General features: G+C 41.0%; 3 protein-coding genes across 3 annotated transcripts; 1 reads left to right on the top strand and 2 right to left on the bottom strand.

Moving 5' to 3' along the window:
- Positions 1-3081: 3081 nt before the first annotated feature.
- C10H1orf216 (chromosome 10 C1orf216 homolog) lies at positions 3082-10522 on the bottom strand. Its single transcript, XM_026702651.2, has 2 exons — positions 10255-10522; positions 3082-8326 (listed from the first exon to the last, which is right to left on the bottom strand). The coding sequence occupies exon 2, from the start codon at positions 8308-8310 to the stop codon at positions 7447-7449; it is 864 nt and encodes a 287-aa protein (XP_026558436.1). The 5' UTR covers positions 8311-8326; positions 10255-10522; the 3' UTR covers positions 3082-7446.
- Positions 10523-69112: 58590 nt separating this feature from the next.
- On the bottom strand, positions 69113-105768 carry CLSPN (claspin). Its single transcript, XM_087939609.1, has 25 exons — positions 105671-105768; positions 103810-103939; positions 101776-102164; positions 100780-100941; positions 100403-100480; positions 100145-100217; positions 99711-99819; positions 97523-98070; positions 95535-95726; positions 92023-92234; positions 88057-88256; positions 87592-87656; positions 86587-86792; positions 85168-85328; positions 84323-84537; positions 81586-81697; positions 80332-80416; positions 79140-79267; positions 78569-78733; positions 78332-78453; positions 76603-76733; positions 74304-74394; positions 72275-72357; positions 71425-71586; positions 69113-69781 (listed from the first exon to the last, which is right to left on the bottom strand). Exons 2-25 carry the CDS (start codon positions 103859-103861, stop codon positions 69671-69673), a joined length of 3852 nt encoding a protein of 1283 aa, XP_087795735.1. The 5' UTR covers positions 103862-103939; positions 105671-105768; the 3' UTR covers positions 69113-69670.
- A 7581-nt stretch (positions 105769-113349) lies between these two features.
- LOC113437580 (argonaute RISC component 4) lies at positions 113350-141349 on the top strand. The gene is made up of 18 exons (XM_026702652.2): positions 113350-113677; positions 123572-123737; positions 123957-124077; positions 124941-125122; positions 126016-126152; positions 126253-126387; positions 127257-127344; positions 128335-128482; positions 128564-128683; positions 129060-129188; positions 129403-129536; positions 130405-130589; positions 130834-130993; positions 133145-133460; positions 134378-134512; positions 135384-135485; positions 135828-136027; positions 137024-141349. The coding sequence occupies exons 1-18, from the start codon at positions 113659-113661 to the stop codon at positions 137130-137132; spliced, it is 2586 nt and encodes an 861-aa protein (XP_026558437.1). The 5' UTR covers positions 113350-113658; the 3' UTR covers positions 137133-141349.
- Positions 141350-144179: the final 2830 nt, after the last annotated feature.

The following is a 144179-nucleotide window of genomic DNA, read 5'->3' as shown; positions in this document are numbered from 1 at the left end:
CTCTCTCTCTCTCTCTCATGGACACAATTTCAGAACTAAATCGTCCCATTTTCCAAAAAAAAAGAAATGAGAACTGTGGGAACCATCTCATTCAGTCCTGTCCCCCGTCCTCCCCCCCCGCCGCACCAAAATTCTACCTTCCAGGTTCATTTCCTAATTGCACAAATATAGATTGTGTTGCTGGCTTGAACATCCTTGAATGCCCCTGGTTGAAAAGGTATTTGGGGGTGGGGAGGCAACTAGGTGAGAAAAAGTCCCAACGTGGATCAAATAGACAATTTAATCACTGCAACACCTCTGGCAGACTCAGTTTCAAGTCACAGGTATTTATAGCTCTCTTCTGTTCTCTGGCTCTTCTGTCCCTGTTCACCAGCAAACAGCCCCAGGGAGCTGAGAATCAGAGACACTGAAGAATTTAATCTGCTGCCACAATGCTCTTTAGAAGCTGTCTACCATCCACCTTCTATAATAGCTTTCCCTGCTCAGTTTGATTCACTCACAAGGGGAATACTTGCTTTTTTTTAAAAAAAAATGTTCATAATTGTCAGGTGCCAGAAACCGGAGCCACTTGTGAATAGCCTTAAGCTGAAGCTTTATTGTTGGTCACCTATATTACAAGAATCTCACCAATCTCACTGCATTCTCTTGGGAACCATCAGTTAAGACTCCAAAGATTCTGAGGGAAGTCAGCCCTCTGCCACTTTCAGTAGTGCAAGGTTTCTAAGTTCAGGCCCCGTCTTATCACCTCCCTCCAATCTAATTGGAGATTCCATCATAACAGGATAATAGGATGGAGAATCTGAATAAACAGCGTCAGTCATAGCATCTTTTTTCCCATGTCCACCAACAAACTAAAATAAAGAACATCATTAAGGAACATTCTAAAGCAGGGGTGTCAAACACATGACCGGTGGGCCACATGTGTCGCGTGCTGGCCACGCACCCCCTCGATTTAGCAAAGGAGGGAAAAGTCATGATAAGTCATGTGACAACAATGTGTCGCCACAAGTTTGACACTCCTGGTCAAGTTGAGCATTCCTTTAGAAGAAAGCTCAACTGTTACCTTTTAGCTAATGTTGTATACAAACTCAGTTTATGTGGCTAGCTTATGGTTCAGTGTGTCCTGAGAACCCAGAAAACTGGGTTGAGTGAATCATGATGTCCTGCCAAGACAGGTATTTAGTGATCAAGTGATCAAAGTCTGGACATGAGTGTCCTATCTTTATATTGTCCAATCCTCCACCTTGGGTTGTCTTTCCACAGAACCATTCAAGTTAAGGAAAGGCAACACAAAAGTAGATTTTGCTCACTGGCTTTTTTCAATATGGAAAGGATGGGAAACTTTGAAGGTTTATAGAGTAACAGAGAAGTGGACCCCAAAAAATCAGCACCACCAATATTTTAAGGCAGTCCAGATTTGTATTGGAGCAAAAAAACCAGGCATATGTCGCAGGTGGTGAAGATCTAAGGGCTGTCTCTTTCCAACACCTGGAGCTCTCGCCAGAGTGACAGAGATTCTGAATCAGACGGAGACCAGATAAGGAAGATGGAGAAATAACTGGGGGAGATTGGCTGGAGCTGAACTAAGTAGTATAGTACATGCTCTTAAGGACTGGAATTGGGTACATATATATAGGTAATCCTCGACTTACAACCAGAATTGAGGCCCAAATTTCCATTGCTAAGCAAGACTTTTGTTAAGTGAGCTTTACCCCATTTTATGGCTTTTCTTGCCATATTTGTTAAGAGAACCACTAAAGTTGTCAAGTTAGTAACAGGGTTTTTAAAGTGAATCTGGCTTCCCCATTGACTTTGCTTGTCAGAAGGTCACAAAAGGGGATCCACATGAACCCAGGACACTGCAACTGTCATAAATATATGTCAGTTGCCAAGCATTGGAAGTTTGATCATATGACCACGTAAATGCTGCAATGGCCGTAGGTATGAAAACAGTCGTAAGTCACTTTTTCACAGTGCCCTTGTAACTTTAAATAGTCAATAAATGAATGGTTGTAAGCCAAGGACTACCTATATTGGTGATGAGAGCCTCATAGCTTTCTGAGACTGGATTTGCCAAATGCTTTGGGCTCAGATTCTGTCCCAATAGCAGCGCGGAAGTGATTTTTGGATAGCACTTCCTTTTCTACCTCCACCGATAAATTAAACTCAAAAGCATCACGAAGGGACATTCTAAAGAAACGTTCAGGTGCTCCAAGCAGAAGATAAAAATGAAAAGCCATTTTTTGGCAGGGAAAAAAAACATCTGAGAAACTGCCAGGTAGATTTTTTAGCACTGTGTTATTTTGGAAAAGTCAATTTATTTTCAATTAGCATAGGTTTTCTTCCTGGTAGGTATCATTATATCAACCATTTTTATCAACATTGCCTTTAGAAACAAAAACAGCGATTTGGCAATGTTTTAGAAATATATATTTGTGCAAGAGCATTTACAGGAAATGCATTATAGCATTATTTAAAGCAGAGAATAAAGCCCCTTTTTTCTCTTCTTTTTTCTTTTGCTGCCCTTTTAGACGGTTTATTTCTGAACTATCCTAAAATCCTTTCCAAATGTTAAAAGCTTTGGCAGTAACTGCATATTATATTTTCAATCAGTGCTATCTCTGTTTGGATCATGGTTATATAAAATATTAAAAGCTATAAAAGCTGTAAAACAAAAACAGTAGCACGAGTGAAAAATATTTATTTCCTTATATTATTTTCAAACTTTGTGTGGATTCAAAAATAGTTCCATCCTCTGGCAACGTTGTCTTTCTTTTTTTCTTTTAAATTAAGCATGCTGCAAGAATTGTCTTTGGAGAACCCAAAGAGCATGTTCTTTTTTAAAGAATGGTTTCTATTAAATTATAAATATCCTGTATTACTTATAGACATTGATAGATAAGACAAGGTATTCAACAGCAGGTTGCTTTTGAGACAGAGAGGTTTAGTGAATTCAAGGTTTAGAGCAGTATTTTTTAAACATGGTAGCTTTAAGATGTGTGAATGCTGGATGGGGAATTCTGTGAGTTGAACTCCACACATCTTAAATAACTAAATTTAATTTGAGTCTTAGAGTCAGTGTTACATATATTAGTGGTGTTTTCACATCAAGTCTTTATTGCGCAAGTATCCCATTCATTTGTAGAATTCGGGGGAATTGCCCAGGCATATATATTAGAAGACATAAAATCATAGATTCATAGGGCTGGAAGGAACCTCAGATTTTTTCTAGTCCAGCCCCCTGCTCAAGGCAGAGGTTGTACATCATCCCAATCAATTGATTGTCCAGTCTGTTCTTGAAAACCTCCAGCGATGGGGCACACAAAACCACAGGAGACAAGCTATTCCATTAATTGCTCTCACTGTCAGAAAACTTCTCCTTACTTCTAAGTTGGACATGATGGGTAGGCCGAGAGATATCATGGAGATAAACAACCAAAAAATGAAATTTATTGATAGCTAATTTTATAAACGACACTTAAGAAATCTGGGAAAAAACAATAAACAACATTTCAAAAGATTCTGCCTCCATGAAATCAATAATAAACAAAGGTTGAAAATTTATTTATAGATTCACGATTCTGAGTTTGTCCCTAATAGTCCCTAGTGTTTAGTTTACTACTGATAATACCATTGCCTGGCATTTTCTGTCCTTTGATGATGATGATGATGATGATGATCATCATCATCATCATCATCATCTTGATACCCCACCTTTACAAAAAAAAGTTCATGGGGTAATATGCAGCATTCTTTTCTCTGATTATTTTTTCCACAGAAACATTGGAAAGATAATAATTATCCAAAGCTACTCAATAAGCTTCCATTCTCAGTTTTAGACACTTCCCATTCCTAATACAACATCTTAACTAGTATATGACACTTCCCAAATATTAGCCTCGGGCATGCTTCAAGTCAAAGCATCCTGGCTGGTTGAGGCCAGAGAGAATGACATGAATAAGCTCTAAGGCTAGTTCTGGCAGAAGCCTTAGGACCTTGGACAGCTCCCTGCAGGAAGTCACAGGATGTTGCTCTACCAATATTTCACAATGTTAAGACAGGTGGACTTTTAACTCCCAGAATTCCCCACCCAGTTCACCTGTCTTAAATGTTCTTAGGTTTGAGAAATGCTGCTCTACCACCTGCCTATCAACAGCTAAGGTCTTCAGACAGATAGCAGCGCCTGGTGAACCTAGCTAGGGCTGATTGTTGAGTGTACGTCAGCTCTTCAAGTCAGATCAAACTAAGAAACCAATGCCATATAGGCCAATACAACTGTACTTTCATTACACAATTAAAATAGCAAAATTTTGCAATTCTTAATACGCTTCTGTAATGGCACGTGGGAAAGATTCGCTCTCCAGCTAAAAGCGCTATATTTTCCTGCTTCAGCATCACTCATCAAAGTTCAGTATGAGACTTTTTATTTTAAATTAAAAAAACAATAAGCCACAGATATGCATGATCATTGCACATAAAAAGCAACAAACATCCATAAATCTAATAACTCTTTTACCATTTAAAGGTCCTGGCATCTGGGATTAAATCCTGGGAATTGTATCTGGGCAAAGCGCTAGGAATCTGATAGAGTGGCTGACTCCCCAAGAGTGATCCAGGATTCCCCAGAAAGGAAAAAATTATAAAATCAATTTAGAGCAATCATGCTGACACTAATGCAAATTTTCCTTCATTTTTACCAGTGCCATCTTCTAAACTAGGGTCAGCAAACTATGGTCTTCAGGCCAAATCTAGCCTACCACCTGGCCTACAAACTAACCAAACTCCTGGGGCAAAGGTAGGGGCCAAGTCATCCTGGGCAGGGGCAGTCTATCAGCATCCTCCTTGGTGGCAGGCCAGCATCGTCCAATAGTTACCATGCTCTTTGGCCTGCAGACCTGCCAGGTAGAAGAGAGGCAAGATCTGCCCCTTTATGGCAGAAGTCTCCAAACTTGGCAACTTTAAGACTTCTGGACTTCAATTCCCAGAAGCCCCCACCCAACATGTACAACTGCAGTGTTTGCTTAATGACCACCACCAAAAGGTTGTAAAATTGGGGATGCTCAGATGGTGACCCACTTTATTGTGAGCTCAATTAGTCATTGAGGACTACCTGAATAGCATCGGCTTAGACACAATACAAACAAAATCGATGGAAATTTCACATCCAACACATTGTTCCCTACATTCTCACTCTATAATCTTATTTCTTTTCCCCCCAAAATGCCTTAGGTACCAGCTTAATAATCAAGATTCAAAGTATGTCTCCAAATACAGACATTTTTATCTTCTTTCAAAGAGCATGCACATTACTCCTGATTTGTACTAGCGATGGCAATAATTATCCAAATGCTACAATCAGTAAAGTTAGTTTACATCATTATCCTAGCATATATTATACTTTGTAATAAATTTTTTCTGTTAAAAAAATATAGAAAAGCAACAGACAAGTTTCTCTACTGTTAAAGGTTGGGGTTTTTTGTCAGTTTGAGAAGGATTTCCGCAACATGATATCCATTACTGGAAATGTACACCCATATATCTGTACTTCTATTATTGATAGAATCATCCACAGGAAAGGAAGATTAAAATAAACATTATGTAAAATATTTAAAATAATGAATTTCACTTCCACCCAAAAGATGCTGGGTGAAATAGCCTGTTATCTTGAAAGTAACCAGAACCAACTAAGGTCAACAGATTACACCGAAGAAGTAGGGGATGTTGTTTTATATTAACTTGGACATAAATTTGACATTCTATCACATCAAAGAAATAGCAAATCAGATTTGGTCAACTGAACTGGCCAAGCAAATATTTTCATCTGATACTCCCTAATTTAGAAATGTTGGAAAATGTCAAACACTCTTGGAAACTTTCTAACTCATCTTAAGAGAGGACCCAGTTTTGATAGCAAGTTACTCACAGTTTGCATTCACCAAACACTGTAGACTAGAAAACAGTAGTTTATAGCTGTGTTACTGCAAAGCTACCCACATCACTAGGTATCTCTTCAAGTGTACTGTGTGAGCAATTTCTGTAATTTTTCTGGGAGTGGAAGACAGGAATTATTCTTATAGAAATAAAATTCAAGGGTTTGGGCTTCAAGAGGCTTGGGCTTCAAGAGGCTACTACACTTCCATTTTAGCCAGTACAACTGTGCTACTTTGAAAGTTACAGTATTCCATATTGCTTTTGTTTTTCTTTTAAATTTAAAGAAATGCGCATGCAGTTATGTGTAAAATCTTATTTGGTCTCCAAGGAGATCACACTCTTGGAAAGATTTGGTTTATTTGGAAGTACAGAGAAAAATGCTTCTGATTTTAATTTAAAGAGGTCATTGTCTAAAACATAGGAAACAAGGTCCTCTTTCTTCAGTCAACCCAGGCACAGATTTGTATGTTGACATCCAACCTTGTAAAGTGGTTCAACATATACCAAGGATCAGCCGAAGATCAGGAGACACAATTTGAATTGTGGGTTGGTCACATTCGTGACACATGTTGATTGGTTCATTTCCTGCCCCGTGTTCCCGAATGCTTTCAAGGAGCTTAAGACTGGCTTCAGATTCAGCATTATCCCATTTTGGTAAGTCGATAAGGGCCAAGGAAAGAATTAGATGCAGATTAAATAAATATAAGGCTGGGGAGAAGAATCCTGCCTATTCTAAAGCCTTCCAGATCTTTGGTTTCAAGATTCTTGTTTTGCATACTGATCGGTTTGAACTTTAAGGGCTGAAAAGGTTGTGAGCACCTGGAAGTAGGAAGTGAGCTAGGATAAAAAGCTTGGATAGCAAACCAACTCAAAACCCATTCTTCCTGGCAAGAAGGATGGAGTCTAGTTAAGAACTAACAAAGGTGATAAATAAGACAAAGAGTATGGAAATGGCTAGGAGGAACAGAAATTTGGCCGTTTGGGGTGGTTATCAAATAGTGGCACAGAACTACCTCTTCTGTATCATAAGGATGTCATGCCATGCAAGTTGTATCATGGCTTGAAGCATCCAACATTCTATCCAATTAGTAGTACAAGACTCAACTGACTTGCAAAGTTCCCAATTCAAGCTTTTTTCCATCTCAGATTGCTTAGCAAGTGTTTTATAAGCCTATATGTCCACGATTTTTCATTTTTTCTCCATGACCATAGGTCCTACTCATCGTAATACCATATGCATCTCTTATTTCATTTCACTGTAAGTTGTATTTACAATACATTCACCCCCAGAAGTGATGCATCTTGGAAAATATCTTGAAAAAAAAAGTATGTGTCCACATACATAATATGTCTGGAATGTCTATGATTAAATTGCTGTCCTAGGAGGAACATCAAACATGAGAAAAGTCCACCGGGGCACATTGCAAACAAGCCATGATCCTGAGGACCCTTATTTGGGAGGCCAAGCTAAGAAATGAAAAGATGGAAGGTGGGGGCTGTTTTATACAATTCTCTCTATGTTGCGGTTTTAGTGTGCCCCACACCTTGTCGAATAAGTTCTTTGCGGTTGTCCAGGATAATGTCAAAGCTCTCCTGCAATCGATTTTGCTGGTCAGCAACCTTCTCCTGGAGGCTGCGAATCCAGCGGAGCAAAGCCAGGCGGCGGTACATCACTAAGTGGGTCTGATATTTCTGTTTCTCTAACTCTTTGAGCTTCTTCTTCTCCTGCACGTTCCTGAAGGCCTCTGCCAGTGCTGGGGAGAAGGTCTCAGAACTAGAGGAAGAGCTCTCAAAATCACCACAGGAAGCTTGCTGCTTAGCGTTGCGTGTCCAGTCTTCATCAGTGACAGAAGGTATCTTCCAAACATTGGTGCCATCACTCTCAGGGCTATCAGTCCAACGACTGCTGGAATAACCCTTGTCTTCTAGAGGGGAGCTGACCAGACTTCCTTTTTTCTTTACCTTCACCTGGTACTTGGTCTCTTGTTCTGGACTCCGGAACTCAGAACCTTCAGGTGGTCTACGGATGTCCTCCTCTTCTCTTTTCTTCTGCCCTAAGCCCAGGAAATTGTCCTCAGACAATTTTTGAGAAATGCTTCTGGAGCAATTCTTTGCTTTCTGTATTAGATCAGTCAGATTCTCAGATATCTTCTTTATCCCGTTGTCATTCCACTGTTCCCATTCCTCTGGTATTGGCGCCTTTGATATCGGTTGGCTCCAGTTTTCATTGCTATCGTAGGACTTCTCATTCATGAAGTTGAGGTTCTTGTCTGGGTGGGAGTCCTTTTTGTTACGGTAGATCACATCCTGCTGTGAATTTCCCTGGGCTTCACCGAGCTGTGGGTGGAGGCGGAATTCCGGCTGGCACATGGCAAACATCAATGCCCCCACCCAACTGGGAAAAAGAAACCAGCAGAGAAAGAAATGTAGATGTAAAGACATGACCAATAAGCAGAAAAATTCCAACACTCCTAGGTGGTCATCCTGAAACTCATGGTTTGGATCCCAGGCCAATCTCAACATGTAGACCTGTCTAAAAGGGTCATCTAATAAAATAAAAAAACCCCTGTGATCAGTAGCTTTGTGATTAGTGCTGACTAAGCTTCTTCTGAATATGGTCTGGTTTTCTAGGACTTAAGGAAAGTTTCCTTTGCTCCTATAATGAGCTTCTTGTTATCGTAATCCTGAATTATTTCATTAACTCAATGGTGCAGGTTCATGCAACACTGAAATAAAAATTGACCAGCCAAGTTGAATTCACGCAGCATACAGTACTGACCCACAAAGTAACCAGATTGTGGTCCCGTGAGTTGTGTGAGGCCAATCCTATTGCTGAGTTGTGAGAGGCCAATCCTAGTGCTTCTTTTACTGGGGAGACGGGGAGGAGACGATAAATTTCATGCTAACCCACAAGTAATTCACAAACTGAATTGTCCATCTTTCTATGACTACATGACTATGTCGTGTAGCCTTTTCCTAGCTTAAAGCCACAATAGTCCTCTGAATGCACGTTGGGATGAGAGGACCCTGTCACTCTACGTGGGACCTGGATAAGTACTTTAGCTGATCTAATTCAAGTTTTACTAAAACAAATGAATAACATAGTCATCAAAATGAATGCAGAACATAGAACAATAAGGTTTGAAGAAAACTTTGAGGTCTTCTCGTCCAATCCCATGCTGAAGCAGAAGTCCCTATACCATTCCGGACAAATGGCTTCAGTGTTTGAGCACCTAGTAAATGAAAATATTTGGGGCTCAAGGTTGAAATGAGGGGTCCTTGGTCACTCTCTGAGCTTGGTTGTTTTCTTACAGGTGCTTCCTTATCCAAATAGGTAACATTATCAGTGCTAATCACTAGCACTTATGATGTTACCTAGTTTGGGTAATGAAACATCTGCAAGAAAACCAGCAAACTTTGATGGGGCATCCACCCATCTATTTAATCATTCTATCTCCCTTTTCCTCCCATAATGGTTATCTTGGCACTACAGGTTAATCTTGTTACCACAAGTGATAAACTGACCAAACAAATGGTTTGCGAAAGAGGCCAAGCCAACCCCCTTCTCCTCACCCAAGTTAACTTGAACGGGCTTCACAAGTTACGCAAAAGCCATTGTTAGGCCTCGAACACTTTTGCATGTTGTATACACGAACATCAGAAGGCCCACAAGCACAGCTTATAGGGGCTCTTGTCACTCTTGGGGCTGCAGGTTGCGTTGTTGAGCTGTAGGTCAAACGAGGGCAGATCTGGGCCAGACAGCTGGAATAGAATAACCTGGCAGAAAGGGAAGGTTTTCTCCTTGATCCCCCCCCCCCCAAAAAAAAACTCCACCCAAAGCAGAACAAAAATCCCGAGCTGATTCCCCTACAATCCTCCAAGATGCCATGATGGAACAAGGGGGGGTGCAGAATCTTGACTCAGCATTGCTACCACCTACGGGCTCCCCCTTCCCGCTGGCATTTTTCCAAGCAAGCTCTGGAAAATATTTCTCTCCTTTCCCGGCCGAGAATGACGACGCTGTCCTGAAGCCTTCCCGGTCGGGCAGGTGGGAGAAGGCTGGACCTGTGGCCGTTTTAGGGCACGTGATTTGGGCGGGGGGGAAGGGGGAAGAAGGTGGGGGATGCCAGGTGCAGCGCCAACGGGCCGTGCAGGCAAACTGCAAGGCCCTTGGCGCCAAGGAAGGAAGGAAGGAAGGTAGAAAGCGGGATCCCCTCTGGGTCGGGGGTCCCGCGAAAAGGGTTTATTCTACGCCCCCTTTCAAACGGTCGCTTGCGCCCCCCCCCCCTCTTCGTCCTCTCCCCGGAAGCCCTTGGCACTCACCGCTGGAGCCTGGCAGGAATGAAGCGGGGAGGGGCGGCCGGATTTGGGCAGCCGACCGTCGCTTCTGCGGAGGGCGGGGGGAGACGCGGGAGGGCAGGGCTCGGGAAGGTGGCAAGGAAGGAAGGAAGCCCCGCCCGTTTCCTGGAGGTGCCCAGACCGGGGGTGGGGTGGTGGTAGGGGGGTGACGGTGGCGGCGATTGCAGAGAGGGGGAAGGAAGGCGAGGAGAGAGACCAGGTGACTCCGGGAAACCGATGCGTGCCGACGGCTCCTCCTTTCCACGCACGCATTCCCAAGTCCTTCTTGGGGTGGCTGGCACCTTCACCTGACCAACGGCGGGAGGGTGGGGCAAGACGCCAGGAGGAGGACTGGGTGCTTGGTGACGTCTGTGGTGGGAAGGGTGGGGGGGATGATGATGAGTAACATCTGGAGGAGGACTCGGCCTGGTCAGTCCGTGGACTCCCGACCCTTTCTGAACACTGGTGGACCTGCGGGACAGCGGTGGCTCCCTGCTTTGTCAAGCTTGGTGGTGTCCATTAAGGTTTTCATCAGACCCCCTTCAGCCAAGCCCCAAAGTTGATTGAACATAACTGGATAGAAGCATTCCTGTCAAACAGACAACAAATGGTCAAAATTGGGAGCGTCCTATCAAATTCTGTACCTGTCAACAGTGGTGTGTTCCCTCAACGCTGTGTTCTAGGACCAACTCTTTCCAAACTCTACATAAATGACCTCTGTGATCATATTAAGGGCAACTGCGTTCTCTTCGCTGATGATGTAAAACTATTCAACACCACAGACAATACTGCTACCCTCCAAAAAGACCTCGACTATGTATCAGAATGGTCAAACAAATGGCAACTTCAAATCTCAACAAATAAATGCTCTGTCTTACGTATTGGCAAAAAAAAAATCAGAAAATAAAATACAAAGCTGAATAGTCAAGATCAGAAAATAAAATACAAGCTGAATAGTCAAGACCTTGTTGATGATCCAAACTCTGTCAAGGACCTTGGAGTACTCATCTCTAATGATCTAAGTGCTAGAGCCCACTGTAACTACATAGCCAAAAAAGTGTTAAGAGTTGTTAACCTAATCCTACGTAGCTTTTTCTCTGGTAATATTACACTAATAACTAGAGCATACAAAACATTTGCTAGACCAATACTTGAATACAGCTCATCAGTCTGGAACCCGCATTACGTATCTGATAGTAACACGGTTGAGAAAGTCCAGAAATATTTCACAAGAAGAGTTCTCCACTCCTCTACTCGTTGCAGAATACCTTATGCCACCAGACTTGAAATTCTAGATCTAGAAAACCTTGAATTATGCCATCTTCGGTCCTATCTAAGTATAGTATATAAAATCATACATTGCAATGTCCTACCTGCAAACTCCAGCTTCAATCATAACAATACAAGAGCAAACAAAGATACAAACTCAAGGTTAACTGAACCAAACTTGATTGCAGGAAATATGACTTCAGCAACAGAGTGGTGAATGTCTAGAATACTCTACCTGACTCTGTGGTTTCTTCCCCAAACCCCCAAACCTTTAACCTTAGACTGTCTACTATTGACCTCACCCCTTTCCTAAGAGGCCTGTAGGGGGTGTGCATAAGCACACCAACGTGCCTACCATCCCTGTCCTATTGTTTCTTTTATTTTTTTATTTTTCTTATATGTATCCATGTATTCATAACTATGTTTTTACTTATACCTATTATCTTGTAAGCAATTGACAAACCAAATAAATAAATAAATAAATAAAATAAACAAACTGTTGAAGCTAATCCCAGGTATGAATTGTACCGTGGTGCAGAATGCAAGGAGATCCAAGCATGGCTGACTGGGGTGGAAGTTGAAGTCCACCAGATTTAAAGTTGCCAAGGTTAGACTCTCCTGCTCTAAATCGCCCCAAAGTTGCTTTTTTGTTCACAAAAGGCAACTGGACTTTATGGTAGTCCAGTTCTGGTAGCACCAGAAAGTCCAATTGCCTCTTGAAAAAAAAAACACCTTTGGGACAACTATGACCTGGGTGACTGAGAATCTCCATAGACCCTGCTTTAAATGTTGAATATTTAGCCTGTTTAGTAGGAGATTATCCTAGGTGATTAAATACCACGCATGGGGAAGAGGATATGTATCACGATGTCATCACACAATGTCATCACACCTTTGACTTCATCGTAGCTTGTACCAGACATCTATGCTGCCTTGGGGTTCTCATTACCGTATTTCCCCATGTATAAGCACCCCCTTTGTATAAGCCACCCCCCCAATTTTTGGACTGTGAAGTTTTGAAAAAAATATTTTATTAGAGAAACAAGTTATGAAGAAAGAAAATTTACAAAGAAACAAAATTCAAGATTCATAATAATCACTCATACACTCATCATCACTATCTGCTCCATCACATTCCACGTCTTCTTCAATATTATTGGCATCTAATTTAGCTAACAGTTCTTCTTCTTCCTCTGTGTCATCTTCATCGTCATCTTCATATATCAAATGATCTTCTGAACCATCAAGAGAATTAGATATTCCACATTTTTAAAGGCTTTGACAATGATCTCGATCTTCACACTGTCCCAAGCCTTCTTTACCCACTTCGAAACTTCTCCAATTGATGGTTTCTTCAGTCGACCAGTTTTGGTAAGATTGTCTCCTGCTGTCGTCGTCATGTAGTGGTTCCATTCTTCTCGTAGTGCCACCTTAAAAGCTTTATTAATGGAAACATCAAGGGGCTGAAGCTGACAAGTCAGGCCACCTGGAATAACCGCAAGTTGGGTTTTCATAGTCTCGGCAATCTTCTTAACATCCTCAGTCAAGTGTCCCCTGAAGGAATCGAAGACAAGCAAAGCCGGTTTCTTAAGCAGAGCTCCTGGTCGGCATCCAAATATCTTCTTGAACCAAATTTGCATACCATCAGTATCCATCCAGCCTTTCTCATGCATGTGAAGAAGTATTCCGTTGTGAATTTCTTCTTTAGGGAAAGTCTTCCTCTTAAAAATCAACATTGGATTTAGCTTGGTTCCATCAGCAGCACAACCCAAGACGACAGTGTATCTGTTCTTCTCATTTCCAGTTGTCTTTATGGAAACTGTCTTGGCACCTTTCAGATCGACTGTTCTGTTGCTTGGACAGTCAAATGTGACTGGAGTTTCATCCATATTATAAATTTGAGAAACATCGTAATTCCAGTGCTTTCTAAGGTTGATGATGAACTTATGAAACTCCACTATTTTTGCTTCATAATCTTCAGGCATTCTTTGAGCAAGTCTGGTGCGAGTCCTCATTGACAGCTTCTCTCTCTTCATGAAGCGATAACACCAATTTGCTGAACCAGTAAAGTTTTCAACTTCTTTTCTCTTGCTATTCTTTTGGCTTCTAGCAAAATCATCTTGGTTGTAATAACTACACCATGTTGACGTTGCTCAACTATCCATGTCTTCAATTCCTTCTCCAAATGTGGCCACTTGGCAGACTTTCCACGACATGCCTTTTTCATCCTTGGCATTTTTGAAGTTTCTCTTCCTGCTTTCTCCATCTGATGATTGCCCTCCGATCTGGTGGAGGTCCAAATTCCGCTCAGCTGCATGATTACCAAATTCTTTGGCAAACTTAATGACTTTTAACTTAAAGCTTGCAGTGTAGGCTTGTCTCTTCATTTTTCAGCCATTTTAGAATTTCAAAATAACACAGCAACAATACTGTGTACAATCTTGCAAGTCGCACGAAAAAAAAACGATGGTGCTGCAACACCGTCTGCCCCGCGATCGCCGGCAGGTCGACTGGACGGTCGCCGCCAAGCCCGGGCGGCGTCCGTGCGGGCGGCGACAGGCGAAAAAGCTTCAGGCGAAAGTCGTCCGCGACGTCTAGATCTACAACTTCGGTCATGCGTCGAAGCGGTGCGGGCGGCGCTAGCAATCTACGCATCGGGCGAGTAGGAACGAAGCATTCAGGCCGATGCCTAGCGTATGCATTTCTATCGCGTACTCGCACTCGTAATCGTATCATCACTTACAATTTTTACAAAAAGTATAGCATACTGCTGGAAAACCAGTTTATTCCTACTTTATTATTTTATGCATTTTTCACGTATAAAAAGTGTACCTGCTTTGTATATGCCACCCCCCTACTTTTTGGGCTTGAAAATTTTGGAAAAAAGGGGTGGCTTATACATGGGGAAATACAGTATATGCTTAACTATTTCAGCTACAGCAGAACCTCTGGTCACAAACACAATTGGTTTCATAACTTTGGCCGTAACCTGATTTGGTTGTGACCCGAACCTAATTTTGGAAATTTGGCACTGACAAAAAAATTGGCGTGGAAGGGGAAATCAGCTGTGTGGGGGGGAAATTGTGAATTTTGTGGTCGGAACCCAATTTGGTCATGGTCAGAAGTGTTCATGACCAGAGGCTTTACTGTATTGCGAGTCAATTTATTATATGAATCTAGGTAGTGGTTCAAAACAGTGGCTATCAATTCCTTCAAAGGTTGCTAGATTACATTAAATCATAACTTGTTGACCATGTATTACTAAACCAAAAGGTTGGGTTCATGCAACAAAACCATAAACCAGAATTTATAAAGCAGAAACTGAATTCCTTCCTACAGTGTACCAAGAGGTTCTGATATAGCATCTTATATAAATCTATTCAAATATGATAACAATGTTTGCAGTTTGGTGTAGTCTTTTAACGTGCTGGCCTACAAACCAGGAGACAGTGAGTTCTAGTCCTGCCTTAGGCACGAAAGACAGTTGAGTGACTGGGCCAATCACCAGGAGACTAAGTTCTAGTCCCGCCTTAGGCATGAAGCCGGCTGGGGGGACTTTGTGCCAATCACCAGTGATGGTGAGTTCTAGTTCTGCCTTAGGCACGAAAGACAGCTGGGGAACTTTAGGCCAGTCACTCTCTCTCAGCCCAACCCACTTCACAGAATTGTTGTTGTGGGGAAAATAGGAGGAGGAAAGAGTATTGGGCATGCTTGCCACCTTAAGGCGGCCTGGCTTAGCATGTGTGAACTCTGCTTTGAACTCCTGCTCAGCTGTGTACGTTCAACCATGGGTTAGCAAGTAAGCTACAAGAAAACCCTCGTCAAAGCCACCTTGGCAAACCAGCCCGGGGTTTAGCTGCGGTGCAACAATCTATTCTACCCCCTGACGTGGCCTTGGCCCCGTGTCTTGCGCTTGCCCTTATTCCTCTTCAAAGCTTGCTTCACATGCGGCATTGGTTAAACCTTGGTTGTTCCTCCTTCCTGACAGAAAAGGGTTAGAGCAACAGGCTTTGTGATGCTTGCAGCAGCATCCGAGCAGTCTTTAGGCCTCTGCTGGGAACAATTTTGTTCAAAGGCTGGGCCAGATCGGTGGATGGAAAACAACAGCAGATGAAAAGCAGGTGGCTCTAATGGCTGGTAAGAACCTGGGATCAGGCCTCAAGGGCCCAGCACCCCCATAATCCAGATGTTTGGGATTTCTGCTGGAACTCCAACTCAGTTAAGATGGCCCTACTGCATCAAAACTGCAAGAAATCAAAGACTATTCCGAGGAAGTAGATTCCTAAAATAGGATATTAAAGCAAAATGTGATTGCCTTGCAGTAGCTTTGTGGTCTTTCAATTGGATTCCAGACTTGATCTGTCCCAAACCAGCCTTTTCCCAGATGTGTTACAATTGCAACAGTTGTCGTTCTCATTTGGCTTTCCTTGCCTGCAATTTTCTGTGGCACTTGAGCTGTCCTGTCTGGCAACTTCATGTTTTAGAGCCATGTTCAGAGCAGTGTTCCATGTGCATAGCCATGGTGGCACAGTATTTAGAATGCAGTATTGCAGGCTAACTCTGCCCACTGCCAGGAGCACGATTCTGACTGGCTCAAGGTTGATTCACCTTCCAAGGTCAGTAAAATGAGGACCCAGGTTGTTGGGGGCGATATGCTGATTCTGTTAATCTTCTGGAACGGGCTGTAAAGCACCGTGAAGCAATATCTAATTCTAAATGTTATCGCTATCGCTATTCCCTGTTCACACATTGCTGTCCCTCACTCATCTTCAGTTCATGATTAAATGGTGTTATCTGGTGTTTCTCAACCTTGGCCACTTTAAGAAGCATGGACTTCTTGAATCAAACAATGCATATGTGATTTACCCTTATGTATATAGTGGCATTTTTAAACTATCTAACTTACTATATGTTTTAGATAGGTTTTAGACTAGGTTGTTATTATTATTATTGTTGTTGCTGTTGTTTGTTGTTGTTTTAATTATTTTAATTTATAAATACTCTGTAGTGTCATTGTGATGTGGTGTTTGGGGCACTGTGCTGTAGTAGCTTTCAAATTTCATTGTATTTGTAGAATGCAATGACAATAAAGGTATTCTATTCTATTTATTATATTCTATCCACCAACCCCCCCAGAGTTCCACAGTTAACTAAAGCTGGCTGGGGGAATTCTGGGACTTGAAGTCCATTCATTTGAAAGTGGCCAAGGTTGAAAAACACTGGCCTTCTCCTTCTGCTTTGTATTTTGCAAAATATCTATTATATAGTCATATGTAAATCACTGCAGTCTCATGCTCACCTTTGAGATTTCCATGCCAGATGTTGTGTAGAGGAGTTGTTTGGATTTAGGAGTTAGGGGAAAGCGTAAAATGGAAGTCTAAAAACATTCAACCCATCACTATACCCATACCCATAGCCAGAAACATGTTTCTGTAGTCAGATAGATAGAAATGAGAGGAAGCTCAGCATAGTATTACACCACAACAACAAAAAATTGGATTGCATAAAGTTAGGGAAAGCTAATTTATCCTGCTATATCTTTGGATGGAGCAAACATTTTGCTCCAAAACAAAGTAGCTCCATTGTTGTTTCAACTGTAACTGAATTTCTGGATTTTTTTTTAAGTTGTTAAAATAAACACGACATAAATAATATTTATATATATTATATTTAAAATATATATATATTCTCTTCCCTGCTCTGCTTCCCTGGGCTGACTGGGAAAGAAATATTTTGTTTGCAAATGTGCCAAGTGTTAAAGGGAGGTATTGAGCAGGGGGAAGAATCCTTCCAACTGCATTTTGCTCGGTGCAATTTTCTCTCTCACTTTTCATTTCATTTATTTATTGTGCTTCATCCCTGACTGGGGGAACACATAAGAAGCCTGTTGTGTGTACCCAAGGTCTGTGGCCGTGCATGTGACTTGAAGTTTTCTATGCCTCGTGTTCTTCTCCAGCTGCCTTCTCCAGAGCCTAGACTGACAAGATAATAAAAGGGCCTTTTATAACAACATTGTGCTACAGAAAAAACACACACATGGAGGTAAAAAAAAAAAAAAGCACTGGAAGACACAAACCAAAACAACTGATTTTATAGCTCACATATCCTGCTAAGTCAGGGTTGACTAAGCCACAATGGCTAAACTCGAGAAAAGCTACATTATAAATCAGGAATCCCAAACTTAGGGGCAAATAATAAAAGTGGGATAATGGATAAATAACCAAGTGCATCTATAGCAGAATGTAATCTGGAATCGAAGGAGGGAGCGGCTGTTTCCCAGGGAGCAAAGACAGAGCGGAGTTTGGAATGGCTGGAGGACAGGAAGAGAGCAATTCCCTCACGATTAGAGAGAACAGGCAGTCCTCAACTTATAACCCTCCGTTTAATGACCGCATGAAATTATGTCGCTGAAAAAAAGTGACTTATGACCATTTTTCACGCGACTGTTGCAGATCATGTGATCAAACTTGTTTCATATTGATGACGATTGCAGCGTCCTGGGGTCATTTGATCCCCCTTTTTCAGACAAGCAGAGTCAATGGGGGAAGCCAGTGTGATTAACTTAGGTGGCAAGAAACAGGAGTTCAAATTCTCCCTCAGACAGACTTTGGATCTCTCTCTCTCTCTCTCTCCCCCAACCCACCTCGCAGGGGGGTGGTTGTGGGCAAATGATATGATGGAATGCAGTGAGGAGGTGGGTCCCCAGGGGGGAGGGGCTGCATTCTAGAGGAGCAAAAGGCAACTCAGACAAGAGATTATGTGTGAGAGAAAGAAGGTGAAGACAGCCCCTCCCTAATGGTTCCCAGATTCTATGTAGTTGCAGAGAGTAGACAGACTCCTCAGTCTGGCACGATTTTGTCTGTAGGTAGGAAACAATACCTACAGGGGACACGGTGGCTCAGTGGCTAAGAAGCTGAGCTATCGATCAGAAAGATCAGCAGTTCAGCGGTTCGAATCCCTAGCGCCGCATAATGGAATGAGCTCCCCTTACTTGTCCCAGCTTCTGCCAACCTATGTATGTGTTGTAAATCGTGGTTTATATCTTAGCATTATGGATGAATCAGGTTACTATCTTGTAGAAAACCAAGACCCCCCCTAATATGCAAGTCCATTTCAAATGTTCATCTGATTCTTGTTAAGGATGTTATCTTTCTCTTTGTTTGTGCTTTCCTTTGCATTTTGTCTTTCAAATGCTTCGTAAGCAGATATATGTTCAGTGAATTCCCCGTTCCTTCTCATATCTCTTCCACCTTCCTTTCCTCTTGTCTTCTTTCTCCTTCCTGTTGGAATAATTTATGTATGCTAGGCTATGTCAGATTACACTTATCTTTTCATCGTTCCATTTTTAATTCAACTCTACTACTCTCTAAATTAAATTTAAAACGAATCTGCTTCTTAATTTTCAAATTATTATTTGCCAAGCGGTTTATGAGTTTCCTAAACAAAATTATGAGGATGAATCATAAATAGACTCCTCTGCTAGATCAGGGTGCAGATGTTCCCTGAACAAAAGAAGTAACTATTTCATCTTCAAGGGGGTACAGTCATTATCCTCTGGATTTGCTTTCAAAGGATATTATAGGATTTTAAATTAGGATTGCTGGAAAAATTCTCTTACATAGCCTAGAACAGACTGAAAGGAACGGATTAGAGAACGAACAACAATTAAGCTTTGCCTTTGTAGCAGTGGTGGGGTTCAAATTTTTTTACTACTGGTTCTGTGGGCGTGGCTTAGTGGGCGTGGCTTGGTGGCAGGGGAAGGATACTGCAAAATCCCCATTCTCTCCCCACCCCATTAACCTGCTTTCCAGCTCCCTTCTCCTGTGCAGGGCAACCAAAGAAGACCCAGCCAATCAGCTGGAACTCGGGAGGCAGAAAATAGATGGGGGCGGGGCCAGTCAGAGGTGGGATTTGCCGGTTCTCCGAACTACTCAAGATTTCCACTACCGGTTCTCCAGAACTGGTCAGAAGCTGCTGAATACCACCTTTGCTTTGTAGTGATTGCAACAACTTTTAACTAATCTCTAAATATGCAATAAAGGAATTTTAAGGGGACATTTCAAGGATTTTCAGGAGGTCGAAAAGGTACAGTCCAAAGGGAGAAGGATGGAGAAACTGTTCTAGAGCTTTCCCTCAATTCAGTTTGCAAAACATGTTCCTTAATTTGGTCAACCCTAAGTCTAGAAAGCAGAGGAATCTGTTGGGTTCAACAAATGTACTTATTCACTGAGGAGGTGGCAGGCCCCGAGCATCCTTATGGATGTGCAAATTATTAATTAAATTAACTTGATTAAATCATGGATATGCAAATTAAATCAATTATGGATATAGATATATTCTGTAATATGGAAGGGAAGGGAACTGGTTTCGGTTCACGACCAAAATCTCACTTACCAGCTAGTGGAAAAAGGAGCAGCTAACTGAACTGCCCATTGCACACTGGATAGATCCATACAAAATGCTTAACCAGGATAATTAAAAGATCCAGAAGTTCCATTCGCACATTCAAGTTTGATTTTCAGTATGAAGATGCTAAGCAGAATGTTTCAGGAATGGACTGTTCTGGAATACAGGATTATTCACTTTTTTCCTTTCAGAGTTCCTCTATCTGTTCACTCCCTTCTCCACTGCAGAATATTAGCTTTGGAAGAACAATAGAAGATTCCAGGGTACCTTTAAAATGTATTGTTTGGGAAAACAATGCTTGGTCTAGGGCCGTGATGGCGAACCTATGGCATGTGTGCCACAAGTGGCATGCAGAGCCATTTGTGCGGGCATACAAGCCCCAGGCAAACTTACCTCACTGCGCATGCACGTGCCTCCCAGCTGATTTTCAGGCCTTTTTCGGCCTGACAGAGGCTTGAGGGAAGCTTCTGCAGGCTTTGCAGGCTCAAAAAATAGGCCTGTTTCGTCACTTCCTATATTTTCAAAAATACTGGAAGTGATGAAACAGGCCCATTTTTCGGCCTGCAAAGCCTGCAGAGGCTTCCCTCAGGTCTCTGGTAGGCTGAAAAAGGCCTCAAACGGGACGAAAATCAGCTGAGAGGTGCAGTGCAGGTAAGGAGGTAGAGGGAAATCGTGTGCACATGCATAGGGGGTGTATGGGGGTGCATGCATTGCCTTCTGGGTGCTGGCACGCGAATGCAAGTGTGCGCACATTTTTGGCACAGGAACCCAAAAAGGTTAGCTACCACTGGTCCAGGGATTAAGGCACCAGCTTAGAAAGCAAGTGACCATCAGCTCCAGTTCCACTTTGGCATGAAAGCTATTTGGGTGACTTTGAGGGAATCACCAGGAGAGGGTGAGTTCCGGTCTTGCCTGCATGAAAGCTGGCTGGGTGACTTTGAGCTAGTCACGCTCTCTCGGTCCAATCCACCTGACAAGGGTGGGGAAAATAAGTGGAGGCATGTTGGATATGATCACCACCTTGAGTTATTCATAAAATAGTAAAAGTAAAAAATTAAAATTAATAACATGAAATGATACGATAATACAATATAAATATAAAATATTATAATATGTAAATCTCTTAGCACTCTTACCACTGTTTGCACAGACTGCTGGTCTTCATGAATTGACCTTTGGACAGATCCGGCAGAACTCTTCTAATGCTCTCAGTCAATTTTTCAAGGGATTAGTCATCATTCAAAGGGGTGAGGTGGAGTATGGGGACCTTGCATTGCTCATTTTCCATGCATTTTTCCATACATTTTAGTCATTTGAAAGTCAGCTGAAAATGGCAGTGGAGAGACCTCCAAAGTGATCCCTCCTTCTCCCCAATGGGTTAAAGCTTTGGTTTTCTTTTTTAAAACTTTCCCTGGACTGCGTGTGTAACCCAACCTTCCCCAACTGGCTCATCTGAATTTAATAAAGCAGGGGGCGGGGGGAGTTGGAGAAATCTCCCAAAAAGCTTTCATAGAAATTAAAGTAAACAATGCCTTGACCTCCATCCCCTCCTTGCCCGGCTGCTGACTTGGGCCTGTTGTTACGGTTACAGACGGTTTGGCATTTTTGTTTAATTGTAAACACATTTGGTAAATGCTAGCCAGGATTTGGTGGTGGCTCACAGAGAGCACAGGTGAAGAACAGCAGAGGAAACATCTCCTAGGCTAAGAGAAAGAAAAGTTACATTTAAATGGACACAGAAAAGGAGAAGCAACAGACGCAACTGAGAAGGCCACAAGTGGTAGCAGCAAGTATTTATTAGATCTGCCATCTTGGACTGGGCTGTGGGGAAATATGTGAATTCAGACTAGAAGTTTCCACCATTCATTAGATGTGATGGTGCTAGATTAGGATCCCAAGCACATCCTCCTAACAATGAATTAAAAATAGAACATCTATAACTTCATAAGAGCAGAGATTGGTTGGTTGGTTGGTTGGTTGGTTGGTTGGTTGGTATGAGTTATCAAGTTGTTTTCAGTTCCTAGTGACTACATAGATTTTTCTCCATGATGACCTAGTCTGGTCTTTGAAGTCTCCAAATGGTCCACTCATCACCATTGTAACTGAGCGATCTGCCATGCTGCTGATCATCCTTTACTTCCCTTCCCTTCCCTCCCTTCCACCTTTTCTAGCATCAAAGACTTTTCCACAGGGTTGGATCGTTGCACAATGTATCTGAAGTAGGATCATTTGAGTCTACTTAATCTCATTTGTGCCTCAGATGAGAACTCTGGGGTTGAGTTGTTTGATGATCCACCAGTTTGGCTACCCATAATATTACTACCTGTACCAGGAGGCGTCTGCAACACCTGAGGTTCAAAAGCATCAGGCAGCTTCTTTGTGGTTTGTTTTATCTGACATGTGGCTACAAAAGAAAAAAAAATGTGGCGGCCCAATTCCCTTCTTTCCATTAAATACAAGGTCCAAAAGGGGAAAAAAAATAGGGAGGGGTGGATGAAATTCTCCATTTCCTCTTGCTCTGTGAATTGCTAATAAACTCCAGACAGAAAGGTCTGATTAGGAAATGGTTTCGGAAATTGAAAGTCGGAGGAGAAAGAAGAGAAGGGGGTGCCTGACCCGATGCTGTGCCTTGGCAAGAAGCAAGCTGGGTTTTGCGTGTCCTCCACTTTTCTCCCTTGCCCAGGAGAGGGATCTAAGGCTGTCCTCTGAATGGGTCATTTTTTCAGTGTATTGTTTTGAAGATGCAACGTCTCTTGTGGAGTGGTTGCCTTTTCCTGTGGAAAGCTTTCCTTTGTCTGTTTTGGTCTCTGGGTGCTTGCGAACATCTTGCAGACTTCTTTTGATGGTGAGCTGACTTTATAGCTAGGGAATGAGAAAAGCACAGTTCTTTCTAAGCATCTTCCCAAGCCTTTTTCTGTAGAAGTCTCCCTGGCTGTTCACAGGTCTACATTTCCTAGTCGGAGGAAAGTCCAGGGAAGAAGTTCCTCTGCAAGGTTTGCAATGGAGGCAGAAGAATCCAGGGAGGCTGCAGTCCCTACAGAAGGAATGGCACGTGGAAGCATAGCAATCTCCGCATCAGCAAGACCATCACTTCCGGAATGGAAAGTGGGAAAGACCTTGGGTGATAAAGCAAAGAGATGCTCCCAAGGGAACAGTCAGATAAAAGACAGCATAGCCTGCAGCTACCTAGGGCAGTGGTCCCCAACCTTTTTTGTACCAGGGACCAGTTTCACGATTATTCATTCTTTGCGGCCCGGTACAAAATGATCCACATACGACCAAGGCAAGGCAAGCTGAGTGACCAGCCAGCCAGCCGTCCCCTGCTTGTCCCTGCCACCTTCAACTCCTCCTTTGTACCTTCTCACAGTCAATGGGCTTTTCGGGCTCTTTCTTAACCTCCTCCTGAGTAACGCGAGACTCCACCGCCATCAGGACGGCTCTTCGTTCGAAGCCGCCCCCCCCCTCTTTGACAAAACTAAGGTGCGAGGATTCCTTCAGCACCCAAATGCCGCTTTCCAACCGACGACCGACAAGCTCACCCGGAAGCACTTTCTCAAGCCCCGTCGAAACAAGATGGCAGTGCCCAAGCAAAGTAGGCGGCCTGGTACAAAATGATCCATGGACCGGTACCGGTCCGGGGCCCGGTGGTTGGGGACCCCTGACCTAGGGGACAGGGCAAGAAGCTCAAAAGAGACCCTCCTTAGTTACTCTGGTACTGGTAGTAGAGGAGATATGGGGGTGGGAGTGGAAGGAGTTGTAGTTGCATGGTTCTGTCAACGTAGCATGACAGTAAAGTAGAATTCCACCTGGTTGTGATTCCTATCTGGTTTACCCCACAGAGTTGGCCGAAGGACCCTGTCTCCAGAATAAAGGCTGTGTCTATACCATATGAGTTGCTTGAAATGGGGCAGCACAGAAATATTGCAAATAAACTGATAAATGAATGTTGACCCATGTTCGTTGAATTAACCTAATTAATACTTCACAGTGTACTCTATCTTATTTAAATTCTATGGTTGTGCTCATCCTTTGACAAATGGGTAAGCGCCTATCTAAACTAAGCACCTCTTTCCAAATTGTTAAAGCGTTTTTTTCAGATTCACACAGTTCTTTAGAGAGCTGTTCCAGATTGTCTTCAAAAGAATATAGGCAGGCAACAAGCCACTTCACTTTGCATTTTGCTCTGGAAAAAAAGTAGCTAAACCAATTCAGGAATTGATCAAACAAGCTATGATTGTTTTGACTGCAAGAACAAGGCGTGTTTCATATAACAAGCTAAGCCATAGTTTAAGGTTGGATTGTATACTAAATCACAATGGTGGGATGTGAAGAACACATAATGCTGGAATATGGTGACTTTGGTTTGGCTTAATGTTTCTTGTTCATCAAACCAAACAAAGTTATTCCCAAAATAATTCTTGAATAATTATTTTCATCACTTGCTCCAAACCCAGAGCCTTCATGGTTAGCTTAGATTTTTTTCCAGCTAATCAGAGAAGAAGAAAATCTCTTCGATCTTGGAGCTCACAAATACAGTGCAAAGCAACGTATTCTGACTTGAACATAAACAAAGCCTCACCATTTCTAGACAAAAAGTGATTTCCAGTTACTGTACATAATTGACATAAATGCTAAATTTATCTTCTTTTAAAAAGAAAAAAATAGTTTTTTAAAAAAAAAAGAGGAAAAAAGAATGCATAGATTGAAAGAGAGAAGTTAATCGTTTGTCAAAACTATTGTGTCAAAAAGTCAAGAAAGGGGCCATGAACATGCACCGAAGCTTCATTTCCATTCATGGGGTTCCTTGAAAATGATTTCTAAAGCAAATTCTCTTTCATCAGACTGAATGAGAACTGATAGCAAAAAATGCAGGAGAAAGTTTCTGCCCATTTTTTAATATGCTCTTTTCCCCATGTATATGCATACACACACACACACACACACACGCTAGTGTTTACACACATGCTAATAACCTTAATTAAAAACCCTGATACTGTAGCTGCATTTACATATGTGATTTGATACTACCCTTAACTTGTGGTCAGGTTTTTCACAATTTAATAGATTGCACCGATCCACTTCCATGATTCATTGGAAGAATGACATCAAGAAATCTTCCAACCTAAATTCTTTATTGTTTTCACATCTACAGGTAGTCCTTGACTTACTATCATTCATTTAATGAGCGAAGTTACAATGGCATTTAAGACCGTTTTCCCCACTTGCAACTGTTGCAGCATCTCTGTGGTGACGTGATCAAAATTTGGACGCTTGGCAGCTGGTATGTATTTATGACGATTGCAGTGTCCCAAGGTCATGTGATCATCTTTTGCAACCTTCTGACAAGCGAAGTCAATGAGGAAGCTGGATTCACTTAGCCACTATGTTACTGGAATTAATGACTACAATGATTCACTTAACATCTGCAGCAAGAAAGGTCATAAAATGAGGCAAAACTCTCTTAACAACTACCTTGCTTAGCAATGGAAATTTTAGGCTCAATTATGATCATATGTTAAGGAGTACCTGTATAGACAAAATCTCACCAAACTGAGGATTAACTATTATCTACTTCTATAACATATTCTGGGTGTCAGGATTCCAGCAGTTAAATCATGAGCCTCGAGCCACACTCCCAAAACTAAAAAAAATTTATTTGAAGTTAACATTCTATGTCCGGCATTAACCTGGGTGTAGCCAAATCTGAGATACGTAATTCACTGTCACCCTTCATCCTGCTTCCCCCCACCCAGCCAGCCCTCTGGGTGTATCATCCAGCGAAAACGTCCATAGCCAAGAGTCATCAGTCACGCTCTCCAATTAGATTTTTGCCACCAGAAGCTTCAGTCATCGAATCAGTCTTTGAAGAAAATATGAATGGAATGTACTTTCGATTCCACACTGCTGCCTGCTCTTTGAAACTCTCCCCGTTTTTTTCTGTTGTCAACTATAAACGTGTATACAAAATGCTTTACGAGTTGACATCGGGAACTATTAGGGAGGCACTGTCTTGATCTTCTTTCTCTCTGCACATGATATCTGGGCTGCCGCTTACTCCTCTGCAATGCACCCCCTCTCCCTCCTGGAGACCTATCCCCTTATTACATTCCACCATGTTTATTTATTTATTAGACTTGCATGCCACCCTTCTCTCCTAGAGGTGACACATACTATGAGAATCCAGACAGTGGGGCATTCAGTCACCATCTTAAGCATGCTGTGTAAGCACAGAGCACTGTTACAAATAAGGAACATGATTCCTATAGGCACTTATGCACCCCTGGCCTCTGCCATTGGTATCCATTGGGTGCTCTTACCCCTTGATTATCTGTTTGAATCAGGCTGGCAGAAACAGCTGCAAAAATTCAGAGCACCTCAAGGTGGCAGCAAACAGGAAAACTGTAATTTTTGCTGCCATCTAGTGATCATCTAGATTTGATAGTTCTGGCATGTTTTAAGTTTTTGTGACTGACAGACAAATAGAAGCAAAAGGACGCTCAAAGCGTTTTCCCCTTGGTGTCATCTTTATTTCTCCAAATTGGTCATTGCCTTTTCTCTGGAACAGATGGGCTCCGTTCCAAACAAAACTCTGGGCTGCAGCAAATAACCATTTTCCATTTCAAAGAATAAGAATGAAGCTAGGGTAGGCCTGAAGGCATTTTTGGACATCAAAATAATACTGAAAAAATGGTTCCTCTCCTGTTTTCCAAATATTTCTTAGTCATGTGGCTGTCAAGTAGGCATCACGAAGATATTTGATGGTAGTGGTGACTATGAACCAAATTGAGAGTTTATATAAATAAAAAATATTATTAAAAAAAGAGTTTACAGTTGTACAGTGTCAACAAATAGGAGATAGAAATTTTCATAAAGGACCTGGATTCTCTTTTTTCAGAAGGTTTCTGTGTGCAAGACAGAAATGTAAAGAAGTATACATGGCTATGTGTAATGGTATGTGAAAATGACCTTGGCAGAAGGAGGGAAGAGATGCCACCTAGGGAATAGCCAGATAAGAGGGGCAAAATGGTTCATAACCTGCAGCTACATAACAGGCAGAGAAAGAAACTAAAAAATATACCTCCCTAATTTCTCAGATGATAAAAGAAACAGTGGGAGATTTGTACTTTCACACTTGCAAGATTCTGTTAATGTATAGTCCTACAGTAAAGTACAATTAGCTTATCTCATTGTATTTCCTGCCTGATCTACCTAGGAAGGCTGACCCTGAATTCACACAACAATTACAAACCAGACCAATTGCAAACTTAGTTGTAAACCTGGTTATAATTCCAGATGGTGTGTATGTGTCACTTGAAACCCTGGAAAAATGGATTAATGACGTATGTTGTGTAAACACAGTGTCAGCGTTCCAGGGAACCTCCATTCCAATCAGTAACTCCGAGACAAGCATAATCTCAAAAGTACCTTTATTAGAATAGCACCAGGCACATCTGTGGAATTCCGAAACTAAAAGTTTCCCAGACTTCCCACAATGTCCCAAACTACAAACCGTCTGCTTTTTCCATCATCATCACATGAACCAATCCCAAGGTAAATTCCTTTGTTCTTCTGCGCCACACTCTATGACCTTGAACTAACAAAAGAATTCTATTTTGTCTACTTAGAGCTACTCAATAAAAATCACCCCCCTCCCACTTTCTCAAGCTATGTGGCAGTGATGAGTAAGGATTCCAAAGCTGACACACAGCCACTCTGAAGTTTTCTCAAGGTAAGAAGAAGAGAGGTGTGATAACAGGAAGAGGCACACCTATCTTCTGGTGGAAATTGTTTTGAAACAGAAATGGCCTCAATCACAAACGAAAGACCTTGGGCATTCTACTTTTGTTATAAAGAAAAAAGAGGCAGTGGCTCTATTGCCAGATATTCTTGCCCTTGTCAGAAAAATGTAGTTCCAAGATTTTTTTAAGAGAAAGCTATGTCAAGCAACAAAACTTTATTACAGTGGTTTCAACTCACTTCATGCCCAGTTAAGCATGGAGCCCCTTTAGGCAAATGGTTAACCTAGTTGCTGTGTTAACCAATTTTCTGGCCTTACTCAAAACATTAACTAAATGGGTTGGATTCACAGAGCATGCAAAACCAGAGGAAATCAAATCAAGGTTAAACTAACCCAACTTAGCAGGTGGAATGGATACTACTGTTAGTTTTAATTGGCCTGGATGGACAAATTGAATGAAAATCATCTTTGTGAGCATCATGTAGCAATGTAAGTCAAAGCCAAAATGAGATTTGGGTATTTTTTTTATCCAGTCTTATCTCCACAACATCATATTTAACCATCATACAGCTTATCCATTTCACCTTAATCTATTATGTATATGTGAACACAGTCATTGTGTTTTGCTAACTCAGGGCCTTGTGTAAACACATCCACTGTCTCTCTCAGCTTCACAATTTCCAGAGGGGACATAGCTGCGATTCCCACCAAACCCAGGCAGCGTGACCAAGTCGCCTTGGCTTCGTTCTTATTTCCCCAGGACCTTGAAAAATTAACTTGTAAAAAAATCACTAGTACAATGTGTCTTTTTCAAGGCAAAAAGCTTTTATAAGCCTCTCTTGATTCCTCTCCATACTCTAAGTCCAACCTCCAAACTTTTATAAAAATGAACTCCTAAAGAAGTCACAATGCTTCCTAAAGCCAGCCACAGGAGAGAAGGACATGGCCAATTTAGACCGCTTCTGAAGACATCTCCATCAGTGGTGGGATTCAAATATTTTTACTACCGGTTCTGGTTCTGTGGGCCTGGCTTGGTGCGCATGGCAGAGAAAGGATACTGTAAAATATCCATTCCCTCCCCACCCTACTAACCTGCTTTCCAGCTCCCTTCTCCTGTGCAGGGCAACCAAAGAAGACCCAGCCATCTGAGACTTGGGAGGCAGAGAATAGATGGGGTCAGAACCAGTCAGAGGGGGTATTTGCCGGTTCTCCAAACTACTCAAAATTTCTGCTACTGGTTCTCCAGAGATAGTCAGAACCTGCTGAATACCACTTCTGATCTCCAGGTAGTCTTAGAGGAGTAAGTCCGCCTTTAAAACTTCAGCTTTTGCCTTTGCTCAGTTGCTTCCCTGGTTTGGGAGTAGAAGGGCTAATATCAATCTGAGCAACCCCAATCTTAGCTACAAACAGAATGGTGCTGGATAGGATTCCTCACAAAAGTATACTGGTCATGTGCCAGACGTTCCATGAGTCCTGTGGGAAAGTTTAGTAATATAACTGTAGGCCTTCTGATGTTGTAGCCAAGAAACCCAAAGCTAAAATAACTCTATACAACATGACAATTTGGAGACCTTAAAGTAAGTGCTTGTTTTAAAAAGACAGATTTCAATAGAAGCCCTGAGCTGGGCTTATTCAGGAAAATAAATTTAGAAATTAAAAGAAAAAATTCCAGAAAGCAGCGACAAACCATTTCTGAAATGTACCAAGGAAATGTGTAGAAACAGTTATGTTTACATACTCTCCACCTCAGCATGAAGGATATTTTATATTTACTTAAGTGGTAAACTCTGGCTTATCTTGAAAAACAAGTAAAGTAGGATCTGATTATCTGTAGAGATTCTCAGTCATCCAGGTCATAGTTGTCTCAAATGTGTTTTTTTTTCTTCAAAAGGCAGCTGGTCTGGTTTTTCACTGAGGAGGAAGAAGAAAATGTTTCACTTTTCACCCAAGACACTTCATCAGTTCTGAGGGCAGGGGGATCCTTCCATCCATCCTTCCATCCCTCCACCATCAGAACTGATGAAGCATCTTGGATGAGAAGTGAAACGTTTTCTTCTTCTTCCTCAAGAAAAAAACCAGCCCAGTCACCTTTGGAAGAAAAAAAAACACTTTTAGGATTTGATTGGTAATGGAATAGGAGACCATCATGAAATCCTCAAAAAAGGCAGTGACAAACCATTTCTGTATTGATATGAGAAAACTTCCTGGATGGGTCTATGAGGTCACCAGGGCTCTAGTTCAGTTTCAAGGTGAATTAGTGTTGTTATTCTAAAAAAGAATATGAGTGGAAAGTGGCATCCAGATCAGTGGTGGAATTCAATTTTTTTTACTACCGGTTCTGTGGGCGTATCTTGGTGGGCGTGGCAGGGGAAGGATACTGTAAAATCTCCAGTCAGAGGTGGTATTTGCCATTTCTCCAAACTACTCAAAATTTCTGCTACCGGTTCTCCAGAACTGGTCAGAACCTGCTGAATACCACCTCTGATCCAGATGTTGTACTGTGAACCTCAATAACAATCAATAATGACACGATGACACAAGATCCTAGCTTAGTTACTGAAAGTCCAACCAGGCAGACACTAGATAGTGTGACCCAAAGCCATTATTGATGTTGAGTAAGAAATTCTATATCAGACATGTTGACCTTCAGGACAACTAGGATCTCTTCTGGTGCAAGAGCTCAGTATCAGCCAATGAATGGGCTACTGAACTCATCTGGTCTTTCTAGAAAATTAAGGCAGCCAGTGGTCAAGTGACCAGCAAGGGTTAAAAAGAAGGGGGGTGAGTTGAAAAAAAATTCAAGCAAGCATTTCAGTCCGAATTCTAAAAATAGGGGGCTTCAAAACAGAATATATGACTTTGGAAGAAAAACAGAGATTCAGAAACTGATGAATAAACAAGGATATATTCTTAAAACAAAAGCTTTTATGCAGAGGTGGTATTCAGCAGGTTCTGACCAGTTCTGGAGAACCAGTAGCAGAAATTTTGAGTAGTTTGGAGAACCAGCAAACACCACCTCTGACTGGCCCTGCCCCCATCTATTCTCCACCTCCCGAGTCCTTGCTGATCGGCTGGGTCCTTCTTTGGTTGCCCTGCAGAACTGGAAAGCAGATTAGTAGGGTGGGGAGGGAATGGGGATTTTGCAGTAACCTCCCCTTGGAGTGGTATGGGAATGGAGGTTTTACAGTATCCTTCTCCTGCCACGCCCACAGAACCAGTAGTAAAAAATTTTGAATCCCACCACTGCATTTATGGGTTCTGTACTGTATGAATTAGAAAAAAAACAAATGCAAATATGAATAACATTGATAACAAGACAAATGGATAACATCAAACAAATGAACTTTTGGAAAAGCAACATCACATTTATTAATTTCGGAGAGATAAAACAGTGATGATGAAAGATATGAAAATGTTCAATAAAAGAATGTTGAACACCAGCTCTCTGGCAGACAGATGGAATTCCAAAAAGTGAATGACTGAACATGTAAAAGACATACTTAAACTATAGGGAAAGACTTCCAGTCTTGAAAAAGAAAAGTAGAAAGAGTCAAAAGATGCAAGTTTTGGAGGTAGACAATATTGAAACATATACATGGGATGAAATTACAGTAATCAACTAATTTATTAGCCCTTCAAAAATAAGACTGCAACATTGAGATTCATTGCTATAAAACAAAAGGAAGAAAATCAATCACTAAAATAGAAAAGTCTATTGGAAAATGAATCAATGGATTCCAAGCTGATATTTGAAGAACTTGAAAAAATTGATTCAGAAACAATAGCAAGATTTCACAGGAAAAAAAAATCAAAGAATCAAAGAAATCTCAAAAGAATTAAAATGAGAAGTCATGGCTGTTTTAAAGAAAATTAAACAATATGAATTTTGACAAAATCAGCAGTTTTTGAACAAATCAGCATTTGGTTCATAAAAGCATTGCTGGGAAATATGACAAATACACTGTAGATGCTTGCCCCGATAAAGATGAAACATTATAATTTTGGACTAACATCTGGGATAACACAAAGTAACATAATAAAGATGCAACATGGATAAAAGAGATTGAGAAGAAAGAACATTGGCTCAGTCAAAATGGATGATATGGTCATAACATCTGAAATTTTTAAAAAGAAAACAAACAAGGTTTAAAATTGGAATGCATCAGGAAATGTGGAGTTTACATCAATTTTGGCTTAAATATCTGACAATATTTTAAGAAAGATTGGCTATCTATAATTGGAAAAGTGAAAGAATGGATGACAATTGGTAGAATATTCTAATAATAAAAGACAGAAACAAGGACATAACTGCAAGCAACTGTTTTTTATTTATTTTATTTTTATTTATTTATTTCGATTTGTCAATCACTTACAAGATAATAGGTATAAGTATATACATAGTTATGAATACACTAAATGGGTACATATAAGAAAAATAAAAGAAACAATAGGACAGGGACGGTAGGCACGTTGGTGCGCTTATGCACGCCCCCTACAGACCTCTTAGGAAAGGGGTGAGGGCAATAGTAGACAGTCTAAGGTTAAAGTTTCTGGGGTTTGGGGAAGGAACCACAGAGTCAGGTAGAGTATTCCAGACATTGACCACTCTGTTGTTGAAGTCATATTTCCTGCAATCAAGTTTGGTGAGGTTAACCTTGAGTTTGTATCTATTGTGTGCTCTTATGTTGTTATGGTTGAAGCTGAAGTATTCATTGACAGGTAAGTCATTGCAATGTATGATTTTATATACCATACTTAGATCAGACCGAAGACGGCGTAATTCAAGGTTTTCTGGGTCTAGAATTTCAAGTCTGGTGGCATAAGGTATTCTACAATGAGTAGAGGAGTGGAGAACTCTTCTTGTGAAATATTTCTGGACTTTCTCAATTGTGCTAATATCAGATACGTAATATGGGTTCCAGACTGATGAGCTGTATTTGAGTATTGGTCTAGCAAATGTTTTGTATGCTCTACTTAGTAGTGTGATATTACCAGAGAAAAAGCTACATAGGATTAGGTTAACAACTCTTAATGCCTTTTTGGCTATGTAGTTACAGTGGGCTCTAGCACTTAGATCATTAGAAATGAGTACTCCAAGGTCCTTGACAGGGTTTGGATCATCAGCAAGGTCTTGACTATTCAGCTTGTATTTTGTTTTCTGATTTTTTTTGCCAATATGTTAGACAGAGCATTTATTTGTTGAGATTTGGACTTGCCATTTGTTTGACCATTCTGATACATAGTCAAGATCTTTTTGAAGATTAGCAGTATTGTCTGTGGTGTTGAACAGCTTTACATCATCAGCGAAGAGAACACAGTTGCTCTTAATATGATCACAGAGGTCATTTATGTAGAGTATGAAGAGAGTTGGTCCTAGAACACTGCCTTGGGGGGACACCACTGTTGACAGATTCAGGATTTGATAGGATGCTCCCAATTTTGACCATTTGTTGCCTGTTTGACAGAAATGCTTCTATCCAGTTATGCAGGTGTCCAGAGATACCATAAGATTTTAGTTTTAAGAGTAGTTTGTCGTGTACCACTGAATCAAAGGCTTTACAGAAGTCTATGTAGATTGCGTCTATTGCTTTGCCCTGATTGAGTTGTGTCGTCCGTATGTTTTTGCAGTGTAAGAGTTGCAGATTACAGGATAGATTTTTTCTGAAACTAAATTGTTTATTAGAGAGTAGGTTATTTGTCTCTAAGTGGAGGATAATGGATTGGTTAATAATTGATTCCATAACTTTACAGGTGACGCAGCATAAGGAGATTGGTCTGTAATTTTCAACTAGGCTGGGGTCTCCCTTTTTGAAGATGGGGATAACTACAAACTAATCACTTGTGAACAATACTTGGGCAGTTCACTGATACATTGGCACTTTTCATTTTGAATTATAGCTTCAAAAATGTATGGTATCTGCCTGAACAAAAAAGATAACTGCCAAAAAAGGAACAAAAATAAATAAATTGCTAATTGATAAAATTATACTAAAAACCTCAAGCAAGGAAAAACCAACTTTAAAATAATTTGGGTGGATTATAAAAAGAGGTAGGATTCTCTTCCACATACAGTAGCGAATATATAAATGTTTGCAAATATTCGTCATAAGTACAAGCTTTCAGAATTTTGTAACAGAAGTTATGAAAAACTAGATAGTTGCAAAGAAATAGGAAATACAAACATCAGTAGGGGTTTTTTTTAGTTTCTTCCAATGCTTTTTAACTATCTCGGTGATATCCTTTACTCATGTCCTGAATAAAACAGGATTGTCAAAAGAAATTGGGAAAGGATGACTAGAAGGTTACGTGGAAATCAAAACTGAAACTGGACCCTTACTTAAAATAAACAAAATGATATTTCAGCTAAAAATGAGAATATCACACAATCTTAGCTCACAGAGGAAAACCAGAAATATTTTTCAATACCACACTCAGTCAGATAACATCTTACAGGGTGAAATATAAAACCAGTTCGGAAAATTTAAAATGAATGAAAAAAATATAAATTCAAAGTTAAATGAGAATACAACCAAAGCTATAAACACAGGACGATACCAAGAATCATGTATACTGCTGATATAGAATAAGCTGGACACAGGTTGAATTGGACAATTCAGAAAAACCCACCATTGTGCATTGAATCCATAAAATGATGTTGATTGATTATATTTAATCAATTATATTTAACCTAAAGTATACTTTTAGTTACATTTAAAATGATGGTTTACTAAGATAATACCAGAGAAACATTGATTAAATGATTACGTCAGGACACACAAAGAAAAAAATGGTCACTACCACTTGCAAAGAAATATCCTAAAAGTAGCAGAAGTAAAGAATGACTATGCAAACAATTGCAAGTACAGGTAGTCCTCGACTTACAACAGTTCATTTAGTGACTTTCAAAATTACAACATCACTGAAAAAAAAATTGACTTGTGACCATTTTTCAGTTACAAACTTTGCAGCATCCTCATGATCATGGAATCAAAATTCAGCTGCTGGCAACTGGTTCATATTTATGACCATTGCTGTATCCCAGGGTCATGTTTACGACCATCTCACAAGCAAAGTCACTAGAGGAAACACAATTCGCTTAACAACCACGTTACTAACTTATCAACTTTTTTTCTTTTTAACAACCATAGCAAGGAAAGTCATAGAATGGGGCAAAACTCACTTAACAAATGTTTCATTTAACCACAGAAATTTTGGTCTCAATTGTGGTTGTAAACAGAAGACTACCTGTAGTCCTCAGCTCATGACCATAATGGGACCACGATTTCTGTTACTAAGCAAAGCAGTTGTTCATTAAGTCATGCCTGATATTATAATCTTTTTTGCCATGGTTGTTATTGCAAAAGTTGTTCAGAAAATTGGAGAAACAAACAATTACATGACCAGAGCATAAAAGAAAAGAACATAAAAGAAAAGAAAACAGACAGATCCAAGAATCAGCACGAAGGAAACAGAAGGATTTTTGTCACAAACAAATGTGAAGAAATTAAGGGCTCCACAGCAAACTTTGTGAAGAAAAGAAACTATAACACATAATTAGTGGATGTTACAAAATTGCTCGGAAGGACTGAAAACAACATCACAACAGAGTAAGATATTATAATTCTTTGGCATCTGAGCTGAAATTATAATTTTAGAGTTTTCAGAATAGTCCTAAAAAAATGATTGAAATACTATGGGATTTTCACATACAAATGGATCACCATCTAGAATACAAAACACCAGATTTAACAATAGTTGAAGAGAAGAGATTAATCTTTGTAGACATGGCAGTACTCAAAAACAGCAGAATGGAGGAAAGCGATTTGGAGGGAAAATCCAAAATATAGAGATCTAAACTCCAATAGTAGGAGTAGACTGTGGAGAAGATCTCCAAAATCATCCTGTTATTTGAATTTTAAGTGGAAGAACAAACAGATTAAACAATTTTTTATGGAAATGAAATGTTTCCAATATATAAGCATGAACTTTAAAAAGTATTATGCAGTCACCTGTTTGTACCTGACAACCACAGTTCGCAAGCTGTGCATGTGGTAAAGCTGCAGAGGATTAAGAAGGCTGTAGGGTATTTTACTCTGCAATAAATAGAATTGTTGGTGAATCTGCTATGGTGCCCTGGCGCACAAATTGGGAATCACCAGGGATGCTGTGATCCAAAGCCAAGAATGTTTGGGAACTCTGTAATTCATTTGTATAGTCATTCTTTATTTCTGCTACTTTCAGGATATTTTCTTCCTTTGCAAGTGGCAGTGAGCATTTTTTTTTCTTTTGTGTGCCCTGATGTAATCATTTAATCAATGTTTCTCTGGTATTATTTTAGTAAACCATCATTTTAAGGGTAATATTAATGAATAATTCTTAGATTCCAGCCTAGAACTCACATTTTTTTAAAAAAGCACCAGTCAAAAATGGATTGTTCTTTTTCACTATGTTAATCCAGGGGTGGGATTCAAATTTTTTAACAACCGGTTCTGTGGGCAGGGCTTAGGTGGTGGACGTGGCTTGGTGGTCATGTGACTGGGTGGACATGGCTTGGTGGTCATGTTATTGGCTGGTCATGACCAACTCAATATCACTCACATTGAGGCACGCATCTCCTTGCCTGGCCTCTCATGACTGTGTGGATGCTGCAACAGTCGTAAGTGTGAAAAATGGTCATAAACCACTTTTTTCAGTGCCATTGTAACTTTGAATGGTCACTCCACACAAGCAAAGTACCAGAAAAGGAGGGGGGGGGAAACTCCAGAGAAGTTCCTGAGACAGGAAGTCTAGTCCTGCCAAGAATGTAATAAGGGTTAACGGAGAGGCAGTTTCTGTAAGCAACACCAGAATGTTTCCTTCCTGCCTTCCTTACAGGATTAGGCCAGTAATTTCTTCTAACAATCAGTTCTCTGAACTGCTTAGAATGTTAACAACTGGTTCTAGCGAATAGGTGCAAACTGGTAGAATCCCACCCCTGTGTTAATCCTTAATGAAAGGAGTAGTAATAACAATAAGGTCACATGCAAGTTATTATGCTGTTAGCAAACCTCAGCCTCTACAAGCCTCTTGCATTTATTCTGCAATAATTTCCCATCATATTCATGTAGGGAGAAAATCCTTTTTCTTTATCAAACCTAAGAGGAAATATATACTGTATGGGTAACTGTAGGGTGTCAGTTCAGCTCAAGTTTTATCAAATGGCACAACCTAATTTAACAAAATGGTAGGAAATACATTACATAACATTATGTGATTGTGGGGGTGCTGCTATTGTTACAAGTGCAAGGATCATTCAGAAGACAGCTTTTTCAGTGTAACTTTGAACAGTCAGTAAGAGAATGGTTGTAAGTAGAGAACTACCTGCACTCTAATTCTGCTTCTTTCCCACCCAAATGGATCCCATCCTTCATCCTTCATAGTCTATAATTTTGTTCCCCCCTTCATGTATGTATGTATGTATGTATGTATGTATGTATGTATGTACCATAAGTATGGATGCATGTATGTATGCTTTTCTCCCTCACCCTCCACATAGTCTTTCTTCTTCTCCTTCTCCTTCTTCCTTCTTCTTCTCCTTCTCCTTCTTCTTCTCTTCTTCTTCCTCTTCCTCCTCCTCCTCTTCTTCTTCCTTCCTCCTCCTCCTCCTCCTTCTTCTCCTTCTTCTTCTTCTTCTTCTTCTTCTTCTTCTTCTTCTTCTTCTTCTTCTTCTTCTTCTTCTTCTTCTTCTTCTTCTTCTTCTTCTTCCCTGCCTCCCTTTGGCTGCAGCCTCTGATGGCTGATTTTGAAGCCGTCAGGGAGAAGGAAGGCTGCCCTTCTCCATTTGCGGAAACATGGCCTTTTAGCAATTATAGCAACATTCCGCCCTCAATTCGTACTTCCTGGTGACAAGTTTGTTTCCATTAAGTTGTTTGGGCCAGGGAGTAAATGGATCTCTGTGGAGCAGCGGCTGAAATAGTTTGGTAAATTCTCTCTGCATGGGTGAAATTCCCGGCGCTACCAGGGGTTATTATCTCTGTACAGGAACTAACAATATCCTTTTCGTTGAGACGCTAATTCAGACAATGTGTTCAGACCAAAAGCCAGGCAGAGAGGGGAAGAGTGGGGGAGGAACTTGGCTGCTCAGGGAACCTTTGAAAATTTGCGGAACAGACTGAAGCTCAAGGAAACTCACAGCTGATTCATTTTCCTGTATTTCCTCCTCTACCCCTTAAAAGCCAGATGAGGCTGCATCTAATCTCTTTCAGTCTTATGAATAAGAATGGCCTTGCTGGATAAAAACAGAATCGGTCTGAAGCTTGCCATCTTACTCAATTTGTTCAGTCCGCTCTTACTTAATTTTGCCATCTTGCTTTCATTCTTTTTTCCTTAGCAGAGATTACACATTATTTATCCTTAGCGGGTATTTCTTTATGGCTTAAAGGAGAAATCTCAGTTGACTAATAAATATCGAAATAAACAAACATGCCACTGGGGTGTTCCTGTCATGCACAGAGGGGAAAATTGGATGGCACTTTAAAAGCCAAAGTCATAAAACCGTAAACTTTTCTGGACTGTTTGGAAACTGAGCAGTTTATTTAAGAGTTTTTTTAAAAAAACGGTACCCTAAGGCTTCTTATGAAAGCCAGTTGGATGTAGTAGTGAAGGCACCAGGCTAAAAACCAGGAGTATGTGAATTCTAGTTCTTAGTCACAAAGCTAGCTGGGTGACTTTGGGCCAATCTTTCTGTCTTAGTCCTAGGATGTAGGCAAGGGTGAGCCACTCCTGAAATCTTGCCATGAAAACTGCAGGGACCTGTCCAAGCATTTGCTGTGAGTCAACACTAACTTTAAACAGAGAGACCAAATAAATAACAAAATGGCTTCTTTCTGGAGAAGTCAATGTGTTTGGCAATGCCGTGAAAATGGGACCGGATGCAAATTATCCAGGAAGCAAAGAGACAACATGGATGAATTCATCAGAATTCCCCTGGGAAAAAGTAAAACTCTCCCATCAGAATTCTCAAAGGCGTGATTCTGTGTCCCATGAAAGCAGGTTTTTTTTTTGCTATCTTGAGCAAGCCAAGTGAAGCTGCTAATGTTCTGTCCCAAAGCCTAAAGTCTGTGCAGCTTTGGATAGGAAGAAACTGGCTGGCTAATCCTACAACCGAGACCAAGCTGCTGGGGATTTTAGCCTCCCAGCTAGATCTGGTACTTTTCATCTTTAATATTGGGGCAACCTGGGATTCTTCTTGGATTCATGTGTCCTGCTTGAAGAATAGATGGCAGCTGTGCCACAAAAAAGGCTATTATGCAGTTCCATCTTGTGCACTAGTTGCACCCATTCCTGGAGCAGCAGGCCTTTCGGATAGTTACTCAATGCTTCTAGACACTTTGCCTCTTGACTACTGCAATGCATTCCATAGGGAGATACCCTTGAACACCACCCAGAAGTTTGCTTGGTCTAGAATGCTGCAGCAGTGCAGCCGTGATGGGCATGATTTGTTGTGCCCATGGAACATTACCACTTCATGAGATGTAATGATTGCCAGTGTGATCCAGGTGTAATTCAACGTGCTGGTTATCATTTATAAGAGCCACTTTGGCACAGTGGTTAAGATACTGGTCTAGAAACCAGGAGACGGTGAGTTCTAGTCCTGTTTTAGGCATGAAAGCCAGCTGGGTGACTTTGGGTCAGTTCCTCGCTCTCAGCCCAACTGACCTCACAGGGTTGTGGGGAAAATAGGAGAAGTGAATATTATGAGCCACTTGGCAAGCATCTGAAGTTTGATCTCACAACTGTGAGGATGCTACAAAGGTCGTAAGTGTGAAAAACAGTCATAAGTCACTTTTTCAGTGCTGTTGTAACTTCAAAAGGTCACTAAACGAACTGTTGTAAGTTGAGGACTGCACTGTACTACTTGTTTGCTGCCTTGTGTTACTTATAAAGTAATAAAGGCAGGGTGAAAAAGTATATAATAAATAATAAAGTATAAAGTTCTTATATAGGTTTGATTGACCAACTACTTATCCCCCATGGTTTCTGCCTTCCTGGGAAGAGCTGGCATACTTGGTACCTTATAGATCCCTTCAAATAAAGAATGGTATCCATCAGGACCCAAACATCAGGATTCTTTGTCTTGATGCTCATTCTCTGAAATGAGATTTTCCCCCAGAGATCCATCTGGATCCCACCTGATGGAATTCCAGAAGGCCTTGAAAGGTTGATTGTTCTCCCCAGCCTGGGAATAATTCCTTTGTGTTAAGCTCTGAGCCTTCAAGAGTTGTTTGGAGTTGGGCAGTATTAAAATCCAGATAAATAACCTTGTTTGAGATCTGACATTGGAACTTTTCAGTGAAGTATGATGGGGAGAAAACTCTACAAACGTGTGCTTATTTACTTAAAATAATATCAGTAAACTGCCAAATGTGATGGGCAATTGTATGAAAACCATGCTACCTTTTGGAAAAGTGCAAACCCCAAAATATGCCTGGCTTTGGAGAATATGCACAGGAATATATACAAAGTTCAGTATGAAAACTTCTCAAGCTCAATAAACCAAATGGGGAAGGTTAAAAAAGACCAAAAAATTTGAGAAAAACTGACATCGATGGTACAGGTAGTCCTCAACTTAAAACTGTTCATTTTAGTGACCGTTTGAAGTTACAATGGCACTGAAAAAAGAGACTTATGACCCCTTTTCACACTTACGACCATTGCTCACATGATCAAAATTCAGATGCTTGGCAATTGACTCATATCTATGACGGTTGCAGGGTCCCCGAGGTCAATGGGGAAGCCACTTAACGACGGTGTTTATTAGTGTAACTGCAGTGATGCATTTAACTGTAGCAAGAAAGATTGGAAAATGGGACAAACCTCACTTAACAAATGTCTTGATTGTAGTCATAAGTCAAGGACAACTTGTATAGGTAGTCCTCGATTTACAACAGTTCATTTAGTGACCATTCAAAGTTACATTGGCATGAAAAAAGCAACATGACCCTTTTTCACACTTGCGACCTTTGTAGCAGCCCCATGATCATGTGATCAAAATTCACGTGCTTGGAAAATATCATATTTATGACCACTGCCGTGTCCAAAGGTCATGGGATCCCCTTTCATAAGCATCAATGAGAAAGCCAGGTTCACTTAACAACCGTGTTAGTAATTTATCAACTGCAGAGCAATTAACTTAACAAATGTGGCAAGAGTGGTTGTACAATGGGGCAAAACTCACTTAACAAATATCTCGCTTAACAACATAAGTTTTGGGCTCAATTGTGGTCATTAGCTGAAGACTATCTGTTTTGGCTTACCCCTAACCGAAGTAAAAGCACTTACAACAGGTAAGATCAATGCAGCCTTGAGTCCTAAGTCCCTTTCGGTGATGATCCTGTGTTTTTCCCTCTAAATTCTTCAAGCAGAATTGAGCATCCCCTACCTGTGTGTTCTACCCAGTCAGAAATAACAGAAAAGAAAGCTTCCCGCTTCTGCTTTGTTAGAGTATTGAGCCTTAAAACCACAATTTCCATACAGCTGGAGGGTGCAACAAGAATGCTTTTAAATTTGTTTTGTCCTAAACCACAAATTAACGAAGCAAGCCAAAGCTAAAGCTGCATAAACTACTCAGAACAATAAACAAATAGTTTCATTTCTTTCCTTGCAATCAACATGGAAAAGCTTGATAGAATCTAAAATATGCACAAAGAAAAGATATAATGACATCTAGTCGATCTGATTTGTTACTCAAAGGGTAGTGAGATAATTGTCTCTCCTACTATGAGCAGGGAACTTCCTAGGAGCCCAGAGATATGAGAGGATCGCTCCCAGAGAGGCTTCATGTGGCCAGTGGGCCATTTGCAGGTCTCAATATTTAATTATGGCTCCTTTCTTGCCACTGTTTTTGCAGATTATTTTATATTCTTTTATCTTTAATACATCCCCCTGCAGCTTTAAGGCTTAATGCACAGGGGCTTTGGACTTTAACTCTGATAGTGTAAGTCATTCAGGACCAGAAAGGAAGAGCATCTATTTTTAAATAAACAATATCATACCAAAACAGAAAGTGCCTCTGAGCATAGACAAAGTGACTTTCCTTACTCAAGGAGAAGTGACCAATGGAAACAAATTATACAATTTTGTTATCTTCATGGATGTCCATCAACCGAGTTCTGGGTAATCTTAAAGAACCGGTATTCATCTAAAAAGCTGTCATAGCTTTGGATCTCAGAAGAGGTATTATTTGTTAACACTGCTCTATACAAATTTGAAGAACCGTATCCACCATATTTCCCTAATCACAAAAGTTACGAAGAGTGTCAAAAAAAAACACCACCCCATGTCCAACCCCACTTTTCCCTGAACTAACAGGTAGCAATATCTGAACAATCCTGTCTGTGGTCAGAAAATAAATAGAGTTAGCTCTGATTAGTACTTGATTGGACCACCCCCAGAAGCTTCCACTTATAGGACTTTATGTATCTTTCTTATATATAAAAATATAGTAAGGGAATTTAAAAAGCAAGCAAAGAAATCAGAAAATGGAAAAAAGAAAAGAAGAGTTGATTTTGAGGAAGATATCAAGAACAGGTCTTTAAGAGGGAAGAAGGGAGAGTTAAAGACAAATGATTATACTGTCAGAAATAAAAAGAAGTGTGAAAAAGTATGTGGCTGGATGTAGGAGATGACCAGGTTTAGCCTGAGTAGAGGCAGGGGTGGGATTCTACAGGTTCGCACCTATTCACTAGAACGGTTGTTAACATTCTAAGCAGTTTGAAGAACTGGTTGTTAGAAGAAATTACTGGCCTAATCCTGTAAGCAAGGCAGGAAGGAAACATTCTGGTGTTGCTTACAGAAACTGCTTTTCCGTTAACCCTTGTTACATTCTTGGCAGGACTAGACTTCCTGTCTCAGGAATGTCTCTGGAGGTTTTTTTCCCCTCCTTTGCTGGTCCTTTGCTTGTATGGAGTGACCATTCAAAGTTACAATGGCACTGAAAAAAAGTGGTTTATGACCATTTTTCACACTTATGACTGTTGCAGCATCCCCACAGTCATGAGAGGCCAGGCAAGGAGATGCATGCCTTGATGTGGGTGATATTGAGTTGGTCACACCCAGCCAATAACATGACCACCAAGCCATGTCCACCCAGTCACATGACCACCAAGCCACGCCCACCAACTAATCCCTGCCCACAGAACCGGTTGTTAATAAGTTTGAATCCCACCCCTTGGTAGAGTTCAAACACATCCTCAGTCATGAATCCCTGTGCAACCATAAGAGATTCGAATCCAGCTCATCTTGAATTCTTTTAATTCCTGCTAATTTCCCTTCATTATTAGTTACTCAGATTCTTATAGAGAGCTTAAGCTTGTAATAAATCTTTATACTCATTTGAACTGCCTGAATCTCCTGATTTCCCTTGTCTTGACAGGGTCAGGTTAATCTATCTTTATTTTTGTTTAAGAAACTTGGACAGGATAGCTTTATGGGCTATCCTTATCCTGGCAGCCATTTTGTAAGTTACCTAGCCTTCCCATGGCAGCCATTTTATGAGACCCTCTTCATGTGATCTCAATTTTCTCCAAAACTGCCTCACCCCAGTTTTTTCTACTTATGGACTAAATAAGTGTGGATACAACAACACAAAGAACAGTGCAATGCTACATTTCTAAAAATATAAAATAGGGCTTCTAAGTTTGACCACTCTTGTAGAGTGAGACATAAATATATATAGGTAGTCCTTGTTTAGCAATTGCCTCATTTAGAAAAAGTTTGCAATGATGATGGTGACGAAAAGTAACTTTGAAGTTCTCACATTCACCTTTACAAGGCCAGCAAACAAAGGAAAGCTGAAGAAAGATTGTATGCAAACCTGGAACCCAGTCCAAAGTCCAGAAACCTTCTGGGATCATCCTCCTAGATCTCCCTGATTGCTCTGGTCTTGACCCCAAATGTCAGGAGATGCATGGGGGCTTTTGAACCATGTGGGAAGATGCTTTGCTCCTTGAGGTGGAAGGTTTTCACTTGCTTTCCTGGAACTTCTGCAGACCCCCATTGTCTTAGCCAGCTCCATGGGCCATTATAAAGAAACCAATGAACTTGGAGGGGCTAAGCTGCTCCCCATTGTCCTGCTCCCAACCCCCCAGGTTAGCAGCTGGTTGAGTAGAGACATAATCACTCCTTCTGTTCAGAAGGAGGGCCATCTCAAGGAGGGGGACACACCCACCCTTCTTGAGTATCAATACAACAACCCAGTTGCCTTTTTCTATGCCGCCTATTGAACTTCTGAAATCATTCTTTGGCGATTACAATGTCAGTATAGCTTTTCATGGACTTTCAGACCTCTTTCTCCCCTGCCAACCCCTGCCGTGGGGCTGCTGCACACACACAGACACAAAGGCACACACTTAACCACTTAACCCTGGTGACAAAAAGAGCAGTCAATGAGCTGTTTTCAAGACCGCTCGTGCAACAGAGCAGATCTCAATAGGATTTGGGGAACTGGGTGTATATAAATTTCCATGCCTCATGGCTCATCAATGGGAAACTTTGGGTCGAAGTCTATGCTGTGAAAAGGTGGTATGAATACCAAGGGTGGTGTTCCACCTACTTAAAAGCAGCTGCTTCCCTTTAGGAGAACAATGATTTATTCATATCCATTTGGGGAGGGTGGAATATATTAAAAAACATCCTTAGGAGAGGGGGGAAGGATTTAATACTATCCCTGTCCCTTTTCTCTGTCTTGCTTTTGTCCTTTGGTGCCTGAGTGACAATATGATCCTGCAATTGTTTCCTAAACAAGGGCCTCTAATAGAGACTTCCTGAGTAGAACAAGATGGTCTTAGGGCAAGAATGAAGTGGGCTCGAGAGCTTAGCAAGGCTTCAGAAAAGGCAGTTTTAAGAGGAGGCTGATCTCTCCAAGGGGCTGCAGAAGTCCCTGAGAACAGACACACCGAAGGCTATCAGCCAAAATCTATAAGGGATCATTTTACTCCATGGGATTTTTCAGGGTAAGGTGCAGTTGTTCCCAAAACTGAGGCAGCAACTGGTGGGCATGTGCAGACATTGACCATCAAGCACATGAAGAAAACCCACATCGATCGCATGTGATTGGATCCGGATTTTTTTCCCCCTTTTCTTCTGGGTTTGCTTGGAAATTTACATCCCAAATAAGAAGAGAAGCAGAGGATAAGTTGGGAAGAAAACAAACCTTTTAAAACCTGTCCACAGGTGAAGGGAAAATAGACAACCAAAGACAGCTTGGACTACATTTTTGGCTAATCGCACCAACAGTGATGGCTAGTGATATTTGAAGTTGGTGGAGTCAATGCAACCCATCTCGATTTTTTTTCAAGCTACTACAATACAAATACATTGGGGGGGGGTATGTTGTTACACCATCTTGGATAGTTTTATGTCTCAAAAGAAGGAAAGATTCAAAAGGTTTTATTTGTATTTATTTATTTTTATTTGTCAATCACTTACAAGATAATAGGTATAAGTATATACATAGTTATGAATACATGAAATGGGTACATATAAGAAAAATAAAAGAAACAATAGGACAGGGATGGTAGGCACGTTGGTGCGGTTCTGTACTATATCTTATGCTTATGTACTATATCTGTATGAAACTTCGTACATAACCAATTCATATTGGTTATCACAATACTCTTTACACTCATAGACCCAGAATTAGCAAAAGCATCCATGACAACATTACTATATAGCACGCCTGATCTAACTAAATACACCAAGATTGAAATATTCAGAACCATGGACCTCATCAACCTTTGCCTGCCTACATGCTTTCAAATTGATGGACAAATATACCAATCAAAGGAACACATGAGGGATCACTGCTTTCATGACTCATAGCGAAGGCTGTAATACAGGGGTCTTCATCTTGACAGCTTTAAGGCATGTGGACTTCAACTCCCAGAATTCCTCCTCCAGTCATGTTCGCTCAGGAATTCTGGGAGTTGAAGTCCACAAGTCTTAATCTTGCCAAGTTTGAAGACCCTTGCTGTAATGCAACCCCTAGAATCTATAGCAGATGATACATAGATGATATCTTTATCACAATAATATAGAACCTATAAATGGAGACTTTGCTGATTTCCTGTCTGGGACAAATGAAAGCAAAAAAATTCTATATATAATCTAGACATGTTTATAACATTTTATATTTTATATTTTTATCACTTGAATATTTTTATTGAAATACCATGTGAATGGACATACATTAAGTAATGTCATTATAAAAAAGAAACATCTAGAGAAGACACACAAAACTATGAATAAAATAGTTTTATTCAAAGGAATAAAATTTGCAAGGGAAGAATGGTCCATACACTGTATGATTTATTTTCCCAGTGACATGTCCAAGACATTTGGTCTGACCTGGCTCATCGTTCTTCTTAGTAAGATTTTTATTGCTCTTCAGTTGGAGAAACGCTTTTTTGAATTTCAGCATGGGAAATATTAATTCAGCTGCTGCTGTTTGGAGTTTAAGAGGGTTTTTTTTTACTCTTTAGGTAGCCTTGTTTTCATCTCTTTTACTTTTTCATTCAGATGCTTCATGGTAAACATCTCTTATTCATATTGAAAATGTTTTCATTTTCCCAGAAAATAAAGAAGAGGAGACAGCATATTTATCCAAAACAGCCCCAATGTTTTGGAATGCCTCATATTTGAGCCTGCCAATTTAGTGTCCATGAGCCAGTCATTCTCTCTCACTTAACCCACCTCAGAGGGTTGTTGTGGGGAAAATAGAAGAAAGGAGTATTTTGTATGTTTGTTGACTTAAGTTACTTATAAAAGTAATAAAGATAGAATAACAATCAAATAAATATCCAGCTTCAATCATGTGGTTGCAAACATTTTTTTAAGTTCTCCACAGAAGCTCCTTTTTCCAGTATGGACCAGGGGAATTCTCAGTTATTTACCTCAGCTTTTCTTGGTAGTTCAGTCTGGCAAACGAGTCAATTTTGGGCTGAGATAAAGCTTCACCACCATTTAAAAAGAAGGTCCATTTCTACCTAAGTTAAAAACAATATTGTGATTCTTCAGGTAAGGGTATAGAGAGATTTGAACTACATTTCTTGTGGTCCATACTGGAAGCAGGAGCAGCTGCAAAGCTGCAGTCCACTAATGGTGATTAAAGGAGATGGAAAATTTACAATCTCAGGATGGACAAGAAGTGGAGATGGAGGAATAAGTTGGTCTAAAAAGAGGGAAAGGGAAGAATTAACAGAGTTGAGGAACAAATAGCATTTGAACTGATTCAAAAGGGAACTGAGGGAGAGATTCTATGCCTTGATAATGCTACTAATTTTTAATAAGCTATTGGCAGCAATGCAATACTAATTGCTCCCCTTTGAAAGTGATATTGGTTTATATTAATGGTTTTATTTTTATTGCCTTTAAAGTAACAAAGGAAAAGGAATAAAATAATTAAGGAGACATATTTTCGCAAAAGAAAGCAACACACGAAGTGCTTTAATAAGTTACAGCATAGCTTTATAATATTACAGTTACAATTCTGAACAGTAAATATAGGCAGAAATATATATCTATTTGAATAAAATTTATAAAATATTTAACTATCATTTAACTTTATTGTATTTTGTAGAAGTGAGTTCCATATTTCATTATGCTTGTCCATGTACGGTCTACTCTATGTCTATAGGCCATCTGCTCCTAGGTGGCAAATAATTACATCTTCTATTCATTGAGCAAATGTGGCCCTATAGATAATTGATATTAATGTTTTAGAGTAGCTGAGTTAGAAGTGAGCCAGTTCGATATACAGGTAGTGCTCAACTTACAACCACAACTGAACTCAAAATTTCTGTTGGTAAGCAAGACAGTTAAGTGAAGGTTGCTCCATTTTACAACCTTTCCTGCCATAGCTGTTAAGTGAAACACTGCAACTGTTAACTTAATAACAATTATAAAGTGAATCTGGTTGCTACATTGACTTTGTTTTTCAGAAAGTTGCAAAAGGTGATCACACGTCCCCCAGGACGCTGCTACCATCATCCATGAGCCAGCTGAGAAGCATCCCAATTTTGATCACATGACTGTAGGGATGCTGCAATGGTTGTAAATAAGAAAAATAGTCATAAGCCATTTTTTTCAGGGCCATTGTAACTTCACACGATCGCTAATTGGAAAGTTGTAAGTCAAGGGCTACCTGTACTGGTTAAGGCATGAGGATAGACACTGGGAGACCAGGAGTTCTGTGCCTTGCTTTGGGACAAAGCCAAGTGAGTGACCTTAGGCCAGCCATTCTCGCTCAGCTCTAGGCAGCAAGCAATGGTAAACAATTTCTGAAATCTTGCCAAGAAAACCACAGGGTTGGTTGTGGAAGGAAAAAGATGAAGAAGGCATCCAGCAACAAGGAGGAGAAGTTGTTATGAATCAACAGGCAGTTGTTACGAATCAACACTCATTTGAAAGTATAAAAATAATAAAAGTTAGAAATTCCCTGGAGGGTATACAGCAATAATAAAAGTCTTACCATACCTGGAGTGCAACTCTCTGGATAACCACTAGATGTTAGCAGAGAGATACAGAACACTCTTCATTCCCTGCTGCCATTGAGCGATCATGTGGATTGTTGAACCCAGATATACTGGCCCTAGAAAATATCACTCTGGTAGTTCTTGGCCTCTTTCCACAGGCAGGATATTTTATTTCAATACTTATTCATTTCTATACTCATTTCTATATTTTTCTAATACCTAAATCTTTTTTTTTTTTGCTATAAAACCTAGCAAGCATTCTGCAACTACTTGGAAGTCACGCCATCTCCTTCACTCTAAAAAAAAAAAAAGCTATAATTCTCTAATCACATAAGAACCATCCGGACAAGAATTAAGACCATTAAAAGCATTTTAAAAATAACTTTCAAAGCCAAATTCAAGAGATGTGTCTTAGTCTCACTTTAGGAAAGCCAAGATTGTCAGCCAGAAGTACTTATTATTCTCAAAGTAGGCATGGCTCCAGTTTGAGTGAAACGTCCCCCAACCTCTTGGCCAAAGTCCAATCTCTCTTCCATTTATCAGTCATGACTTCCTCTGGTTTTCCCTTCATCAGCATAAGTCTAAAACAGTTTTTCAAAGTTGGTCCCTTTAAAGTATGGACTTCAACTCCCAATAATTTCCATGCTGGCTGGGGAATTCTGGGAGTTGAAATCTACACACCTTAAAGGAGCCAACTTGGAGAAACACTGGTCTAAAACATCACTTGGAAAACATGAAAGAGTGGCCCATATTTCCCAGTTCTTTAGGAGAAAAACAACAGCAGGTTTTCATTCCTACCAGGATGTTTCACAAAGTTCAGCCAAGCGACACTGACCCATCTAAAGCATTGCATAAGGAGACACGTTGGTTTCATGAGTTGGTCAGACTGACTTCTTCTCTTCTCCATCATCACCTCAGCACACACCGGAAATGGAAGCCCATTTCTCCAGATGCATGACCATAGTTCTTGGCTCGTGTAACTCACTTCCCAAAAACAGATGCAACAGAAGAGAGTGAGATGAGAGAATGGGGCTATCATAACAAGCCAAATCTGGCTTTGATGTCCTTGTCTCAGGAGAAAAATCTTTACTACGGGATCATTTGAAGACTGTTCTGACCCTCAGCACAAGCACAATGCAGAACACATGTCTTCTCTTGCTTTAATTAACTTGGGTTGAATTGTTATTTCTCCTACGATTGCCTTTGTTCCCGTGACATGAGTTAATTTGGTCTATGCTCCAAAAAGCGCACGTCTCTATCCATTGTACAGCTGAACCAAATATAGAGAAGAGCTTTTCCCAGCCTGGTGCCCTCCAGATACCTTGGATACCAATTGAAATATGTTGAGAAAAGTATGCATAGAAATACATATACATTTTATGACAAACTGGACAGGTTCACAAATAGAAGAACTGGAAGAAACAGAAACATAGATAGTTGTTGATAATGTTTATTGTCCTGCTGTACTACTGATGGCAGGGAAGAATGGGACAATCCTTGTGCTAAATGCATAACCCTGCAGAGAAGAAGGAAGGGAGGTGATTGATTCATAATTGATTATGTGCCATCAAGTTGGCATCAACTCTCGGTGACCAACTGATTTTCTCCCTGATGATCCATCCCTAATTTGCTCTTTCAATTCTTCCAATGGCTCCCTCTCACCTTTGTAACTGGGTTTCTCCTCCTTGTTGCTGGATGCCTTCTTCTTCTCTTTCCGTCCACTTTTGCTATCAGTGGAGCTTTGTCTAGAGAGCTGGGTCTTCACATAATAAGATGGATGGATGGACGTACAGACAGATAGACTGTCCATCAATTTAAGACTGTATAGTCTTTTTTTATCATTACCTGTCCTTAATCTTCTCCTCTGGGTCTTCCAAGAATGCCCCCATTGCCACTGTAACTGAACCTTCTACCTTGCTACTGACAATTCTGTTCTTTTCTTTTCCCACCTTTCCCAGCATCAGAGCTTTCTCCAGAGAGCTGGGTCTTCACATAAACGTGTCCAAAGAAGGATAATGTGACCTTGGTCATTTGTGCCTCTAGTGAGAACCCTAGACTGCTTTGTTCAGGGATACATTGGTTTGTTTTCTTGGCTGTCCATGATATTCTCAAGAGTTTTCAGGTTTCAAAAGCAGGAGAAAAAGTGTCACTAAAATGTATTACTTGTAAATATATGTTTCTCTACAACTGGGAAGAAAATGACTGTATGACGGGTAACTTGATGCTATCTATTGGAAGGGTTCTTTGTGTTTAAGCAGTGCGATACAAGAGTTAGCCTGGTGGATTAAAGCCAACCAAGTCCATATTTTCACTCAGTCATGAGACTTGCTGAAATATGTTAGGCTGCTGACTATTTCTTGTGTTTTCCACCCAAATTCCTTTAAAAATGGGACATTTTTTAAAACCAAACCAAGTCGGATCAGTTTATGATGTTTAGCCAAATTGTTGATCCTGACCTGCCTCTTGTAGATTGTGACAGTTCAAGAACTGTAGGTGGTTAAAAGATCAAATCTCTTTGCATGCCTTAAAACAAGGGTTTTCAAAATTGGCAAGTTTAAGACTTGTGGACTTCAAATCCCAGAGTTCCTGAGCTAACATGACTGGAGGGGGAATCCTGGGAGTTGAAGTCCACAAGCTGTCAAGTTTGAAGACACCTGCCTGAAAAGAACTGCAGGGCCAGAATTTTGCTTTTACCTCAACAGGAAACCCCCCAAACTTCTAAAATCCAATATAAAATTAAAGCTACCTTTGGGCACTTACTTCTGGATATTTGATTTGGGAGTGGGAAGGACAAGGATTTGTTGTTTTGTGTCAGTGTAGGATCATATTTTAACAACTCTTCTAGTACGTATAAAGAGAGAGGAAAGAAAAGAAGACAGACAGAACCCATGATTAGCCCCCACAGATATACACTGCTCAAAAAAATAAAGGGAACACTTAAACAACACAATGTAACTCCAAGTCAATCACACTTCTGTGAAATCAAACTGTCCACTTAAGTAGCAACACCGACTGACAATCAATTTCACATGCTGTTGTGCAAATGGAATAGACAAGAGGTGGAAAGCAGAGGCAGTTAGCAAGACATCCCCACTAAAGGAGTGGTTCTGCAGGTGGTGACCACAGACCATGTCTCAGTTCCTATGCTTTCTGGCTGATGGTTTGGTCACTTTTGAATGCTGGTGGTGCTTTCACTCTAGTGGTAGCATGAGAGGGAGTCTACAACCCACACAAGTGGCTCAGGTAGTGCAGCTCATCCAGGAAGGCACATCAATGCGAGCTGTGGCAAGGTTTGCTGTGTCTGTCAGCATAGTGTCCAGAGCATGGAGGCGCTACCAGGAGACAGGCCAGTACATCAGGAGACGTGGAGGAGGCCATAGGAGGGCAACAACCCAGCATCAGGACCGCTACCTTCGCCTTTGTGCAAGGAGGGACAGGAGGAGCACTGCCAGAGCCCTGCAAAATGACCTCCAGCAGGCCACAAATATGCATGTGGCTGCTCAAACGGTCAGAAACAGACTCCATGAGGGTGGTATGAGAGCCCGACATCCACAGGTGGGGGTTGTGCTTACAGCCCAACACCGTGCAGGACGTTTGGCATTTGCCAGAGAACACCAAGATTGGCAAATTCACCACTGGCGCCCTGTGCTCTTCACAGATGACAGCAGGTTCACACTGAGCACATGACAGACATGACAGGGTCTGGAGACGCTGTGGAGAATGTTCTGCTGTCTGCAACATCCTCCAGCATGACCGTTTTGGCAGTGGGTCAGTAATGGTGTAGGGTGGCATTTCTTTAGGGGGCCGCACAGCCCTCCATGTGCTGACCAGAGGTAGCCTGACTGCCATTAGGTACTGAGATGAGATCCTCAGACCCCTTGTGAGACCATATGCTGGTGCAGTTGGCCCTGGGTTCCTCCTAATGCAAGACAATGCTAGACCTCATGTGGCTGGAGTGTGTCAGCAGTTCCTGCAAGATGAAGGCCTTGATGCTATGGACTGGCCCGCCCATTCCCCAGACCTGAATCCAATTGAGCACATCTGGGACATCATGTCTCACTCCATCCACCAATGCCACATTGCACCATAGGCTGTCCAGGAGTTGGGGGATGCTTTAGTCCAGGTGTGGGAGGAGATCCCTCAGGAGACCATCCGCCACTTCATTAGGAGCATGCCCAGGCGTTGTAGGGAGGTCATACAGGAGGCCACACAAACTACTGAGCCTCATTTTGATTTGTTTTAAGGACATTACATCAAAGTTGGATCAGCCTGTAGTGTTTTTTTCCACTTTAATTTTGAGTGTAACTCCAAATCCAGACCTCCATGGGTTGCTAAATGTGATTTCCATAGATAATTTTTGTGTGATTTTGTTGTCAGCACATTCAAAGTATTTGAATTTGAACAAAGTATTTAATAAGAATATTTCATTCATTCAGATCTAGGATATCTTATTTTTGTGTTCCCTTTATTTTTTTTGAGCAGTGTATGAACAGCATATTGAATACAGAGCACAATAGATGTAATGTGTGAAGCATCTTTCATTTTTAGATAGTCCTCAAGTTATGACCACAACTGGGGCCAGAATTTCCATTCCTAAGCAAGGCTGTTAAGTGACTCTAGCCTGATTTTATGACCTTTTATGTCATGGCTGGTGAGCAAATCACTGCATTTGTTATGTGAATCATACAGTCGTTAAATGAATCTGGCTTCTGACTTTGCTTGTTGGAAGCTGGCTGGGAAAGTCCCAAATGGCAATCACGCGCCCCTCAGATGCTGCAACCATTATAAATACATGTTGACTGCCATGGACCCAAATTCTGATCATGTGATCATGTTATAATGGTTGAAAGTGGGAGGACCTGTTTTAAGTCACCTTTTCAGTGCTGTGTAACTTTTAGCAGTTGTTAAACAAATTGTTGTAAACCATGGACTACCCATATAGGTTTTCTTTTAAAAGATATGTATGGGGGGGTCTCCAAACTTGGCAACTTTAAGACTTGTGAACTTCAACTCCCAGAATTCTTCAGCCAGCATAGCTTGAGAATTGAAGTCCACAAGTCTTAAAGTTGCCAGGTTTGGAGACCTCTGATCTACAGTATATGTATCTATACTAAAATTCTTCTGGCTTCCAGATGTTTTAGACCAGGGGTAGTCAACCTTTTTATACCTACCGCCCACTTTTGTATCTCTGTTAATAGTAAAATTTTCTCTAACCGCCCACCGGTTCCACAGTAATGGTGATTTATAAAGTAGGGGACAAAATCCCTACCGGCCACCATGAAAGATGAAACGCCTTCTAGTGGGCGGTAGGGACCAGGTTGAGTACCATGGTTTTATATTTTCCTCACCATTGTCCATTCTGACTGGGGTACTGAAGTCAGAATATACAATTCCTGTCTTTTAACGTGGAGAATTTAACACGGGGGGTTTATGCAACCTTCTCTGCTAATGCTCATTGACAGTTCCTTTCGCTCTATAAATTTATCCAATTACTTTTATGGCACAGAGAGCACTGTAGCCTTGATTGGAAGCAAATGTGGCTTTTCCTGAACTCAACCTAGATGAGCTATTCCAACCACGTTGCCAAGACAGCTAATCCAAGTTCCATTTTTTGTTTTCAGGAAAAGAAATTGCCAAAGGAAACCAGGTTGGTAGATCATAGGACAGCCTCCTGGATTGGCGAAAAAGTCCAGTTCTCACTGTCTCCTCAAATCAGGTTTAAAAAGGCAAAGAATCTCCTCAAAGTCAAGCTCAATCCATGTTTGTTTGTTTTTTCATTTCATCAACAATATGGAAGTGATTTCTCATTATTATTTTCCAGGACACTTTTCAACTTCTCAGTCCAGTCCATAGCTCTGGGATTTTGCGCTGGGCTCTTATTCAAGTCCTAAGCAGGACTGACTCTTAGTTTTTATTTTTTTTTATTTTATTTTAGATCAGCCAACGTTAGTTAGATGCTGCCCCCTAGCTGGGCCAAATGAAGCCACAAAGAAGAATAACATGCAACTCGTTTTGGGGGAATCGGTGCCCTTCATTGCTGTTCTCACCCTGAGAATGTTGCACCAGATGTTCTCGATAAGGTTTGGTGATTCCTTTTAATTAATCACAACCGTTCTCATTTGTGCTCGGTGTTCTGACTGCTGCATTGGCTGCGGGTGGAAATGCATGGAGCACGGAACCACTTCCCTAAACCAGGTGGCAAAATCCTGCTTTGGACTATCTGGTTCTTTCTGCACAACGAAAAAGTGGGAACTTTTTTGGGTATAAATTTCATCTGAAGATACCCCTCTGAACACGCTCCAACTACCTAGCTATAGACGTTGAGCCATCTCCCCGTTTTCTTCTCTTCTTCTTTCAGCTGTATAATAGAATTCTTGCCTTGGTGCAAATGCTCTCATAAAAAAGAAAAGATACATTCATCAAGAGTCAAGAATCATAAGGAAAGAACTAGGAAAGAATCAATATAAATTGTAAGGATACAAGTGACAAAGTTACAGTCATATAGTCACAAGTGGGTGGGGATGGGTGATAAGGAGTGATGAGAAGATTAATAGTAATAGTAGTGCAGACTTTGTAAATAATTGGACAGTATTGAGGGAATTATTTGTTTAGCAGAGTGATGGCATTTGGAGAAAAACTGTCCTTGTGTCCAGTTGTTGTGGTGTGCAGGGCTCCATAGCCTCGTTTTGAGGGTAGGAGTTGAAACAGTTTACAGGTGAAACTCGAAAAATTAGAAAATCGTGCAAAAGTTCATTTATTTCAGTAATGCAACTTAAAAGGTGAAACTGATATATGAGATAGACTCATTGCATGCAAAGCAAGATAGTTCAAGCCGTGATATGTCATAATTGTGATGATTATGGCTTACAGCTCATGAAAACACCAAATCCACAATCTCAGAAAATTAGAATATTACATGCAATCGATAAAAAAAAGGATTGTACATAGAACAATATCGGACCTCTGAAAAGTATAAGCATGCATATGTACTCAGTACTTGGTTTGGGCCCCTTTTGCAGCAATTACTGCCTTAATGCAGCGTGGCATGGAAGCTATCAGCCTGTGGCACTGCTGAGGTGTTATGGAAGACCAGGATGCTTCAATAGGGGCCTTCAGCTCTTCTGCATTGTTTGGTCTCATGTCTCTCATCTTTCTCTTGGCAATGCCCCATAGATTCTCTATAGGGTTCAGGTCAGGCGAGTTTGCTGGCCAATCAAGCACAGTAATCCCACAGTCATTGAACCAGGTTTTGGTGCTTTTGGCAGTGTGGGCATGTGCCAAGTCCTGCTGGAAAATGAAGTCAGCATCCCATAAAGCTTGTCTGTGGAAGGAAGCATGAAGTGCTCCAAAATCTCCTGGTAGACGGCTGCGTTGACCCTGGACTTAATAAAGCACAATGGACCAACACCAGCAGATAACATGGCTCCCCAAATCAACACAAACTGTGGAAACTTCACACTGGACTTCAAGCATCTTGCAGTGTGTGCCTCTCCATTCTTCCTCCAGACTCTGAGTCCTTGGTTTCCAAATGAAATGCAGAAGTTGCTCTCATCAGAAAAGAGGACTTTGGGCCACTGAGCAACAGACCAGTTCTGTTTTTCTTTAGCCCAGGTAAGACACTTCTGACGTTTGTTGTTCAGGAGCGGCTTGACAAGAGGAATATGATATTTGTAGCCCATGTCCAGGATCCGTCTGTGTGTGGTGGCTCTTGATGCACTGACTCTAGCCTCAGTCCACTCCTTGTGAAAGTTCCCAGCACTTTTGAATGGCCTTTTCCTGACAATCCTCTCCAGGCTGCGGTCATCCCTGGTGCTTGTGCACCTTTTTCTTCCACACTTTTCCCTTCCACATAACTTTCTATTAATGTGCTTTGATACAGCAGAAAATCTGGTCCCAATTATGGCCATAAGTTGAGGACTTCCCGTACCATGTGGCCATAGGTGTCTCTCATAGTGACCAAAGCAGCAGAGCATCACTAAATACCACTCTGCCAAATCTCCCAATATGGGTTTGATCCAACTCTTCAAAGCCATTCAGAAGCCATAATAGACCAACAGCGAGGATCCCAGGACAAACTGCGGTATTCAGCTATTCTACTTTCACCTAGTTACTGTTCTCTTTGAACACTCAACAACTTCATGAGCTGATCTATTTCAGGGAAGTGTGATAAAATGTGCAAATACTTGAAAGGCAAAAGAATGTGCATTTTAAAGTTTTTTCCTTAATTCCCCATGTTCTCCCATCTCATCTCGTGCCATTGGGACAAGGCAAGCAGGCATCTATGGAAGGCCAGGTACACCGGCTACTTCCCTGTTCCTCACGGATGCAAACCATGGATGAAGTCTTCTTTCCCACCTCCTCTTGTTCTACTTCTCACCTTTCCTTGTTTACCTGCTCCTTCCCTCCCTTCCATCTCCTCCTCCTTCCCCAAAATCTTCTCCTGTCTCAGCTGTTGTCAGATATTCAGCTAAAGAGACAAAACAAAAAAGCAACCAAAGAGAAATCAACGACCAGAGACTGTAGTAGAACAATATTTTCCATTGCTGTGTGTACCCTCCCCATGATAAGATCCCAAACAGCAAGTCCCAGCAGTCAGATTTAATGCAAGACATATTTGCATTTTTGTCAAGGGTCCAGGCACACTTGCAGCCCACAAGCAACCTACATCTGGTTCCTAAGCTTGGATTGCTGTAGGTTAGCTCTAAAGTGGTGGTGATGTGCTGCTGCTATCTAGTGGCCAAAGAGAGGAATCTCCATCTGACCCCACAGGAAAAGAGAGGTGTTTAGTCAAGAGTAGCTTGCCCTCTTTCAGTCTACCCAATGTTTTATTTTCAAAAATCTAGTCCACTTTCAGCACTAAATTAGCCCTGGATAACGGCCAATTCAAGAGGTGTTGGACTTGCACCATTTGTAGCAATGTACAGACTCCAAGCTGTTGACACATTTAACTTTGTCCTCTGTCTAGATTTCCGCTCTTCTCCTACAGCTGGGACATACGTGCTTCTTCTCCCAATGGTGGTGGTAGAGGGATGGTTTTGTACTTTTGTACTTTCATAAATGCAGCTTTGTGTGCATCTGTGCATTTGCCCACCACTTCTGTGGCCTGGTTCTGAACTGTGGACCAGGAGTCGGAGACATTAGTGCATTGATCATATTTCCCAAAGGACTTTTTCCTTGTCCTTTTGTTGGAAAAAAAGCAAATTGAAATGACAATTCATACCAATCATTCACTGTTGCAAATCAGGAATGGAATTCTCCTTCAAAGTTTGCATGAATAATTCTTAAATTTTATGAATTACACCTTTTAACACACAGCGATCATTTCAGTCATATTAAGGATCATAGTGATGTTGAACCAAAATGTGAAAATAGGGCAAGACAAATCCATAGGAGTTAACGATTCAACTCCTAAATTGTATCTCTGAACAGCAAGGTAACTAAACTTATTAAATCTTAGAAATGAAGGCACTCGCATTCTCTGAGTTGTCTAAAGCATGTACTGTAAAGCAATGTCATTAACTTCATGCGTATCATAAGGAGGGTTTTTCCATTTTTAGTGAACTTCTTTAAGGAATATCCAGGTGTGGGAATGCTTTGTTTACAAACGTGATTCCATAAGCCAAATGCATACAGAGGTCCTCTTCTCACCCAAAATTCACTAAACTGGTAAGCACCCAGATTCCTGATCTTATTTTCAGTACAAGTGGATATGTGTCTCTTCATGTGTAGAACATTGTTTCCCAACTTTGCCAGCTTGAAGATGTATGGACTTCCACAGTTCCCCAGCCAGCATCGGGAACCAATGCTTAAGAGCAGCTTTTTGTCAATCATTGATTCATCCACTGACATCCCTTTCCAAATACAGAATGGGAACCCACACTTTATTGACCATATCCCTAATAATGCTGTTTGAGCTTTCAACTGAGAAAAGCGCGGATTTGTAGCATCCCATATTGCAAAGCAGGTGTTTTACTATTAAAATCTGGCCTTAAAATCTAACTAGAGGTAACACCAGGAGAGATATAAGATCTTGTTTACAATTCTTAAAGTTGTAAAACTTGCAATGCTGAGAATGAGAAACTTGCTTTTTTGTTTTGTTTTTTAAAGGAGGTCCCATTTTTTACTATGCACTTTAAACTATCCATTCTAATACCTTTGTGGTAGAAATGCCAGGTGCTCGATTCTCTTTTTTAAAAATCTTCTGGGTCCCTTTTAATTATCTGTCTTGCATTTGTGTGTTAACTGGTGGCAGCCAGTATAAATCACGGGACTCCTCCAATTTCAAAGAGTCCAGGTGTGTTACCACTGCCACTACTGTGGCTGCATCCTTGACTTATAAAGCCCCAAATTGCTAAGCAAGATAATTGTTAAGTGAGTTTTGACCCATTCTACCACCTTTCTGGCCACAGTTGTTAAGTGAACCACTGCAGTTCTTAAGTTAGTAACACAATTGTTAAGTGAATCTGACTTTGCTTGTCAGAAGGCAGCAAATGTTGATCACATGACCCTGGGACATAGTTACCATAATAAATATATGCCAGTTGCCAAGCATCTGAATTCTGAACATGTGACATGAGAGTGCTCCAATGGTCCAAGTGTGAAAAATGGTCATAAATCACTTTTGTCATTGCCTTTGTAACTAAATGAATGGTTCTAAGTTGAGTTGCATTCTTTCTCCAACTTAATGGACTCCTATCTATAGCACAGAATCAACCTCTGTGCCATTAGATGAACTTTAGTCTACCAGAAGCTTATGAAGTAATATCTTTTTAACCTTCCAGGTGCACCAACACTTATTTTTCCAAGGCTGACTCTAGCGCTAGCTAGTCAAATGCTAGGACTGCTGACAGCTTCAGGCAAGAGAGTGCAGAGAAAGACATCAGCCTGTTCAATTTCAATTTTCCCTTGTAACTCCAGGCCATTTATTAAAACACACATACTGGGAGTCAAAAGCGTCACAAAGGGCCCCCTTTTGACACAGCGTTAACTTTATCAAGGCTGCAGTTCAGGGCAGTGATAAATTGAACTGCCCTTCGGTGTGTCACAGGTAGATTAATACGAAGAGCTAAATAGACTTTACATGGCTAGGAGGCCAGGCGTTCTGTAGTCATTGGAAGACAAGATGGAGCACGCTATTCCCTGCAGCACGGGGTCTTCTTTGACACACAATCTCCCCCCCTGCCCCTCTGAAAGACAACTTCTGAAGCCCACTTTCCTCCGTATATTTAATGCAGTCCAGAGATTGGAGAAAAAAAATTCTTTACTTGGCCAGAAGAATAATGTATAATCACGCTCTCATACAAATTAACCAAACGTGGCCCAGGAACGATCCAAGGAAGCTTCACAAGGGGAGGAGAGAGGCAGTACATTTTCAGATGGACCCAGTGGGGATTCTCTCAAGAGACTTTGGGATTCAGTGAGGCAGGTCCATGTTTGAAACTCAAGAACTAAGTAATAGGATTGCACGTGGGTGTCCAATCTTGGGAAATTTGGGATCGTTGAACTTTAACTTCCAGAATTCCCCAGCCATCCATGTTGGCTGGGGAATTCTGGGAGCTGAAGTCTGTAAGTCTTAAAATTGCCAAGACTGGACACTCCTTATCTAGGCTCAAGAATCTGGGAACCCCAACCAATTCTGAAAGTATCACATAGTGGGGTGCTTTTTAAAAAAATATTTCTTATATATTTTATTATTTCTTTGAACATTTTTCCCTCGGACTTTCACTTTTCCAATTCCACCCTTTTCCCACTAGATCACTAGGTTTTGGGGTTTAGAGATAAAATAGACTGTAGACATCTTTTGCAAAATGCTCCTTGCAGAAAACCAGAAATGTAATGGAGTTGAAGTAGCTATCTGGTGTGATTTATTTGTACATGTATTTGCAATTGTGGTCTGACTTACCTTCAGTGACCAGATTCACACATTATACCACACCATGATGTTGTTTGCTTTTGGATCAGCCTGTTGTATGAACTTAGTCCTGGTGATTTGTAAGTAGTGATTTAAAGTTTAACGTGAGTAAATCTATAGCTTGTCCAATCCATGGGGTTGTGGCTTATTCAGTTGTGGCTTTATTCCAAACCATGGGGTGATTAATCGTGTGGGAATTCAGCCATGTGGGTGAGAAGAGGCAAAAAGTCCTGCTAGCTAGGCACAAGGTAGAAAGACTGCAGACTTATAGGGCTGCACAAATATCCATCTCAGAGTCTCAGTGATGATTCAGTCCAATCTTCAAAGCAGATTCCCAAATTAGCAGAATGGAATTAACTTGACACATCCCAGCTAAACTAATAATTTGGATCAATGTTGACCAGACATCCTCAATAGAGGTTGCTAACGTATCTCCTGTTGGAACAAGAAGTGTGATGGGAATGGGAAGAACAGAAAGGCAGAAAGCAAAGAACCAGAGCCCCATCAGTTGCTGACGTGATAGAAAGAAGGCAGGAAAGGATGGAGGATAGAAAACCAGTAACAGGGCATTAATGAAAATCAACCGCTTTTCCTACTACTCACATATTTTATCCATCACTAATTTCTGAAGTGGAAGCCTCCCACACATGTCAAAACGCAGGGATTGGTTTTGTCAACAAGGACATCAGATAAGCTAAAAAGAAAAGCTTGTGTGTATTACAGTCGTGGTGGGTTGTGATTTTTTTGACCAAGGAACTAAAACATAACTGGATCAAGGACAAGAAAAGGCTGTTGATTTTTGGAACTGAATGTCATCATAGGAGAACTTAAATAAAGATGTCACCCCCCAAGGGCACATGTCACCCTTTGGTAAAGCTTATTTGAAGTAATGAAATGGTTTCTAACAGAAACAAAATTGTGACTGTGGATACTTTAAACAGAAATCCTGCCTTTTCTCACCCCGAGCAGACTTGTGGAACAACCTGCCGCCAGAAGTTTGTGAATGTTCCAACACTGGAAATTTTTAAGAAGAGATTGGACAGCCATTTGTCTGAAATGGTATAGGGTTTCCTGCCTAAGCAGGGGGTTGGACTAGAAGACCTCCAGGGTCCCTTCCAACCCTGTTATTCTGAATACTTCTTGTCTTTCCTCCCAGTGGCCAGGACTTGGTGAGGTCATGAAGGACTTCTGTGGAAGAAATGATGGAATAAAAAACGCTCTGAATAAAGCAGAATGAAGAGCTGGTGAGTAGACCGGCTCTTCATAATTCCTCTCCTGACAAGGAGAAGACTTGAGATCATCTACAAGTGCTCCAGACCAGGGGTCCCCAACCACCGGGCCCCAGACTGGTACTGGTCTGTGGATCATTTTCTACCGGGCCGCCGGTTTGCTGGGCGCCGCCATCTTGTTTCAACAAGAAAGTGCTTCCGGGTGAGCTTTTCTGGTTGGAAAGCGGCGTTTGGGTCCAGAAGGAATCCTCGCGCCTTAGTTTCACTGGGGGGAGGGCAGCTTCGAACGAAGAGCCGTCCCAATGGCGGAGGAGATTAAGAAAGCACAAAAAAGGACAAAAAAGGTACAAAGGAGGAGTTGAAGGTGGTGGGGAGAAGCGGCGGACGGCTGTCTGGCTGGTTGCTCGGCTCGCCTTGCCTTGTCATGCGTGCTGATGCCAGTACTGGGCCGCGGATCATTTTGTGATGCCGGTACCGGGCCGTGGCACAAAAAAGGTTGGGGGCCACTGCTCCAGACAGTTATTCTCCACAAGAAAACCCAAGACGGGAGTCTCCAGCAGGTTTAGAGCTGAAGCAGATGAGGAAATAGCCCTTTGACTCACATGATTGCTGCCTTTGATAGGACATTCTTCCTTTTTAAACCACTTTCTGAAATTGCTTGTTATCTGCTTTTCAGCTATTAGAAACTTTCAATTGGCAGGTTTTACCCTGAGCAAAATCCTTAGCAAAAGAAATTTTTTAAAAAGTTTGGATTAAAATTGGGGGGCGGGGGGGGAAATAAACAGCGAAAGTTTGATTTTAGAAAATTACAAATGACTAAAGATCCAAATACATTTGAAATGAGATTTTGGAATCTTATGCTTTATAAATGTTTTTCACACTTACAACTATTTCAGCATCCCCCACAGTCACACTATCAAAATTTGAATGCTCAGTAACTACCTGTAGAAGTAAAGACTACCTTTATTTGTTATCTCTAGTAATTTTTAATGACACCAGGAATGAAATAACAAGGTTATGTATAAGTGATAGGATTTGGGAAGAAATCATTTGTTGCATTCTAAGAGAAGGCAATGAATTGATAAAATTGTTTATACTTGTTGCAATGAAGCGGAAAGCTATTTCTTTATACATTTTTCTTTACAATAGCCTTATTTTTCCCCCTTAGATCCCATGCAGTTTGCATACCGAGCAAATAGAATGACAGATGATGCTGTTAACATGGCTCTGCATTACATCCTATAACACCTTGAATCTCCAAATACCTGCGCAAAAGGGTCCTCTTTGTAGACTTCAGTTCAGCATTCAATACCATCATTCCAGACACTCTTCTAAGTAAATTAAACCAACTAGCGGTACCTGAACACACTTGTAAGTGGATCATAAGCTTCCTAACAGACAGGAAGCAGCAGGTGAACCTAGGCGGAATCACATCCGATACCTGTACGATTTGATTGTTGATTGTACCCTAGGACTATCATTAAGTGTTGTACGTTATGATTCTTGATTCTTAATGAATGTACCTTTTCTTTATGTATACTGAGAGCATTTACACCAGGACAAATTCCTTGTGTGTCCAGTCACACTTGGCCAATAAAGTATTCTATTCTATTCTATTCTATTCTATTCTATTCTATTCTATTCTATTCTATTCTATTCTATTCTATTCTAATCTAATCTATTCTTAACTATCTATTTTTTCTTTTTAGTTTGCATTAGTTTTTATCTTTTAAATTGTAATGCTCAATAATATATATGTGTGTGTGTGTTTTCTTAAGTTTTCGCGGGTACTTACATGTATGGCATTCAGCTTTGTTCGGGAATTTTCCCACGTCATTGTAGTTGTGCTTTTAAAGTTGTAGTGACGTTTCAGCAGAATCTCATCTGCCATCATCTGCCATACAGAAGCCTGATGATGGCAGATGAGATTCTGCCAAACGCTGCTACAACTTTAAAAGCACAACTACAATGACGTGGGAAATTCGAACAAAGCTGAATGCCATATATATATATAGCATTCAGCTTTGTTCGGGTATACATGTAAGTACCCGCGAAAACTTAAGAAAACACACACACACACACACACATATACATATTTATAATTATATTATATTATATTATATATTATATTACATTATATTATATATCATATCATATCATATCATATTATATATTATATATTTAAAAGCAGGCATAAGAAGGGAACAAGCAAGCTTACTCAGAGCCTGCCCAGCCAGCTTCCTCTTGCCTGTCCACTCTGGAGCCATTTTTCACACTCTGAAAATACAGATCGCTTTTAGCCTGCGTCCATCTGGTTTCTCAAATAGCCTGTCTCTTTGATAAATAACATAAATTAAATTAGACAAGACAAATAAATAGGATTTTTTTTTTCCCTTTTTGCTTCCCCCCTCCTCCCCTTTCTTAGCATCTACCGTCAACCTCTCCCTGGATGGAAAACAAAAACAAATAGAATTCAGCAAGTGCCTGGGGCCCCAGAAAGGCCATCTCACCAATGCAAAATTTGAGGGGCAGCGAGGAAGGTGGGATGATTGCAAACGTGTCTGAAATGTTAACCGTTTAACACAGACCGCAGGATGCCCGCATAACTTTTAAGCTCTTTTTAATCCCTCTTGCTGCAAACCAGTGCTGCTAACAAGGCTAGCAACAATGCAGATTTTTAGGATTTCCAATTCCTTACTCTGGCCTGCAAGTTTTTTTCAGCAATTCTCCATACTTAGCCATTACCTCGCTTGATTACTATCTCTTTGCACCCGCTGCTATTGCAGCAAAGGTTTGCCGAGGAAGGCTATATCATGGCACAAGGTTACTGGACCAGCCTTCCTAAGTTCCAAGCCAGTTAACTAACCAGCACCTCTACGTGCAAGAGCAGTCTACCCCAAACATTAGTTCAAAACAGTACAACTTCACTCCCACAATGTCCCAGAGGTGATTTCTCCAAAAAGCAAGTGGATTTTCTTGGGGTTTTTTTTTCCTTTAAAAAAGGTTCCGTTTTTCATCCAAGAAGTTTCTTTAGTTCAGTTCTTCTTCAGTTTAGTTCACTTATTTTTAGTATATATCACAATTAGCTTGCATGAGATTTGTTTTGGGTCAATATTTACCCGAACTAACACAAGCTGTTTCCCAGTGCGTGGATCCTGCTACTAAACTAGTTTAATAGTTTAGTAACTGGATTCACGCACACACATACCACAATGCCTTTGGGGGCTGGCTTAATCTGATGCCACTGATAGTGCTTATTCAACAAAAACCGCTGAAGAAACGGTGGCTCTTTCATTGTATTAACCCCAGTCATTGCCTCTCCCTAGTGCTCACTTGAGGAGTATACCACATTAGATAATTAAATCAGGATTGCAACCTATTTCAAAGCAGTCAGTGGGGCATGGGGACCAAATCCATGCCTGTTAAGCCTTTTGGATGGCTCTGCTTCATACAGACAGGTCAATTTGTGATCCTATCATTGTCTGTTGTGTTATTTAAGTTGGTTTGTATTATGCTTACGATTGGCTGGAATTACATAACCTGTTTTGAATTCTTTTATCTTTGTACGTTGCCTAGGGTTGCTTCAGCGATAGCTAATCAAATGACACAATTGCATAAACAAATGAGACTGACCCCCGAAAGAGAGTTACTTTACCTGCAATCATTAATGCTTTTGGTCAGGAAGTTTCTTCCCAGAGATCAAACCAGGAGGGCCAATCAGCAGGTGAGAGACAGACGTTACATTTTTTAAGCGAGGCAAGGAGAGAAAAAGAAGGGCAAAGCACAGACTTGCATGCAAGGACCTGTCACCAACCCAGGGAGCAATGATCAAAGCCTGCAGTGGCTGCTCTGCTGTGGGAATGCGTTCTCTGCAACCGTTTTGTTCTTTAACATCAAGGAATGAGGGATCCCAGGACAGAGGCAGCAACAGCGAGAGATAACCTCCAATTGCTTCCCTGCAACATGAGTGTCCACGGGGACAGGATCGCATGAACAATGAGGTCGGATTCAAAATTTTTTGACTACTGGCTCTGTGGCCGTGGCTTGGTGGGCGTGGCAGGAGAAGGATACTGCAAAAACCCTCCTTCCCTCCCCACTCCTGGGGGAAGGATACTGCCAAATCCCCATTCCTTCCCCACCCCACTAACCTGCTTTCCAGCTCCGTTCTCCTGTGAAAAGCAACCAAAGAAGAGCCAGCCAATCAGCTTGGAGGGGTAGATGGGGTTAGCGGGGCCGCGGGGGGGGGTGCCGGTTTCAACCACCCAAGAATTTCCGCCGGTTCTCCAGCTTCAGGCCCCCTCTCCCCCCCCCTCCCCTGTTTTTTAAACCGATCGCTGGAAAGCCAGCCAATCAGCTGGGCCTCGGTAGGCGGAGAATAGATGGGGTTGGCGGGGCCAGTCAGAGGTGGGATTTGCCGGTTCTCCAAACTACCTCAACATTTCCGCTTCCGGTTCTCCAGAATTGGTCAGAACCTGCTGAGTGCCACCTCTGGTGATGACGTATGTTAGGTTCTCCTCAGCAAGTTGCATACAAGTAACCCTCAAGCACAACAGAGGCCAACATTCCTGCTGCTAAGAAAGGCAGCTGTTAAGTGAGGAGGGAGGGGGTTGTCCGTTTTACAACCTTTCTTGCCATGGGTTGTTAAGTGGATCACTGCAGTTGATGTTAGTAACATAGTTGTTAAATGAATCTAGCTTCCCCGACTTTGCTTATGACTATATGACCCTGAGACACTGCAACCAGTATATACAGGCAGTCCTCGACTTACGACCACAATGGAGCCCAAGATTTCTGTCAAGTGAGGCGTTTGTTAAGTGGAATTTTACCCCATTTTACGACCTTTCTTGCCACGGTTGTTAAGTGAATCTCTGCAGTTGATATGTTATTAACCTGGCCGTTAAGTGAATCTCATTTCCCCATGGACTTTGCTTGTCAGAAGGTGGCAAAAGTTGATCACATGACCTCAGGACGCTGCGCCCAATTGCCAAGCATCTCAATTTTGACCTCATGGTCAGGGGGATGCTGGAACACTTCTAAAATGTGAAAAAATGGCCGTAAGTCACTTTTTCCAGCGCCGCTTTAACTTTGAACAGTCACCAAATGAACTGTTGCAAGTCGAAGACTGCCTGTATACGAGTCGGTTGCCAAGCATACAAACTTTGATCATCTGACCATTGGAATGCTGCAACGGTTTCAAGTGTGAAAAATGGTCATAAGTCACTTTTTCCAGTGCTCTTGCATGTTCGAACAACCCCTAAATGAACGGTTGTAAGTCAAGGATGTCATTGGCAACCTTAAGACGCCTGGACTTCATCTTCCGGAATTTTCCCAGGCAGCATTTGATGAGGTTGAGAAACAGTGGATTTGCGTTAACGGTGCCTTTTGTGCAATGACATCACATCGCGGGGGAGGTCGCTGTTTGGAGCTCCCCGTGGCTTTTTAAGGACCCCGAGAAGCAGGGGTGGGCTTCAAAAAATTTAACAAAGGGTTCCTGGCCTAGTTGCTGGGTGGGCATGGCCATGGTGGGAGGGGGGGTGTTGGTTGTCCTCTGAACTGCACAGAATCTTAGCGAGGGGCTCTCCCGAACCCCCTGCGAGCCCCCAGCAGCCCAGCCCTGCCAAGAAAGCTTTGAGTGCAAAGCTTTGCAAATTACAAATCTTCGGGATAAAGTAGCTGGGGCGGTACAGCAGCCAGTTGCTTGTTTAGCGCTTCTCATTTAATAAAATGGCATCTAATATCTGCTTTTAATTCCTTGGCCCAAGTCAAGAGTTCTCCTGTTTTCGAACTGCTCCCTCTGGCAGCCAAAAATGTAAAGGATAAAAAAGAAAGGGAGAGAAGGGGAAGGACAGAGCACCCTCCACTTTTTGTTTCCCACCAGCAGTGGAGTTTTTGTGTGTGCAAGTTATCCTAAAAATTCACAAGAAATCAAATAAAAGCCGCTCGTTTGCAGGGGGAGGGATGAACAACGTGTCCTCAGCTCCAGTTCAGGGCAAAATACAAAGAGGTGGGTGGATACGTGGTGTTTGTCAGAACAATTAGGATGCCAGGCTGAAGTCAGAAGCAAGGGATATTTCATTAGAATGAAAATAGAATAGTTATCCGATGAAGCAACAGGGTTGATGGCTAACAGACGCAAGCAGCAATTCGGTTTCTAACCAGGACGCCTTTTATATGGGGCTTCACTTCCACGAACATCAACGGGATGGCATGCCATCTTTTCTGAAAACTCACTTCTGCAACAAGGAATGCATCCCAAATCCTTTAGTCATCCCTTCATTTCCTTTCATTCCTCCACAACTGAGGCAGACGTTTTTCTCGCAGGGAGGCATTTAAAATATTTTTTCCCCCCATGATTGAGGGGCCCAGAAGGTGTAGTCGTGAGGCCGTTACACCAGCGGAAATGGCAGAACCTCCTTTGGGGATTTGTAATTATGAGGAAGGGTGTTTTAGACCAGTGTTTCTTAATTTTGAAAACTTTTTAAGGTATCTGGACTTCAACTCCCAGAATTCCCCAAGTCAGTCATGCTGGCTAGGGAATTCTGAGAGTTGAAATCCACATATTTTAAAGTGGCTAAGGTTGAGAAACACTGTTTCAGACTATTAAAAATTTAATGCACTGTTTTAACGTAAGCCAATCTTTTAACAACCCGCACAAGGGATTTTGCCGTGTATCCTTTGAGGATTTAGGGGCAAAAATAAAGGGCTCAGGGTGCTGCAAGCAAATGCATGTGTCCCAACCATCCTAATCCAAATGGCAAGCTCCTGCTTTTACCCTTGAGTATGCTGATGCTGTAAAGCAAGGGTCTTCAAACTTGGCAAGTTGAAGACTTGTGGACTTCAACTCCCAGAATTCCTGAGCTAACGTGACTGGAGGAGGAATTCTGGGAGTTGGAGTCCACAAATCTTAAAGCTGTCAAGTTTGAAGACCCCCTGCTGTAAAGAAATGAATTGCAGCCACAAATGGAGGGTGAAACCCACGATTCTCTTTAATGGGAAACAATGAATGCACCCATGTGGGGCATTAGCCAAACTCACAATGCGGCTACTTCGTTGAAAGAAACAGATGTGTGGGTCTGATTAGTGTCCGGATAGTTTGCTGAGGAAAAGTTGGAGATAAACAGTAATATATCTGCAGACCATAGTTCCAAATACATATACAGAACAAAGAGATCAAACACAACAGCTTCCTCTGAAGTCTTTATTTTTGGCATCTCTTCTGCTTCTTCCCACGATTAACAACTCTGCTTATTATGAAAGCCTGATTGCAAGGCCTTGTGTGGATGTCTGTCTGTCTGTGTGTACAAATATGATTCATTTATTTAGTGTTTACAGAACGATTTGCAGCCTGGGATCACTGCCAGGAGACACTGGAGCAAGGGTGTCAAACTCCTGTCATGGCTGTGTCACGTGACATATCAGGAATTGCGCCCCCCCCCTTTGCTAAACCTGGCAGGGGCGTGGCCAGTGCGTGACGCATCTGGCCCGTGGGCAGTGTGATTGACAGTCCTACTCTGGAGAACGATTTGAGATGAATTAACACACAGAGTAAGTGAAGAACCAGTCAGGAACCTGCCAAAGGAATGTCTTGGGAGGAACACCGGGAAAAAGTGATTAGAAACTTGCTGTGTATAATCCCGTATCTCCTCCAGATTTCAAATGGAACATAGCTGTAAATGAGACACATTTCATCCAGACTTCCTTTTCTCCCCATTTTTCATGCTTTAAAATGTGAATAAAAACAAGTATAATTTAAAAAAAGTAGAGGCTGTGCTCCATATTTTGTTCTTGACGCAAATTCAAGATCCTTGTTTATTTATAAAAAATTAAAACACCAGCAACAGATGGAAGCACAACTATACACACACACACATTGCAGATATATCCTGTTCTATAATATGAATTTAGAAAAATTAAAACCTCGATTAAAAGTACACCAGAACTTTCCAAAATACTGAGGGGAAAAATTATATATACAAATATACATACAGCCTCCATAGTAATTTTAAAACCTAGCCATGGGGATCCCAATGCTTCAAACTTGCCCCCCAAATAAAGCCCTGTTTTAGAATTTGACAGGTTGAGTAAAGTCCCAAAGAAAAAAGAATAAATTCAAGAAATGCAGGCTCCGTTAGTGCTTGAGTCAGTGCTGTAATGACATAGAAGAAAAAGTATTTTTTTTCCTGTTTCCCAAACAACACCTGAGGGTTGGGGAGGAATATTAATGTCCTATGTTCTACAATGTAAGTATTGCCCATCCAGCATAGACTTGTGCATTGTCTTTACAGCTCTGCAAAATCCAAAATGTGGCTGGACGAGACCATGCAAAGTGGCATTTTTTTTACCTCTCCAAATACTGGAATATACTTCGGGTTTCTTGAATTGAAGTGCTGTCAAGTCGCAGTCGTTTAGGAGAAGGCACAGCAACAGGAGGCAGAGTTCTTCTCTTGACCTAGAAAATGGCAGGAAAGTAGTTTACTTCCACATCTCTCTCTCTCTCTCTCTCTCTCTCTCTTTTTCCCATGTAAGATTGAGAGTATCTTGGTGATGTTTTGACGAGATCCCACTCGCCATCTTCAGGCTGGTGCTTTCGGCTTCGTGCTTGTGCGAGCAAAGTGTGATTGGAGCTGCTGTCCCTCTCTATATACTGCTGGGGAGGTTGGCTGTGTTGTCATTTCTTGATTGGTTGATGGCACTGATGTTTGCAGATTGATCTATCTATCTATCTATCTATCTATCTATCTATCTATCTATCTATCTATCGTGAAATACCACTCACGCATCCTCACAAAATCTCCAAAACCTCAAAGCCTACAAACTTGCTAGGTGCTCGGTAAGAAAAGATTTTTCAAAATGACCATCACAGGGTTAGTATTTCGTATATTATTATTAACACTCTCTGATACTAAGGAGTTTTACAGGAAATCTGTTGCAAATGCAAAACACAAGTAGAGGAGAGGAGTTTCAGTTTCAGAGCACCAAGCAGCTTTTGTACAGAACAGTTGAGCTAAGCCACACCCAGGCTCCTTGCTGTCTCTTCTTGCTCACACAGCAAATACTCTTTCAGTTTCCAAACAACCCTCAACACTCTCACATACTGACAGGATGCTAGCCAGATGAATACCCACGGATGCTGGTAGGCAGAGGCAGGATTTTCCCCCCCTTATTTTCCTCCCCCAAAACAAAGCCTAACTACATAGTTTCGTAGCGAAGCATGGGTATCGAGCTAGTATTTTGAGATGACCAGAACCTCATTCATTCAATCTGCTTGGACATGTCTCAGTCGTTGGCTATCACAAAAGAACCATGGTGTTCTCGGTTAACAGAAGCATCTTTATCTAACCCAACTTTCAACTTTTTATTTGCCTCTAGTCAGTTGAGCAACCACTCTTTCCAGCTCTGAATAGCACCATCCAGGCCTAGACCAAGACAAGTTCAAAAATGCCTGGGAATTTCTAGAAACCTGGCGCTCTGACAAATCAGCCATCAATAGACATGTAAATATAAACAATATCTATGTACTACGCCAAAGAGACAACCAACAAGCCAAAAAGAGAGCAAAAAGACCAGAGCACTTCCCCACCTGCGAACAGCACCCAGATAAGCATAGGTTTAACTCTGAGGTTAACATCAGACCAACAATCAAGTAAACAAGATCCCAATCAAGGAATTGCCAAAGAAGCCAACAGTAAACAGCCCAACCCAAAAATCTCTAAGACTACCCCCACCAACAGAGAAAGCCACTAGAATATAAACTGAGAGCAAACCCCAATCCTTACTAGCACCGATTATGTTAGCTAGTTCTGTAAGAAACTTCTGTAACAAAAGCAACCAAGCTCAGAGAGCATCAAGGGCCCCTCACTATTCAAACCTGATAGCACTGAAATTACTTTTCATTGGCTGGCTGGGGAATTCTGGAAGTTGAAGTCCAGACAGGCTAAAATTGCTGAGATTGAGAATCTCCGACCTTGAGGGAGGGCGGTGAGGAAAATGGATAGACGGATTTCATAGAGGGATGGATGGACAGATATAAGATAAATAAGAACAAAACCCTTGTTAAGTAAGAGATTCCCCTCAAGTCAATCAGATTTCTACCTGTGGTTTGGCTTTCTCTTTCACGCCCTCGCTCTTAACTGGAGACAGGGTCTGGAAGACAAAATTCCTTGAGTTCCTGGGGGCATTCGGGTTGAGATCAGACATGGCTGCCAATTTCTGCAAGACGGCTCTTGGTTGGTTCAGCAGAGATCCATTCTTCAGCTGTCGGTTGGAAGGAAAAATAAAAAGGTTATCTAAGACTTGTATTCAAACAACATGACCGCATATTATTTCAGCCTTCAGGAGCACAGCCGCCTCCTTCTCCCGTCTCACAGGCAGGGCAAATAAGGAAGGGCAGCACTTCAATTAATTTTTCTCTCTCTTAATGTATGCAAGCCATAGTGGAAACATATCGGGAACATGTGAGCTTTTGCGGCAATGAAAGAGGGACCACTGATACATTTAGCCTGGTTTGTCTACCCCAAGGGTCTCGAAACTTGGCAACTCTTAAGACTTGTGGACTTCAACTTCTAGAATTCCTTAGCCAGTCATGCTGGCTGGAGAATTCTGGGAATTGAAGTCCACAAGTCTTAAAAGTTGTTGATTTCGGAACCCTTTGTCTACCTTACTATAATGGCAATTCTCCAAGGAGTTGCTCCCAGCTGAGAGATTCTGCGGCTGGAGAAAACAGGGTTGAACCTGGGATATTTTTCACGGGGAAGCACAGGTTTCAGTCGTTAAGAGACACAAGCTTTTCCCATGCAATCAAGGCCATCTGTGACAGCCCAACCTCTGGGGGCAAACTGGTATTTATTACCGGAGAAAGGAAGCCCACCTCTGTTATAAAGAAAGCTTTCTACTGGCAATATGAATTTAAACAAGGAATCGTCCATCCTCAGATGATACTAACCTGCGGTTTGCTGCCGGGCTGGAAGCTTTCAAATGGATTTCTGGGTAGTGATTTAATTTCCTGAACAGCTACTGCACAGGGTGCTAGGAGGACCAAGAAACACAAAAAAAAAAAGGTGAGGAGAGAAAGGAAAGCTTTTCAGAAGCCAAACCAACAGGTGCAGCGTCTGCTTCTTCGGCCATTCACGCCGCGTAGAAGCAGAGAGGTTTCGTGTATGGAGAAACTGCTTCCTGTGTGGGCGCTCACAGGTCAGGACAGCCGAATCCAAGGACAACCTCGATCTGGAAAACCATCCTTGAGCATTTCAGAGTTTGCTTTGAGGACAGTATCCCAGCAGTCACGACCAAGTTTTCGACGGTTTTGCTGAAAAGCAGCATTTATTAGTTTTCAGCAAAACGTGGGCATAGTGAACCTCTGGTTCTCTTTAAAACCACTGTGTTTGCCTAACAACTTTACCGTTGTAAAATTGGGCCAGTCACATGGGTGGACTTGTTTTATGACTGTCATGACTTTTGACTGCGATGGGCAGACTCCATTATAGCTCTAACTTAGGGCCTACCTGTAAAATATTTTATTTTAAGATCTTTTACAGGGACTATTTTTAGAGAAACATGCGGCAACTTCAGCAGGTAGCGGGTCGTCTTTTCAATGATGCTGCTATCAGTGATGATGCTCTCTGCGCTTGCTTGCTTCCTTGCAGACGTTTCATTACCATAACTTGGTAACGTCATCAGTGCTAGTAAGGAATGCTGTTTGCTGTCCGTTTATATCCTGGTGTCTTGCCAGTCTGCGTGGGTGGGGATGGTCTCAAAGACTTTTTGGCTGGACTGTTTACTGATGGCTCTTTGGCAGTTTCTTGATTGGGGGTATTGCTTATCTGACTGTTGGTCTGATGTTAACCTTGGAGTTCATCTACGCAGGTCTGAGTGCTGATTACTGGTGGGGAGGTGGCCATCCCCTTGTGTGACCTTCTGACCAGCAAAGTCAATGGGGAAGCCAGATTCACTTAAGAACTGTGTCCCTAACTCAACAACGGCAGCGATTCACTTAGTAACGGTGGCCAGGAAGATTGTAAAACGGGGTAAAACTCACTTAAGCAACAGTCTCGCTAAGCAGCAGAAATTTGGGGCTCAGTTGTGGTTGTAATTCAGAAACCACTGATATCTTTAATCAAGCTGGTTTTGTGAGCTGGTATTTTATTAGCCTGCATCGCTTTTTAACCTAGGAGTATTCAAAATGATATTCAAAGATGGTTGTTCTTAACTTTGGTGGAGGGAAGTAAGGATACAGAGAAAAGGGCAATGATACAAAATTAGCAAGGATGAATCACATTTATTTGGCTGGCACACACAAAATAAGTTCTTTTAAATCCTAGAAGAAAACCAACATTTCTCATCTTTGTCTCAGCTCTCCCCTCAGCCTGTGACTCAGCCTTACTAATTTTAGATAGTTGGCCAAGAGAGAGGGGGGGGGGGGGGAGAGTTCAGGGTTGTTGATTTAAAAATAAAAACAATGGTAAGCTTATTAAAGTTTGCCTTAATTTTGATTTGTTTTGTGGATATCTAACATCATCTCTTCCGCTCAATTTTTGACCAGCCTAATGTAGAGTTCCTATCTGTCTGTCTAATTTATCTTAATTTATCCATTAATAATCACCCATTTCCAGGAGATGACTATTATTATTATTATTATTATTATTTTCCCATGTTTCAATTATCATCTTTTAGTTTGTGGTTGATATTATTAACTGCTAGGAGTCTCTCAATTATAGGTGGTTAAAAAAAAAGTCAAACCAGACCATAAAATAGTAATTAAAATATAGCAATGATTTTTTGCAAGTGCACAATTGAAATTCAGTGATAAGGAAAATCCAGCGACCATAAAGAGATGGATTAAACACATGCATTGCATTGCCTTGATTTTTTTTAAAAAACAGCCAATTTGGAAAAAAAGAAATCACAGAATATAGTCCTTTTTTTCTTAAGGTATAACTTCTGCCGTTCATAAAGGAAAAAAAAAAAAAGGATACCTTTCTTTTGTAATGACTTATTGGTGAACTTTCTGGCCAGTCTCATGAACTGGCTATCCTCATCCACATCCTCCTCCTCTCCTTTTGTAGACTGTGAATAAGCAGAAGAACTTGCATTAGGCAAAGTAGCAAGAAGGAAAGATAGAGACAAGAAAAATAATAATAGCCTGAACAAAATTGCTATCTACTAGTCAGCACCAGGCTTTAAAAACACACCGATTTAAGAGCATTTGTGAGGACAAAGCCATTTTTGCCAGCCATGAGAGAAGGGCAAAACATCCCACTCTCGGACAAAAGACTGTTCATCATGTTTGAGTCTTATTTATGTTCTGCAGTTAAAGTTTTAAACGTACAGGTGGCCCTCAACTCAGTTCATTTAGTGACTATTCAAAATTACTAGCAAAGTTTCAAAGCACTGAAAAAAGGAACTTATGGCTGTTTTTCAAACTTGCGGCCATTGCGGCATCCCCATGGTCACGTGATCAAAATTTGGCCGCTTGGCAACTGGCGTGTACTTATGGCGGTTGCAGTGGCCTGGGATCATGTGACCGCCTTTTGCGACCTTCTAACAAGCGAAGTCAATGGGGGAAGCCAGATTCCCTTAGCAACCATGCTACTAATATAACAAGTGCAGTGAGTCACTTAAAGAAAAGAAGAAAAGTCGTAAAATGGGGCAAATTTAACAAATGCCTCACTTAGCAACAGAAACGTTGGGCTCAGTTGGGGGTTGTAAGTCGAGGACTACCTGTATTTACTTATAAGACTTACACGGCCACCCGTTAAACTTGGGTGGCTCATAAAAAACAAAAGAACGCCGAAAGAACAATAAACCCAGCATTAAACAACTCTAGATGTGCTCAAAACAACATCCCTTCATATATTAACATTCATATTTATTGCAATCCAGTCCAGTTCTAGTGCAAGAATATATATATCTCTTATGTATGTCTTGAAAACACACATATACATAAATATACACCTAAAAAGGCCAGGTTGCTATCATTATCGTTTGGACACATTATGTAAAGACTTAGCTTTCTGTAGAACTCTCCTTCTAAGAAAGGTGAAGCTATGAGGACCAGCAATAAGTCACTTTTTTCAGTGCTACGTTATCTTTGAACAGTGACTAAATCACTAGCTTAGGACTAACTATAGAAGACCTAAAGTCCAAATTGAAGAGAGAACATCCTGGACAAGTTATATCTATGCGGTTGCTAAAAATGAACACTGACTAGATGGCATATAATGAAAAGAATCAACAAATCAATCAATCATTGTTATTATTATTGAAATGCTGTATCTGGATATCCTTTGAGTTGTACATTATCACCCCCTTTTTTTTTTGCTTTGAAAGCTGTTGCTCTGCGGTTGGTAAAACCAACTAGACCCGTTTATTTCATTTGTGAACTCTTACAAAGATCTTACTTCTACAGTGCCTGATCAAATTGTGTGCCTCATCAAACTTATAATTTACTATAGATTATCTGGGAGATATACTAAAAAGAAGGAATAAAATGATCGAATCGTTATTCTCATCGCACATGGAGACACTCCACAGGAGAATCATCAAGCCGGCAAACCATCCAGGCTAGTGGTGTCTATTTTCTTAGGTCAAATCTAGATTTGAAATAGACCATAAGGGAAGCTTGGCATACTATTATACCCCCCAATTTACCTCCACAACAACAACAGCCCTGTAAGGTAACTTGGCTGAGAGCCCAAATCATCTGCTAAGCTTTCATGGCTGACATCAACTTGGAGCTCTCCAGTTCCCAGGTCCAGTCCCTCAAAGGCTGCATTTCTTCCGCTGTCCCAAGAATCGTCAGCCGCTGGATTGATGCAAAGAGTAGAACCAGATTTTTTTTTTAAAAAAAAAATTAGGCCACGGGGTCTATTGGGGGCTTCTAGCCTAGGCTGCATGTTCTCCTGGCCTACTCTGAGGAATACAGGTAGTCCTCGACTTATGACCACAATTGAGCTCCCAATTTCCATTGCTAAGTGAGACAATCGTTCATTGAGATTTGCCTCATTTTATGGCCTCAGTAACAAGGTGGTTAAGCGAATCGGACTTTGCTTGTCAGAAGATTGAAGAAAGGGATCCTGTGACTTTGGGAGACCGCAGCGATCATAAAGACATGCCGGATGCCAACCATCCAAATTTTGATCCCGTGACCACTGGGTAGGAAAACCGGTCATCGGTCGCCTTTTTGGAGTGCCGTTGTAATTTCACGTAGTCACTGAATGAGCGGTTGTAAGTCGAGGACCACCTGTACATGAATTGGTACCCTATGCTGGTTACCTGTTCCCGAAACCATTGCTCCCGTTCAAAGCGCTCCTTCCTCCACTTGGCCTCCGTTTCTTCGAGGTGATTCTCATTCTCATCCCCGCTGTCCGCATCCCTGTGAAAATCATCTCCCTCGGGGACGTCATCTGAGAACGCAACGCACAAAAGGAAAATGAGCTCCTTGCCACCACCACCACCACCATCCCCGTCTAAGCCTCAGGGTCGTTTTAGAAGAAAAGGGTAATTTGAGAAAAAGCATCTGGATTCAGAGAAGAAGGCGTGAGATCTGGGACCAGGGAAAAGTGATAACGGATAATGAAAAAAAGGGGGGGGGGGAAATGTCGGGGCAGACAAGAGCTAGTTAAAAGGAAAATCCCTTTCAAAATCTAACGTTTAACTTCCCTTAAAATTTCCAGACAAAACATTAACATTATGGCAGAATAAGACTGAAAGCTGACCTGACTAAACAGTGGGCATACAGAGAATATAGCAATAGCACTTAGACTTATATACCACTTTATAGTGCTTTACAGCCCTCTCTAAACGGTTTTAGACTCAATATATTGCCCCAACAATCTGGGTCCTCATTTATGTGTGTGTGTGTGTGTGTGTGTGTGTGTGTGTGTGTGTGTATGTTGTTAAGCTTTCGCGGGTACTTACATGTATGCTATTCAGCTTTGTTTGGGTATTTTCCCACGTCATTATAGTTATGCTTTTAAAGATGTAGCAACATTTCGGCAGAATCTCATCTGCCATCATCAGGCTTCTGTATTGCGTTCGTCTGTGAGTCAGACTTTCACAGCCGTTTCTGTTTTAAATTTGGTGCTGGCCCACTGCTGCGCCAGAATGGTTTTTTCTTCATCCTGATTGGTTGGGAGTCTTGGTCTGTGTTTATTGGTCTTGGAGTTTGCTGTGTTCTGCTTGATTGGTGTTTCTAATATCTTCTGACTGTTTTGTAGCTTTTTTTGTCTTGATTGGCTGGCAACATAGTGTTTCCTAGTATTGGAGGCTTTTAGTGTGGCTTGGCTCCGAGTAAACAGACAGCTATCATTGGGGTGTGTTTGAGCTGGAGGTATCGGGGAGGTCTGTTTGTGCCCAGGTGTTTGCCCGGCCTGTTGGTGTGCAGATTTTTTTGTTTGAGACTGCAGGCTTCCAGATAATTGAGTCTGGTGGAGTCATCTCTTCTATTCATGCTTTCAGGTCTTTTGTCGATCTCTATGGCTTCTCCGATAATTCTGTGGCTGGGGTTTTCTATAGTGGCTGGGGTTTTCTATAGTGGCTAGGGTTTTGGTGCCATTGAAGTCGATGCTATGACCTGTGGCTTTCATGTGTTGGATCACTCTTTCTAGAACTCGGAATTCTGGAAGCTGTACTCCCAACTCATCTGGATGGTTCTAGATTCCATATGAGCCACGGTGGCACAGTGGTTAGAGTGCAGTACTGCAGGCTACTTTTGCAGTTAGGGTTAGGGTTCAAATCCCACCAGGCTCAAGGTTGACTCAGCCTTCCATCCTTCCAAGGTCAGTAAAATGAGGACCCAGATGTTTGGTGGCAACAGGCTGACTCTGTAAACTGCTTAGAGAGGGCTGGAAAGCACTGCGAAACAGTATGCAAGTCTAAGTGCTATTGCTATATTGGGACATATTTTCGTGGCCTTCTAGAGCCTTTGGGATTTCTACTAGCCTAGGACTGCAAAACCTGGGAACACAAAACTTGATGAAGACCGGCATGCTACTCATCATACCTATGTTCTTCCATCGGAACTTCCTCATCCTCCCAGGCCCATCACTGTGGAGGTCTCCATCGAGAAGGTACCTCTCCTGATACAAGCGCAACTGCCGTTTATCATCATCAAGCATCATCTTCCTGGAGAGGAAGCAGGCCAGAAAAGGGAACTTGAGTAGTTTCCATTCAGAAGATCTCCGCAAAAACTGAAGCACAACCATAGATAGGCGCACTGATATTGCAGCCAGATACTTACATATGGATTTTATTGACTTGATCGTGAAGTTCTCCATCTGCTGGAAGAACCTCATCGAGAACATCTTCTTCATACTCATTGAGTTCCTCACCATCATATTCATCTTCACTTCCTCCTTCGCTGCCCGAAAGCTCGGCTTCATCTTCCATGAAATCTTGTAAATTGCTGAAAGGAGAAGAATTCAAGTCGAGTTGGAAAGGGATTGAAAGCAATATTGTTTACAAAAGCTGGCAAGGATCTCCAGGAGATAATATATTTCTTTCAGCTCTGCTATTAGCAACACAAGAGTTGCACTAAGATTCATAGTAGAGAACTCATTTCTAATTCGGTGAAATATAGGAAGAGAAATGGAAGATTGGAAGCAAAATCCAAGCTGAGAGATAGTTGGGTTGCCGCAATAAAACTTTATTTGTAATATCAGTTCTTCATTCCTTCTGCATAAGGTTTAATAAACTTCTCAGACAAGCTTAATTGTCTTAACCTATTTTTCCCCATTTTGTTTTATGCAGTTTTAAAGAAGGATTTAAGGATTTAATCAATTTTGCCAGGAAGGTTAGAAGGTGTTACTTACAATTTATTCTTCCTTCCTTCCCTTCGCCTCAGTTCTTCCTCTTCATCATCAAATTCTAACTCATCACCTCTTTCTTCTTCCTGATCGCTCTCCTCTTCCTCCTCCTCCTCCTCTTTGCACTTTTCATCCTAAGAATCAGGAAGAATATCAAGTTCATGAATTCTTGAAACATGGTGACATATTCTTTAATATTTTCCACTATCTCTATTTGTTTTTTCTTTAAGACGATTTTTTCCTTTGGGTGAGTTAATATAATCATACATATCCTAAAGGAAGAATACAATTATATTAACTGGGAGCAAAAGAAAAAAAAATGAGATTAGCAGCCCAGAATAAATTCACCAAAAGTTTTTTGTTAGGAGGAAAAAAACGAAACCAAGTCCCCAGGATTTAGCCCTACTCAGAAGTCCTACACAGATTACCTGTTGAAATCTCAAAGATAACGAACAGGTAACAGAACATGGCAGTGAGAGGGGAAGCTTCCAATTTGCTCTTTTCCAACCCAAAGGAATGATCAAGTACAGGCTGTCCTCGAGTTACGTCCACCATTGAGCTTAATATTTCGGTTGCATAGCATGGAAGTTGTTAAGTGTGTTTTGCCCCGTTTTACAGCGTTTGTTAAGCGAATCACTACAATTACAAAGCAAATCATGGAGTCATTAAGCGAATCCGTCTTCCATTAGCTTTGCTTGTCAGAAGCCGGCTGGGAAGGTAACAAATGGGGATTATGTGACCCCAGGATAGTGTAATGGTCACAAATACACCCCAGTTGCCATGTGTCCAAATTTTGATCACATGACCATGGGGATCCTGCAGCTGTAAAGTGTGAAACCTGGTCATAAATTGCTTTTTTCTATGCCGTTGGAACTTCAAACCATCACTAAATGAATGATTGTAAGTCAAGGACTACCTCTGTGCAAAATAAGAGGGAATAATGAGCATTTAACGTAATAGGAACTATCTTATATTTATTGGACAATAAAGTTGCTTTAGTGCAGAATTTTATTTTGAGAATCCTGCCGTTATGTTCTTCTAAGTGGGTGAAAAGAAAAGCATTTAAATTGAGCAGCTGAAGAGAAAATATTGTTCTAATTGCTGCTGAATTAAGACTGGAAACTCTGTTTCAGGGCTGGACTGGCATGTGTGCTTTAAGCTCCATGTGGACATTGCTCCAAGTGTGCACAGTACTTACTTCTTCCTCACTGTCAAAAGGATGATCATCTGTTAAAAGCTGGAATTCCCCAAATTCCTCTTCTTCCTCTTTATCTTCGGCCTCCCTGCTTGAAAAATAAGTTTTAAAAAAAGAAAATGCAGCAGGAATGTAGCTAATTGGATATGCCAGTTTAATTGTTGAATGCGTTGACTTAACTAAACCGAAACAGGACACGTAGAAACAAACAGCTATTGAGTGCATCGATTTTTTATTGAACATGCCCTTTAAATTGGGATGCCACTCAACAGGAGCACAAGGGGATATAATATTGGTATGTATCTTTCATCCAAAGCAGGGGTGTCAAACTCATGCCTCGCAGGCTGGATGCGTCAGGGGCTGGCCACGCCCACCCCCGGTTTAGCAAAAGGGGGGAAAAGTTGCAATACGTCACGTGGTGACAATGCGAGTTTGACACCCCTGATCTAAAGCATAAGAAAAAGGAGAATTCCAGAATGTGGTTGCCATGACTGAAAAGCCCATGTCTGATTCTGTAGGAGCCATCACAACAGACTCTGGTAAGACTGACAGAAAATGGACAGATCCAGTAGCGAGTTCATCCTGGCCTAAAATTATTGCTTGGTAAAACTAGCTTCTTGAAGTAGCTTTGAAATGCATACTGTTGATTAAAGATCCCATATAGTCTAGACAATGTATTCCACTGACATACATTTCCCATACGTAGTTCTCAAACGAAGGATGCTTTATACAAATACAAGCAAAAATCTGAGGCGACAGAGCCAAGATCTGCCTCCCATAAGAAGAACTGAAGTGGGCAAAGGAACTTCTGACTAACTGAACTTGCAGACTATTCAGGACAGAATGAGAGAGCCAAGCATACTCTGGGAGTCATGAACGAAATAAAATGTCCAACATTCACAAGTTGACCTAACAAGCAATCCACGTCCTTTCTTTGCTATAAATCAGGTTAAAGCTGATTTTCTTAATCTCCCTTCCAGTAAAAAGATGAGCATTCAGAGAGAGAGAGAAAAATGCTGCCCCTTGTTCATGATCTGGCACAAAAGGAATTCAACCCTGTTAAAAAGCTGGGATGTTCAGAGATTTAAAAAAAAATCACCTGATTAGATTTTTCTCCCCAATCCAAACCTGAAACACTCAGTAGGCACGTACCTCACTAACCAACATCTTATTATATGAACTTCACAGCAGCTTTTATATTCACCTCTCGGGGGTGGTTTTGTAAAGCGAAACACTTTGTACGTTTCCATGCCTTACCTCTCAGTTGGAAAAGAGTTAGAAAAAAGAGAGAGGGGTTCCTCCGCTGGCTCTTGGGTCCTCCTCTTCTTTTTCAGTTTAGAAGTGGCTGACGATGCCTGAAGAGGAGAATCTGAGAAATCAGAAACAAGAGGTCTTTAGAACAGGATCTAACTGCAGATCTAAACATAAAGCAACTATTCTGCTTCTTCTGCTACGGGGAGAAATTTATGCTACTTTATGCCAGACACAGACCAGATCTAGCCTGAATAATTGTTTGTGATCTCTGAATTCTTCTCTATCGTGTCAGACGTTAGCAGCATAGTTTAATGTAGGAGACCCACCAAAGACTCATATAAATTCCTAAAAAGGTAGTTTCCCCTGTCCAATCATGTCTGATTCTAGGGGGTGGTGCTCATCTCTGTTTCTTAGCTGAGGAAGCCAGTATTGTCCAAAAACATTTCTGTGGTCATATGGCCAGCAGGACTGGCCATACAGAATGCTGTTACCTTCCTATTGAAGTGGTACCTATTTATCTACTCACATTTGCATGCTTTCAAACTGCTAGGAATTAAATTCCTAAAATAAGCTAAATAGTTAAACAAAAAAAACACAAAAAAGCAAATGTAGAAAAGGTGACTTGTTTCCATGCGTATAATGCGGCCTTACTCACTTCACACCATGGTCCAATCCTCTGAAGATCTTACCCCTTCTCAAATGCAAAGGATGGGCTTTGGCCACCATAAAATTGCCCTCTACTCGCCTAGTTACTTTAAAGAAACAGGTTTCACACAGAGATCAGCACAGCTTTTTGAACTGAGCTTTATGGAATCCTAGACTTCTACGATAATTTGATGGGACTCCAATGGAGACTATACTGGAGGGGTGGGAAGTTTGTTTGAACACAACCAGGGGTTCCAACAGCAGCATTTCTTAAGTGCAACAGAAAAGAGGGGGCTGGTGAGCTGAATTCAGAAAGCTCCACCCTTCTCCCAAGGACATTTGTGCTCATGATGACTCACTGTGTGTGTCTGAGAGCCAAGTAGCAGGATTCGCAGGTTAACTTACTTAACTAACAGATTGTTTGGGGGGGGGATGGAAAATCCTTGGAATAGAAGAGCACAGAGATTAAATACTCTCAGTTCAGTTGGCTAGAAAAATTGATGTTGAGAGGTAGCCTTAAGTGGTTCTATTATTAATTATTCCACTTCTAAAACGGCTGTTGCCCTGGAACCAACAAACCTTGAGTACTTGGCATCCAAGGTCAGAGCCGGTCTGACCCATGGGTCAAATATAATTTCCATACAGGGCTTAGAAATGTAGAAACCCCATTCCGTTGCCTGCATTTCGGCTGACAAAAGGTGAGTGCAGGGTTTAGCACCAAGCCTGATGAAGATGGATGGAACACAGAATAATAGGGTTGGAGAGGACCTTGAAGGTCTGCTAGACCAGGGGTCACCAACCTTTTGGACCTCACGGACCACCCAACTCATAATTTTAAATCCTGGGGAGCAGTAATATGAATTTTGACTGATGGTGGCTTGCTGACGTTGGTGGGAGAGAGAGAGAGAGAGAGAGACAGATCTGATCTAACCTCTCTCTCTCTCCCTCTATCTCTCTCTCTCTCTCTCTCTCACACACACACACACACACACACAGGCAGGGGTGGGATTCAAATTTCTTAACAACTGGTTTTGGGGTGTGGCCTAATTTGTGGGTGTGGCTTGGTGGTCATGTGACTGGCTGGGCATGGCTTGTATGTAAATATTATAAATATTTACGTAAATATTGAATTTTTTTTATTAAAAAAGAGCAACTTTTACCCAAAATCAGCAAAGCAGGCAGGCCCATGGAGTTGCTCACAGAATCACAGATTCACTTAGAAATCTGTGTTTCTGCCATTGGCTATCTGAGTCTGCACTAAATAACAGAACCTTCAGTCCTAAAGGTGGTTCGGCTCTGCTTAAAAGCAGAGCCAAAGATCTAAAGATTAGCTAGAAAGTAATAAATCCAACCATTTCCTGCTTTCTAGCTAATCTAAATCTCCCCATACAGCAGAATCGCTGATGGTCGGAAAAAGAAAAAAAAAAGGAAAAATAGCAACTTAGCAGGCAAGTTTGCCAGGTAAGGAGTGGGCGGGGAAGGTTCCCGTGGGCCATGTAAGCGGCGCAGTCTTGTGTTCCCGCGCTCCCTGGATTAATTGCTTTGGGGGGTGTGTGCTCTGGGGGTGACATTTCTCTGCGGACTACCGGTTGGCAACCTCTGTTATAGACCAACCCTCTGCTCAAACAGATCTTTATCATTCTGCACAATTCAGTCTAATTTTGAAAACCTCCAGTGATGGAGCACCCACAATTTCCAGAAGCAAGCTGTTTCAGATTAATTGTTCTGTTGGGAATTTTTTTTCCATTGTTCTAGGTTGGATCTCTTTTCCATGATCTTCCACCTGTTACTTCTTGTCCTTCCCTCAGGTGCTTTGGAGAATAAGCTGTCCCACTCTTCTCCATGACAGCAGCTCAAGTACTGGAAGATGGCTATGATATCACCCCAATCCTTCTCTTTGTCTCTCTAGACACACCTAGTTCCCTCAGTCATTCATCATGTGGTTTAGTCTCCAGACCCTCTTATCATCTTTGTTGCTCTTCTCTGCACTCTTTCTAGTCTCAGCTTCTTTTTTGTATCATGGGGACCAGAACGGGACGCTTCTTAATTATAGCAATTATCCTTCCCGTGCTTTTCAGAGGAGACACCAACTCACCCTGAGATGGAAATTTTCCTGAGCAAAGATTGAGCAATTCCTCCATGTCTGACTTCTTGCCACTGCCTGGGTTAGGAGAATGTTGATTCTGCCCAGAATACAGATCAAACAATTCACCCATATTGGCATCCATCGCATTCTCGTCCATGCTAGCCAAAGGCAGACGGCTCTTGCAGGACTGATATTTGTTCCGGTGAGGACCAACGTTCAAAAACCTGAAAGTCAAGACTGGCTTTTATAAGTTGTTCTTAAGGCCAATTCAGAGAGGTCCCCTGACCCACCCCCAATAGGATTTGTATAAACCATGGTTTATTGAAACAGATGGCAACTGCTGGCTGTATCCAAAATAACCAAGCCAACCCCCAATAAGTGAACCTTCTAGTTTTTGGACTTAGAAATCCATGTAGAACAGTGTTTCCCGGCTGTAGCCATTTTAAGATGTGTGGACTCCAACTCCCAGAATTCCACAATCACCAATATTCCAAAACCAGCAATATTCTGGGAGTTGAAGTCCACACAACTTAAAATGGCTACAGCTGGGAAACACTGATACAGAATACTGTGACTCAGAGTAAGTTTCAGTTCTCATAAGTTAGTAGTTCTTACAAGTTTTAGACTAGGTCAGAAGAGGAAAGTGTGCAAGGGGGTTTCAGGAATGCTGCTTTAGAACATTAAACAGAATAACGGAATCTTGCCAAGTTATCCCTCTGCCTTTTCTTCTTTTGAGTTTCTTTCTCCTTTCTTCCCTACAATTTTAATGGCGCCTGCAGAGTTTCACCATTAGCATCAGTCCGTATCATCATGTATATTTTTAACTCTAGGCTTTGTGTTCTTCTGCTACCTACCCATCTGCATCAAGCAACTGACTCTGCGTATCGTCCTCTAGGGAGAACTGAAATTGAAACCTCCCACTGGTTGGAACTGGGCTTTTCTCCTCAGGTGTAACGTTGTAGAGATCCTGGGAATCTTCGATGGGTAGCGATGGCTCCGATGTTTTTCCTGAACTCTGCGTAGATCCCAAACAAAATAGACATTCAGGAATACACGCCAGATCTTCAACCCGCATCAGAAAGTAAAACAGGGAAGGTGAGAGGAGGAGGAGGAGGCAGAAAAAAGAATACTGGAGGACATTTGAAATGATTGATCACAACCGGGGCCAGAATTTCCATTGCTCAGGAAAAGCTGCCACTAAGTGAGCCACACTCAATTTTACAACCTTTTATGCCACGGTTGTTACGTAAATCACCAGAGTTATTATTTATTTGGAAAATTTATATTGCCTCCTACATGCCCTCAGGCAACTTGTTAAATGAATCGCACGGTCGTTAAATGAATCCGGCTCCCCCCATTGTCTTTGCTTATTGGAAGCTGGCTGGGAAAGTCACAAACAGTGGCCACATGACGCAGGATGCTGTAACTGTCAAAAACACATGCCAGTTGCCAAGCCCCTGAATTTTGATCATGTGACCCTGGGGATGACCGGTTCTAAGTTACCTCTTCCAGTGCCATTGTAATTTTGAGCAGTCATGAAATCAACGGTTGTTAAGCCGAAGACTACCCGTGTGTAATTAACAAAACAAAGGCCTACAGAATACCAACATCGGCACAGAAGAACCACATGCCTGGGAATCACTAGGAACCTGTTCACAGAAATGTAGGTCTTATTAATGAACTGCCCTGTTTAGCCCTGGACTTTTAAAATAATTTCTTGGGCAGAGCGATCATAGCTACTACCCACAAACCATGGCTCTTTCAGGGCAAGGCTCAAAACGGTAAATGATGCCCAAGAGAGGAGCCTAGTTATCTGGAGCCATTTCATTGTGTGTGTGTGTGTGGGGGGTCTTTGTTCTGCCTGCTAGCATTGGATGATCAATGCTGTGAAGGTAAGAGGAGAGCAACCCTACTAACCACTGATATTCTTGGTGGTATGAGAGGGGTGGGCGGTGGTGGATTCAAATCCCAGCTCAAAGATGCCAAACCTTCTGTAGAAGCTTTTGCGCATCATTTAAAACCGGGGTCTTCAAAACTTGGCAAGTTTAAGACTTGTGGACTTCAACTCCCAGAATTCCTCCTCCAGTCATGTTAGCTCAGGAATTCTGGGAGTTGAAGTCCACAAGTCGTAAACTTGCCAAGTTTGAAGACTTTTGATTTAAAACCTCACAAGGCTTTCTTGATCCTTTCGCACATTGTGTGCCTTTGTACTCCCGCTAATTCATTTAGCATCTAACTCAAGTGCTGTAAAGACTAGCGCAACAGTGGCTTACCTTAGAAGCTGAGCTGAGGAAGCTTGTTTTGAAGAAGCCCGGAGAAGGAGAGCGGGCTGTCCCAATGGCAGAGAAAAAGTGGCCTCCGCGTCCCATTTGCTTATTACAGGGCTGATAAGAGGGGATCATGGAGCCGATGAGCTCAAAACTGCTGTTGTGGCTGTTCTCCTTTGCCAAGGTTGGCAGCAAAAATGAATCTTCATCCTCTAAGAGAAGGAAAAGGGTGAGGATAGAAAATAGGATCAGTTTTAGAGATACAATAAAAGTAAAAGCACTCAGCACTTCAGGGATAATATTTGAAATATTTCTTTACAATTGAAAGAAACAATCCAATCAGCAGCACCTACAGGCCGACAAAGGAAGTCTGATGAAAGAAGTAGAGGTAGTCCTAGAATTACATCCATTTGTTTAGTTCAGGGGTCCCCAAACTTGGCAACTTTAAGACTTGTGGACTTCAACTCCCAGAATTCTCCAGCCAGCTATGCTGGGAGTTGAAGTCCACAAGCCTTAAAGTTGCCAAGTTTGGGGACCCCTGCGATAGATCATGTCACGCTGCCGTGACGATGTGAGTTTGACACCCCACCCCACCCCGATTTAAAGGAACACTGTTTTGTCACTGTGGCTTGCCGAAGGGTAAGTCCTTCGGGTTAGGACTTGCTTTGAAGGACTTTGAAGAGCAGCTGCTTGGCCCGATCAGTCCCAGGGTTCACTTCCCAAGAAGCCTCTCCAAATACATGATTTGTCCGCTGTCTACCAAAAATGAAAACAGCAATGCCACTAATCTATTCCACATGTTGTGCAGTATATCTTTCAGATGATTCTAAGATGGCAGTTTGATAGTTGGAGGCCTTGAGGACTTCTGTTTTTCTAATGGATGTAATCCACCCTGAGCGACAGGTGTGAGAAGCAGAATTTAAAAAGACAGTAGAGAAAAGATCTGCAACGCCCTTGTCTTGTTCACCAGGAAACGGACAGAAAGAAACGACGTGGCGACAGATGTTCTACCTTGTTTCTCGTTTCTCTTGCTCAGGGCTTCTTCCAGCTCAACTTTTTCACCTGCCAAGAAACATCTGCAAAAAAAAAGAAGAAAAGAAAAACCCATTTAAGATATCAATATGATTTATCAGCGTAACATGCTACCCACGTTGATTTATTTTAAATGTGTCTTAAAGATTAGTTTTCTCTTGATTTTGGCTCCTTGAAAAATCCACCGAGCAATTATTCAAGGAAATGCAGCAAGTTAATTTTATAAACAAGGGAAAGTCCATTAATACAAAGGAATACAGACAAAGAGCTGCCCCGAGGCAACATGAGCGGCCGATAAATGTTCTAAAAAATTAAACACAGTTCACCAAGATGTTTTGGGCAGCGTTTGACAGTTATCAAAGATATCCGCTACCGGCTCTCCCAAAATAAGGTTTTGGGTGTACAGCGGAAGCAGTTGCTTTTTGTCTGGATTTTTCAAAGTACCCTATTTTTGAAGAATTGTCTTTAAACAGGAGCAATGTTGACTCTGTGGAGGAAGGCTTTAAAGGAACACTGCAGGGCAACCCAACGTTGGCGGCTTCGTCTTCATCGGCTGATTCTTTGTCTGTTTCTTTATCATCTTCAAGATGGTTTTCCCCAAACTCTTCACGCTCCTCCTCCATCTCTCCAAGACCATCTGGGTCCTAATGGAACAGAGTGACACACACACACACACAGACAAAACTCCATGAGTGAAGCAGAACTACAGGCACTCCTGGATTAGAATCATGCGTTCAGTGATTGTTTGAAGTTAAAAAAAAGAATTGGAAGGGACCTTGGAGGTCTTCTAGTCCAACCTCCTTCTCAGGATGGAAGTCTTATACCCGCGATGGCAAACCTATGGCACGCATGCCAGAAGTGGCCTGCAGAGCCTTCTCCGTGGCCATGCAAGCTGCCGCCCTAGCTCAGTTGCGCATGCACGCCTCCTGCTGGCCAGCTGGTCTTTGGGTCTCTGCTGTGCATGCCCAGGGAGGCGCATGCAGGGAGCGGGGTGAATGCGTGGGGGATGCACACGTCCACGTGCGGGGCGTATGCACAGGTGCATGGGGCACATTGTTATGTATATGTAAATAACGTAGTTGGGTTGACAATATATAAACTACAAATATATATATATTTGTAGCTTTAAGGAAAAATACTGGAATGTATTATGCTGTGTTCTGGTTGGTTAATTATGCTACAAGTTGTCATAAGAGGGAGCTATAGATCATGGTTTAATTCTCTTTCTCTTTTTCACTGATGGTCTCTCTTGATACTGATATTGACTGACTACGGACTGATACTAACTCTGTTTATTTTGATATTCTGCTGATATCGAAGTTTATCTGCTGTATTATGGTTTGATATTTGTCTGCTGTAAAAAATGTGAAACCGGTAAGAAGACTTTATAACTAGATATTTCTGGACTGATAAAAAATGTGTATGACATGGACTGTTTATTGGACTGTGCTATTTCTTCAAGTAAACATTAATACAACTTGTTCAACTCTGTGTGGCTGTATATTTATTCATAACTGTTCTCATAAAACCGTTTCCGTGTGCATATCCTTTTTATACAAGGGTTACTCTGCACATATCCTAACACACATGCATGGGGACACACATGCATGCGTGGGGTGTAAGCGGGGGGGATGCACGCTTATTACATTTTGGGGGTGCCTGCTTGTGCTTTGGGCACTCGGTGCCCAAAAGGTTAGCCATCACTGCCTGATACCATTTCAGACAAAAGGTTTATGTCCATAAAGGGCTTAGGACCCTTTTTCACACTTATGACGGTTGCAACATCCCCAGGATCACACGCTTGGCAACTGACTCATATTTAGGACGGCTGCGGTGTCTCAGGATCCATGTGATCCTTTTGGACCTTCTCACAAGCAAAGTCAACGGGGGAACCAGATTCACTCAACAATCTTGTTACTAACAGCTGCAGTAATTCACTTAACACCACTGTGGCAAGAAAGATTGTAAAATGGGGCAAAACTCATTTAATAACTGTCCCACTTAGCAACAGACATTGTGGTTGTAAGTCAAGGACTACTTATATTTGCGGAAAGGGATAGGTAAAAAGAAAATCATGGCAGCCTTGAAGGTAAGCTCACAAGGTGAACAGATGTTGTGCATATAAATCTGTCTCAAACACCGCAGAAGTCCTAGAATTTATTGTAATAATGGAACAGTGAAATATGGATAACCTTGTATGCCCCTCCCAAGGCTGTTCTGTTCTACTCTATTCTTTCTCTGCATGTTAGTTCAGTTAATCCCAGTGCAATTTACCTCAGACTGGTTCTTTCTGAAAGTGTTGGCTTTCAGAATTCTGAGAAAAGCTGACCAAGAAGACATAGTTGGAGAAGGCCACTATAGCATTTAAAACTACCATCAGGGACAAACTCCAGCAGAACTAATGATGCATCTTATGTTTCAGGTGGATCATGACTACTTAAGGAGAACATCAACTTGTTGCATAGTCTAGAACAGTGGTTCCCAACCTTTTTTTCGCCCTGCACCCCTAAAGAAATTTCACTCGAACCTCGCACCCCCTGAAATTTAGACTTTAGGAACTACTGAACACGTTAAATATAGGGTAGGATTGAATCTTTTCAGCTCTGTATGGCCACTAAATAACGATACTTAACTCTAAAATGAAAACAAAGTTAATCCATTGCATAATAAATAAAAATGCCAACATATAGCCAATATCCTATTATTTACCTGGACTTTTCTCACACCCCCTGGAATATCGTCTCGCACCCCCAGGGGGTGTGAGCATCCCAGGTTGGGAACCCCTGGTCTAGAACAAGGGTCTTTAAACTTAGCAAGTTTAAGACTTTGGACTTCAACTCCCAGAATTCCTGAGCTAACATGACTGGAGGAGGAATTCTGGGAGTTGAAGTCCATAAGTCTTAAAGCTGTCAAGCTTGAAGACCCCTGGTCTAGAATCCTGCCCTTACTACAGGAGGTATTTTATGCTCTTGCTAAAGGACCCCCAAATAATATCAAAATCCAATAAAAACAACACAGTTAATGCAATCAATCAACAGGAAAACAACCTCCGTTAAAATAAAATGCTGTTATAGAAATTACAATGTTAATGCAGTTAGGAATTTACAACATGTTAAGAAATTATTTAGTATGGTTCTGAAATAGGAGTTACTCTATAAATACTTACGTGAACAAATATGTGTCAACTGACATTAAAAGCCAGATGACCTGAAAGCAATTGTAATTTCCCTGGGCAAGAGTCATAGTGTCACCATTGAGAAAGTCCTGCTCACAACTAACCCACAAGCCAGATCCTGTTTTACAAAGTAAAACATGCAATGCAATAAGCTTCAGGAAACAAAGTTTATTGCATTGCATGTTTTACTTTTAAAGACTTTCTGCCAAGTGAGCAAAGACTCATTTTGCAAACTTCTGTTTGCATCAGGAAACCTTCTGATATGTATTCTACTGGTGGCAATTGCAGAATCGGCCTCTCCTTATGCAAAAGTATGAACAATAACAACAATAGATCAGAACCAAATGTTTGTCCCTTATGACACCACCTTTTCTGAAAAGCAGGTATTAGAACCATCAAAAATATATTCCAGGAATCCCGAAGCTGCAAGTACATTCCATGGCCAGAACACCTCTGGTAACCACGTTGTAACATGCAGTTGGGGAGAAGGAGCGTAATGCAAATCAAGAACAAAAGTTCCACTTCGCTTTACTTCATTTTACAACTTATAGTAGCCAGAAGGAGAAAAAGGAAAACGCTTGAGAGATTATAGTAAAAGCAGCCGGGATACAACCCACTTGGCACCACTCGAGAGAACCTGTTGCTTTCTCTTTGATACACAACCACTGAGCAGGGCTGTGGGTTGCATTGGACATAATCCTGTCATCCTCAGCTTCATCTCCTTACCAAAATGGATCCGATGACTGTATAACTAAGGTGGGATATAGAACAGCCATTCCATAACTTGGTGTTTTCCAGCCATACGAAACACAATAACAGATAATGGCCTGGCCAGCTTTATTAGTGGCAGAGAAGGCATTTCCGCATTGCTCAGGCCAAACCTTTGTACCTTTATGTCCCTCCTTCTGGTTTTGATTAGCCAGGACAGCTCTGGGTATGGAGCGCAGGGACAGGTGAGGTTTCTGGCTGCAAAGCTACCCAATAATTAAGCCTATATGACACCCATCGCACTTATTTCAGTGCTTTGCTCTGGACAGCTGAAGCCTTTAAAAGACTTCATTACTTAATTATGGCTGGAGGGGGAAGGGATTCATTTCAAAGAATTTTTATCTTCTGGGCAGCAAGCCAAAAAAAGGATCTCTCATCAGCATGCCAATTATCTCAACTCCCTGGTTGATATCTTCCAACTACATGCAAAAACATGCCAAAGGAGGCGAAAAGAAAAGGAAAGAGACCTCCTGATTGGCTGCTGCTGCTTCTCCATCTTCCTCCTCCTCCTCCTCTTCCTCCAATTCATCTGACATCTCCTCCTCCTCCTCCTCTTCTTCCTCCTCCATCACCTCCTCGTTATCCAGTTTGAACAATGCATGCCGCTTCTGGCGTTCTTCCGTCCTGCGAAGCTTCATGGCCGCCTGCAGCTTTGCCTTCAACATCTGTAACTTTTCACCTGGGTAGTCAGGAAGACAGGTAGGTTGGATCCCCACATGAAGGCCCGCGCAACACACCTTTTTAGTTTATGGCCTCGAGCCATCATTTCAGCAAAGCTGCACGCACCTGAGCAGAAAAGCAATAACGGAGCACCTGAAAAGGGAAAGGCATTTCACCCACTGCCTGGAAGAGCCCTGGGCTTTGTTTTCCGAGGCAGTTAAAACAATCCATCAACACCTTAGGCTTCAAAGCATCCTCAAGTGCTGAGTTGCTCTCCAGGTTTCAGAACAAGACCCAAAGGGTTCTGTGTTCTTGGGGACAGGATGACCCCAGCAGTGGTTAACACTGTCTAGCACAGAAGGGGTAATCCTTGTTTAATGACCAAACTTGGGACCAGCAATTTGGCCATTAAATGAAGCATTTGCTAAGTGAAACTGCAACTGTGCTTATGATCTCACTTTCAGTTTTCCGTTGATTTCTTGACTTGTGAAGTTCATAGATGCAAGGACTGATTGCCCGATTAGTTTTTCAGAAGTTTCTATTTTTGGTTAGAAATGTTCACCATAACAAAAGGTAGGCAAAACAAACGAAAACAAAGACAGAAAATAGGAAACAGAGAAACCAAGAAATTAAAAGAAAAAAGATGAAAAGAAATACAATTGTGCTCTTTGCCCTTTTTTCTATCCATAATGATAATCTGAAACCTCCGCTAAATTTGATCTAGTTTTTGCCAACGTTTCTTTCTCATCATCCCCATAACTGTGAACTGTTGTTAAATGAAGCAGTCACTAAACAAGGACTACCTGCACTGAGACAGACCTGAAATGTTTTCTCTCTTTATTTGGAATCTGCATGTTGATGTTGATTTCCTAACAGAGTAAAAAAACCTTGCCAGCTTTCCTGATGAGACAGGACTAGGAAAAAACAGTTAACTATCTTTGGATTTCAAGTCAGAAAAAGACTGCTTGAAGCAGAGCTAGATTATTTCTATGGCACGGTCAATAAGCAATCAGACCTGAGTGAGGCAAATCAAGGAGACATTCAACACTCAAGCCAAAGGAAGGATTTTTATTCCAGCGATGGACAATCCTGAAGCTTTTGCAACAAGACATAGAAATGATAGGGCTGACAGGTCTATATAGCCAACGCAAATGAATCGGCACCTGTTTAGACTGCATACCTACCTCTTCCTTTATTCAGATGCCAGGTTAGAACTGGCCAAGATCAGCTGAGAATTTGGTCCAGCTAAACTATTGGCCCTTTTCATCCCACTTGGCTATTGCTACCATCTTTGTTCTAAGAAAAATAGGGTCAAAACAAAGATCAGCTCTGGCATGGAATTTATTTATTTTTTAATAAAAATATTGTGGGTTTTGAATTTATGATCGCTGGTTTTACTTGTAAACTGCCTTGGTGAGATTTGTATGAACCATTAACCTATGCTATCATGATATATTTTAATGCAAAGAGATGGGAAGGCTTGGAAAACCGGGAAAAAAAACAGGTGTTTTCCATTGTTTGTTTTTTTCCAAATGGCTTGTGGGGGCCCCTCTGTTTTCCGGGTTTTTTCCAAGCCTTCCCATCTCTAGTAATACATGATAAAAAGATCCAGGTTTCACCAGACATTTAAAAAAAATGAAAATTAACAGCTTCCACAATGGCCACATGATGCAGTTGCAATTGCTTTCTAGATTCTATGCGCTGGTAAAGGACAGTTAAGTGATCCATCCATATCCTTATCATCCATTGAGATCCTCATATTAAAAACAACTTATCTTATGTGCAGCCAGAATCTGAAAATAACATTTAACACAGCACAGTACTTAAGGAAAATGGTTCGGTTGAGATCTGCATATGTGGGACTGATTGGGGTAGATTGCAGTGATGACACCGCAATATAATTTTATCATATTTCATCTATATCTTAAATTATTGTATTCTATTCCAATTTCATTTTAGACTATATTTTATTCCAATTTCATTTTAAATTGTATTTTATCCAATTCTACTTTAAATTGCTTTTATCAAATTTTAGTAATAATTTATTTCTGGAACTCTGCGCTTTGATATGGCCCAAGGGCTAACCAATAAATAAAGATTTCAGATTAAGATATCCTTATGCTTTTTGCGATGTCAAACACAGCTAGGAAACACTTTTTTTTTTCTGTTGAGAAAAGAGAAAGGCCAAAGCTAACGGACGGTTGGGACATCCCTACATAAGCCAAGTAGCAGGATGCAAAAGCTAAAAAAAAATAGCTTGTACCAGTGCTACGATCTGGTTTCTTGACGGGATGTAGAAATGAGGTCAAGAGCTGTAAGTAATTAGTCCAAGGGGCTGTGGGTGGCCTCCTCTCACAGCAGTTCACGTGATTTGATTCATCGTTTGGAATTCGTCTCGTCACCTATTTAAACATGTCTTTAAGCAGGAATTCTAAACAATCTTTATCAATACCTACCGATATTTAGATACGGCCAAGGTAATGAATCATTCTGATGAAATAAACGGACACAACTTTGGGAAGGTTTTTGAATACAGGTAGTCCTCGACTTACGACCATAACTGAGCCCCAAATTTCTATTGCTAATCAAGTGGGTGAAGTGAGTTGTGCCCCATTTTGTGACCTTTCTTACGAAATGAATAATGGCAGTTCTTAAGTTAGTAACAATGGTTGTTAAGTGGATCAGGCTTCCCCCTTTGATTCTGCCTGTCAGGACGCAAAAGGGGATCCGACGGCCCTGGGACCCTGCAACCATCATAAATACGTGCCAGTTACCAAGCGTCCAAAATTCTGATCATGTGACCACGGTGACGCTGCAATGGTCATTAAGAGTGAACAACAGTCATAAGTCAAGTTTTTCAGCAGCGTTGAAAATTTGAATGGTCACTAAATGAAGAGTTGTAAATCGCGGTCTACCTGCAATGATTTTTTAGGATAAGTCTCCTAAAGAGATACCTCCCTTCTTCGTGAAGGTAATTCCCAATATTCGATTTCAAACCTTAATCAAATAGAAATCTACTGTCTAGCCAAAAAGTGCTTGATGTTCGTTCAGCTAGAGGTCCTTCCCAACACATCATTTTAAAAATGAATCTATGTGTATTTTAACTCCAGTTAATTGTCTGACTATTCTGGTGGCTGTGTTCGCATGACACAGATGAGTTAGACTTCAAAATTTTATAACTTCCTAGCCTGCACAGAGTTGGAGTCCAACTCACACTGGAGGGAGTTTGTTTGATTAACTCCCTTTGTGTCAACCCTCCTGGATCCAAGAGAACCAATCCTACACATTAAAACTTGAACCTGCGCTCTCCTAAGCATACCTGGTTTAGTCCGGGCAGCATCCTCTACCATCTCTGTAGCCAGCATTACTGGTACCACGTCGGCTTTCAGTTCCTCCTTGCCATCGTTCACCACTTCTTTACGAATAATATTCACGCTCACCATTCGTTCTGCCTTTGGTTTGGCTGTGTGAAGTGCATGCTTTACAAAGCGTTCTTTCAAAGCTTCCAGTTCTACAAAACCCAAATAAAAATGCAAAAAGAAATTTACTAAAATCTTCTGAACAACATTTATAACTTTTTTTCATTTTTTAAAAAGCCAATTCAATACTGGATTTACCCATGACTCAAATTCTGCAAAGTTATCCACTCAGCTTCTTTATATTTCTGTTACAGATAGGAGGAAACAAATTTCTCTCTTGAACGAATCATAAAATACCACAGAAGTCTCAAGATAAAATCAAGATAAAAGATGCTCAAACACTCTTTTCATTTAAGAGTAATTCTGTTATTTGAATGAGGATACCACAAAAGGGATCCTCCACCTGCTAATGGTTACATTTATATTAGCTTCTGCAAATTAGGAACTGCTCCAGGCTATCATAATAGGAAGTTTTTGCAATAGGAAAAAAAAAACGTTTTTACCATTTCCTTCTCTTCTTGCTATTGCTATGTGCCATAATGATTATCATTGATATCTGTATACAACAATTTATTTTAAATGGGTAAACGAACTGGAGAAAACGGCTTTCATAAAGTGATAAAATATTTGGAACTATTTTTCTCATAAAATTACTTTTGGAAGTGTTCCTTCATTGGAGTAATTTCTGCTGCTTGATGTTGAAAAAACGAATTACCTTGTCTTTGCTTGACTCTAGGAGGGCAAACAGCAAATATCGGGCAGAAAGAAGTAAAACAAAAACTCATTGATTGGATGGTTATCTATGAGAGTGATCTCTTTGTCTTTTTAGTCAGTGCTTTTTTCTGTTCTTGCTTTTGATTTAAATTGTATATTTAAGTTCCTCATGTTAAAGGAATCACAGGTAGTCCTTGAATCACAAAGCAGTTAAGGCCATAATTCCCACCACTAAGCAATGCAGTCAATAAAGCACAACGATGTGTAGTGATGGGAATCCTTCAGTCCTAGGTTGCTGACATTAAGGCAATGGCAAAGCTAGCAGGAAGTTGCAAGTCCTGGGCACAGGCAGGTAATTGGCTGTTGCTGAGGGAGGGAGGGCACTTGAGGGTGTGGGAGAGAGGAAGTGCAGCAAGGGTCAAAGAGAATGTATGGATGGGGGAGACTTACTCCACCAACTTGTGGATTCCTCTACTGGCTTCCCCATTGACTTTCTGGGGAAGCTGGCCAGACAGGTCACAGTGATCATCACATGGTTGTGGGGAGATTCAATCGACCATAAGTACAAGTGGGTTGCCAAGGACCTTGACTTCAACCACATGACCATGGGTGATGTGGCTGTAACCAATCGTTCAGCACCACTGTAATTTTAGTCATCGACGTTATAAGCGAGAGGTCCATGTTGCTCTCGGAGCGTGGTTGTTTTCTTGCAGGCATTTCATTACCCAAACTAGGTCACCTCATCGGTGCACTCATGAGGTTACCTAGTTTGGATTGTGAAACGTCTTCAAGAAAATAACCACGCTCAGAGAGCACCAAGGGCCCCTTCATGTCAACCCTGAACTACAAATATTTTCCTTTATTGGGAGTTGTCAGTCGAACGAATAGTTGTAAGTCGAGGACTATCTATATGTGAGCTTGATAGACTGATTTGACAAACTATGGCATCATCTCCATTGTTTGAATCAATTGTCTCAATCAATTGTAATTGCTATAATTTAGTATTTAAAAAAGGCAAAAAAACAACAGCAATTGTTTAGGAAAAAATGCAAAACATCTTCCCTACCTCCCTGCTAACCTCTCAGAATAAATTGCATGGAGTAGCTTCTACACAAAGAGCCTTAGCAGAGCTATATACATAACAGCAATCTAACCAGGTTCAGGGTTACCATACCTCTGTTGAGTTCAGGTTCATCCAGGTCAATAAACGTCTCCATGCCAGAACATAGCTTAGGCTTAATACTCAAATCCACCCCCAGCTTCCGTAGCCGATCCAATCTGGACTTTTTTATCTTGTCACCAGGAATTTCCACCAGGGGCTCCAAGCCTTGAATGGGTCCTTGGGCCACCACAGGCAATTCCAATGACTGCGCCTCTCTTTCTTCAACTATATTTCCTTCCGGTTTCTCCTCCGGTGGTTCGATGGAGTCAGCAGAGACTTCATTAAGCTCTCCTTCTTTCCTGGAATTTAGATCGTCGCTAAATTCTGTTCTGGAATCATCATTCTGCTTATCTTCTTCAGAGCAATCTCCTATCAAATGTTCTGTTTTCTCTGCAGAAGAGCTGCCAAGACTGGCAGCCAAAGGATTTGCAAAATCTAAAATTGGCTGGTCCAGTATTCCTGGCTGGAGAGGCCGTTCTTGCCCATTGTTAGGGCAGCTGATACTGGAATTCCCTGTCACATTACCTTCTTTGAACGAGTCAGGTTGAGGTTTCATTGATCTGTTTATCAAGACACAGATACATCAGCAACATCCTCTTTTCCCTTGAACTCAAGTCAATTCAAAATGTGAGACAATTAAGCTGAAGTTACACAGAATATAAAAGAAGGGATCTATATGAAGTAAATAATCATGATTGGATTATTGCAAGGTGCTCTACATGAGGCTGACCTTGTAAACCATTCAGAAGCTACAGTTGGTGCAGAATGCAGTAGCACAGCTAATGTTAGTATTATAATGAAATGTGTGGATGGATCTTGGGGGACGAGGGGAAAAGATGCTGCCCAGGAAACAATCAGGCAACAGAAAGGTAAACCCCCAAGGGCTTAAAAGTCACACAAAGATAGTTAGGGAGGATGCACCATAATGGACTAGATTGAAGGTTAAAAGTGACAGTAGTAAGTTTGTACCTTCAAATTTGCAAGATTCTGTTCAGGTAGCCTTACAATAAAATGAATTTAGCTCAACCTGAGATGTTTACCCAGAAAAATTAACTCCAATGCTCCATGACTTGCCCTGCTTACTTGTTCAATTCAAGGTGCTGGTTACCATCTATAAAAACCTTCATGCCATATGGAACATTTTTCTGACGAATTCTTATCTCTCATGGATTTTATCTGTCTAGAAAGGTCAGGCAGAGGTGATGCCTTCTGCAATTACATTCCCCACCCCAACATTCATATGGTTCACACCCTAATGATGTTCCGGCGATCTTTAAAAATATAGTTGCTCTCCTAAGCTTCATGTAGGGTAAAATTTGTATTTTGTTTTGTGAGGTATTGTTATTGAGATGTTCTAGTTCCTTTTGCTTGCTTTATTGTTTTAAATTGTAGCTTGCTCCAGAAGCAATCTGGCATCAAGCAGCCTCCAAATCCAATCCAATCTTATTATGTTATATATGTTTGACAAAATTACACTTCATAATTTATGAAGCAGCAACAGAAACTATCCACTTGTGCGCAAAATTCCAGAACAAAGAAAATGTCTATCAGGTCACAGCAACATGCCAAATTAGTAAAACTTTCTAGCTCAGAATAAGTAACAATTATAAATACAAGAATACTCTAAATGGGAAGATTTTCATATACACTAATTGGGATAACATTTATTTTGTATTTATGTACGCACTATAGTTTGAATAACAATCTTTTGAATTAAGAAACAGTCAAACCCCAGTAATGAAAATTCAACCAGGTATAAAAATCAAGAAAATATTATCACAGCACTATATAGCACATGATTTAAAAGGGACAAGGGCAAACTGTGGACTCTGAATTAAAGGAATTCTTCAAGTTTATCCAGTTTTATCCAAGGAAAACAAAGAACATTGAGAAAGTTTCTCAAATTAAAAACAATGCATACTTGCTTATTTTATATAGCATTCTTGGGATGTTTTTGTTAAGCCAAAAAGCTGGGACAGGCAGCAAAAGTCAATTCTTGACATTTATAATCTTTTTCAGAGACGTCCCTTTGATTTTTGAAATTGCAGCAAGCATATTTTCATACCCACAAAATGTAGAAATACATGTTTTCTTTTAGAAGCTGGATCGTGCATCCAATTGCAACTTATGCTGTTCCAACAGTGTCAGCCAAGAACGTTGAGAAGTTAAAAGAATATGAAAAAAAGGAAATTGGACTTACTTCAGCAAAGTCATTGCACTTCCTTGGAAAGAAGGACGAGGTTTATGCTTGAAGAATTCCTGCACGCTTTTGGCCTCTGGCAGGTGATACGGTAGTGTCATTGCAGCTTCTACCACAAAAAAAAAAGAAGAAAAAAATCAACCTAAGCAAACCATTAATTGCATTATTACCACTTGTAACATCACTTTTAATTTAGCAAAAATGCAAGAGTACCAAAAATTATGAAGCTGATCTTCAGCATATACCAGAGTGTTCAGTAGATTACAGGTAGGCCTTGACCTTGCTCTAAGAATTAATTTGATGCGTTTTTAGGTAAATTACACAAATGACTTGACAATAAAGCACTTTTTTTGGGGGGTGCATAATTACAGTGTAATATGAAAATTGCCCCTGGGGTGTCTTTAAAGCATGACAGAGTCTCAGCATTTTTATACCTCTAACAAGACGCTGACTCTCACTATGCAGCTGCCTGTTTTCTTCTTTTGTTAACTTGGCTGGTTTCAGCTTCTAAATAAAGGAAGGAAAACCTTGGAATAAATAGTTTTAAAAACATATTGTGAAAAGTTAATTAAAAAATCAGACAGGCAGAAGATGGAAGACGCATATGCTACCGTACGAATCTCTTAAGTTAAACAAAAACTGGGAAGAAAATAAAGCCAAGTATAAATCAATATTGGGGGGGAAGTACTTACCCTTTTTCTAGATTCTTTTAAAAGTGGTCCCTCATTTTCATCCATCACGTGTTTGTAATCCTCACTCTCTGAAAATAGCTGTTTGGAAGCAAAAAGGGAATGTTAATTTTCATCTCATACTTGAGGAACAATGGGATTCTATGAGAGACGAAGGACAAAAAATAAAAATTATTCCAACATAGCCAAATTGCCTCTTGGATAGGGATTCCGGGATTTTTCCCCCTAAACAAGTTGTGTAGTCTGAAAATAATAATAATAATAATAACAACAACAACAATGACGTCGTCCTTGAGGACTCCAGTGAACAAAAATGCCAAATCCACTCTAGACATCTGGCTGTGTGATACCAACAACAAGAACAACTTTATGCAACCCACCTTCCGTTTTTTGGTTTTCACTTTCTCTGCAGTATTTGACATTTCCAAATTCCCAACTTGAAAAGGAGAGCCATCCTCTTCCTCCTCCAAGCCATTGTCAAAGAGCTCTTTATCTGTCAGCAAACACCCACTGTCATTAAAAGGAAAGTCTTCACCGTTCTCCTAAGAAGAATGGAAATAAAATACAGGAATTCCAGTGAAGCAATTCAATTCCATAAATGAGTTTTTCAAACCAGCCCCCAGTCCTGCATAGACTGAACTGCAATACCTGTAATTCCTACCTTCACGTCTTTCAGATCTGTTGAATTAAAGTCCTCAAACTGTAATGTCGTCAGAACCCATGACTAGAAACTAAGTTGGGGAGGCCAGCATGAGAGAAAATACCACAAACCTTTATAAAAGGTTACACACTGGAACAATGAATCACTCCACTCTTCCCCATCAGATGCTTTATATAGAGCCAAACAAAGTAGACAACTTGCCCATTCATCCTAGAACACCCCCTAATCTAGCCAAGTCTCAGTCTCTTTTCAATCATTTCTCATGCACTACGTCACAGTGGATTTACAAGCAGTGGGTTTTCGTGAAATCAGGCTTTCAATCACTTGCATATGCCAAACATTTTCATGTCTGGGAAAACCATGTTAAAGTGATTCATGTTTTTCATGTTTCTATGTGCAATGCAGTTGTTGGCAGTTGTTATTTCGTAGAGAGGACTATGGGTATTTTAGAACATGGGCAAAGCATTTCTGTGTAATGAGAGACAAATCCTTAAACGGATGCTCATTTTTGCATCCGTTTGGTCTAGCGCAGCGGTCTCCAACCATGGCAACTTTAAGCCTGGTGGACTTCAACTCCCAGGAGCACAGCTGGCTGGGGAATTCTGGGAGTTGAAGTCTGCCAGGCTTAAAGTTTGCCAAGGTTGGAGACCCTGCTCTAGATCATACTACAAAATGATGCTGGAGTCCTCAGCCATTGTCTTACTTCCCATCATACCTTTTGTTCCTGTGCATTTTCCTTCTTTCTTGCTTGCCTTGTGGTCTTCCTCTTCTTCTCTTCCTTTCTCTTCCTTTTCCTTGAGCTGCTCTTTTCTTTCACTTCTTTCCTGTTCAAGTTCTTGTCCTCCCTCTTGGGGTTTCCCAGCTGAAGTTGTGGCAACAGGTTCTCCGTATCGCTGTCGTTACTATTCACCCCAGCTTGGCAGGAGAGGCTGTTGTCTTTCTTTTCCTGTACCGCTAGCCAGTTATACTTTTCCTGGGTGCTTTCCGCATTGCCAGCTGCAACCTTCAGTTTCTCAAGGGTGCCGTCTTCTCCTTCACTATTGCTGTCAGCAAGCACCCTCCTGCATTTGAGCCTCTTACGCATGCAAATCTCTTCATCCGAATCTGCCCCAAATACATGACACCAGGTTCACTTACGTGCAAAGCCGCAGTTTGTTTAAATCTAGTTTGCCACTTCACACAATCCACTAAACCATAGTTAAGTTTGCATATTGATTTATTTGTTTCATTTAATGTTTCCTACTCCTCAACTTTAGAGAAGGGCTTTGGGACAGCATACAATTTAACCAAAATAATCCATTAAAAACTGAATCGTTTAAGATTAAAAATGTAAAACATTATTTTTTTACATTTTACATGATGAGCCACGGTGGCACAGTGGTTAGAGTGCAGTGCTGCAGCTACTTCCGCTGCCTGCAATTTGGCAGATCGAATCTCGCCAGGCTTAAGGTTGACTCAGCCTTCCATCCTTCCGAGATGGATACAATGAGGACCCAGATTGTTGGGGGCAAAATGCCGACTCTGAAAAATGCTCAGGGAGGGCTAGAAAGCACTGTGAAGTGGTGTATAAGTCTAAGTGATTATTGCTATTATAAAATTTCAAAAAATGGAGAATTCCAAGAGACTAGAAGTTAATACAAGTTGGGGGGGGTGTCACAGGGCCAACCAGCCCCACAGTTGTGTGGGCCCCTGTGTCCTCCATGCAAGGCTACACAACCAAGTTTTGACCCCTTTGTGGAAGGCCAAGAGATCGGGGGTTTTCCTCACCTCTGAGGGCAAGATGTTCCACAAAGCAGGGGTGGTAGCAGCAGAAAAGGCCCTATACCTAGATCCTGCCAGTCGAAATCTTTGGACATACCTTCTGCATAGACTGACTAAAAATATTTTATCCAGAGGTTACAGAAAAATTAACAACTCCCATATAAAAAGAACCTTTCAAACTTTTGTAAGGTGGCAAAAATTATTCTTGGTGGGCTGCACTAAGAAAAAAATACATTTTCACACACAGACCCAAACTACATTACGTAACATTAGGTCAACAAACAAAATTGAAACTGTATTCTAATACAGTAGTCCCCAACCTTTGTGGCTTGGCAGCCTGGCTGGGGAGGGGGGGAGCGGAGAGGGGAACCGGGCCATGTGAATGGCAGACCAGCACACAAGCAGTGGGCCAGCACACACAGCTCAGCTGCAAGTAGCGTTGTGCATCCATGCTGGCCTACTGCTCACACAAGTTGAGCTCACACGGCCCACTTGCAAATATGCCATGGCCCAGTAGTGGGACATGGAGCAGCGGTTGGGGACCCCTGCTGTAGTGAAATTATACCCAAAAGATACATACCTCCTCCCTATATTCCACCAGAGGAAATGATTATTCAGAAAATATCAAGCTGCGCAGAAATGGATAAACTAACTCTAGCACTAAATAATAAAGAACTATCAGAGTACTATATGAGTTGGAACTGTTGGTATGAGTGGATAGACCAAAGATAGACGATATAATAATATTAATAAATTGTAAATGAGGAGGAGTGACAATAGTAGATATTCGCACTAAAGATTAATTGCAAATATGCCACAAAATGATGTGATAAATAAGAAACCACAAACTGTTGATGTAATCATTTTTAATTCTTTTACCCTTTTTCTTTGTTGTTTTTCTTTCCTTTCCCAATCTCTCTCTGTGTTGTTTGTATATTTTAACTGTAAAATTTAATAAAGTTTATTTTGTTTAAAAAAAGATACACACCTCCTTCGTCAACAGATGCAACTCCCTTGCTTATCTGGGACCGGAAGCTCATTTCACAGCTGCCTTGTCCACTGTCTGAATCACTGTCAGAGGTATTTTGAGTTTTCACATCCTGGGCATTCAAATGGAACTACAGTTCAGGAACATCGGTAAGTATGAAAAGATAAGCACATGCAACATCCAGTATTTAAAAAAGAAGGAAAGTATGGCGTTATTCATTTCTTGTCAGATTCAACCAGGTTGATTTAGCTTTAGTACATAGATTGCATTATACTTAATGATTTTTGACAAACCTAATTAACTGGATTTACTACTACAATATACCATGAAACATGGTTTACATATCACAATACTGGGGGAACACATTATGCTAAGAAAAGCAAAACATAAGAACCCAGCATATCGTTTGGGAACTGAGGCAACATTTATAGCTTTTATATTCTCTGGACATTGTTTAATGGTAGCTGTCAAAACCAGGATAAGGGTTGGATTTATTTAAAATTATACTTTATTAGTATTGGAACTACAAATTCCCTAGCTTTGCTTCAAAATGCAGACATTTGGTGCATAAAATACATCCAAGTAAAAAAACCGAATACATCGAAATTCTAACTGAATTTTGTGATTGCCCCAGCACTCTTGAGGATCTTTCTTTAAAAAAGAGAGAGAAACCAGCTCCATCCATTCATTGCACTACTGTAATCCAAAGCAACTTTACAGAACCCCAAATGAAGTTTGGTAAAAATTCGGGCCCAAATCTCAATTGTCACCACAAGACTAATCATAGGCTAGGTTAAGTCAAACTTTCAAAGAGCTTAGATGGATATAAAAGCCATTTCGAAAATCTCTATGCTGATTCCCCCTCCCCCCAGTGAAGATCAAATAGAGGAAAGAACATTACAAATGTCACTTTGAAATTTTTCAGGAAAGTGGGGCATAAACAAACCTATCAAGATTTCAGAATTGACAGTTCCCACCTATCAGAGGGACCATGCTCACGGATCATACTAGTTAATGGTTTCTTCAACCCTGATTTGTGTACTAAGCCTTAGTTGTCTTTTAGGTTGCCTATTCTGTCCTCTATAATTGCTGGCTGAATGTATAAAGGCAGAAAGATAACTCCACAAAGCATCCATACAAAGTCTTTTTATTGGTTCATCAGGCATCCTCAGTATAACTTACAGTTACATTGAGATCCATCTCAACATCCAACTCTTTGTATAGCTGACTTTCTGGTGTAAAAGGATGGTAATCTTTCATCCCCCAAAAGAAGGAGCAAGGGGTTGAGGCAGCAGCATGTTGCTGGGTTCAGGCAAGAGTGAAGAAACCTCCCCCAACCCAGTAAGGGTCAATTCAGTGACCAATCAGGATTACAGATGTGGCCACATGACATGGATTACATTTCCCAGGATACCTTAACTACACTTATCATGATGCATTCCCTTAAGGGGACAGCTCCCACTTCCTAACTATCCCAATTCCCATTAAGTATATACTGGCTGGACACCACATTGCCTAAACCTGCCTTCTAATTCACCATTGCGAATTCACCCTTCTTGCTAAGCTAACATTTCCTGACTTTGTGCAGTATAACATTTAGAATTTAGAATAGAAATCAAGCAGGAGACCCTGTATCATTGCAGACAAGAGGCTGTCCAGGCTCTTCTTAAAAACCTCCAGTGATGAAGCACCTGCAACTTCTGGTGGCAAGCAGTTCCACTGGTTAATTGTCCTCCCTGTTAGGAAATTTCTCCTTAATTCCAAGTTGCTTCTCTCCTTGATTAGTTTCCAACCATTGTGAATCTGGACCTTGAAACACGTCTTTTTTTTCCAACACGTAAACACACATACACACACACACCTCCTCATCCCCGTTTTCTCCAACCCGGAATGCAGGAAACCAGGTTTACTGGACCCGAACTCAAAAATTCCGGACAAAGCCTAGATGGCATTGCCGAGCTGGGGCTCTGCTGCCACCTAGGGGTCGTTTGGGGGGCTGTCCTAACCGATGTCCCCATCTGTTCGCCCCGCCACTTTGGAAACACTACCAAGATAGCCAGAACACCTAAACTGGGCCGCCCTTGGCATGCCGGGATATAGAAGCGGAGCCGCAGTGCACGCCGGGAGCCGTAGTCCCAGGTCTCTAAAACGTCTATGAAGGACGATCTCCACCCCCCACCCCACCCCCGGCAGCCGAGGCAGCTTCTCCTCCGCCGGTTAACGGATAGCTCTTCCCGGCCCCGCGCCTGACACGGGGTCAGACTCACCTCTCCCGCCGCCGCCGCCGTCATGATAGCCGCCTCCCGCCTTGGCTAAGATGAGCGACCGAGCCCCGGAAAGCGCCAAAAGCTCAGGGAAAGAAGCTGCGTTTGAGTCTTCGCGCTCTTGCTCGGCCTTTGGCTCCGCCTCTCCTCCCCAGCCAGTCACAGCTGGCCTCCAGACTTAGGGTGCCGCCCCTTTTCGTCCCCATTGGTCAACAGCTTGCGGCGGCGAGTCTCCGGACCAATGGTCCAATCGTCTTTCCTGTACGGAACCGCCCTCGTGGAGGAGTGTCTTGGATTCGTGGGACTATAAAAGTACCTTGAAGATGTTTTCGCCCTTTTTGACGTTTTTCTTCTTCTCTTGATAAAAGTATTAAATATATTATGTTAAATCCGGCCTCTGTGCAATTGTATTAATATCCAAGTGGAGGTGGAAAAGGAATGCAGAATCCATCTTTTTTGCTTCTTTGAAAGATTATGGCAGTTCTCTTATAGGACGGTGTTTTTCAATCTAGGGAAATATAGGATGTATGGATCTCGATACCCAAAATTACTCAGCATGCTGGGGAGTTCTGGGAGCTGCAATCCACATATCTTAAACTTCCTAGGCTAGCTTTTAGAAATGCAGATTTGGTCATCCCTTCAGAAAGATGGGTCAGACGGAAACTCTAGATAAGCAACAAGCCAAAGGTTGACAAGATTAGCTCACACAAACACCTAGGATTTGCATTTCCCCTTTTGCTAGTCATGACCCCATAGGAATCCAGAAGGTAAAAAATCCACCCACTCTCAACTCCGTTTTGTCAGCTGTCCCAGAACTGAACGCTGTGTGTGTGTTGGTTCTGTTCACCAATAAATGGGCCTTTCTTTCTTAAGCAGCCTCCATTTTATTCCTGCCTTGGAACTGGAACTGGATTTTTCTTCCAACAGCGACTATAATCGAGATCAGGATCTTTGTTGCTAAGCAGGGCAGTCAAGTGAGTTCCACCCAATTTTACTACCTCCCCCCATTATTAAGCAAATCACTGCAGTTAAGTGAATTATGTGGTGTAATTAAACAAATTTGGTTTCCTCAATTGATTTTGCTTGTCAGAAGTCAGTTAGGAAGGTTGGAAATGGCAATCACATGACTGAAAGATGCTACATCTGTCATATATATATGCCAATTGCCAAGTGCCCAAATTTTGATTACATGGCCATGGGGATGCTGCAATGGTTATGAGAAAACAGTAGGTGACTTTTTTCAGTGCTGTTGTAACTTCAAATGGTCACCAAATGAATAACTGTAACAACTACCTCCTCCTCTTCTTCCTCTTCCTCCTTTTTCTTCTTTCCTCCTCCTCCTCCTTCCCCCCCCCTCCTCCAGAATGCCAGAATGAAGCCACCTTCTTGGCTTTGTTATTGGCCAAAAAGAAGTCATTATCACTACATTTCTGGTAGTAGCCAACATAGCAGCAGATGGGCTGGCTCTCTATCCCTCCACATCCACACAGTGTGTTGTTATCCGCTAAGAGCCTCCACTTGACCATATTGGTTTTACGTTTTAGGCACTCCAATCCTCAACCTATTCGGGGTCTTCTAACTAGTATAAGGGAGGTCAAAACCTTCAGCCATATCCTCCTTTATTCGTTGTTCGATGGTCTTGTTCCTTGATCTTTAAATTTGATTTTGTTCTTGCCATAAAGCTATTCCTACATCTGAATAGGCGGGCTGCTTGAGGCATATGTCCATATATGATTTTAAGTTGAAGACTATCTGTATTCAGTCTGAGTGTTTTTCATAGCATAGATGCACATTCTAAGAGTAAGATTGCAGGGAGCTATTCCCCTGATCCTGCAAAAAGTTGCCAGCAAATTATAATTTTGAACTTGACAGAAAGAAAAAAAAGATTCAGGACAATTCTATTCGTTTTATTTACTTTAAATTAAACCTCATTTTAGTTCTGACTCGAGTCAGTTGCCCTACTTATAATTTAACATGTTGTATGGATTGAATCAATTACTGTTTATTCAATAAATCATGATAAAACAAACTATGGCTGAGTACAATATGCTAATGAAGTCATAAAGAATATTCCATCCAATGTGTGATTTATTTCCAGACAGGACAGGAATGCTAAGCTTTCCCCTAAGTCTGACTATAGATCAAAGCAATTAGGAAATTATTTTTTCTAAATAAAACTTTAAAACATACACAGACAAGTGGATTTCTCTCTGGAGAAATGTGAAAGTTACCAAGAGATTTTGTAGTTAAATAAACAAGAGAATGTACAAAGGAAAGCATTCTATAGATCCTGCTTGAAAAAAATGTTTATTTATTAGAATATAAATGTCATATTTGGTTTGTCAGCAAAGACAAATTAGATGTAATGTTATTAAGTTTTTCTATGGGCGCGAAAAACTTGTCTTTGTTGCTTGAGAGCTGGCAGCACTGTTCTTCAGAAAAGAAAAGAAAAAAGAATGATATATCCTTAAAAGCAAATATTTGATTAGCCTTCTTTGTCTGGGCACAATTCAGATATTTTATTTTGGAACTATAACTCCCAGAAGTTATAATCAGTAAAGTCAAGATTGAAATCTGCATCAGAGGAAAATAAAAAGAAGAGATAGATAATATCTATCTGGTTATAGCAGACTATTATTCTGCATTCTAAAGTCTTATAATTACAGAAAATGCATATACTGTACAAATATATATTTTTTGTGAACTTTCTATGAAGTTGGTTTCTTCTGTGTGTTCTTCGATAACAGTGCCTAATCCACAGTGACAGGAATGTGGTACAAAAACCAAATTAAACGTTTTCATTCTCTTCTGGGCAGGAAGTTCTAGTACATTACAAACAACAGAACACCAACCTGTTGTCTTTTAAATTATATTTTGTGGCTCAAATTATAATAGCCTACTTCATATCTGCATTAGTCTCCATGTCACGCTGAGCCAAAAATAAACAATATCTGCATTAGTCTCCATGTCATGCTGAGCCAAAAATAAACAATTCACATTTGTTATGTCTCATTCAAGAGTTCAAGGTGGTGTAAATAGCATTTTATCTCCAAAACAACTGTGAGAAAGGCTGAGTTGAGAAAGTGGGATTGCCCTAGTTTCCTTCCATAGTTGAGGGTGGACTGGAACATGTGTCTTACTGCTCCTAATTCAGCACTTCATTCGTATACTACACATTTGATTTAGCATTATAAATACAGGTGGTCCTCGACTTATGACAATTGAGCCCAAATTTTTTGTTGCTGAGACAGTTGTTAAGTGAATTTTGCCCCATTTTATGACCTTTCTTGCCACAGTTGTTAAGTGAATCATTAGTAACATGGTTGTTTAGTGAATCTGGCTTTCCCATTGATTTTGCTTGTCAGAAAGTCACAAAAGGGGTCAAATGACCCCGGGACACTGTAACCTGTCAGAAAAAAAGTCAGTTGCCAAGCACCTTAATCATGTGACCATCAGGATGCTGCAACGGTGGTAAGTGGGAAATATGATGGTAAGTCACTTTTTGCAGAGCCATTATAACTTCGAATGCTCACTAAACGAACTGTTGTAAGTTGAAGACTACATGTACAACCATTCATTTAGTGACCATTCGACTTTACAACAGCGCTGAAAAAAATAACTGGTCCTTGTACTTATGACTGTCATTCTAGCATCCCCACTGTCATGTGATCAAAATTCAGAGGCTTGGTGACTAGCATGTAGCAATACCAATAGCACTTAGACTTATATACCCTTTCACAGTGCTTCACAGCCCCCTCTACGCAGTTTACAGAGTCAGTTTATTGCCCCCAACTATCTGGCTCCTCATTTTACCCACCTCAGAAGGATGGAAGGCTGAGTCAACCTTGAGCCGGTGAGAATCAAACTCCTGGCAGTGGGCAGAGTTATCCTGCAATGCTGCATTCTAATCACTGTGCCACCATGGCTTGCTTCCTTCCTTCCTTCCTTCCTTCCTTCCTTCCTTCCTTCCTTCCTTCCTTCCCAAGCAATAGCAGACTTATATACTGCTTCCCAGTGCTTCCCAGCCCTCTCTAAGAGGTTTACAGAGTCAGCCTCTTGCCCCCCCAAATCTGGGTCCTCATTTTAGCCACCTTGGAAGGATGGAAGACTGAGTCAACCTTCAGCCTGGTGGGATTCAACCTGCCAAATTGCAGGCAGTCGGCAGTCAGCAAAAATTGCCTCCAGGACTGCACTCTAACCACTGCACCACCAGGACTCATGTATTTGTAATGGTTTCAGCATCCCAGGGTCACGTGTTTATAATTTGTTATCTTCCCAGCCAGATTTTAATAAACCAAGCCAACGAGGGAAGCCACATTTACTTAATGACTATGTAGTTCACTTAACTGCAGTGATTCACTTAACCGTGGTCAAAAATGCTGTTAAAATCAGGCATGATTCATTTAACCGCCTTGCTCAGCAAAGGAAATTTGTATCCTGATTGTGACCAAAAGCAGAGAACTTCCTGTATATGATTGAGACTGTCACAATCATTCCGTTTCAATCTACCCTACTTGTTGCCAGGCTATCAAAGAAGATGGAAGTATTCCATATAATCCAGAGCTATATGGATTAAATTATGATAAACAGTTCCATTCACTTGAATAGGATCTAGTGTCCAGAAAGCACAATCGTGGTTGGGCAAAGGTCCTGGCATGAGAAAAAAGGAGAATTCCCAAATGCTAGGAAGAATATTTTGGGACTCCTCCCTGTTTTAATTTCAGTGATTGCTCTGCTTTTGCGTGTCAAAAACTTTGGCATGCCAAGACACCCACAGGATTAGTAATCATCCATCAAAAACTTTCCAAAAGCTGAAAGTTAAATATGCAATATTGTGCTAGAGTTTATATAATTGTTCGGGTTGTTTTGTGTAGTTTGACATCAAAAGAAAAAAGATCTTACGCTGCATACCTTGCAAATACTGTACTGAGTGCTGTTGTTTATTAAATCTCAAGACTTATTTGATGGTCGAAAAGGGTGAATTGTCAAGAGAGGGAAAACTATAAAATGTTTGGTGAGGGTAAGCTAGGATGGACCTCATTAGTTCATGAATTGGATTCCTTCATGGAGATATAAAAACTATGCAATCCCAGCCAGCTTCCAGCAAGCAAAATCAATGGGAGAAACTGGATTTGCTTAATGACCACATGATTTATTTAACAATAGGCAAAGAAGATCATAACATTGGGTGCAATGGAAAGAAGCTTGGAAGCTCCCAAAGATCAGCAGCCGTGAAGGATGAAACCTGGGCAAGAGGGAACACAGTGAAGAGGAAAAGGTACCAACTCCTGGCAGGAAATCCAGTTTCCCTCCGTCCTGCTCAGCAAAACAAAGCAAACTGGGATGATCCCAATCAGCATTTCTCGACCTCGGCAATTTTAAGATGGGCGGACATCAATTCTCAGAATTTCTCATGGAATCGCTGGGGAAGTCTGCAAGGTTAGGGGAGTTTTATTACATTTATTAGTTATTATCATTTATTATTATAAAGTCCACCCATCCTGGAGAAGGAATTCTGGGAGCTGAAATCCATCCAAGCTGGTTGGGGAATTCTGGGAATTTATGTATTTTTAATATTTATTTATTAAACTTATATGATGCCTCACCTAGAGGTCACTCTAAGCAGCTTACAATCAGTTAATTCCCCAATGATAACATCAAGATTTTGGGAAGTGATAGTACTACTCTATACTGCACTAGTATGGCTACACTTGGAATACTATGTCCAGTTCTGGTTACTCTGCTCCAAAAAAAAAAGATGCTGAGAGCCTGAGACCCCAGAAAGGGTGCAGAAAAGAGCATCGAAGTGATAAAGGGTCTGTAGGCTAAACCATATGATGAACAGCTAAGGGGGCCACTGGTAGGTATGTTTAGCCTAAGGAAGAGAAGGCTTGCGGGTGACACAATAGCCACCTTCCAATACATGAAGAGTTGACACAGGGAAGTGGACATCGATTTATTCTCCGTAGCATCTGAGGGCAGGAGAAGCAGCAAAGAAGCTCCATCAGAGGGTCATCCAACCTGGACATAAGGACTGCAGAAGGCGCTGAAGACTTGGTTCTACCAGTGTGGGTCTGGGGAACCCAGAGCAGGATGGAGCCCATTAAATGGCTCCTGTGATCTGCTGTTGTCGGGTCAGGGGGTGGGAGTTGGGGGGATGATTTTGTTATATTGTAGTATATTAATTCATCTGATTTTTTTTTGTTATTTTAAATTGGTTTCAAATGTGGTTTTATATTCTGTAAGCCGCCTTGAGTCACCATGGGCGAATAGGCGGCAATATAAAGTCAATAAATAAATCCATTTCCTTTGAGAACAATTAATCAATGGAATTGCTTTTTCTCCTGGACTTGTGGGTGCTCCATCACTGGGGATTGGATGACCATTTGACCAGGATTGTGTTAAGGACTCCTGCCTCGGGCAGGGGGCTGGACTAGAAGACCTTCAAGATCCCTTCCAGCCCTATGACTCCATGAAAAACAAGATAAAACATTGTAAACAGTGACACTATAACGAAGTCAAAATTGTCAAACACGGGGCGCAAGGAAGCAAGACGCACGCAGGAAGGAGATGGGGAACGGAAACCTTCCCCGCTGGCTGGGGAATTCTGGGAACTGAAATCCCATCTTAACTTTGCCACGGTTATGAAACACTAGCCTCAACCCATCCATAAACCTTTCAATTTATCCTGGCTGGACGGGTAAACCCGCCGGTTTTTCTGCTCAGGAACGGCCATCGCTTCCTTGTGGGGAAGGGGCGGGGGTGGGGGGGCAGGAGAAGCAAAAAATAATAATAATAAGGCGGCACGAGGCTTCTGGGGAGAAGCGCGCGCGCACATCCACGGCTGAGGCGAAAGGGCCGGCGCGTCCCCGACGCGCGTCCCCGCTTGCCCGCCTCTCCTTTCGCTCGTCACGAGGGCCGAAGAGGAGTGAGGAGGAGGAGGAGGAGGAGGAGAAAGGGGCGGGGCTGGAGCGCGCGCCAGGGAACGGGGAGGGTGACTGCCTGTGAGGTGCCTCAGTTGGTCCTTGCGTTCTGGCTAGCCCTGGCGCGCGAGCGGGTGGGTGGGTTCAACTACGCGCAGGCGCGCGCAGGCGCAGCTGCAGGGGGCCGAGTTCGAGGCGGCTGTGGCAGGGTTCACCGCGCTGAGGCAAACGCACATTGAGAGTTTGGCTCTGGCTCTGGCTCGGCTCGGCCGCATCTTCAGCCCCGGACCGGCCTCTCGCCGCCGCTCGCTCGCTCTCGGGGCGGAGGCGCGCGCATGCAGGCGCGCGTGTGAGGCAGACGGAGCAGGAGGAACAGCAGCAGCAGCAGCCGCCGCCGACGATCCCGTTGGAAGCGAGCGAAGGAGCGCGGTCGGCCGGGCGGGCTGGTTCCGCCGCGGCCGCGAGTTGTTTGTGACGCGGAGACGCTGCTCTCCGTCCCCCGTTTCCTCCTTGCCGACCCTCACCCCGAAGCCAATATTCCCGAAATCAAGAGATACGCGGCGGCGGCGGCGGCGGCGGCTGGAGCCGCGGGGCCCGTGGCGACGGCGACGGCGGCGGCCGGGGGGGACCGCGGTGAGGCCGCCGCCGCCGCCGCCGTCGCCATGGAGGCGCTGGGACCAGGTGAGAGGCCTGCAGGTGTGGGTGGGCCCGGGGCTGGGTTCTCGGCGGGAAGGCGGAGGGGGGCTGCCCAGATGGCCCCTTTTCTTCGCCTTTTAATTGGGGCGGGGCTGGAGGTGACTCGGGTTTCCTTCCCGTTGAGCCCCTCGGAGGAAGGAAGAAAGGCGCCTTTCTCTCGCCTTCCCTTCGAGGGAAAGGAGAAAACGAGGGCTGGTGGCTCAGGACTCTCCGGGCACGTTGACTCCGCTCTGCCCGAGGCCATGTGGGCCCACAAAGGAGTTCCCGTCGGTGGCTGCCTTCCGTGCAGCTGAGTACTTGCCACTGTTTGTAAACACTCACAGCACGTGATGGCTTTAGGAGCCGTTTAAAATGTTGCTTGCGTCCTCGGGAGTCGGAACAGCACTCTCCCCAGCCTGCTGCCCTTTTCAAAACTTTTTCAGACCGCAACAACTACCATTTGTGGTTCAAGCTGAACACACACCGTATAATTCAGGGTATCCGGAGCGGGCGGTGTGGCGATTCCGAGGACTCTGCACCGCGATGTGAATGCAGTGGGACAAAGGAAACATTTGTTCACCTACCTATCCCCTGACCTCGTGGTTTGATTGAAACCTGGTTTTAAGAAACACAGTGGCCAGGGTTTGCACGATGGGCTAAGCTGTGAAGTCATGGTTTATGGACCTCCTTGCTAAGCCCAAGGCAGACAAACCACATAATAGCCTAGGATGAACTGTGAAATCAGTCTCTGGCTGGATTATTTAGGGAGGGGAGAAAAAGTAGCATGGTTCTATGACCTAACTTTTGTAGAGCAAGTTGCCTTGTTCTTTAGTTACTTTCTAATCTGCTTTTTGTTATCTTTAAGAAAAAAATACATGTTGAGAATATAGAGATTTAGTTTGTTTTGTTCAGCTATTTATTTATGCTTTAACTTTTGGCCCAATTTCCCAAGATATAATAAACCATGCCTGTGTTGCAATATTTGTTAAAAAGTCAACTAAAGTATAAAAACTGTCCATAAATTCCAGAAAATATCTGATTCCTGATTACAAAACGAAATTGTAGAAGTTAATAAGAGTGCAGTAGTTTTTAGATTCAACACTTATTTTGACTCTAAGGTTAGGTACAATAAGTGCAAATATATGTGTGTGTATCAGTTACTTTAATGGTGATACTTTTTGACTGTGTGCACAAGACATCATTAAATATAACTAACAAATCACACTGGCTTGTGGCCACTTAGTTGAAGCTTAGCAATTGATATTTTTTAGCATATCATAAACAGATTCTGGATTCAATGATTCTAAAGTTTAGGGAGATACTTGCCGTAAATAGGGCTCTGGTAGTTAACTTCAGCAATGTGCCTGAGATTCTTCAACTGAAGGATGGAGGAGTACATTTTACCATTATGTAGGAATTCCATCTGACAATTAAATATTTATTTGAACACTAAATTTAAAATCTTTAAGGTAAGAGTTGGAAAATTTGTATTTATGAAGGCATTGCAGAGGTGAAATCTCAGAAATATGTTTCACATTAGGATTGTTTCTAGTATTGGGCTTTTCATTTTAATTTTAGCAATTTTCCTGACAAATTTTTTAGCTATTTTTTTTACTGCTCTGGTTTAGTTATAGGCAGCTATCAAAAGCTGGTCACTATAGAATGGACAGTGTGAAATGGAAATTCCCTAAATCAATGATTAAGTAATACTGGTAAGCACAGTACATTTTTTATTTTGAGTTGATTTTGCTTGAATAAATGCTCAGGTTCTGAATTTTATATCTGTGATTTTTGTAAAGGATCATGAAGTAAATTATAAATTTTTGTTTCTTGCTCCTGGTCAGAGCAGGAATTAGAGCTGCTGTGGTAACTAGGGAATATTTGGAGATAAATCTATTTTAGCTGATTCTTTTTCTCCTTTTCCTTCCCGCCCCATCTCCCTTGAAACTCTTCAAGCTCCCATACTATTATTTGACTCCCTAATGTGTTTGAGATCTAAATCTTGAGCAAAGACTCAAGGGTGTGGCTCTGGCAGTGAAAGGTAGGGAGTGGTGGTCCATGTGGGTTTTGCATTTGGGAGGAATGCCAAGGAAGAAAGACAGCAGCTGCAAGCCCTTCTGGTCTTGTGCCAGGCTATGCAGCCCGATTAGGGCTCTACAGCCCTTTCAACTATTCCTTTTAAATGCCATGTAGGTTCAAAATAAAACAAAGTATTTCTGGTTTGAGCTTTTTAGAAATGTGATAGATGAAGTGAAAACATGTTTGATATGTTTGTAATGTACACAGCCATTTGGGAGCTGTTCCACATCATTACAGTTACTGTATTTCATTGATGAGTGGTACTTTGACCAATCCCCCCAAAAGCTAAGCAGAATCAAACCTGGTTGGCATTTGATTGTGGGGATCACCGAGAAAATTGGGGGTTGTAGATGGGAAATTCTTAAAAAAAAACCTCCCAAGGAGACAGTGAAAAACTGTTTTCTTATTATTAAATCATGAAGCATCCATGTAGACCTTAGCTTGATTTGAAAATGACTTTATTTAGAGGAATAAATACCCGTAGTAATAAGAACTTAATGGTTGACTTTTGTAGCAATATACTTACCTTTTTCCAAGAAAGTTTTTCTTAACTGCTAAGTTTATATTTTGAATTGAAATTATCCCAGGTGCTAATAGTCTACCTAGCTAGTGTTGGAAATAGTTTTGATTGTGATATTTGTGGAAAATTTCAGTTTCTACTGGTACATCAAAGCTTCTCAACTGGTATAGCAATTACTCTTGCAATGTGTGGCAAGAGTATATGCTCCTGGCATGGTCTCCCAAAGCATTAAAGTCATGCTAAAGCAAGCAGGCTTTTATATCAGACAGTAGTAATACAGATGATCACTTTAGTGACAGTGGCAAAGCATCGTTTTGTGCTGCATGGGAGGAAGCAATGGTAGAGACTTTGAACTGATTTAGCTGTAAAAATCATTTTATTAGTTTTGGACACATAAATATTGCAATGCATCAGCTGCAGCCCCCATATGGATTTTATTGCAAATGTATTCAATACTTTTGAGTTTGAAGAGATGTCTGATAAGATTTGTTTGGCAAATGTGGAACTCACTTAGCAGCAAGAAAAATTACTACATATGGGAGACATATTTTTTTATAAGGAAACAAAGAGAACAATCACTTGTTCAGCAGCTGTTTAGTGCTGACCTGAGGCTTCCTCAAAGTTCTGGCCATCAGAGCATTCCCATGGTCACGTGATCACAAGATAGGCATTCAATAACTGGCTCACAATCATGATGTTGGAGTGTCCTGCAATCACATTTTGCAACTGTCACTGCCAGCTTCTAACATGAAAGTCAATAGGGACACCAGCAGGAGGTCACAATGATCATATAATATGGCAGTATTCAATTAACGACAGCAACTGAAAGTGCTGTCACTAAGCAATCTGATCACATGATGTCCTGCTTTATCACCATGTCACTTAGTGATGGAAATTCCAGACCTAATTGTCATCATTGACTAAGGACCACCTGTATTCCAATACATATTTGACAAAATTTGTTCCAGGAATGACAACTTTCTTGTGACAACTGTTACAGGATATGGATGCCAGTATATTGAGATACATATTAAGAATTGAAACAGTTACTGATAAGTTTACCTGTATGAAAATATTATGATTTGACTAAACCTGTAGCAGTGTCAACAGGTACTAGTACATCTGTTTAGGTGTGGTATTACAAGAAAGATTTTGTGTGACACATGCATTTAAAACCAGGACTGAAACTTGGCAAAATTAGCAACTGCTGGTTACTAACTTTCCAAAAATATCAATTAGGAGTAGTTTAAAGCAACAGTCTTGAACCTTTCCAGCTTTGTGGATCGGCATGAGGTGAGGGGAGAGAATGCCTGCAGCTTCATTTGCACAAGTGATGGGCATGCGTGCCCGCTGCTTGTACAAATGGAACTGTGCCCACCTGCATGCTGCACGTGCTCGCTTGCCAAATGCTTCTGTGGGCTGGTTCTAAATGGGCTGCAACCTGGGGGTTGGAGCCCCCTGATTTAAAGAATTGGGAAGGAATTGGTGATTGTAGATGCCTTTCTAAGAGTTTTTTAAGATAGTAATGATGACTTATATGTGGATTACTGTGTTTTTTTTTAAAACAAACTTGATTATACAGCTAAAATGTCAAACAAACACATATACACACAGAAAGAAAAAGAAAAAGATTAAAAAAAAATTAGCAATTCTATTATCGACAGTCTATGGTTCCTTGTTTCTTACCAATATTGGTGATATATTTACAAATGTATCTTGAGAGTATATAATTACTACCTCTTTTACATTTTACGTTGTTTACTAATATATTTTCTATTTTTGTTCTATCCAGTCATACCAGCATTCCCAGCTTCTATAATATTCTGAAGTTTCTTTTTCCTTAAGTGCTAAGGTTAACTTATCCATCTTTGCACAGGCTGTTATTTTCTGAATGACCATTTCCTCTGTTGGAATATCTGCTTGTTTCCAACACTTGCAAGATTATTCTGGCTGCAGTAAGAATGTGCTGTATTATATATTTGACTTTTTTAGAAAGTTGTCTATTAAATATCCCCAATAAGAAAAATTCTGGTTTTAATTCAATTTGCTCTGCTGTTATTTCTTCTAACCATTTTTTTTTATTCTGTGCCAGTATCTTTGGGCTTCAGTGCAGGACCACCACATGTGAAAGAATGTTCCGTGTTTCTTTTTACATTTCCAGCAATTTGGATTCATGTTAGGAGACATTTTCGCTATTCTTGAGGGCGAAAGATGTCATCTATAAAACATTTTATAGGCATTTTCTTTATATGCTGCTGATTTTATTATTTTATTATTCCTTGTCCAAACCTTTTCCCATTCTAATAATGTAATGCTGCGTCCTATGTTTCTGTTCCAAGCTATTATGTTGCCTTTGACTACTTCCTCTTCTAATTCTATCTCTAATAAATAATTATAAAATTTAATTATATATTTTTTTTATCTGGACCTAATAAAATTTTATCTATTTGTTGTGCCTTAGTATAAATTCCAAAAATTTTCTTGTCCTGGCTATATCTATTTTGAATTTGCAAGTAAGCCCATCGGTCTACTTGTAGCCCCTGTTCTTGGAGATCTTGCCATGATTTTAAAGTTCCTTGCGCATCAAGAAGGTCTTTGTATTTTATCATTTTATTAAGATCTTGATTATTTGGATGTATCATCGCCTCCATCATTGAGATCCAGATTGGGATTTTTAAATAATGTTTTTATTTTATTTTATTCCAATTAGCCAATAAGGAATCTCTAATTATATGTCTGTGGAAATAATTCTGTTTAATTTTTCCAGTGTCCCATAAAAATGCGTGCCACCCCCTCTGTAAGTCATGGCCTTCTAGAAATAAGATTCTTTTATTCAACAGGTTTACCCACTCTTTCAACCAAAGTAAGGAGGCTGCACTATAGTATAATTCCCAAGGTAGGGAGTGCCATACCTCCCCTGCTCTTCATATCTTGCATTGCCTTTAGGTTTATCCTCGGTTTTTTCCCTTGCCAAATAAATTTGGTGATTATCTTGTTAAGTTCTACAAAGTAATTTTTATGTATTTTTATTGGTATTGTTTGGAATAAGTAAATACATTTGGGCAGAATGTTCATTTTTATAGTGGCAAGCCTCCCTAATAAGGAGATTTGCAATTTAACCCATATCTCTAAATCTTTTTTGACTTGCTGTAATAATTTATTATAATTATTTTCCGTTAGGGTTTTGCATTGAGCTGTCAACCAAATTCCTAAGTATTTAACTTTTTTTACTATTTGTAATCCCATTATCCTTTCCAATTTTAGTTTTATTTTTCTGTTAAATTTTTAGTTATTAATTTTATTTTTTCCCTATTGATTTTAAGTCCTGCAACTTTTCCAAATTGATCTAACTCTTTCAATAGTTCTTGACCTGTTTCAATTGGTTCTTCTATGAAAAAAGCCATATCATCCACAAATGACTGGAATTTGTATTCTTCTTTCTTAATTTTTAGTCCTGGATTCTGTCTAATTTGTGTAAGTAATGTTTCCAAAGATAATATGAAGAGCAGGGGAGATAGTGGACATCCCCGCCTAACTCCTTTCTCTATTTTTATTGAGTGTGTGTACTCTCCATTAATTATAATATTTGCCTTTTGTGAATCATAAATTGTAGTCACAATGTTTTCAAATTTAGTGCCTAAATTCATATTGTAAATTTGTTGGATTAGGAATTGCCAATTTAGATTGTCAAAGGCCGCCTGTGCATCCAAGAATACAAGGGCTGTTTGTTTTTCCAGGTGGGCTTCGTAGTATTCCAAAACATTTAGTACTATTCTTAAATTATTCCTAATTTTGTCTATTGGGAAGAAATCCGTTTTGATCTTTATGTATATATTCATTCAATATTTTTAAAATCTATTTCTATAATTGTGGTAAATATTTTATAATCAGTATTTAACAGGGAAATTGGTCTATAATTTTGTATAAACCGTAAGTCTGAATCTTCTTTTGGGATCAACGATATCAGTGTCTCCTTCCATGAATCCGGCATTCTTGCTGCAAGTAGGACCTCATTATATACTTCTACCACGAGAGGTCCTATTTGTTCTCCTATTTTCTTATAAAATTCCCCATGGTATCCCATCACGTCTTGGGGTTTTATTGTTCTTTTGGTTTTCTATTGCTGTTTTTAGCTCAGGCCACGTAATGTCTCTAGTTAACATTTCCTTCATCTCCTCCTTGATTATCTTATCTTTAGTAATACCCAAATAGTTTCTTACCATGTCCTTGTTTACCTCCATTTTATAAAAATCTTCAAGAAATTTACATGCAATTTCTTTTTCTTTTTTGTTCTATTCCTTGTTGGGCATCCCCGTTTTCATCTATTAATTGGTAGATCATTTTTTGTTTGTTTGTTTTTTAAGTTTGTAGGCCAACCACCTTCTTGGTTTATTGGCCTGTTCAAAGAATATCTGTCTAGCTGTATTCAACTTTGAAACCATTCCTTCTTGTTCGATTAAATTTAATTTATGTTTAGTTATTATCATCTGTTTTTTCAATTTACAATCTTTTGAGGTGTTTTGTAGCTGAATTTCTAATTCTTTGATTCTTTGTTCTAATTTATTTTGTTGGGCATATTTTTCTTTATTTCTTTTAGCGGTGTATGATATCATTGTACCTCTTATTATTGCCTTCACTGTATCCCAAATATTCTGTTTTGTAGTTGCCTCATTGTTATTTTCTTTTAAGAAATAATTTAATTCCTCAAGTCTATTCATAAATTCTTTCTCTTTAATTAGCTGTGTATTTAGGGTTCACCTTTTCCTTGGTTTCTTCCTACCTTTCCACACTATCTGAATCGGATTGTGATCTGCCCATTCGTTTGGTAAAATTTCAGTCTCTTTTAATTCATTTACTAGCTCACCATTCATCCACACCATATCGATTCGTGTCCATGATTGGTGAGGATTAGAGTAAAATGTAAACTGCTTTTTCTCAGGGTTTAATTTCCTCCACATGTCTATCAAATTTAGTTCAATCATCATTTCCTCACATGTTTTCGGTAGTTCTCTTTTTTTCTTCTTCCCCCCCCCCCCGCCCCCCCCCCAACTGTGATCTTTCTGGTGGTCCACAATAGCATGGAAATCCCCTAAAATATAAATATTCCTTTTCTCTAATTCCACTATTTTCCCATGTAATTGTTTAAAAAATTCTTTTTGGTTATCGTTAGGGGCATAAATTACTACTAATAGAATGGGAATTGATTTAATCCAAATTTGTAGCACCAGAATTCTTCCATTGGGGTCTGTCCAAATTAGCTCTGCTTTCATGTCCTCCTTCACATATACTGCTATCCCTTTCTTTTTCCTAAAATCTGCTGGCGACGTATAAAAATTCCCTAGCTTGGGGTATTCTAGATATTTTTCTTCTTCCTTCCTTATATGAGTGGATTACTGTATTCTAATGTTGCAATAGGTGTGTAGATATACTTGCCTATTTCTGGGAATATAATTGAAATGATTTAAAAATGCTACACTAACTAGTCAATTATTAAAAATATTTTGATACGGTGGCCTTGGCAAAGAAAATTTAAAATGCTTTGAAATTATAAGGAGGAGTTGAATATTACTTTTCAAGAATGAGAGAATAATTGTACATGAAAGATTAAGAGGTGAGATCTTGTGGGGGAAAAGATATTTAAGTGTGTAAGATGCATGTGTAAGAAGCTGAATTGATTGTGTTTGAATTGACTGAGATTATGGCAGAAATTGTGTTTGATATATTTTAATTTCAGAGGGAAAAAATTAGTTTGGAAATTTTATTTGATATTTTTGTAGTGGTCTTTTTTCTTCGGGGCAGGTTCTGGTCAACATTGTGGGGGGCAAGAGGTTGAACCCCAGACTCCTATAGTGTAGGGTACCTCAAGGCTCAGATCTCCCATCCTTTCTTTCAATATGTACATGAAACTTTAGGTGATAGAACTGAAGGCGCTGAATGTACCATAGTAGCATCAGTATATTAATAATACCCAGTTATACATAACTACTCCAGGTGAGATGGGTAATGCTGTTGTGATATTGATCCAATGCCCTAAATTTCCTGAAAACTGTAAAGAGCTCTTCCCTCATTTCTGGTAGCGGGTGAAGTTGTAGTTGGAAGACAGTGCTTTTGGCTGCATCAAAGCAATTTGGTTGTGATGCCCGGTTTCTTTGTTTTTATTTTATGTATTATTTTGGCTTTATATAATTGATGTGAATTAACCAGAGTTTGGTTCTAAGATGAATGGACGTGCAAATCTTTTAAATAAATAAATTTTGCATTGTGGGTCTCTTCAACACATGGAATCCTTGAAGTGGTCAAAACAGACAATAGATCACAACTTAGTTTAATGGAATTCAGAGTTTTTGCTAAAGATTGGGATTTTGCACATTCTATTTCCAATCTCTATTATGCCCAGTCAAACAGGATAGTAGAAAGGACTATACAGATTGTGAAGAGAATGTTACAAAAATCAAAGCTGGACAGTTTTGAGTTTTATTCAGATGTGTTGGCTTAAAAAGAAAACCATCAAGCTCTTAGATCTGTGTAGAGGTTGAAGGTACAGTTTATTAAAGAAGGGGCTTGAACGCTATCTCAACTCAAATGCAGAAGGAAAAAGAATCTAAAGATACAATTTCAGAAAAGGATGACAGTAGACTTTATATATATACTTTATATACATGTATGTCAGTGGTGGGATTCAAATATTTTTGCCACTGGCTCGATGGGCTTGCCTTGGTGGGCGCGTGCTCACACTTTGTGTGCATATGCACGCCAAACACACACACTGCGCATTCTACCTCACCTGCAAGCCTGCACGATCCCAGTCGCTTCAGCAGCTGCGCGTAGCACTATTCTATGCCACACAAAGCAGCTGTGCTTCAAATTCAGTTGATAAAGGTACGTGTACACACACAAACACACACACTCACTCACTAACTAATAATGTCAAGGGGAAATGTAACCAACCTGGTATGGGAATTTTTTTATCTTGGGGGGGAAAAGATGGGAGATGCTAGAAATAAATAATCTCTATTATTTGTTAATAGAATATAATGAGTGAACAAAAGGAACTAGCTGTGGGTATATCAATGGCTATCTTTTCTTGTAACCTGTGAACTATCAGTCAACTTTATCTGTGTATTAGATCTGTCTGTCTGAATAGTTTGTATGCAGTCTACTTCAAAATGGGGTGTGGGCATGAAATGGCAAGCTACTTCAAAATGGGATATAACCTAAAACTGATTTAGAATTGTTCAAATGTTTGGAACACTACAATTTTAGAATAGGCTTACCTATCAAACATGCTTCCATTTCTCCAGGGCCACCAGCCACTCTTTTCCAGCCGCCGCGCCGGCCTGGCCTGGGAACAGTTGGAAAACCAATTCGTCTCTTAGCCAATCATTTCCAAGTACAGATTCCTAAAATTGATGTTTATCATTATGATGTGGATATCAAACCAGAAAAACGGCCCCGGAGAGTGAACAGGTATAGTTTCAAGCCTAATTTTAATGGTTCTCTGACTGCTGATAATTTGGCATTTAAATAAAATAATACAGTGGGCACACATGGAACATTCCTCAGCAATGACAGTCTCATAAGGTAGAGACCATTTGTACTTGAACTAATTCATATTTTGAAAATCAAATCAAGAACATTATGCTCTTGTTCCATTAAGTTCTCATTTCAATTTATACCACTTTCCAGGGAGGTAGTAGATACTATGGTGAGACACTTCAAAATGCAAATATTTGGGGATCGACAGCCTGGCTATGATGGCAAAAGAAATATGTATACTGCGCATCCTCTACCTATTGGAAGGGACAGGGTAAGTCATTTCAGTAATAAGGCTTCAGAGTTTTAACTTAGTGATTCAATGCCATATTTGCTAAGAATGTCCTACTGAGCCTCCTCGTTTGCCCTATTCAAATAATGAAGTTACCAAAATACAAGTTTTAGATTTGAGAGTGGCGTCACTAAGGTGCATCTCCCAGCTTTTTCAGAAAGCATATCCAATGCTAAGAGAAACTGAGAATTGTATATTTGTGACACCTGGACGGTCAGTGATACCCTGACTTTGTTTAAAAGCAGTGCCATATAAAGAATAGCAATGTTGGGAAATGCCCGGCTAGGTAGGGAGGAGGACTTAAGCAGGGAATTAGTCTTGAATCATTGGACAGCTGCAAGAGATCTAGGACTGGCACCCTCCCCTCCCCCAAGCTCCATGCAACTGTATCTGTTTGTTCCCAAGGGAGAGCAAGCAATCAGGGTAAATGCCTGTGTTATATAGGCAGAATATAATAAAGTAACTACCTTGAAAGATGCGTGTGCGATTGCTTGCACATGACAAGCAATGATAAAACTGCATCCTTGGCATTGCTTTGAACCAATTAAATAGCTTCCTTGTTTTTTTCATGCCCAAATTACAGTGTTCTGCATTAAATGAAGCATATGGACATGTTTTAAAGTGCATGAGAACTATCCTTGAACTACAGCTAATTTTTATTCTAGGGAAGAATGATCTGGGACTTTGATGGGTATCTGCTGTACCCAAATAATAATGAGATTAAACTGAATTCAGTCAAGGATCAGTGGAAAACAAGTTGAGCTCATGAAGAGTTTCAATTTCAACAGATGTTCTGTACAGTTAGGAAAGATCTGCGCAGTTAATCCTCACTGTTGTGTCTTCAGGTGGATATGGAGGTCACACTCCCCGGTGAAGGGAAGGACCAGACCTTTAAAGTGTCAGTCCAGTGGGTGTCTGTAGTCAGCCTTCAGCTGCTCCTGGAAGCTTTGGCAGGGCATCTGAACGAAGTCCCAGAAGACTCTGTGCAGGCACTCGATGTCATCACACGGCATCTTCCCTCTATGAGGTGAGTATTTTTTACTCATTCTCTCTTGGACTGTAGTTTTCTCAGCAGACCCTGGTTGAATCTTTTATTCATGTTGTGGCCCATTGTAACACTTGTGGATATTCCTCCTTTCAGAACTGAAGTGTAATTGCAAGGAATATACAATATTTCTAAGGGATATATTCATTTTCTGTTCTCGCTGAATGTTTTTGCTTTTCTCGCCTATTTTTGACTTGGTGGAATATAGGAAAGATATGGAACAGCAGTCACTTTTTAAAATAACATTTGAATAAGAGTCAAATTAACTTTCTAAATACAGTTTAATTGCAACTATGTCTCTTCAATTACAGTTTAGAATATTCTAACTCTTGCAGCAGAACAATTTCTATTTTACAAACCAAGTCAGTGTTGACGCCCGGTGACTGTGTGGACTAGTCCCTTCAGTTTTCTTGGCAAGATTTCGGAAATGGTTTGCCATTGCTTTCTTTCTAGCACTGAGAGTGGTTGGCTACCGATACTTGCCTTCCATGGCAATGAATACAACGTTCCAAAATTTGTTGAAGGATTTCCTTGGTCTTCCTTAGTGTCTTTTGCTTAGATCCATTATTTTACTCACACCATAAATCCTTCTCTGTCTCCGAAGTTTTAAACTGAAAGGTGATATCCTATGTTAAAATTTTCCGAGTGACAGTTCTAATATCCACTCAATAGACACGTGCTTTAACTTATACTGATGATGATGATCTTGCCAAAAGTGCTGTGGTGGAATATCCTGATCTAAAAAAAAAAAAATTGTTCTAACAATGATCCACTTGTCTGATTTTTAATAGTTGTAATATTTTCTACACCATGCCCCAGATACTCATGATATGTAACTTCTTGCCAAATCTGAGTAGATTCTCCCATTCCATCAGGTACACTCCAGTGGGGCGTTCCTTCTTCTCTCCCCCTGAAGGATACTATCACCCGCTGGGTGGAGGTCGGGAGGTCTGGTTTGGCTTCCATCAGTCTGTCAGGCCCGCCATGTGGAACATGATGCTCAATATAGATGGTATGGAAGAAGCCTGTTTGCTTAAATTATCCTAAAGCTCTCCTGAGACTCTTTTCTCAGTATCCCACCTCCTCCTTTTTTTTTTTTTTTTTTTTGGTAGTATCTGCAACTGCTTTCTACCGTGCTCAGCCTATTATTGAATTCATGTGCGAAGTCCTGGATATTCAGAACATCAATGAACAAACAAAACCCCTTACGGATTCCCAGCGTGTTAAATTTACCAAAGAAATCAGAGGTACTAATTTAAAATACTAAGTTATCATGTATGTTGAATTGTGGTAAACAAAAAATTGATTTCTGAAAATTTTGCAGTATATTTCCATCCTTAGAAAATTGTAAGTTGAGCTGGTTTTGATGGTGTTTAGAGAGAACATTTTTAGCAACTGCTAGAGTTCCTTCATCTCCCAATATCACACATTTAAAAATAAAAAAGACAAACTTGTGGTTATACAGATGGATATTTTGTCATTGTGTGGATATCTCTCTGACATCCCCATTTGTCTTTTTAGAAAACCAACACTTTGGGGGGTTTTTACTGCAGAAAAGATGAGGGATGACAATTATAGCTCAAAGCCAGCTCTGTACCTTTTAATGTGTTGGTCTCTAATTTGTTCTTATAAGAAATATTCAACAAAAAATAAAAATTCAAAATATTTTTTCTCCTTTACTAATGATCACAACCCACCTCTGCTCTGTATTTAATGGGCAAGTTGTTCTGACCTTACTACAGTGTCAAAATCCAAATTAACTACTTCCCCCCCAAACTGGGAATTCTGACTACAGTATTATGACACATTTCTGTAGTATTTTAAGTGGACAGTTTTTTTTTTCCTATCTTATGTTGTGAGATTCTTTTTTCTCCACAAGCTTTAGGATGAATAAATTTTGGAAGAAACTATTTAACTTGGGTTTATTTTTATTGTATCCACTCTGAGAATTTTAATTGAACAATCCAGATACAGTGGATTTGCATCATCTATATAAAAAATAAATATAATCACGGAGAGCCCAATAGTTTGTTTTGATCTTTGATCCTTCTCAATATATCATATTGGCTTTTGCTTATTTGGGTATGTGTGTCTTTATGTTTCACTGGATTTATAGGTTTAAAAGTGGAGGTTACGCACTGTGGCCAAATGAAAAGAAAATACAGAGTTTGCAATGTTACTAGACGACCTGCTAGCCATCAAACGTATGTATGCCTTTTTTGCGGAAAAAAAGCTTTTGTTCTGTTTGAAAAGCCTTTGTTCTGTTTCTGCTATGGAAAAGCATTGCTTCAACCGAAGGTCACTCATAACTAAATATTTCATAAACGACATATTTCAGAATTCTATAAAAATAACGTCTCATGCCATTTGGAATAGGACCCAAAAAAGTGACTTGTGCTTTGGCTATATGTCAGTGAAGATTCTCAGTCATCCAGATAAGAGTCATCTGGAAGTTGAGTCCTGGCAACTGGACTTCTTTTCTTTTTTAGGCTTGAAGCATTTCACTGCTTATCGAAGTAGACAGATTTGAAAAAGGTACTTGGATCAGCATTTCAGGTAAAAAAGAACAGAAGTCCAGTTGCCAGGACTCAACTTCCAAATGACCTGTGCTTTTTGATTGTGTCACTTTATGATGGAAATTCGGTCCCAATTACCATAGTTAAGTGAGGATTTCCTGTATTTACATAATTAATGTACAGCGATGGAGGAAACGCGACATCTGACAGCCATGTATGCTGCTTCAGGTGAGAGAAGCTATAGATAAGCCTCTTGATATCACCCGACAGGCATGTAGCAGTGATATGGGACTAAGTAGTCCGTCATCTTACATGCATACATTACAGCTTCTTTTAATTTTAACTTTTAGTTAGGTTGAGCAACGTTATGCATTTTTTTTTACCATGCTGTCCTTATGTACTGAAATTCTAAACCTGATTTTTAAAGTTAGGATGCTAAGATTCTTTCACTGGAGCTTGATAACATATATTAGGAGTACTACCCTCCCATACCACAGTCCATCTCTGATTACTTGCAGCTTTTATTAATTTCAGCAATATGACTGTTGGGAGAATAATTTTGTTGCTGCCTTTGTTAAATAGTTGAGAATCCAAAAATAATTGTTTATGTTCTGATACCATAGGCAAGCCTCTTTCTTGTGAAATGAATATATATTTAATTCATATTTCTGCTCACAGGTTCCCTCTGCAGTTGGAAAATGGGCAAGCTATGGAGTGTACAGTAGCTCAGTATTTTAAGCAGAAGTACAGTCTGCAACTGAAATACCCACATCTTCCATGCCTCCAAGTAGGGCAAGAGCAGAAACATACATATCTACCCCTTGAGGTATATACACCTAGGCGTTTCTGTTCCTCAGTTCTGTTCCGCTGCATCAGGCTTGTTCACCCTGTATCTTTTTCATTCTAGGTGTGTAATATTGTTGCAGGACAGCGTTGTATTAAGAAACTAACAGACAATCAGACATCAACTATGATCAAAGCAACAGCACGATCTGCACCTGACAGGCAGGAGGAAATTAGCAGACTAGTGAGTAACTGCTTGAATATATTAAATCACTATTAAGATGGAGTAAAATGGTGGCTGGAAGATGCTTATTGCTACGGGATCTTTTCTTGCATGAACTTTGCAAATCTTTTTCCTGGGACCCAACACCATTTCTCGCCACTGGGTTTCTGAGGTTATGGTACACTGAGAATGTGGTGTATCCAAGGCATAGAAGATAGGATAATAAACTCCCCTCCCCCCTTTTTGCAGCAGTCCACATAATTCACAGATAACTACAACAAAAGATAGCAGCAACTGAGGAACAAAGCCACACAGTGGACTGAGCTACACTTACTCAAATGAAATATTCACAAGAGCTGTTGTGTCTATATTGAAGAAATGTTCTCTGAATCTCCAGGTCAAGAGTAACAGTATGGTTGGTGGACCTGATCCATATCTGAAGGAGTTTGGTATTGTTGTCCATAATGAAATGACAGAACTGACAGGCAGAGTATTACCTGCACCAATGCTGCAGTATGGAGGTAGGGTAAGTACTTCATAATTTTCACCCAATTTAGATTACACAACTGACCACATATAGGGGCTAATGCATATTTTAATCCTGTAGACTCTTTACTGGCAACTGATTAAAATTTGAGGCTGAAAATGTAGCTGATCATGAAAATGCAATGAAAAAGGGCTTGACTGCGTCAGTTTATACTCTTGTCAAAGAACAGAGGTTTGTGTTTGATTTTCTTTAGAACAAGACTGTTGCTACACCAAATCAGGGTGTCTGGGATATGAGAGGAAAACAGTTCTATGCTGGGATTGAAATTAAAGTGTGGGCTGTTGCCTGCTTTGCACCTCAGAAGCAATGTCGGGAAGATTTGTTAAAGTAAGTAGTTTCCTTGTTTAGAAGAAGATTATGTTTACTGGTTTAAACTGATGTTTGGAAAGCTGTGAATGGTGTGCCTTTAATAAAGATAAAATGTTGTTATCAACAAGATGATGGTACACAAAGCAATTACTTTTCTTCACTTTCTGTTTTCTCCACTCTGATACCTTCAAGATCTGGTGTCTTTTTAATTTATTTTTTATTACGTGTAGCCAGCCTTTATTATTTTTACAAATGACTCAAGGTGGTGAACATATCCAACACACTTTCCTCCTATTTTTCCCGCAAGAACAATCTTATGAGGTGAGTTGGACTTTAAGAAGAACTGATATCTTCTTTGTTATAGGCATACTTCTCAGCCAATGTAATTGAAGCCTAATGCAATGGAAAGTAATTATGACGTTTTAATTTGGGATTATCAATAGAACTTGCTTGCCACAATTAGAAATTTCAGAATGATAACCTAAAAAGTACACAAATACCTCTGATTGCTTTCCCCAGTATTAACTTTTGCAGCTCAGAATAATCGATTGTGTTCATTTTCTGATGTCCACAGTTACATGGACAGTATTCAAGGAAGTTTAGTCTAGCCCTGGGTTTTTCAAACCTAGCAACTTTCAAATATGTGGTCTTCAGTTCCCAGAATTCCGCAGTTGTACTGGCTAAGAAATTCTGGGAGTTGAAATTCATTCATATTAAAATTGCCAAGATTCAAAAAAATACTGATCTAACCTGATGATTGAGAGATCTGTTTTCTCAGAACCAATCCAATTCTTTTATCAAAGCCATTTCAGGTGGAATAAAAGGGATAAAATGCACAAAGTTAGGCTTGTGCTAATACTATCTATGATTTATTCTGTGTTTCTAGGAGTTTTACTGATCAGCTGCGCAAGATCTCTAAGGATGCGGGGATGCCAATCCAGGGCCAGCCGTGCTTCTGTAAATATGCACAAGGGGCAGACAGTGTGGAGCCCATGTTCAAACATTTGAAATTGACTTATGTGGGGCTGCAGCTAATTGTAGTGATTCTTCCAGGAAAGACACCTGTCTACGGTAGAGACCATTTGACCAAATGCATAATACAATTATTATAATGAAAAAATGTGCAATTACCATTTGTTGTTTTTCTTTTGTAATAATCCTGTGCAAACTCTTTAAAATAATTTTTTTTAAAAAAAACACCTTAGGTTACCCAAGTCATCAGTTTGAGTTATTGGAATGGGATGGGAGTAGGGGTTGGATAGAACATTTTCAAAAATCTTCTGGGTTCTAAAAACTTTTTTTTTGTTTTTTGCAGCTGAAGTTAAACGAGTCGGGGATACTCTCCTGGGTATGGCAACTCAATGTGTTCAGGTGAAAAATGTGGTGAAAACATCTCCTCAAACTCTGTCCAATCTTTGTCTGAAGATCAATGCAAAACTTGGTGGAATAAACAATGTCCTTGTACCACATCAAAGGTCAGCTTAACCCTTAGTTCTTCATAGAAAGCATATGGCTGAGTTTTATTGAGAAGCAGAATGATGAAAACAATCAAAATGAAATTCTTGCATTGAGAATTTTGTCATTTACCTAATTTAAATTGTTCTAAAGTTTTCCTTAGTTATAGAAATGAGAACCTATGTATTTAGACCTTGTCTCTAAATACCGTGTTTCTCCGACACTACGCCCCCCCCCAGAAGACCCAGCATGTTTTCTAGGCATAAAATGAAATTAAGCCCCTCCTGCAAATTTAGGCCTGTTTTAAAACATGCAAAATTAGGGGGGGAAAGCGGGGGGGAACTTGCCATTAGGAGCGCCCCGCGGGCAGCTACGCCTTGCCATCAGCCGCTCCTAACAGCCGATCATACTGAAGCGTGGAGGGCTCCCTATCTCCACCAAGTGCCTTTGCTGGAGACCCGGGTCAGCAGGCGGTCGGCGTCGGCGTGGATGTCTGCTGGCAGCGTTTCAGCCACTTCTCAGGCCTCCGTAGCTTCCACGGTTCCCACCAGTGCTGGTGCCTCTCTCACCAGTGCCATCTCCAACAACAGCGTCTGAGTCACTCCCGCTTTTCCCCCATCCCCGTAATAACAGGAAAAAAAGATTTTGAGGTACCAGGGAGCGCTGCGTGCTGCGTTTTGGTTTAATCCCGAGCGGCTGGGTGGGCGTGAGAAGAGCCGAGCGAGCGTCTCTGCTGCTGCTACCCTTGGTGCTCCAGCCTCGGGCTCTGCAAGTTTCCAAAAGTCACGGTGTGCAGCCTGTTCCTGCATTCCAAGTGCGCCCAGGCCGAGCTGCAGCTGTCCCTCTCTCGCCAGTGCCATCTCCAACAACAGTGGCAGCAGCGGTGGAAACCGTGAAAGTTACGGAGGCGGCTCCCCCACCCGAGAAGCGACTGAAACGCTTCCATGGTTTCCGCTGCTGCTGCCAGTGTTGTTGGAGACGGCGCTGGCGAGAGAGGGACAGCTGCAGCTCGGCCTGGGCGCACTTGGAATGCAGGAACGGGCTGCACACCGGGACTTTTGGAAACTTGCAGAGCCCGAGGCTGGAGCACCAAGGGTAGCAGCAGCAGCAGAGACGCTCGTTCAGCTCTACTCACGCCCACCCAGCCGCTCGGAATTAAACCAAAACGCAGCACGCAGCGCTCCCTGGTACCTCAAAATCTTTTTTTCCCCTGTTGTTACAGGGGGGAAAAGCGGGAGCGACTCAGATGCTGTTGTTGGAGACGGCGCTGGTGAGAGAGGCACCAGCACCAGCGGGAATCGTGGAAGCTACAGAGGCCTGAGAAGCAGCTGAAACGCTGCCAGTGGACATCCCTGCCGCCCGCCTGCTGACCCGGGTCTGCAGCAAAGGTGCTTGGGGGTAGGGAGCCCTCCACGCTCCGCCATGATTGGCTGTTAGGAGTGGCTGATGGCAAGGTGTAGCTGCCCGCGAGGCGCCCTAGGTGAGGGTGCGTGGTTGGTGGGGCGAGAAATTAATTCACCCCCGAAAAGACGTCCTAGCCATTTTTTCAGGGCTCAAAAAAAAAAAAAAGAACTGGCCTTATTATATGAGAAACATGGTAGTTTTTTTCTTTTTTTGTTCACGCTTCTACTATGATATCCTACACTGGATAAGTTGTCCACATAAAAGCCTGTATAATAGTCTGCACATTAGAAAGTGAGGCTATCTGGGAGTCCAGTGTAGGATTTCCATTTGTCCCTACAGCCCTTGAGATTTTATCTTTTTGTAATTCTTGTTTTATACTAATAAATTCTTTAGATTTCTTGTTGACTGAGCTGACCTGAATTTTTTTATTTCAAAGAAGGGACAAAAGTTCACGAATTCTCCTTTTTATCCCTAAGCAAAGCAGGAATTAATTGAGGATTGAAGTTAATTGTTTGATGCAACAGGAAGCCACATAGTGACATCAGGGCATATTTATTGTTTGTCCTCTCGCTGAGGTGGGGTATATTAGCTGTTGAAGAAATAGAATATTAAGTTGTATAATGCAGAAATAAACACTAAACATCTCAGCAACTGAAAAATAGCTGGGGGAAAATAAAATTGATAATTAGAACTGTATAGAACATTTTTTAAAAGGATTTTTTTTTTGCTGGTTCCTAGTTAAAATGCCTTTCTTTTCAATTCCCCAGGCCCTCAGTATTCCAGCAACCTGTTATTTTTCTGGGAGCAGATGTCACTCACCCACCTGCTGGAGATGGGAAGAAACCTTCCATTGCTGCTGTAGTAGGAAGCATGGATGGCCACCCCAGCCGCTATTGCGCTACTGTGCGAGTGCAAACATCCCGTCAAGAGACATCACAAGAACTGCTGTACAGTCAGGAAGTGATTCAGGACCTGACCAATATGGTGCGAGAACTGTTGATCCAGTTTTACAAATCCACTCGCTTCAAGCCCACACGGATAATTTACTACAGAGGAGGAGTATCCGAAGGGCAGATGAAACAGGTATTGGTCTTGTGATTCATCCATCCTCTGAATGAAGCTCCTCGGAAAATCCATCCCTCCGCCAGATAGCCTGAAAAGAGGTTTATGCCAAGAATGCACTCAACACAAAACATTTAATCATTCAGTTTGAAACTATACTTAAGATTCTGAAATACCTGCATGCATTACTTATTAGCTCCATTGTTGTACAGAAATCTGGCAATGGTTGCAAACGCTGTAATTATCCTAATAATAATCAGTAACATGATGGTTATGTTAATGTTACAATGTCTAAAACCACTGTATTTTAGATCATCCGGTAAACAGTTACTATATTAATCCGTAAAGAGTGACTTTGGTGTGGATCCTAGTACTGTCAATGAATGACTGCATTTTGGATGCTCGTATTTATGGCTCTTTGCAGAACTCCTGTTGAAATGTAATGTGATATATGAAGTTTTTTGCTGAAAGAGAGCATTTGCTCCCAGTTTCTGGCAAAAAAACACCCTGCAATGAACAATGGGTTTGCTTAGTGACTGGTGTTTGCTTAATAATCATGGCGTTCACTTAACAAAAAAAAGGTAAAATCAGGCACAGTCACTTGATAATTGGTGTAATGACCATCACAATTCATGGCCATAATTGTGGGCTCAATTATGATAAGTCAAGGACTACCTGTATGCCGGAAAAGTAGTTTCTTCATCCAAACCAGATGTATGTTATACATCAGTGATGTATCTGCATACAAGCAGTTTTGTAAATGTACTTGTCTTATTTTTTTCATGGCAAGTTTGCAAAATCATATTGTACCATGATGTATTCAGAAACCAGAAGTTGGCTTCGATTTATACCTGTTCTTACTTAATAGTTCAACAACTTCAGTGGGACTTCATGAATTGCTTCATCAATTGAGTTGATTTCAACTTTAACACCTCTAGGTAGCTTGGCCTGAGCTTATCGCAATCCGGAAGGCCTGTATCAGTTTAGAAGAAGACTACAGGCCAGGGATCACCTACATTGTCGTGCAGAAAAGACATCACACAAGACTCTTTTGTGCAGACAAAACTGAACGGGTAGGTAACTGCAAAGAGAACGTAAAGCCATCCTATTAAATTCTGCAGCTTTCAGATGCCAGATGGCTTTTCTTGGAAAAGTGCCCAGGTGGGGATAAGAATGGTGCAAATGAATTTTTATAAGGCTCGATACTGATGGGGTTTTTTTTGGTGGTGGTGGTAGTGGTGGTGGGGATAAGTTTACACATTTTGAATCAATTAAAAGTATAATAATTCAAAATTGATTCTAAGTGTCAGATGTAATACTGCTACAAGAAGCTAAAGCCTAGCTGAAAATGTTGAGGCATATTTGTAAGCATCCCTCAGCACTCTAATGATTCCTAAGAGAATGAAATGCATGAGATCCAGGTAAGTCAGATCTATTTCATTTCATCCTGTTTATTATTGGAGAACTTTCAGTTCAACATATTTCAAGTTTGACCCACTCCATTTCAAGTTGCAACAGTTGTTCCAACTTTAATGAGCCTAAGGTAATATTTCAAGTTTAAAATCAAAAATGTTTTGTACATTTCTCCTTGTCAAGTCATATGTGCTACTCCTTGCTGCTCATTTTGTTCACTAAATTCAAAATGGCTACTATAGGGCGATAGCATTTGGATAATGTGAAAATAGTCCCAGTTGGATATTGCTTTACATATATCTGAATCTGGCTGACGTCAGGCAAAGCGGAAGAGTTTCATCTTTAGAGGAAATTGTCCAGTTGCTTGTTGAATCATGACCCTTAATCTTTAGTAGTAGGGTAGTGCTAAGGTTCAAGTGTGTTACACTGATTGATTGAGTTACTATCAAATAAAATATAATGATGAATTCTGCTTTTGTTGACGTGGATGCTGCACACTAAGCATTATGGCTGTGTTGTTGTCTCCAATAGGTGGGGAAAAGTGGAAATGTTCCAGCAGGCACTACTGTGGATAGCACCATCACCCACCCCTCTGAATTCGACTTTTACCTCTGTAGCCATGCGGGAATCCAGGTAATCATAATATAGTCAGCTGTAGCATTTTGTGGTTCGTGCATGGATGAAACCGGCCTTGTATAAATGAAAGGTTAACCTTGATATTGAAATGTGGCAGCCATATTTTGGCCCTGAAAAGCCAGTGAAGCATTTTCTTGTGCGTTAAGGAACAGCTTTCGCCCCGAGGATGAATAAGCTGCTCCTTTCTTGCATAGAAAGTCGGTAAGAAGAAAGAGAGGACTTTCGTGGAGAAGAAAAGAAAAAGAGCCAACTTCTTTGTTCTGAGGTTACTGCCTGCCTCTTGTGCCTCTGTCTTCAGGGAATTTCAATGGTGGATTGACTAGATTTATCTTATTTCAGGGAACCAGCCGTCCTTCTCACTATCAAGTCTTGTGGGATGACAACTGCTTCACCGCAGATGAATTGCAGCTACTGACATACCAGCTGTGTCACACTTACGTTCGATGCACACGGTCTGTCTCAATCCCTGCGCCTGCATATTATGCCAGGCTAGTGGCATTTAGAGCAAGATACCATCTTGTAGACAAAGACCATGACAGGTGAGCAAACCTTGGAGAAGAACCTTCAGGGTTTCAGGTACTCAGAATCTAGGATTACATTCTGGGTAAGTGGTAAATTATATACAGATCTGCCCTTCCATTATGGATTTGATCTAAATGCAAAGCTCCTTCCCTTGTAACAGTTCGAATTTCAGAGGGAAGGTAAACATTTTTGATGGCATTAGTTGCTGGTTGCTTCACAGGCAATATTTTATTGAACAGGTTGCCACATTCTGCCTTCTAATTATAGATTCCATTTAATTGGCTAGAAAAATTAGACAATGTATTTATCAATATAATCTACTCCCCCCCAAAATGCAGAGACTCTGAAATTGTATTAGCGGAGCCTGTTAGTTTTACTAATTTATGCTAAGCTAATTCAAACTTCTACTCTTCCCAATGTTTTGGATATTTCAGGAGAAACAGTAATTTAGAGAGTAGATGCCTGAATCACATGTAAGAAAGATGGGCTTCATTGTTAACCTTGTTTGTACAAGTAGTCCTTGATTTAGAACCATAATGGAGCCTGCCCATTATGATTGTAAGTCATGACAATGGTAAAATGGGACAGACATGTGATCTATTTTACAACCGTTTTTGCGGCAGTCACCAAAGCCTTTTTTTTTTGCTAAAATGGAGGTAAATGCTTGTTTTCAGCAAAACTAGTAAACCATGACGGTGGGATGCTACAGCCAGCCATATATATGGCCTAGTTGCCAAGCATCCAAAATTCGGTCATATGACTGGGAGTGACCATTGGAACTTTGAATCTGGGTCATAAGAAGCCCCAAGGTAGTTCTGTTTTAACTTCGAATGGTCATAAGTCAGAGACTACCAGTGTATTATTGTAATATGAATAGAAACCACTTCTACCCAATACTCGGAAGTGGCTTTTCACATTGAAACAGTGGCAACCTGCCAAGGGTGGGGATATGTAGTTGAAGAGCATGATCTCAGTGGGATTATGTGTTTAAATCCTTCTAACTTCTTTTTCAGTGCTGAAGGCAGCCACGTGTCAGGACAGAGCAATGGCCGTGACCCTCAGGCACTAGCCAAGGCAGTACAGATCCATCATGACACCCAGCACACCATGTATTTTGCCTGATAAGACTCTGCACCCACGTGGCAGGAGTGGTCTGGTTGGTCAGGCCACCAACTGTTAATTGTCAGGGCTCGTTTTTTAAATTCAGGCTGCCCTCCACCAGCAGCATCGGACAATTGCACTGAATTGATACCTGCCGCCAACATCTCGTGCAGGCACAATTGAGCCATTTTTATTTTTATTTCTTTCCGTAAGCAGAAACTTCATAAACAGTCTTTGCATTGGACTGAATTTTTACCTCAATACGCAAAAGGCTGATCCTCTTTAATAATTTTTAAAGGACTTGGCACGAAAGGTTTTTATTGAAATATTTTGCTGATCAATTTATGTTACCTCTTCATCCCATGTTAAGGTTGTCAAGAAAATGAATTCCTGCTGGGCTTTGACATATTGCTTAGTGAGTCTCCAGGTATGGCAAAACAGGATTTTGCTGTTATTCTGTCTGGAGCCATATAGACTTGATCAGTGAATTTTTGGTGTAAAACACCTTTCAACAAACATTAATTTTCAGAGGTATGGCTGTTCCTTCGGTTTTGTTTTTGAATTTCTCGCTTTGTCAAATTTTGCTAGTTCCCTTTTTGTAAATCTCTCTGCAGTCCTGGGCTGCAAAGCCATTGCACTATAACTGCGAATTCAGCTTGGTGGTACTACTTCTGTGAATGCATCATGTTAGCAGAGAAAAATCCCCTTTGAATAGTTCTAATACAATGATAATCATTATGGTTACAACTGCCACCTTTTCATTCAAAATGCTGAAATGCTTCCCCTTCTAAAAATAGGTAACCAGGTTCTGAACAATTAGTTTTAGTATTTTTCAAACATCACAAAAAGTGCCCATTTTATGCTGCTATGTTTGACAAATTGAAGTCATTTTTAATACTCTTTTTCATAGAAGGTTTTAACTTTGGCAATAATTTTTTTTAAATAACCTGGCAGTAGCTTTTCTAGTCAGAATCCATTCTTGGGTAGATTGACTTATCTTTGCTGGAGAGAAAATTAATTACTGAAAATGGATCAGAAGAGGCTCCCTTCATGCTTTTTACAAATGATTATTTTTAACTGTTTTATAGTCACCATTGGTCCGTCTGCCCCTTTTTATAAGCTTGGAAAGTGGGTGTTGTGTATCGGAAAAAAGGCTTTGCCAATTTGTACAGTTGTGTATAGTGTGACAGTAGCAATCAAAGACTTTTACCAGCAATTTAAATCCTGTTTCCTTTGATGATTTAGGTTTCTTGCATGTAGAGCGACACTCAGTAGCATGTGTGAAGTGTGAATTGTAATGTTAATCTTGAACCTTTTCTATTAGGATTCTTATTTTGCTCGGTTCTCTTCCACTGAAACATGTTAATACCAAAAGTAGGATGGAGGGGGTTGTGCAGACAATAATAGTGTTGTGTTGAGACTAGCTTGTGAGTGTTAGCACACAATGCTTTAAATTCCTAGTTTTTGACTGAGTTGATATGGCCATCACTGTGGAAGACTGGGATTTGGGCAATAATTGCACTCTGGATTTCTTATCAAAGGGTGATGTCACAGAGTCATGTGATCTTGTGAGCGTTCAAATCCAGACTTTCAAGTTGGCAATATGATACACCATTTAGATTGTTCTTCAGTCAGTTGAAATAGAGCTTCTAATAACTTGGAAAATGTACATTTCCAAGAACATTATTCAGTTGTGTCAGAGTACACTGAAGTTAGTCTTCAAGAAACAAAAAAAGTTTTATATGCTTCTTCCAGAGCCGTGGGTATGTGTGGGTGTCTGTGGGAAAGGGCATATGCAGTGTTCGTCCCCATTCAGAACTTAGTTCTGACATCCAGAACTGAGATATTAGATTGCTTAAGTATAGATAAGGTGTTTTTTTTTTTTTTTGTAAACTTTTCCTTGGGAATACCTCACTTGGATAATCAATATCAGGATGCACAGGGAGGGAGAGTGGCCACTGCTTTAGTTTGTCTGCTGCTTTTCTTTTCATTTAATGTTCAGGGAGAAAATGCAAGAATTTTAACTCCTGCTGACCCAAACAAACGGAGAACTGAGGCACCTTGAAAAGAGTTTAAGCACCTGTTTTAGTGTGTAGCATTTTTTTATTGCACTAGATAAGGACATGGTTTGAGAGAGAGAAGTAAGAAAAATGGCTATATGAACCACCTGGGTATACCAGTAGCTCCCCTAGCACCTAGTATAGGTGGAGAAAAGGGATATATGTGCCCACCTGTCGACAGGCGAGAACTTCCAAATCCCAGCCAGGCAGAATGGAAAACGGGCTTTCCAAAAAGTTTGTATACCTTCAGCAACCAAATCTGCTTTTATTCCCACGTCCAGATCAAGATTGGGAAGTAAGTCTGGAGGATGACTTAAGCCTCTCCTTCTATCATTTCCCAGCAAAGGCAGATTTTGGGAGCCAGGTGGGATTCCTCATTGCCACCCAAATAGTAACAAAAAAGAGCGATTGGATGAAAACATGCATTTTAAAGGGCTCAGTTAATTTTAGTTGTAGTTGGGCCCAAACTGTGAAGACAGGACGCTTAACGAATCTGGGAAAGATTTTTTTTCTGGTTGGCTTATTACGAAATAAAGTGTATAAGCTATATGAAATGGTTCTTTTTAAACATTTTTTATCATAGGAAAAAAAAGGATTTTGATCATATTTTTCATGTGTATTATAGCCCACAATCCACATTGGTCTTTTGAAATCATCCGTATTTCAGAGATATGTAAGCAGGATTCTTTTTTAAATGAATTATTATCACAGTGAATTGTATCATCCCAAAAATGTTGATGAGAAAACTTTCTTGCCAACTTTTGCACTTTCTTGGAATTTTTCATGATTTCCACCCCCTCTTCCTTCTTGTCTCTGTTGAAAATTTTCCTGTGCAAAAAAATGTTCAGTCATCTCTTAGTTGCTGAATGGTCCAATGATGTCATTTGGGTATGCTTCAGAGCTGATAGCGATGAAGATCTTCAAACTGATAAAAGGAGGGTCTTGTTGATCTTTGGGAGACCTCTTTGACTCATTGGGACTGCCCCTTCCCGTGGGGATGAACTGAATGGTTACGCATGTGTCAATCAATGGGAAGATGTGCATTTTCTAGCTATAGTTCTTAAGGTTTTAGGGTTTAGTTTGGTTGGGGTTTTTAATGTTGTTTTCTTTCCTTTTGACCAGTCTTCTCCAACTGTGTTGTCTTTGGTCGTTTTGGGCTACAACTGCCACAATTTCAACTTGGTTGGAGACTCTTGGTTTATATTAAGCCTGCTGGCTCCTTTTTTTTGTGCTGTTATGTCATGGGAGATTTTCAAATGTAGCATATTTGAACTGTGGGCTGGAGGAGAATGGGCTAATAATTTGGCAGTAGTTCTTGGTGTTTATAGGAAAATCAAATGTGGTTCCTTCTGTAAGTCTTCTGCCCTTTTTTTTTTTTTTTGAGCACTTTTATTCCAAAGAGGCTCTAAAAAGCTTTTGCTCTGTAACAGAGAGTCTTGCTTACTTCTGTGACTTCTGGGCATTTTAAGAAGGGCATCCAAGGACAGGCAGAAGATGTTCCGTGTTCCTTTGATCAAGAGAAGTCCTTTTCTCCTACAGCCCTAATATCAAGAATCTTTGCATGGGTGGAGAAAGGGCATGGTTCTTCTTATGACAGGTCACCCAACCTCCAGTCAGTTCCCACTCCTGCCAAGAAAACTACCTTTGTTGATAAGGCTGTGGGTCCTTTTTCCCCTTCTTGCGCGATGGCAAGGCAGTTCCTCTGTTTTCATTTTCGTAAAACAGAGTTCCGTGGGCATTGTATCAATACTGTTTCAGCTGCAAGGTTTTTTCCCTTGTGGAAATTGAGGAAAGATCATAAGTGGATATCAATTAAGGGTTTCTTTATACCTTGCTATTGACACTTTCGTGACATTTCTATGTCTAGGGCCTGGACCTTGTACGTAAAACTTGTTGGCATATGTTCATTTTCGACGGATGTATTTTTCCTTTGTTTGTTTGTTTGTTTGTTTCTATACTGTTAGACTTGTAATGTTATAAATTGTATTTTATTAAATTGGACTGGATGTATGTCTATAGCAATACGAGGTACTTTTTCTTTAAAAGAAACTCTGGGATGGGTAGGTTAACAGTACCTCCCTCCCCCATTGCGATATGCTGGCTGTGTATAATTGCAATGTATTTTTTTTTCTTTTTTTAGCCTGCAGGGATTTTGTGTTCATGTGTCCAAAAAATAAAGGCATTTGTTGCCAAATGTTTTTTCTTCGGTGTGCAATAAAAAAGCTTGTCTTTTATTTTTGTTCTAAAACCAGTGTGCTACTGATTAGATTCCTGGTAGAAACAAGGGCATGAAATTGAATTTTAAATAATATTATTTGGATGCCCGACTGTAAACCAAATAACTGAGAAGTTGAAATTTAGAATATTTAAGAACCAAGTCACATATTGGATAAGAAGCAAAGAATGTTGTTAAATATAAAGTAAACATACTTGTGGCCTTGACTTTGATGGCATTTGCATCAATATAACTGTAACCCGAAATAATTTTTTTGTTATGGCTAACCTAAATAAGTTATCAACTATGTGACCTTGGCAGTCAAAGTAAACTCTAGGCAGAATTTACTGAGGAAGACAATTGCAATAAGCAGCGAACTAATTCATTCTCTTAGTTCATAATGTGCATGTAACTGGATAATACTTATTTTGTATTATATTTTACATTTGCATGCTACATCTCTCCAGAGAGATAACTTACCTTGGGCAAGATAAGACCAAGAGAAATCTTGGATAAAAATGAGTAAGAATATAATGCATAATAACATCAACAGAAATAGTCGACCAGTCTGATGATGAAGGGTACATGGTCTTTTAAGCATACTTAAAAAAGATTGTTTTGCCCCTCCCTCTAGTAATATAAAATTTTAAACTAATCATAATGAGAAATTGTAGTAGCTTGATGACACACAAAATGAAATCCTGCTTTACACAATGCAAAATTATACATAGTATGATTCTCACCCATTTTGATTGTCTCCAGCCAAGATGTATTTGTGACTACACCTGTTGGTTTTTACCACCCATTTTTGGCACTTATGCTATGCAATCTTAATGCAAAGATTAACAGATAATCTATCACTCAGAGATGCAACCAACCATATTTCTGGGCTAAAGTGGTTGAGGTAACCATAGACAAATGTAAGTGCCCATTTTAAAATATACCCTGATACTTGTACATTTGATTTTAAGCTCTGCTTATGACTTAATGTGAAGCAAGCCAAGTGATTTATCCGGTAAATTTGGGTTACGCAGAACAGCTAACTTTTTAAAGACTTTGCAGTGACCTCTGAACCCCTTTAAAAGTGTGCCCCCGAAGTCAGAGTGGCAGCTTTGATGCATGTTCAAAGCCCTGTCCTTTTTAAAGTGTGCCTTGAAGCATCAAGAACAAAGCAAGGTTTCAACAGCCATCTTGGTATTTTTTTTCCGCCCCTATGGCAGACCCTCTGTGGGCACTCAGAAAGTTATAGTAACCGTCTCCTCCTGGAAGACATTGTCCCTTGAGTTGAGGTACATCCCAACGTGATAAAGATGACCAGCCTTGTCCTCTTCAAGAGAGACTGGACTTATTTTAGAGCAACTATGATAGGCTTAGTTTTAGGGGTTAGCATCTTTGTTTCTAGTTGTATTTGTTCTACAGATGGATTTTGTGATTTCCTCCATGTTTGCATTCCTGATGTTGCAAGCCAGCTAGAATCAGAAGAGCTAGCACCATAGAGGTGTCCAAAAAACATGGTCAACAATCTGAATCAGCTGCATAATTCAAGCTAGCCCAGAGTCTAAGAGTTGGGCAGCATACACATTTGACAAAGAACCTTAGTTGCCAGCAAGGTTTCCAATGTGGAGACTCGCTCCAAGAAATCCATGGTACTGTACAGGAGGGGTCTCCAACCTTGGCAACTTTAAGACTAGCGGACTTCAACTCCCAGAGTTCCTCAGCCAGCTTTCCATCAGTTTATTTGTGCAAGCCAATTTTCACTCATGGTGGTCACTCACTGACAGCCCGCTGAGGCATGTAGATCTTGCACACACACACACACCCAGGCTTCCTGTATGGGTTTTCCAGGTAAGTGTGGCTGGAGGGGACAGACACCCCACCCTGGTCAACAGCCAGGAAATAATCAGGGACACACAAAAACCAGTTTCAACCAAACACTGAGGCACCACAGGTTCTTTGCATTACAGATAGTCCTCAATTTATGGCTACCATTGGGACTAGGATTTCTGTCGCTAAGCAAGATGGTTGTTAAGGGAGTCATGTCTAATTTTACCACATTTTCCCCGTGTTTGTTAAGTGAATCTTGTGGTCATTAAATGAATCTGGCTTCTCTCAATGACTTTGTCAGAAGCTGTCTGGGAAGGTTGCAAATGGTGATTCCATTACCCAGGATGCTGCAACCACCATAAATACATACCGATTGCCAATCACCTGAATTGTGATTGTGGGTATGTATGTTGTGGTGGTTGTAAGTGCAAGGACAGGTTGTAAATCACAGGTCACTAAATGAATGGCTGCAAGCTGAGGATGACCTGGACATGGAGACCCAGTGGTTTTAAAGCAACAGCAAAACATCATTGATTGCAACATTATATTTGCTCTTTCTGACACATACACATATACACACACTCACCTACATTTTAAGTCAGGGTTTCTAAACTTGGTAACTTTGAGACTTGCTGGACTTCAACCCCCAGAATTCCTCAGCCAGCAAAGTTGGCTGAGGAATTCTGGGAGTTGAAGTCCAGCAAGTCTCAAAGTTGTCAAGATTGGAAATCCCTGTTTTAAGTCTTGCTTCCATTCCCCATGCTGGTTGGGAAATTCTGGGAGTTGAAGTCCACAAGTCTTAAAGTGGCCAAGGTTGGAGACCCCTGCCCTAGATGGTTGGTTGGTTGGCTGGCTGGCTGATTTATTTATTAGAAGTGAATGCCAGCTTTTAAAATAGCATTTCTCAACCTGAGCATCTTTTAAGATGGGTGGACTACAGCTCACTGTGGAGTGGTCCACATGCTGGTT

The sequence above is a fragment of the Pseudonaja textilis genome, chromosome 10 (genome assembly GCF_049901715.1).
Source record: "Pseudonaja textilis isolate UNSWEBS1 chromosome 10, rPseTex1.2, whole genome shotgun sequence".
Lineage (NCBI taxonomy): Eukaryota > Metazoa > Chordata > Lepidosauria > Squamata > Elapidae > Pseudonaja > Pseudonaja textilis.
The sequence above is the reverse complement of the archived record's forward strand: the minus strand, read 5'-3'. Positions and strand labels throughout refer to the sequence as shown.

Excerpts from the sequence above, each read along its gene's own strand:
- LOC113437580 (XM_026702652.2), top strand. Across the intron at positions 128,684-129,059 it reads AGGAGGAAATTAGCAGACTA|GTCAAGAGTAACAGTATGGT; the intron begins GTGAGTAACTGC and ends CTGAATCTCCAG. Across the intron at positions 129,189-129,402 it reads TGCTGCAGTATGGAGGTAGG|AACAAGACTGTTGCTACACC; the intron begins GTAAGTACTTCA and ends GATTTTCTTTAG.
- C10H1orf216 (XM_026702651.2), bottom strand. The coding sequence starts at position 8,310 with ATGTTTGCCATGTGCCAGCCGGAATTCCGCCTCCACCCACAGCTCGGT.
- CLSPN (XM_087939609.1), bottom strand. The coding sequence starts at position 103,861 with ATGAGCTTCCGGTCCCAGATAAGCAAGGGAGTTGCATCTGTTGACGAA. Across the intron at positions 87,657-88,056 it reads GACAATTCTTCAAAAATAGG|ATGTTTCTTGGCAGGTGAAA; the intron begins GTACTTTGAAAA and ends TTTTTTTTGCAG. Across the intron at positions 79,268-80,331 it reads CTTTTGACAGTGAGGAAGAA|GATGAAAAGTGCAAAGAGGA; the intron begins GTAAGTACTGTG and ends CCTGATTCTTAG.